This window comes from Ictidomys tridecemlineatus, chromosome 3 (genome assembly GCF_052094955.1).
Source record: "Ictidomys tridecemlineatus isolate mIctTri1 chromosome 3, mIctTri1.hap1, whole genome shotgun sequence".
In the NCBI taxonomy this organism is placed as follows: domain Eukaryota; kingdom Metazoa; phylum Chordata; class Mammalia; order Rodentia; family Sciuridae; genus Ictidomys; species Ictidomys tridecemlineatus.
In genome coordinates, this window is record NC_135479.1 from 77512212 (window position 1) to 77629064 (window position 116853).

At 48.1% G+C, this 116853-nt stretch overlaps 2 protein-coding genes, 1 long non-coding RNA gene and 1 other non-coding gene across 12 annotated transcripts in view; 2 read left to right on the forward strand and 2 right to left on the reverse strand.

Moving 5' to 3' along the window:
- The window catches only part of Dusp7 (dual specificity phosphatase 7), a 7368-nt gene extending 6500 nt beyond the window's left edge, over positions 1 to 868 (reverse strand). The window contains exon 1 of the mRNA XM_078043277.1: positions 220 to 868. Within this exon, the coding sequence (XP_077899403.1) occupies positions 220 to 739 (520 nt within the window). The 5' untranslated portion in view covers positions 740 to 868. The remainder of the gene's footprint in view (positions 1 to 219) is intronic.
- A 26763-nt stretch (positions 869 to 27631) lies between these two features.
- Poc1a (POC1 centriolar protein A) lies at positions 27632 to 99209 on the reverse strand. Of its 9 annotated transcripts, XM_078043289.1 has the most exons (12): positions 99070 to 99202; positions 98583 to 98699; positions 94883 to 94967; positions 93480 to 93651; positions 92889 to 93068; positions 91029 to 91136; positions 89947 to 90062; positions 82240 to 82373; positions 72028 to 72096; positions 69459 to 69557; positions 47349 to 47492; positions 27632 to 27835 (listed from the first exon to the last, which is right to left on the reverse strand). In XM_078043289.1, the coding sequence occupies exons 1-12, from the start codon at positions 99085 to 99087 to the stop codon at positions 27737 to 27739; spliced, it is 1341 nt and encodes a 446-aa protein (XP_077899415.1). In that variant the 5' UTR covers positions 99088 to 99202; the 3' UTR covers positions 27632 to 27736. The 9 variants fall into 9 exon arrangements, with proteins under 9 accessions (XP_077899415.1, XP_005327045.1, XP_077899416.1 ...); XM_005326988.5 differs by lacking the exon at positions 98583 to 98699 and having other exon boundaries at positions 99070 to 99209; XM_078043290.1 differs by lacking the exon at positions 47349 to 47492.
- On the forward strand, positions 71556 to 71628 carry Trnaa-agc (transfer RNA alanine (anticodon AGC)). The gene has a single exon. It is a non-coding gene; the product is annotated as a tRNA-Ala (tRNA).
- A 163-nt stretch (positions 99210 to 99372) lies between the features above and the next one.
- On the forward strand, positions 99373 to 102474 carry LOC120884288 (uncharacterized). Its single transcript, XR_005726662.2, has 2 exons — positions 99373 to 100074; positions 102168 to 102474. It is a non-coding gene; the product is annotated as an uncharacterized LOC120884288 (long non-coding RNA).
- The last annotated feature ends 14379 nt before the right edge of the window (positions 102475 to 116853 follow it).

Sequence of the window (116853 nt, forward strand, 5' to 3'; positions counted from 1 at the left end):
TTGTTCTCTACCTACACAAATCGTGCCGAGAAAAGGGGACACAGATCCGCCCTCCCCTGCCTAAGCCCACAACGTGGGGGACGGAGAGCGGATGCGGGGCAGGGGCGACGTGGCGCCCGGCCTGGCCAAGAGCGTGGAGAGGAAATAGCCTGCAGCAGGGGCATTAGGGAGCCGCGGAGGAACCCCAATCCCGTCTAGGGTTTTAGGTGTTGCCCTCACCTTGGAGGTAGTAGGCCTGGCAGCCGTCGTCGCGTAGTTTCTGCAGGAGCAGTCCGAGCACGGAGGCAGGAGCACCGGGCTCAGGTTGCCACTCGGCCGTGGCCTCGTCGTAGAGCAGCACAGTGGCCGCCTTGCAACGCGTGGCAAAGCGCTCCTTGTCGGCGTGGTTGGGGATGATGGAGCGAATGGGCAGGTTGCCCTTGCGCAGGCGGCGCAGCATGAGGCCCGGGATGGCCAGGTTGATGGCCGTCTCAATGTGCGACGACTCGAAGAGCTCGTGGGGTCGGCAATCCAGCAACAGAAGGGACGCGCCGCCGCGCGCCTCCAGCTCCTCCTGCAGCCACTCGGCGCTCTTGCAGGGCATGGCCCCCGCTCCCGTTGCCGCGCCCGTCGCGGTGCCTGCGCTGGACCCAGACCCCGCACCCGGCTCCGACCCCGCCCGGGTGCCCCCAGCCGCCGCCGCCGCCCCCGAAGTCGACATGTGCACCCGCGCCGGGGGGCCGCGGAGCTGGTTTTTCATAGGGAGCGCGGGCAGCCCGGGGCCGGGGCCGGGCAGCGTTGCCTTGGGACGGCGCCCCGGCCGCGCGGGCCCCAGCCGCGTCTCCGGGCGCCCGCCTCCCGCCGAGCTGCGTGCCCGCCGCCCCGGCCTCCCGGCCTCAGTCCCGCCCGCCCGCCCGGCCCTCCGCGCGCGCCGCGGCCTGACAGCCCCAATTAAACAGCGACTCCGGCGGCCGCGCGCCTTGGCGTCCTCCGGAAGGCGGGGCCGCGAGGCCGGTGCCCGGGCTTAAAGGCGCCGCGCCTCTGCTGCCCCTCCCCACAGTACGCGAGCTCACTAGCCGCTGGTGTGTCCAGAGACCCGTAGCCAAGTCCTATCTCCGCCTCCGCTGTCTCGTTTAGCCCGAAACCGTCTACGGCACGCCTGGGGGGGCCAGCCAATACGCCCCCTTTGGTCTCTTCTGGCAGCGCTCCCAACTTTTTAGTACCCTACGGGAGAAGCTGTCCTAGGGATATCCTACGCCTGGCACCTCACTTAAAGAAGCAGTTTTCCTGAGAATGGGTACCTGGGAGGGGATTGCAGTCACACTACGCCAACCTTCCCTTCTCTCGCCCGTTATCCTTAATTCATTCATTATTTCATCGAATTCGTTCAACAAATGGAAATTGAATGCCTACTATGTGCCAGGCATCGTGCTAGGGGGTCAACGTTTTAGGAGAGCTCCTTATCCTCCTTGAAAGTCACAGGCTTGCAGGACCTCACCCCCAGCAGACCCGCTGGGGAGTCGGCACCTAGGTGACTGGCGGAGTAGGACGGATCAGGGCCGCTGCCACCCTCCGCACGCTGGGGTGGAGAAATTCTGCAAAGGACTAGCCCGGGAATGGAGCGCGAGCCCTTTAAAAAGCCTTTACAAGTGGGGTAGTGACAAGCGAAGAGTGAAGCGCCACGTGACTTTACCAGCAGAACTAGAGGGAGGGGAGCGCTCTTTATAATCTGCTTTCCTTCTCCTACAGGACTTTCAGTGCACCAATCAACTTTCGAGGTAGGCGGGCACGCGCTGCGAAGGCAGCCAATCACGATCAAAGGAGGGGGTAGGGAGGTGGGGCCCCACTGCGTGTTCCACCCAGCGCGGGAAGTGGGCGGGGTCTCTGCAGCGTGGTGTCTCGGCTCGCTGGAGGGAGGGGCAGAGGAGGTGAATGGATCCGCAGGTAGCGCTGGAACAAAGCGGCTCCACTCCGGCGGCGCGCGTGCGCAGGACCTGCTGAGCTGTCTCTTCTGGAATTAGGATGGTCTTCCCTTGGAAGAAGCGGACTGCGGGCCCCTTTCCCTGCTAGGCACCTCTTTGGGGCGTAACCCCTGCACTCTGTCGAGGCTGGTCAGCTCTGAGCCACCTTGCCCCTACCCCCAACTGGGGAAGGTTGTAGGGTCAAGGGGCGATAATGTTTGATATTTGCTTAAGTGAGTGAGGTCCTCTGGAAAGCAAAGGATTTCAGCTGACCTCTGACTAGAAGGTACAAAAAGTATTTTATTTATAAAGTTTATTCTCCTTTATCTCTGGGCATCCAGTTCCAACAGCCGTCCCTCCCCATGCCCCACTCCACCCCTAACCCTCCAGTCTTAAAAGAGAGAAATAGTTTACAGGGTTCCATTGGCAGGGCTTTGTCCCAAAGGAGTGGGGTCTCTCGCACGTTAGCACTCTCAGAAAGGCCACTGCAGTGCAGCAAGAGATAGTCTTATCAGTGGAACTGGATGCCCAGAGATAAAGGAGAATAAACCCTCTGGCCAGGGTTGTCTTGGGGTTGCTGAGTAGAGCCTGCAACTCTGGGTCCCAGACTTGAAAGACCAAGACCCAGATTCTGTCCTGCCACTTGATAGTGTGTTATGCTACCTGAGGATGGTTCTCATCTCATGGTCTCAGTTTTTGCAATGTAGTTGCAAAATGTAGTGCTACTCTGGACAATGCTCAGCCAGTCGGCTGATCCATCTCCCTGGGAGGACCTCCTCTGAGGCTTCCCCGCTGAAAGTGGGGGCTCTCTAGGCCTAGAGGCAGCACTCAAAAAGATGCCTGAAACCAGGCCTGGTGGCACACACCTGTAACCCAGTGATTGGGAGACTGAGACAGGAGGATCAAAAGTTTGAGGCCAGTCTCGACAATTTAGAGAGACACTGTCTCAAAAATTGAAAAAAAGGTTCAGTGGTAGACAGCTCAGTGGGGAGAGAGTGACAGTGGAAGCAAAGGAATGGCAGGAGAACTAGTGTGGCCCAATATCACCCAAAAATAAAAAATAAAAAGAGACTCAAGCAGTCACCCAGGGGAGGGTGAGCTACTGAGGAGTGACTCACTCACAGCAGTCCTGAGGGGCTACTGAGCTCTAGGCATGCCTGAGATGGGAGCAACCACAGTGATTCTCTCCTCTCAGTGTGGCAGCACCACACCCTGGTTGTTTGCCCCTGTGCTCCATTATGGGTGTTATATGCTGGTCTGGGTACTCCCCCAGATCTATGCAGGATGATGGCAACATCCTTCTTTAGGGGAGAGATTGGGCTTGGTGTCCCCTTCCCAGATGGGACCATGCTCTGTTGACACACAGTTGGGCTGGGGATGTGGCTCAAGCGGTAGCACGCTGGCCTGACATGCGTGCGGCCCAGGTTCCATCCTCAGCACCACATACAAACAAAGATGTTGTGTCCACCAAAAACTAAAAAAAAAAAAATAATAATAATAAATATTTTTTAAAAAAGAAGATATCAGTTGAGGCTGGGGAGATAGCTCAGTGGTAAAGCACTTGCAAGCATGCATGAGGCCCTGAATTCAGTCCCCATCACTACATAAAAAATAAATGACAACAATAAAAATGATGTATTTTTTTAAAAGTCATTCATTAAAAAAAAAAAGAAGATATCCGTTGCCCAATTAGTTAGAGTGTCATCCCCTGAGGGCACACCAGAGTCACATTAACAGAAGGCTCATGTTATTCTCAAGCAAAGCTGGACTGCATGTTCCTCAAGCTGAGGCATGCTTACTTCTGAGTGCCTGGTGAGGAATTGGTCATTGCTCTGATTAATGAGGACTGAATTGCAATGGGCATCTCCTCTGTGTCCCAACAGTCTCCAGCCCTCCACCCTACAGAAGAGGAAAGGAGGCCGTGCAACTCCTTCCATTGGCTTGTGATGCCTCTCTTCTCTCTCTTCTCCTCTAGAGTCCTCCAGGAGGACATACAACCACAGGAGAGGTCCGTAAGGATATGGGATTTGGAAAAGCTGCAGAGTCAGGGGGTGGGTGGGATGTGCTCAGCAGGGATGTAAAGAGAGACAGGGTTTGGATGAATGCAAAGGGAGGATACGTGGGGAGAGAATGACAGTGGAAACAAAGGAATGGCAGGAGAACTAGCCTGGCCATGTGAGGTGCCAGATTGGAGGAGAGGCCCAAAGCCTTAGGATCCCTGTATCCCCATCCCTGTTCCACACTCCATCATAGCCACTATTTAGCATCCTCCACCAGTCTTCCTCACTTTGGATGCCCAGTGGTATGTCTGCACTCCCTCAAAGCTGTTCCTCTTCCTCCCTCCCTATTTCAAGTGCCAGGCTCCCAGACTCCTTTGGAGCTACCTTCCCTGTCAGGACACATTCAACCCAGAGAAGGGTCTTCCTGGCAGGGCAAGACTGGGCTAAGGTGGAGGGCTATTTTCTGGTTCTTTGCTGTAACTCTGAGAGGAACTAAGGGTCCTCAAGAGCAGATGTGAACTGATATGCCATGTCTGCCTCCACCCCAAACATCCACATTTCTCAGTGACCCAGAAGATGTGTAACCAAGAACAATATCAGCATCTTGGGAACAGACTTTCCTTTTCCCTCTGTGGCCCCTGATTTTCTTAGAAATGGGCCACTGTGATTCAGGTGCCATATGGTGGAAGTGGGGAAAGAGCCAGTTTTTTGCCCTCTTGGTCCTAAGGAGACTAGTCTAAATTTAGGGTGAACTCTTGCTTGCTATTGGAACAGCTTTCTAATGGTGTCTAAATCCCTATGAGCAATGAAGAGGGGCTGGGCACAGGGGTCAGGAATTACAATCCATGATGCCTCTTACTGAGACTGAGTCATCAATGTCCAATGAAGCTCCCCCAGGCTGTGGTGGGAGATCCACTGAGACTCTCCTTGTCCTTGAACTCTGGGATAGCTTCTTCTTCAGTCAGGCTGGTCTAGACAGCTAATATCTAAGCCAGGGACAGAAGTGGACTGTGAAAGAATTGGCAACTCTCCTCCCTGTATGGTACTCCTGGCTCGACACACAAAAGAACATACAACACAAGGCACCTGTATATCCACTATGCTCATAAGTGTATGTGCAGAACACACAGATACAGACCTATGCACATGTATAGAAACACACAACTCTGTATGTACATTTGCTATGTCATATGCACATAGACACAAAACTATGTCTGGGGAAGGAGTGAATGTTTTCTTGAGGATAACATGAGCCTTCTGTTAATGTGACTCTGGCTTGTCCTCAGGGGATGTCACCCCAACTTATTGGGCAACCCTTATCTTCTTGACCTACGGTGTTGGAAGGTGCCTGAAGACAGGTTCCCCATCAGGGTTGTTATCAGGCTGGTGGGATCCACACTTCTCTCTCCCAGCAATCCAGTCAACTGGGCTCACTCTCCCCTACTGGCTAACCAGGATCTCTGTGGTTTCAAGCTTTGAATGGGACAGGATTCTACTTGTGCCTTCCTGCCAGCAGGGAGCTGCCAGGCTCTGGCTACCTGCAGTATAGCTTAGGGAAGCTGGGACCCTCTGGGGCTGGGAAGCCACAGCTGCCCAGGTATGTGGGATAGAGGAGGTGAGAATGCAGGGCCCTAGGGAGCAAATATCCCTGATGGGAGAGAGGGTCATGCTCAGGGCAATCAGAACCCAAGACCTGGAAAGATGGAAGCAATGGCTTAGGAGATGGGTGGAGAGTCTCTAAGGCTGCTTGGAGAAGGCAATGGAGAGGGAGAAGAGAGAAAAGCCTCAAGCTAGCCTCTCTTCCCATTCATTCTCAAACATTTTCTGAATGCCTGCCCTGTGTCGGAAAGTGTACAGGACAGTCAGGTGAGGGTTCATATGGAATCAGATCAATATAGTTCCTCGTTCTCTCAGCTCCCCACCCACAATTCAGCAGTGACAGATCAGCCCCCTGGCTAACATCTCCATGTGGAGTCCCCATGAACACTCACTTGAGAGTGTACTTTCACTAACCACATACCCAGCCCACAAGGTCAGAAAATAGAGGATGGACATCTACCACTCTTCTTGTAAGCTCATGGCACATAAATGATGGAGGCAAGAGACAGGAAGCAAACTTCAATCAGCAAGCTTTTCTTTATTTTGCAGTGAAGTCAATCCATCAGGCACAGGAGGACTCATTTTCCAGGTATGGAGAAGAGTTCCCAAGTTACAGGAAGAGTCTGAGTTTTATAGTTTACAATGAGGGTGAATTAATTTGCGGGTGTGTCATTTGGACAGTCAGGGACCTGGTTGTGCAGGTTAAAATTTTTACTCAGCAAGGCAATTGTAAAAAGTTTGAAACTCATTGTCACCGGGAAAGCTTACAACTCGGTGTTCACTGTTTATCTCTGGGACCCACTGTTACCTAGAGCTTCACTATTTGCTTTTTTTCCATCCAGGACTCATCTGCAATGGGAAAGGGTAAAGGTTCAGGGCCCAGTGTTTCACTTTGCTCCCTTTAGGATCCATTGGGGTGGGGAAGGGGTGAATGTTTGCTCTTGGTGGAGATGCTGGGGATGAACCTGGGAAGGGATGAAAGTTTGCTTTTTCCCTCGGGGCCCACTGCTACCGGAAAAGGATGTACTGGGAGATGTTTAATATTTGGCTAATTTCTGGGAGAGGTTTAATATTTGGCTAATTTCTGGGAGAGGTTTAATATTTGGCTAATTTCTCTACCTCCTCCAAAGTCACACTGCCCCTCCTGGGGAGCTGTGTTGTAGGAATATTATTTTCCATAACCCTTCATTCCAGACTCTGAAAGGGAAGAATGAATTAGGGTGTTGGTCTGATCTGGCTGTTTCAAGCTGAGAAGAGGCAAAGTGGGGGGACCCTTCTTTTTAAAGCTCTGGAATAGAGCATAGAGACCCTAGTGGGGAGGGGTGTGGGGGGGAGGAGCCCTGAGGTCATCATAGACAAAGTCCTTCTTTTGTGGTTTCAGAAAATCAGGCTGTGAATGCCAAAGAAGTGTGTTCTGGGAGAAACTCCTTCTGTACAAAATTAAGAATAGGGAGAAGGAAGGTTATTATAAGAAAGGTCAGGATTAATTAATTTGCTAGTGCTAGGAAAACAGTTTTCCAGTGCTAAAACAAGACACGTTCTTCTAAAACACCAGGAATCATACACCTAAAGTACATAGCAGGAAAAATAGTTGGGATCCTATTTTCCTTAATCAAGGCTCTATTCAAATTTAGGTTACACTCTCCATGATTTCAGGAGTCCACATCCTCTGAAGCATAGCAAGCATGATTAACTTTAAAACCATAGTCCCTGATGTTTTAATTGTCTCCATCCTGGTTGACAGATTATGCAGAACAAGAACAGAGATAAAATTAACAGTATAGTTATAGCTAGTAATCCACCTATATGTGCAGAGAAGTATTTAAAAGGATTAGGAGAAAAAAAAATGCCTTCAGGGGCTGGGGTTGTGGCTCAGTGGTAGAGCATTTACCGAGCACCGGTGAGGCACTGGGTTCAATCCTCAGCACCACATAAAGATAAATAAATAAAGGTATTGTGTTCATCTACAATTAAAAATATTTTTAAAAAATAAAAATAAAAGAAACTCTCAAAGTTCTTTATTCTTAAAAGAAGGTGTTTTTGTATTGACCATGGCTAGAACCTGAGATTGTAATTTGGCGGGCGGGGGTTGGGGTGGGTATCAGGGATTGAACTGAGGGGCCCTTGACCATGGAGCCACATCTCCAGCCCTATTTTGTATTTTATTTGTAGACAGGGTCTCACTGAGTTGCTTAGTACCTTGCCATTGCTGAGGCTGGCTTTGAACTCACAATCCTCCTGCCTCAGCCTCCCGAGCTGCTGGGATTACAGGCATGTGCCACCAGGCCCATCCCTGAGATTGTAATTTTAATACATCCAAAGAGGCATTATGAAAAGGATCAAGTACCTTATCAATATGTACTTGAGTTTGACAGGTCTAGTAAAATTTTTGAAATTGTTGAAGAAAATGATTTGTTTTGCCTGCTGGTGCAATGCCACCACTTCAATAGATGCAGAGGTAATTATCCTAGGCAAGAACAATGCCAGTTAATAGCCATCAGATAAAACATTCATTACTTTTACAGGGAGCCAGGTGACTATTGACCTTTTGGGAATCATTACAGTTTGTCCTGAACTTTGCTATAGAGTCTGATTGACACATTGTTGCAGATGTTCTCACATTTAACATGTTTTGAGAGGCATTATATTGTACTTGAATGGGTTAATACAGGTGCTGTGAGATAGAATTTCTTATAAAAGGAAATATTAAGATGGGTAACATTTTTTAAAAATATTTATTTATTTAGTTTTCGGCAGACACAACATCTTTGTTTGTATGTGGTGCTGAGGATGGAACCCAGGCCACACGAATGCCAGGCGAGCACGCTACTGCTTGAGCCATATCCCCAGCCCCTGGGTAACATTTTTAAACTTATTATATTGAAAAATCACTGTTCCAGATTTGAAAGGGTTCCTGAGTCATGGAGATGGACTTATTTTCCATGTTCCAGGTGGTCCTGGAGCCATTTAACCTTGTCTCTTACCACTCCCAATAGGTTTACATAGAAACAGCATTCTTCCCTGATTGGTTTTGCAGGATGGCAGATGCCAGGGAGTCCAATTGGTTTTGTGAAGTCAGTACTAAATTGGTGACCTGTTGGACATCTGCAATAACCTGTAGTGACTATTTTTATAGTGAATAGAGGTTCCTAATCCCCCTTGCTCCTATGTTAATTCCAGTGGATGTTTTTAGTCCTATGAGTAAAGGAATAATTTGGGGACTCTTCTATGTCTGTGTGTGCTGTTAAAATGAGTAGACTTTGGTTGTAAGATAAAATGTCAGTTTGATGAGAAAGGAAGATTAATGTTCAGAGGCCAGCTTCATTTTGGTAGGCAGGAGTAATTATGAGTCTCGAAAAGGAAAAATAGCCTCAGAATTCAGGGGGCATCAGGGCTGTGGCACTGACACAAGTGTAGGTCTTAAGTTTCATTAAAAGAACTATTGTTTTTTTTTTCTTTTTAAATGCCCAGGTGTGCTGTATTTTGGTTATAACTTTTTCTTTCTTTTTTTTTTTTTTGAGAAAGGCTGCCAAAGCAGGAGCCCTGTTGTAGAAAGGGAGAAAAACTCTGGAGGATTCGTATTTTTTTTTTTTTTAAGAGAGAGAGAGATGAAATAGAGAGAGAGAGAGAGAGAATTTTAATATTTATTTTTTAGTTTTCGGTGGACACAACATCTTTGTTGGTATGTGGTGCTGAGGATCGAACCCGGGGCCGCACGCATGCCAGGCGAGTGCGCTACCGCTTGAGCCACATCCCCAGCCCCTGGTTATAACTTTTTGCTAGTTGTTCACGACCAAGCTGGTCAAATTGACCTTGTTCCTATCGGCTGTTAAAAGTCAGTTGAGGCTGGGCACAGTGGCACATGCCTGTGATCCCAGCAGCTCTGGAGGCTGAGGTAGAAGGATTGCAAGTTCAAAGTCAGCCTCAGCAACGGCGAGCCACTAAGCAACTCAGTGAGAACCTCCTCTCTAAATAAAATACAAAATATGGCTGTAGATATGGCTCAGTGGTTGATTGCCCCTGAATTCAATTCCCAGTATAAAAAAAAAAAAAAAGAAGAAGAAAAGAGTCAGCTGAGTTCCCACAGGGGTCATTCTTAGGGAACTTGAGAGCAGATTCTTAGCTCTTTTAGTATCTTCTGCTAGATAGGGTCTCATTGATGAGGTGGTTTCCCTTGGAAGCATCAGGAATGTCTCCCTTTTCCAATGATTCTCCTCTTTGCAGCAGGTGCACTGATAGGCTTTCTGTTCTTTGGTGGTCTCATTAATCTCCCTGATCCTGAGATCATGTGACCCAGAATTGCAAAGTTCCTCAGAGAAGTGCTCTCATTCCCTGGGTTTAGGCTAACTCAGAGGGCAAGAGCCAAATATTGCTTTTCTTGGCCCTTTTGTTTTAAACTTAACCTTTAAGCCTTGATCTTAACCAGCAAGCCAGTCTCACCAGTCTTAAAGTAAGAGTACTAGGCTTTGACTCTAATGTCTATAATCTTACAGTCACTTATTTATCCCACTTATTCAATTAGTACTGGAAGTGAGCTTATATCCTATCTGTCCTATTGGTGATGGCTCAAATTCACCCAGGTTGTGTGTTCTTGCATTAGTACCTCTGTAAAACATTAACAGGCAAAGTTATAGAGTTTACAAAGAAAATACAAAATGAAATTAGCAAGAGTAAAAACATATTCTGCTTGTGTAATAGCTGTCTTGAATTTTGGCTGAGTTATACATTATATGCTCTGTTTGAGATCACAGTAATCTTTACAAGAAAAATCAGTTTTTTGAATACAACTTTTTAAAAAATATATATTTGTTTTATTTGTAGGTGGACACAATAAGCTTTATTTTATTTTTATATGGTGCTGAGGATCAAACCCAGTGCCTCACACAAGCACTCTACTGCTGAGCCACAGCCTCAGTCCCTTGAATACAACTTTAAGTAGCTGTGATCTAGCCTATTTTGAAGTCATTCTAATATGCAGTGAGGTGGGAGACAGAGCCTTATCTCAGGTAAGATGGGGCTCTTCACAAATCTTAGGTAAAGTGTTCTACTTCTGAAGTTGATCTTTGCCTCTTTCCTAAATGTCTTTCTTTTTTCAGTTGTCAGTGGACCTTTATTTTGTTTATTTATATGAGGTGCTGAGAATCGAACCCAGTGCCTTATACATGCTAGGCAAGCGCTCTACCACTGAGCTCCAACCCCAGCCCCTCTTAAATGTCATTTTACAAAGTTTGTATATATTGTTTCCTGAGTCTATATGAACTTTAGCTAACACAACATAACATTATATTTAAAACATGAATCAAAGAAAGGCTGAGAGAGCTTTTAACTTTCCTTTTGTGTGGAAAAGTGGTAAAATGCTTTCATGTTTCAAATATTAACCTTTAAACAAATTAGGTTCTCATTATCTATTAGAAATACATTTACATTTTTATCCCAGTATAAAGGATAACTTAAGGTTCAGGTCCAGTTACAGAACATTGACTGATATAAGTAAATTTGCTACCTTGTAAGTTTAAAATTATCATTACAGACAACTTTAGTTTGGAGAACATCAGTGTGATAAAAATGTTCTTTTAAATTTCCTGCTTTAAAGACTTGTATACCTGGAAGATGTGTACACATTTAGTATGCTATACTGGTGTTTTATATTAACCAAGTTTAGCTTTTAAAGGAAAGTTTAGACTTTGTAATGTAGCGTAGGACTCGAAAATAACGTTTGTTGCTGTGTAACCAACCAGTGTTGCACAGATCCCAATTCCTCCAAGACAAGTCACTTTAAAGAATAAAATTTAATAAACACCATGTTAAGAGTAAATTAATGTTTTAAGAAATTCTTGTCAGTTTACAACATAAATTAAACTTGGGGTTTATATCAGTACATTAGTATTTGACTTTAAGGAAAAAAATTAAATAGCTTTAACTGATTATTCCATATACATACAACCAATTGAGTTACAAACAAACTTGTTGAAATGTGCCCTTTATTTCTATAGACTTTCTTATCACTTACTTAGACCTTCATGTTGTTTATTTCGTCACACAAAGACTTTCTTACCCAGAAACATTTTCTTTTTTTGAATACCATTTTTAAAAATATTATTATTTTTTCAAATTTTTAAAAATTTATTGATGGACCTTTATTTTATTCATTTATTTAAATGTGGTGCTGAGAATTGAAGGCAACTGCTCTACACTGAGCTACAACCACAGCCTTAAATATTATTTATTTTTAGTGATGAACACAACATCTTTATTTATTTTTATATGGTGCTGAGGATGGAACCCAGTGCCTCACACATGCAAGACAAGTGCTCAACCACTGAGCTACAGCACCCAGCCCCCAAAAACATTTTATTTTACCTTCTACTAAATATATTTCCATACCTAATACTTTCTAATTTCTCTTTCCTATCTCTTGACCCCCTCTTTTTGTTCATAATCTGAAACAACCCTTATGAAATTTCTGAATTTAGACAAATTATTCCATTTTAATAAGAATAAATACTTTATGTATTTATAGCACTCTAATTAAAACACAGTTGAAATTTTTGGACCCCTTGCACATAGAATTATGTCTGTTTACCAATTTATTAAAACATAAACATGTTCAAGTATATCACCCTATGGAATTCAAGAAGCTAAGAGTACTTGATGTTATAATATAACAGTTAGCATTTTTTTATACTTGTTTTTTAGTTATAGGTGGACACAATATCTTTCTTTCTTTATTTTTATGTGGTGCTGAGGATCGAACCCAGTGCCCAACCATCTACCTCTGAGCCACTAGGTCCTTAATAGTTAGCATTTTTAACTTTACAAATTAATCAGATGCTTTTAACAAACACGTTTATGAAGATTAATCTCATATATCTCAATTTACTTATTAATTCTAAGACTTAAGGTATCAGAAAAGTGTATTGAACAGCATGCACCTCTTCCTTGTTGAAGAAAAATCCTAGAAATAATGGATTTATAGATTTACTTTGTCATCTGGGTACCCAATGTAAACTGAATCTTTCAAACCACATGAATTAAAGGTACTTGGATCCTTTTTTAAAAATTTTTAATTCATGAGCGCTCATTCATCTATATGACAATTTCAACACGCAAACACTTGCAGACAGTGCAAAACAGAACAAAACAAAACCCTTTATAGTTAGGTAAGATATTTGATCAGAAAAACACATTAACCTAGGAGCACCAGATCAAAATAATGAGCTCAAAAAATATAGATTAAAAAAAAAGAGTTCTAGGAGAAAAAAATGATATAGTTGTTAATTTTTAAAAAATATTTATTTATTTATTTTAATATTTATTTATTTTTTAGTTTTTGGCAGAAAAACAACATCTTTGTATGTGGTACCGAGGATTGAACCTAGGCTGCACGCATGCATGCCAGGCGAGCACGCTACGACTTGAGCCACATCCCCAGGCCGATATAGTTGTTAATTATTTTAGTAAAGTAGCATGAGAGAGAGAGAGAGAGAGATCGCCCTGAAATCATTCTTCTTCTGTGTTGCAGCCAGGTACAAGTAAAGGACACTTTTTTTTCTTTAGTCTCCGTCTTCTCCTGAGCCTGTTATTTGCATTCCAATGCAAGTTTCCACACTGCCTGGCTAGGGAAATTGCTGCCTAGGGCTTTTAAACCCATGTCCCCCCCCCCCCACCCTCCACACACACACACACACATACAATTGGTAATCAGGCCAGGTTTGGATGCAGAAAATTATGAAACATTATCTTCCTTTACTTTTGAGGAATGAGGCTGCCATGTCATGCCCCTTAATGAAACACGTCACTGATGTTGGGCTGGTTAGGGTTATTTTTCTCTCTCAGTGATAAACAGGTTATATTTTTGCTCCAAAGGTAAGTTGAGGGTATGGGCTTGAAATAACTAAGGGATCTAACTCAGAATGGAGGATACTAATTAACTTTTTGATAATTATTTTAAGTTAAGGGAGGACATTTATGATCTAGTTGAACCCTTAAAATCTAGGGGTATATATAAAGGGGAATATTTGCCAGCTGCTTGGCCATTCACCACCCCTGTAACTTGGGACTCCTTGGATGTATTAGGGGATTTAAGAAGCTGGCTGCACCGAGGGGCATCCTCTCCAGGTACTGGTGTGGAGGTTTAAAGACCTTCAGAGGTGTGGCCCATTGGGCAGTGAGCCTGCAGACACTCCACCTTTCTAGGAGGGGGTTTTTCCCTAGGAACAGTTCACCTTCCGTTGTCCATAGTTGGGATAGGGATTGGTGGGGGGTCTTGGGTTATGATAAGTTTTGCCCAGTGTCCAGTCTGTCCACATCAGAAACAGGACCCAGCAGGTATATTAGAGGGTCTGATGAGACCATTAGCAGTAGTGGCTTTTTTAGGGCTATAGATGGCTGAGAACTAAAGCCCAGAGAATTTCTTTATCAAGAGTAACATACTTGGGCCATGGGTGCTGGTTTGTGCCCTTAAAATCTAATTTGTACTGTGGCCAAATTTGAGTGCTGAGCCTAAAGAGGCATTTGATTTTGAGGTCACTTTGGGAGTAAAGGGTCTTGAAATGACTAATGAGACAACCCAAAGGGGAGTCCTGTGGAACTGACTGATTGATTCCCATGTGCAGAGGTATGATGAGGTGCTGGATGGAAACCAAAGTGTCCCTTGGATTCTTTCTGATACCGAGCTGGACATTCCCACCAGAAAATGGGGAAACGTCTTCACCCCAATTTCAATGGTAGAATGAAATGGCATCTGGGGTCCTGGGGGTCCAAAAGGCAGGGTCTCAGGGCAGGGTACCTATCTGCTAGAGACCAAACAGATGGATGGACCGACAGAGTCCTACCTCTCTGGAGAACTTAAAGGCTGGTGTTGGATGCAGGAACAAAATGGCAAAGAAGTCTCCAATCTAGAGATTTGTAGGGCGTAGGGGAAGGGAGGGATTGGGGGGTGGATGGCAAGGATGTGGGAAGGGGGTCAGAAAGAGGATGCCTTCAGCACCAATGAAGGATTCAACACAAATTCTTGCTTTGTCCACATAGCATAAAGCCACAAAAACCTACCCCAGGGTTGGAGTGGGTTACGGGCTAGGGTAGGTTATGGATTGCATACTGACAGCTGTTCAGCCAAAGTGGAGTCTGAGGGTATGGAGGGTCACTTTCTGTAGGGTGGGGAGGGAGGTGAGGGGAGCAGTCAGTCTGGGGATTCAGCTGTAGCTGTATGAGCCGTGGTTAGGAGTTCCCCCGACCTCAGAGATCCTTGGGGGTGCCGACATTTCAATGGTCACTTCCTGGGTCCCCATTGGTCATTTAACTTAACTGCAGGGGAAGGGGAAGGGTGATGGGGAAGGTTTAATTATTTCATCTTGCTCCTGATCCTAGTCAGGGAACCAAAATGTAAACTCACAAATGATGGAGGCAAGAGACAGGAAGCAAACTGCCATCAGCAAACTTTCCTTCATTCTGCAGCAAAGTCAAGCCAGTAAGCATGGGAGCTGATTTTCTGGGTATGGAAATGGCCCCCAGGTTATAGAAGGAATCTGAGTTTTATAGTTTACAATGAGGGTGAATTAATCATTGGAGACTGCAGATGTGCCATTTGGACAGTCAGGGACCTGGTTGTGCAGGTTAAAATTTTATAACTCAGCAAGGCAGTTGTAAAAGTTTGGAACTCATTGTCACTGGGAAAGCTCACAACTCTGCGTTCACTGCTTGTCTTCCTTCCTCTGGGACCCACTCTTACCTAGAGCTTCACTATTTGCTTTTCTTCTTCCGGTACTCATCTACAATGGGAAAGGGTAAAAGTCCAGGGCCCAGAATTTCAGTATTTGCCTTCTCCCTTCAGGATCCATTGGGGTGGGGAAGAGGTGAATATTCGCTTTTGGTAGAGATGCTGGGGATGAACCCAGGAAGAGATGAAAGTGTGCTTTTTCCCTAGGGCCCACTGTTACTGGGAAGGGATGTACTGGGAGAGGTTTAATATTTGGCTAATTTCCCCTTCCTCCTCCCAAGTCACATTGTCCCTATGTTTTTTTGTGGGGATCTATCTTGTAGGAATATTATTTTTCCATTACCCTTCACTTCTATGCTTTGACCCTGGCAGACATTATCAGTCAAGTACAGCACTTTTTCTTTCTGAGCCATCCCCTGGCTGGTCTCTACCCATTTAAGGGCAGTTCAGCTCACTGGGGTCTGGGATAGGGCCTTGGGCCTCACCTCTGTGACTTTACCTAGTGACGTTCCCTTTCATCATTGGAATCTGAACTCTCCAAGGTCAACCAGAGCCCTGGCCAGGCCTCTCCTGTGGCCTCACCTAGCCTGCCACTCCATGTTCTTCTAGGCATCCCTAAAAGTGATAAGAGCTGCTGGGCTGGTCAGCCTGGACAAGTGAGCATTCTAAGCTCTGCATAGAGGTGACTTGGAAATGGTGTCAAGATGGCCTGCAGAAGAGCCAAACCTGTTTTCCTTACTCCAATATGGGCTCTGCTTTAACATACTTAGCCATGCATCTACCCAATTCCCGCCGTGGGCTGAACAGAGCAGGGCTTGTCTGACCGTTCTGCAGATGGGAAAGCTGAGGCCCAGGAAGGGAAGTGTCTTGCCGAAGGGCCTGGCTTGAGGCCCAGCCAGTTACTCACTTGCCCACGGGGGGCCTGGGGTGAGTCACGGTGGCCCAGGTGATGGGAAGGAAACACAGAAACACAGGCAAGTGGGAAGGGCTGTTGGAGGGAGGGTGGAGGCCTGCCTGGGGCTCCCAGCTAGGACTTCCCACACCCGGGCCCCCATGGGCTTATTGGGCAGGTGCACACCTGATTGTCTCAAATCATGTTCCCTCTGATCTTGCATCCAAACTTTGTGCCTGGGTGTTTCTTTTATCCTGGTCTTCTCTTGCTCCAAAGCCTGCCACTGTCTCTAGTGTAGCATGCAGGCTCTACTCCATCCATGGTCAGCATATCTCTTGGTGACCTACCCTGATCCTCTCCTCCCCTTTCCTCCTTTCCTCCGGGGTCCTATAGTCTCATCTACTCTCCACTCTCCCTCATACCCCCAGCCCAGGCTCTGACAATATCCATCTTGCTTCTTTTGCAGGTTCTTTGCCCTCAGAGGTCCTCACTCATTGGTCCCTCTGCTAGAACTTTCCTCTGACTGCTGTTTCCTTTGATTGCTTTTTTATCCTCCATGCCAGAGCCACTTATTTCCTGGGGCCAGAGTGGGTACCTGGGAATGGCCTGGGCCAGGATAAGAACCCCACTTTTTTTTGAGATTCCTCTGCCTCATCATCAGTGACTTAAAAATATGTTTGGATTTCCCCGGTCATGGGATGATTCCAGAAACCTCTCACTTCCATGCCCTACTTAGGCCTCAGCATATCCTGCCTGACCTGCCCAGAGTCACTCAGTGAGAGTCCTGGAACCAGAAATCTCCTTGCTAGGAAGGAATGGGCCCCCGTTCTTGCCACGTGGGGCCTCATCCCTGATCTCAGATGGTACCTCAAGTCCCTGTCTCTCCCTCCCTGCTACATGTAGCTAACCCGGCCCTGGGTCCCAAGCCATGGTTTTAATCCAATTGCTGAAGCCTGGAAGAAGAGCTGGGCTTGGTAGGGGGCTCTGACTCAGCCGGATGCACATCTGCTGACACTGAGTTCATCCCTAGAAAGCCAAGAGAGTCCACTCAAAACCCCAGATGAACCAGGCAGGCTGTTTCAGATTTCCTGGGGCCTCAGAGGCTGACAAAGGAGAGCTGCGGGGAAGGACTCAGGTAAGCCCAGGTGGGTTGGGTTTCCTGCCCTTGCTTCTTGCATCCCCTTCACTAGAATCCCAGCATCTTAGCTATGGGCTCATCTCCTCTCACATGATGCTCCAGGACATGGGTAGCACCCTGTGAGCCCACCTGGGGCTCTGATGGATGGAAGCCAAGGTTTGGGGGAAGCAGGGATCCTTAGTTGCCTGCCCACTTGGCGACTTGGCCTCCTGCCTCAAGCTTCTGATCCTTCTAAAGCCACCACTTCCAGGAAGGACTTGGAACCCGGATGGTTTGACAGGGCTGAGGGGCAGGAGGGCATCCCAGGCAGGCACTCTCAGTCCAAGCAAAGATAAGGAGTAGTCATGGAGTCATTCATGGTGCCCTGGTTCTATCTTTGCCAAACCTGCCTCTGGTTTTTGGAGGCATGAAGCCAGTCCAACCTTTGAGGCTGGGAGGGTGGAGCAGGCCAGGAATTCCCAGGACACCTGGCAGGCGGATGTGCCAGGAGCTTGGGCTGGGCTGCCTCTGGTGGGTAGGTCTCTCTGTAGCTGCTAGGCCTAATTGCCTCATTAGCATCTGCCCCGCCTGGGCCTGTCTGGTCCCCTCCCTGCCAGCCTACGCAGCCCTGTTTTTCAGGAATCACTCCTATAAGCCATTGATGGTGACGATGACAGTGACCATGATGAGACTAGGGAAATGGCCTGGGAACCAGCTGGCCAGGCCCAGGCCTAGGGTTGCCTAGGAGCCCAGCCCTCTCTTGGTTTTCACACCTGGTGCCATCCAACATGGGCTTAGCTGTCTGTCTGCCTGCCTGGAGGTGGATGTGGGCAGCACCAGGAAGGAGTCTGGGGACTCCCTTTTCTGGCTGGCTCTACTCAGCTTTATTCCCACCACAGGGGCACATGCCCCGAGACTTTCAAGACTTCCCTCTTACAAAGACTAGAGACGGGGTAGGAACTCTCTGTGAGGGCTCCTAGTGGGGCCCTCTGCCATGGGGACAGGGTGGACAAGGGGTCACCTCTCCTAGGGGTCCCCGGTCCCCCCTTGATCCTCACCATGGCTCACACAGTGTCCCATCAGAAGGCAGCACTGCTCTAACCCCTATTCCCCAGACAGGATGAGCTTCTGCCTCAGCCCAGGGCCAGTCAGGGGCAGGGCTGTTGAAAGGCCTTTGGCTATTTCAGAGGCCTGAAAGCATCAGCCACTTTGGAACCACCAGGCCCAGCCCAAGAACTCGGGGTGAGGAGTGGCTGGATTCCCCAGGCCCCAGGCTCTACCCAGACAAGGAGCTCCCAGGGTTACAGGAAGTCCCCATGGAGCTGGGGAAGACCCAGCTCTGCTGCTTGCTATAGACTTGGATGGTCCCTGGTGACAGTCCAGCCCTTGGACTTCAATCTCTCTGTCAAGTGGGATAACACCTTCCACCTACTCTAACTCCCAGGGGATAGCCAGGCATGCTGTACAATGGAACTGTCAAAGGAAAGGGCCTCTAGCCTACGGGGCTAGGCACTGAGCCTGAATACCCCCATGCACTACAGGTGGCAGGAGTGGCCTTGGCCTGGTCCACTTGTTCAGATAAGGTCTTGTGTTGAGCAGAGCAAGATAGTCTTAGATGGCTCTTAGATGACCAAGGAGGGAATGTGCCATGTGTGTTTGGACAAGGCAGGGGAGATGGGGTTGGTGGACACTGGGGAGTCTGGCCAAAACACCTGGCTCCAATCCTAACTCCACTACTAACCTCTCCAAGCCACATTTTTTTTTTTCTGTATAAAAATGGAGGTACAGGGGCTAGGGCTATAGCTCAGTGGTAGAGTGATTGCCTAGCATGTATGAGGCACTTGGTTCAATTCTCAGCACCACCTAAAAACAAAAAAACAAATAAAATAAAGCCATTTTGTCCATCTACAACTACAATTTTTTTTTTTTTTTTAATGGAGGTACAGATTCAAGGCAAGACTGTTATGAGGCAGGAGCAAATGTGCTGTGGGACGGGCTAACTCAGCTGCCCTCTCCTTGTGCCCAGAAGGGGAGAGGGATCAGGGTAGCAAGGACCCCATGGGAAGGCCTCCTGGAGCAGAGGGCCGGGGGGGGCCTAGGAGCAACTGTGCTGGGAGTGTGGACAGAGTGGGCTCTGGGCAGAGGCTGGTCCCAACATGGAGGGGAGCAGAGATAGGGAAGTTCTTCTGAACCCCAAGCTGGTAGCTGCCCCGTCCCTAGGCTGATGTCGTAGTGGGGTGGTAGCCCAGACACTCCCAACACCCTGGGCCTGTCTGTGCAAATCCCATTGCGTGGGAAGGCCCTGCCCTCCAGCTTCTGCCTCAGTGCCCACACAGGCCCACCCACCTGCCTGCCCTCTCATGAGAGGGAAACACCAGGGTAGGAAAGGACTTGGAATCACCAGGGTCCTCCCCTAGTTTGAGTGCCTTCCTGCCTCTAGCCTTGGCCACAACAGCTCCCTGCTGAGCTCCGGTTCTATCTGGCCTTGGTGGCACACACGCCTGAAATCCCAGAGACTAGGGAGACTGAGGCAGGAGGAACACAAGTTTGAGGTCAGCTTGGACAACTGGTGAGATTCTGTCTCAAAAACAAAACAAAACAACAACAAAAACTACCCCCCAAATTCCACTCTTTCCTCAGAGGCAGCTAGCAACTCCTATTCAGATCCTCAGGAAGTCCTTCCCATTAGGGGGCCCTGACCCATCCCTTCTGTTTCCTTACCTCTTTTCCTGAAGTATTTTCCAAAGTGGCTTTAATAGAACACAAAGCCCACCAGGTTCACCTTAACAAACAGGGTCATGTCTGGAAACAGTGAAGTCTGGGATCCTAGTTGCACCACATAGGAATATGTTAAAGGCTCTGACAAGCCTGGTATGGTGGCACACACCTGTAATCCCAGTGGCTCCGGAGGCTGAGGTAGGAGAATCTTGAGTTCAAAGCCAGCCTCAGCAACTTAGCAAGGCACTAAACAACTCTGTGAGACCCTGTCTAAATAAAATACAAAAAAGGACTGGGGATGTGGTCAGTGGTTAAATGCCCCTGGATTCACTTCCTGGTAACCCCCCCCCCAAAAAAAAAAGGCTCTGACAAGTTCTGCGAGGGAAGTAGCTAACTTTATCCATTCATCCACACATTTCCCAACCTTTGGTGATCACAGCACTAGTATTTTGCATAACTTCCATTGACAAGCCAAGGGACTAGGTCTTCAGGGGAAAAGGTGGGTTTCCATTGTTCAGTGGCTATTTCATATATCACCTCCTTCCTTCCCATTATTCAGGTGGGAAGCAAAGGGTCACTGAGTTAGTTGCTCAGAACCCCTCATCCTTCCTCTGGCCTGCTTTAGGGGCCTTGAAACCTGCTTTCCACGCGTGGGTCCAGCTGCCCTTGTGGAATCAGAAGCTACCACAGAGCCGGGCACCCGCTGAGAGCAGGCTGGAGAGCATGAGCGAGATTCCTGGCCACGCTTCCCTCCACTAGCATCCCCCACTCTTGGCCATGACCAGCAACTTGTGGTCTCCAGCTCCAAGCTGCACAGGGCCAGACAGGGGCCAGACAAGGGGGGGCTGCCTCGCCTCAGCATGGGGGCTGTGGACAGGGCCCCCTCCCCAAGCCCAGGCCAGAGTTGGGTTACGAGCCCTGAGGGTCTCCTAATGAGTTCCACATGTGAGTGGATGCCTCAGAGAGGAAATGGGAAGGGGCTGGGGAGGGAGAGGGGCCTGAAAGGGGATTGGAAACATGTGTTTGTGGAGGACCAAAGGGAGTGGGAGGAGGGGGGGGAAAGGCAGGCGGAGGGGAAGACTTTATCCCCAGAAGTTCTGGTGCCTACCCCCACCAGGTCGGCTGCCTGGCTCAAAGGCCCCTGCAGGAGGCCCCAGGCCAGTGGCCTGCTGGGGAGTGGCGTGAGGCCCATTAGAAGCTCAATCCTCTCCTTCAGACTAAGTCTAAATATGTGGCTCTACTTGGCCTGAGAGGATAGAACCAGGTGAGAGGGTCTATGGGGGCAGGAGAAAGCCCCAGCCAACAGTAAGATGCTCCTTCAAATCTAGGCTGGCTGTCCCTCACCACTCCAGGGAGGCCATGGTGCAGCAGGCCACCAGCCCTGACACTGCCCTTGCCCCTCAGTTAGCAGATAGGCGAGGAGGACCAGCAAGTGGGAAGGACTGGCTACCACTCTCCTACACTGTGTAGGGGGTAGGGCAGGGGCACCCGGCTTGACTTGGTGGCTGGAAGCCATGCTGGCATAATTGAGTGTGGGTGTCCAATAAGAGAGACCCAATGGCAGTTGGGAGGGAGGTCCGAGGGCCCAAGGGGCTCAGTGGATCCCATTCCCAGGAGCACTGACTGAGCCCCATGTAAGTCCAGTGGCTATCTAGCTTATGATGCCAGAAACCCAATTCTTCAGTACCCATTCCTCTCTACCTCCCTGGGTGATGGATCACAGCTCAGTAGGGGCAAAGCCAGCTCTTGGAGCTTTGTGTGAATTGCCTCAGCAAATCTTCCAATAGTCCTCTGAAGCCACTCCTGCTCTTATTCTTCAGAGGAGGAGGTTGAGGCTCTGATGTAAACTCTGGTATTCCTGGCAGCAGAAATAGCAGGTGCAAAGGCCCTGGAGCTGGAACAGTGAGGAGGCCACAGTGGCTAGAGGGGAATGAGGAGGGGGCTAGGTGATGAGTAGAGGTGGGCAGGATCGGGAGTAGTCCTCAGCAATGGTGAGTACTTGGTGTGTCCTTGGAGCTGAGGAACCATTCAAGGGGGTTGAGCAGGGCTGGCATAAGCTATCTTACAAGTTTCCTTTTAACTACTTATTATTTGGGGGGCTTGTATTTTGGTAGATGCTGGCCGATGTGTTGAGAACAATGGGTGGGCCAAGGGCAAAATTTGGAGACCAGGTGGGGAGTGAGCAGGCATTGTCCCAGTAGGTCCTGGCTCCTTGAAGGGCTCACTCCAGGGTGCCTGAGAGGTGGGCAGGCTCATGCTTTGGAAGGCTGGAGAGACCCCCAGCCTGAGGCTCCCATCCCCCACCAGAGTGGTCTATGGAACTGAGGCTCTCGCAAACCATTTGTCCCCAACAGGAGACTTTCAAAGGGCCATGAGCATTCCTGTGAGGCTGTGGCCCTATTCCTGGGGAGCTGGACCCAGTCCAAGGACCAGGAGTAAGTTTAGAAGCAGAGGTCAGCTTCACAGCTCTGTTCAAGGAGTCCCATGGCAGCCCTGACATAGGCCAGCCTGGGCCTGTGCCACAGAAAGGACCTTCTGTTTCCAGTTAGCAGGCCCAGTTGTGCCACTGCCTGGAGGGGCAAGGAAGGCTAATTACATTGCTTGTCCCGCTCCAAGTTCCAGAGGCTTCTGAGGAACACATTTAGGAGCAGTTGTCATGAGAAGATTCTGGGGCCTAGGCTCAGAACCAGCACCCATCCCAACCTTGGGCCTGAGGGTTGGGGTGGCTCCGGTTTGGGTTCACAATTTGAGGAGCTCAGTGAAGAGGTGGGTACACACCACAGGTGCTTCTGAGGGAGCCGGGTGGTTCCAGAAAAACCTATGAGGTCAAAGCAAGGTCCCAGGCTAAGTCCAGCAGGGGAGAGCAGAAGTCTGCAAGAGGCCAATTGAGTAGGGCATCTGGAGGGCCCAGACCTGAATGAGGCCAAGGGAACATGGCTGGGTAATTGTGGGCTCCAGGTACTCAGGGATCTCACGGGAGTCTTGACTCCAACACTGAATCCAGATGCACAGCCAGGAAGGATGAAGATGGACAGGGGTGGTATCACTGTGTATGACTGAGTGACATTGCCCTGGCTCCTGCAGGCCAGGCCTCTACCCATGGAGGGCCCACAAAACATGACAAAGTCCTCCTTTCAGGAACATGTGCTTGTGTCTAAAAGAGAAGCAGAGGGCTGAGAATGGGAAGCGGTAGGAGGACATCACTTCCTCTTCTGCTGAGGTTCCTCTTCCCCACGCCCAATTTCTCATGGGTGGTAGGACAGAGTGGGCAGGGGCGGGGGTTGCTGCAACCAGCAGCCTTCCAGGCAGCCGGGCTCTAGGTGGCCTAACCTAAAGCAAAACCCCTCCCTGGCTGTGCTCTATAAATAGGTTCTTGGGAGAGTGTTTCCACTTGCAGCTCCTGGCAGGAGGGGCTGGCGCAGAGCACTTCCTAATGGCTTTGCTGCAGGCACTTTGGGCTGGCTCATCTTAGTACAGTCGTGAGGGACCCACATTCTGGGCCTTCGTGGGTCAGGGAGACAGGAACTCTCTCCCAAAGTGGCCAAGAGAGTGAGCTTGTGGTGGCAGGGCAGCCTGGCTGGGGTGGGCTGGAGCCTACCAGACACTAGGACAGGCCCCATGCCAGGGCGGCAGTGCTCACAGGAAGTGCACCAGGGCTGCCGCTGATACCTTAGCCAGTGGGGTTCCCTTCTTAGCACCCTGGGGAAGGGGGTGTGGACGAGGCAGAAGAATGGGGATACCTGAGGAGAGAAACCAAGGCAGCTTCTGGTCCCCCTTAAATGGCCACACACCAATTAAGGCTGGAGCTAACAGGGGTCCATCTCTAGCAAGTCATTCAGGAAGACAAGGTTAATGACAGGGAGCCAAGACCTGGGACTGCAGAGCCAGTGTGACTCACCGTGCTCTCGCTTGCTCAGCGGGCTGGGTTTCCGGAATTCCAAGCAATCACAAATATCCACCCCCAAGCCTGTGCTGGTCCTAGTGGTGGCCTTAGTGATAGCAGAAGTGGTTTCGGGAGTACTTACCTTCGGGGTGGGGGGGGGGGCAGAGAGGGGAGGGCCCAACTTCCTTCCTACCACTGGGGACACCCACAGCAGGGCCACAGGATCAGGAGACAATGCTAGCCACGTACAATTTGAGCCACGACAACTCTGGGACCTTGAGTCCCCTGTACCATTGACTTATGGAGCCCTGGTTGTGGGGTAAGAGTCACACACTGACCATACTCACTCTGAGTGTCCAATGAGACAGGTATTATCTTACAAAGGTCCAGGACCCTTAGGGACCTCCTCCAAGGCCATGGAGCCAGTGGGAGGCAGAGATGGGCTCTGGGCAATGGGTCAAGAGTCACAAACCCACTCTTACCCACAGAGAAATCTTGAAGCTATGGCAAGCACATCACTGGACAGAGGGCCCAGGACAGTTGGGTTGGGGGGGGGCAGTTAGCAGTGTTCCCAGGGTAGACCAGCTTGTGCCACCTGAGACTCTGGAAAAGTAGTCACAGGTCTGTGGGGACCTTTGGACAGTCTGTTAGGTGCTCCTGGGCATGATGACTCAGGGATGAGGGGCAGAAGGGCTTGTCATGGTGTGGGGTGGGCTCAGCAGCTTCTTTCTGGGGGTGGCCTGACTTGCTTTTCCAGGCCTATCTGGTAGTCTGCTATCCTCAGTGGGAAATGCAGGTTCATCCCTGGAACCCAAGAATCGGGCAAAGGGTTGGTAAGGGATGACAATGTAAACCCTAGACACCTATTCTTTTCTTTCACATGGGAAGATTAAGATATGAAGGGGGGACAATTGAGAATTGCTACTGAGATGCACTGGCTAACAAACTCCTCCTAACAGAGGGAGGACAGGGAGGGGACAGAGCAGTGGGGATGGGGGTTAAGAGGAAAGAGAAGGACAGAGAGAGAAAAGGAGAAAGAGGGAGGCAGGGGAAAGGCATGGAGAGGAAACAGGAAGGAGAGGGGAGGTGAGAGGGAGAGAACCATAATTTCTGGGAGGTCAGTTACCGAACTCCAACATTAGGACAGATGAAGGCTGAGGCGAGGCATCTGGATCTCTGGAAGGGCTGCTTTCATGCTTGGCAGTGAGGGGGTGGGGAGGAGTCTGTAACAGTTCCAGCCCCAGGGGATCCACTGGGCAGCGCTTGGAGTGTGTCAGTAGTCAGGGCTCCATAAGGGGTCTCCCTAGCCCCAGTATAACCTGGGATCCCAGATTCTCACTTAGAGCATTGAGTTTGAGTCAGGCCTCACATGAGCAAGAAAAGAAACTCTCAGGAGAAGAACTTCACCCTAAACAAGAGTCTTAGCCCCTCTACAGCATGAAGGAGGTAGGTCCTTTTTTTTTTTTTGTATTAAAGATTGAACCCAGGGTGCTTTACCACCGAGTAACATCCCCAGCCCTTTTAATTCTTTTGAGATAGGGTCTTGCTGAGTTGCCCAGGCTAGCCTCAAACTTTTCTTCCTCCTGCCTCAGTCTCCAGAGTTGATAGGATTATAGGCGTGGATCATGGCTCCTGGCAGGTCTCTGTTATATTCAAGACAACACAGCATTCTAAGATGTCCCAGGGCTGCCCTAGGTCATGTCAATAACATCTTACAAGAAAAATGGTGTGTGTTTGGTGTGCCCTCCTGTTTACATCTGATAACTGGAGCTTCCATGGGTAATAAGTAACCAAGGCAAATATCACACCACTACCCCTAGACCATCTCCTTAAGTTACATTTTCTTCTGTAGGATTCCAAACTTGATCCTGGTGTGAAATGAAGACAGAAAATGGCAACACCAGTCTGGCCTCTGAGCGAGAACTACCACACAATGTCTTAGGAGACCTGCTCATGTCCTACTGCCCCAGCCATGGACTCCTGTCTTTAGAGGTGACCTTGCTCTGGGCTGGCTGCTCAAACTTCAGAGTCCTAATAGCTGGTAGCTCCAAGCCCAGGTCTGGATGCCACAAGAGGTACCCCAAGGTGGGTCAGTGGCAGGAAAGTGAGCACGGAAGATGAAAAGACTTGTTCCACAAGCTGGGTCCCTCTGGGCAGGTTGACCCATGTCACCCAGGCTGTCCTTAGGTCTCCAGGAATGGAGAGTTCACTGCCTCCCCCAAGGCAGCTTAGAGTCTCACCTGCCAGTTCAGGTAAGTTTAGGCTCTTTCACACATCGGCAGATCCCTAGAGGCCTCACAATTTCAGAGCTGGCAGCCCTTGTTATCCTAGCGGGACTGGTGGGGGTGGGGAGCGATGGGCTTCCCTTGGTCACCTGTTCTACACTGGGTAAAGTACAGCACATACCTTGTAACCAACCATCCGGAGGACTGGGTGTCATCACCACTTCAGACATTAAAAGCCTGAAGCTCAGAGAAGTTAGAATACAATGTTGAGGTCACACAGCTGGGGATAAGTGAGCATGAGACCTGCTCTCTCCTCACCCAGTGCAGGTTGCAGGCAGCTGCCATATTCTTGTTTATCAGAAGTCAACACAGCCTGTTCCCCTTGTCAGTAGAAGTTTTTAGGCATTCAGGCTGGGACCCCATTAACCTCGTGGTTCTGCCAGCTTCTGGGAATATCTAACACTGCATCCCACTCTGCCCAGGAAGGGCAGGTGTGTGAGGATGAAGACCTCCCTGGCTGGCTGAGCCCCAAGACACAAAAGGCTGAAGGCATGAATGACATGTAGTAATAGGGAAGGCACTTGCCCTGGCCTTCCCAGCTCAGATGCAGAGGAAGGAGCCTAAGGAAACCCTACTGAACAAATGGAAAGGTGGGTACCTGAGCCCTCCAGTCCCAACAGAAGCCAGTGGGGGCCAGCCAGGGGGAGGTAGGAGGCATGTAGGGGGTTCTGGTAGTCCTTGTTCCATCAGTACTGCAAAGAAGGGTGTTATGGGCCTGAAAGGCAATACTCAAAGGACAGGGGCATCCCATTTTGCCATTTTCATTCCCCCATTATAGGCCCTGGGGATGGGAGGACCAACTAGGTCTCACCCAGAACAAGCCATTCCTCAGCAAGTCAATAAAGTCAGTTTTAATTTCCAGATTCCTTTGTTGTCATGAGCAGAGAGAGGAGGAAGCCACCAGGCCCAAGTGAGCATATGTGGAACAGAAATCAATGTCATTGCAAAGCCAATACCCCCATTCCACAGAGTTTGTTCCTAAATAGACTTGACTCAGATGGGCCTGCTTTGGGCCTGGTTCATCCAACCAATGAGCAGTCTTTTCTTTTTGGTACTAGAACTTGAACCCAGTGGCACTTTACCACATCCCCAGCCCATTTTATATTTTTAGACAGGGTCTCGCTAAGTTGCCCAGGCTGGCCTTGAACTTGCAATCCTTCTGCCTGGGTTACAGTGTCTGGCTGAGCAGTCAAATTCTAAGTCATGGATGGAATGGGAAAAGCCAGTCACATGGCTGAAAGTAATGGAGTGAAAAGCAAGGTTCTCCAGAGGGACAGCCCACAATCTTAAGACTCAGAGACACCAGAAGTATCAAGTGGTTCCTTCAGGTTAAACTAAATGTGGTCCTGCCAGTGAGACTCAAGCATTTTCTTGTGGGCCCCACCCACTTGGGGCCTCCCACTGCCAGAAGAGCCTCCTGATGCAGATAGCAAGGTAGAAGGCAGAACTGCACAATTCCTGGGCTTGGTAAGGACGTAATTCCCACAGAGCTGAATCCCTTTATTTATTACCCAAGTCCTGCAGTACAAACCCCTGGCCTGCCACCCCCCAAATCGACCAAGCTCCTGATTCTTGCTCCCCTGATCATGGTGTTGCTCTCTGCATGATTAGCTGCTGGTTCTCCAGACACTGCTTCAGCTTGTCTTCTGTCAATGTCAACCGCTGCTCCAGGATGGACACTGTCTGCAAAATAAATAGTGGACAGACTCAGGGGATTCAGGGGCCACCAGCCTGATGCCAGAACGAGTGGAGTTCTTCCTTGCCCCTCGTCTCTGGTGGCAGATGCCTTTATGTGCACTGCTTCTGTCTCTGGATGGTTGGTCCTTGATGAGAATGCAGTGAGGGGAAGCAAATGGCAGGTCTCACAGCCTTGGGCTATGCCAAAAGACAACTAAGGGGTCAGGAATCCCCAGTTCTGGTGGCCTGGCATTAGACGGCTTCCTTCTCTGGACAGGATTTGTCCATATGCCATTAGAGACCATCAACCATTTCCATTCCAGAAATGAGGAACTGCACCCACAAATGAAGGCACTCCACCTGACTTCTGTCCTGATGCAGGCCCTTTTCCTCTATACCTGAGGGTACTCCCAGGCTGGCAGGGGACAGAAGCTGGGAAATCAATTCCCTAAGCCCAGGAGCACCTCTGTGTGAGTCCAATGAAGAAACCTGTAGGAATGTATTGTCTGTAGGTTAGGCCCAGAGTGATCAGAGAGCTCCATCTCTGAGCCATTTCTTTTCTCCTCTGTAAGTGGAGAGCACAATGCTGAGCTCACAGGACAGGGAACTCAGCACAGTGTTCGACACTCATGCAGCTTGACCCATGTTGGCCACTGTGCCCATGCTTGCCATCATACTACCTTCCTGAGGCTAAGTCCTTGCTCCCCTGGTCTCACTCCTGTACCCAGCATGATAGCTGCCCATGGACCTAGCCACCTGAGGCTGCACGTGTTCCATGGGTCAGCACCAATCTTATAGACACGGCTCCCAGACAGACCATGAAGACCTGTTCACCTCCTCTAGCTTTGAGCAGTGTCAACAGAAGAGCCCCCTGTGTACCTGCCACTGAGGGGTTGACCTATCATGGGCCTGTCCATCAGTCACATGCCACCCTCGCCCGGGTTGGTCCAGGCTGGTACAATGGCTCGGCTCATTTTACTTCCCTCACTGAGGGTTGCTGATGCCTACTACACAGCAGGCCTACAGTGGCCACTGGATGAGCCCAGTGTGGCAGAGGTCACTGTGAACACCGCAGGCTTGCTTCCTGTACTGTGTAGCCCACAGGCCACAAAAAGGGCAAATAATTTCACTTGAGGACGCTCCCAAGAGGTTTTGTCCATATCCCAGGGGCACCATGAAGGTTCTGGGCCTTGGTCCAGTGGAAAGTGAACTTTCCTTTCATACATTTAATAAAACATTAAAACATTTTGGGAGAGAATTTCTCCTTCAAGACTGCTATAAATCCTCACAGCATCCCTCAGGATGTCTGCTGCCACGCAGGGTGCTCCAACTGGCTCTTTAAATGAGCTGGCCCCAAGGTTGTGAGGGTTCTGACCTCTGGGTCACGGTATAGAGGCTAGAAAACATCACTGCCTGTGGAACATGAACTGCAATGCACCCTGAGAGGCAGAGTTGAGACCATCACGTCCCCATTGCTGGCCGGCCAGCCAGGGAAAGGGGGAAAAAGAGTCTGCATCTCGTAAAAGTGGCAACGGAAACAGCCCCCGGCTGGCCTGAGCAGCATTCCTGGAAGTTTCCACTGGCTGCTGAGAAACTCACACAGCTCAAACCATTCTTCATCCAGCCTCTTTCTGATGGACAACCCACCCAGACTCAAGGCCACAGTGAGGAGCCCAGCCTGCTGTGTATCCGTTCCTGCCTGTAATTTTTTTTTTTTTAAACTTTTCCTAGGAACCCAATTTCTAAAAGCAGAGACAGTGGGTCTAGAAAACATGTGGGTGAGGTGCTGGATCAGCAGCACAGCAGGGCCTCCGCTTAGTCCCAAGGGGACCCATATATCAGCTCAGCAGGCATGTGCCTTGAAATGTGTCAATATTAGATTCCTTTGAACAGAAAGATATCACCTACTTTATGAGTCTCTAATGGAGGTTGCCAGCCCAGGTGGGGTTCTTCCTAGCAAATTATAGACAGCCTTTAAAAAGCCCACTCGCCTCACACCTGCATCTCTCCTCCCTGCCCTTCTTCAGCTTCTCTCTTTCCCAGCCAAGCTTCTGAGTAACTGTGCCATTCCAGTGTGGTCTCCACTTCCTCCAGTTCCTAAGCCTACACTACTGCCTAGGTGCCAGGAGGTAGCCACCAGAGAGCTCACTATCAGGCACTTCCAGGCCCCATCTGATGCCACCCAATCCTACTTTGAGCCTGGAGGATGGGTGGGGAGAGGAGGAGGCTTTTCAGGTTTCTGTTCATCAGAATGTTGTTTGGCACTTATTTTCCTTAATATTCTACTCCAATAAAGCACAAGACCTCTTTTTCACAGAACATGAATCCCCCATGATAAAGCTGAAACTTAGAAATACTATTCTTAGAGTTTTCTCCCACTATAATAAAATATTGTCAAGATTTTTTTTTGATGGAAACTAACAAACTGACTTCATGAATGAGAACAACAAAGGTGGAGAATTAAACTATCAGATATCAAGGATACAATAAAGCCAAAATAAATAAACCTGCCAGAGAAGGGGAAAGAGAGCATGTGGGGTAGCAGATAGGGTGTATTAGGGCATCCTTGGCAAGGTCAGATCACGTGGCCTTTTTCATAGTGTGTATCACCTTTACCTATTGGTTGAGAGCAATAAAGGATAAGCATACACTCACACCAGGGTCAGTTGCACAGGAGGGCTCAGTAAGTATGTGCTGCCCTAGTGCCCAGAGGACAAAGGCAGCTGCTGTTCCCTCTGCTGCCCAACTCCATGTTGGGGAGCCCAGGCCACACCTGTGATCCATCCCCTAGGTGAAGTTGGCCTAAAGGGCTGCTGACTGCTGATCTTGCCTCACACTCTTTTGGCCCAGGGAATTTTCCTGCCACACAGGGTCTGTCCTTGTGACAAGACTATACTTCAGAGACAAGACTATACTTCAAAGGCAATCACCTCTGAAATCTCAGTAAGAGCCCATGATCCACAGCCCAGCAGTCTCAACTTTCTTTTGTTCAAGGGCAACTGAGAACTGATCTTTCTATCCTACATATATATAATCTCTCAAAATATAATCTACTGTCATGTATATATAAAATTAATTTTTAAAAAAAAAAGAAAAAAAAAGATAACTGATCTTCTAAGCAGCCCCTTGGCCCACATTGCCTCTCCCCTTGCTCTACTCAGGAGCAGACCTCTGGCCCAGTCCCCCAGAAAATACCCAAGGAGAAGCAGGTAGGGTCCCCTGGCAGGGGCAATGAGGGAAAACATGTTCATGGGCCTCTGGCTGCTGGGTGGGCCTATCAGGGTAAGGTGATCTGCTGGAAAGTCTTTATTCTGGGGCCCAGACTTTTCCTCAGAATGTCTTCATTCTGAGGCTCCTTCTGTTTGTCCTTTGACCTTGGAGGAACTAGGAAACTCACTCTTTTTCCCTGGCCCTGGTGGTCCCTATATCTGATTTCTTTTCTCTTTCTTTTTTTGGGAATGGAGATCAAACCCAGGGGCAGCACTGTACCACTGAGCTTCATCCCCAGCCCTTTTAACTTTCTGAGACAGAGTCTCATTAAGTTGATGAGGATGGCCTCAAACTTGTGAACCTCCTACCTCAGCCTCCTGAGTTGCTGGAATTACAGGCGGGCACCACTACACCTGACACCAGTAGCTAAATTCCAAGTTCTCTCTAAATTGGATATGGAGCCCAGACTCAAGGGAGACCAGTGGGAAGATCTAGGACTGAGCTCTGGGTGGGGGAGGAGTCCTCCTGATGATTCCTAACAGTCTGCTCATGGGAGTGCTTGCCCTGTGCCAAGCATTCAATAATCCTTCATGGTAGGGATTTTTAATCACCAGTTTTTCAGATGAAGAAATAGAGGCACAGTGTTAGTAAACAACTAGCCTAAAGTTACTTAGTTTATCCACAACAAACCTGGATCATGAAGGCTCGTGGCCTGGCTTCAGAGTGTGGCACTGGTTTAAGGAGATGATTACACACAATTACATAGACCAGGGGGCTGTGCTGGAAAGAATGAATGGGTCTGGCCACAGGTGCCCTGAGGCAGTGAGGAGTAAGCAAAGGAGGAGAAGGAACTCATCAGGGAAAAGGAGCAGGAAGAGCAGCGGGGCCAAAGGAACGGTGTATACAGAGCCCTGGGGGTGGGGGGTGGGAGGCAGGAAAGGCAGTGAGCAAGTGGGACGGACCCAGGGAGGCTCCTGTGCCAAAGCCAGGAGAGAGGGCCCAGGAAGGGAACCTGGCCCTGCAGCCCATGTAGGCAGCTTCACCCTCCCTCTCAGAGCAGCAGGGAGAGAGTGGGGAGGCCCCTCTGGAAGCCACAGGGTGAAGGGCTGGGAAGTAGCTGGGTGGCTTGGGAAGGCAATGTGGAAACGAGAATGAGAGGGAATGGTAGTGGCTTAGACAGAGGAAGGGGAGCTCAGGAGGAAAGTGGACAAAACCAGAGGTATCTACAAAAAACAGACCAACACCACCTGGTGGTGAGTCAGATGAGGGATACCAGACAGAAGGTGACACAGGTCAAGGACTGGCCCTGCACAAGAGGCAGAAGATAGGCTCCAAATGGGACATGTTGAGTGTAAGGGTCATCTGAGAGGAAGGAAATCTAGTCAGCAGCAGAGCTGCTTTTCCTTCATCCCTCTTTCCTCCCTTCCTTTCAGTACTGGGGATGAAACCCAGGGCCTCATACATGCCATGGCAGTCATATCCCTAGCCCTTTTTTATTCTATTTAGAGATAAGGTCTCAGTAAATTGCTGCAGCTGGCCTTGAATTTGTGATCCTCCTGCCTCAGCCTCCTGAGCAGATTATAGATGTGCACCACAGTGCCGGGCTGCTTTGCATTTCTGAGTTCATCCTCAACATGGGGCACTTGGATGGTAAGGGGGCAGGAGGGGAGGGCAGTGAATCCACAAGCCCTGCATACTGGAAAGGAGAATCTGGTGCAGGTAAGGTGAGGGCCTTGCCAGGGCTCAGAGTGATGCCAGTAATGCCACTGAACCCCACTGAAGGCAGCCTGGCTACTTGGCAGGTGACCAGAGAGGGACTACCCTGTTAGTGCCCTATAGGGTCCAACCAGGTGAACCGATGAGGGCGCTAAGGTTGGGGATCAAAATCAAGGGCATGGTGAGAAGCCAGCTGGGCAGGGTCCGAGCAGCTGGCCAGGGTCTAGAAGCTGGGGCCAGGAGTGGGGTTGCCAGCATGACTCATTTGCCTGAGCTCTCAGAGGAAAATCCTCTCCTAACAGCCTCAACAATGGCATTCTATTTGAATCCCAATGTTCCTGCATAGAGGAGAAAAGACAGAAAAGACACAGTGATCTGTCTCCTATGTGACATGCGGGTGCACCTCCCTCCCTCACAGTTCAAGATGTGTAAGACATTTTCTGTAACACCCTAAAGGGCCTTCTGAGGATGGTATAAAAAGAACTGATTTTAAAATGACAGGCTTTTATTTTTGGTTCCCTAAAAATTGTAGTGACACCCAAAGAAGCTGCACCAAAATGCCAGTCCTCAGAGACATGTCTGGCACCTGGGCCTCACACTGGGGCCATTTTGAAGACATCTCCACTTTCCACCTCACCAGCTTAGACTCTTCTTTCTCCACCAGCACTAGTTAATAGGTATCTGCTAAAGGCCTGCTCGTGCCCTATAGGGTTCAAGGACTTAGAACAGCTGAGTTCAGTTCCTACATTGTCCCCCATGCCTACCAATGGCCTGAAGTGTCCAGTTTAGGTGCCCTGTACAGGACAGAGCCCAGGCTGGTGCATCTCTTTTGGCCTCTGGGATGGCCAGGGGAAATCTCAGATTCTCTGACTTGTGTGATGAGGGCTCAGGAATTTGGAGCACTATAAGAGGCCAGGGAGAGTTTGAAGGGCCTCTGCCTGGCTCCACAGTCCACTGTGACATTCCTATAGGCTCTGTATAGGTCCAGGGAAGAGTTTTCTGGGTGTCACATGGAGGAGTAGAGTCAGAGCTCTCTGAGAGAATGAGTCTCCCACCCTCAGGCAGGATTTGTTTGGTTGCCTTTGACACTTGTAGAGGGGTACACAGCCCTTCTGGCCCACGTCCCCTTTCTCCCCCTGTAGTCACAAGCCCTGGTGCTCTTCCTGGATTTATGAGGCCTTTCCTTTGTCCTTCTTTCTCCTGCTGGCCCCTTACTCCCCAGCTTCCCCTTACTTCCTCACAGTCTGACCTCCCCTAGACCTCCTTCTACCTAGTTGGTTTCTTCTTGACGTGGGTTCACCCTGCATCTTTTTCTCAGCTCTTTTTTCTCCTTCTTTTACTGGTTTCCTGTTTTACCCATTTTTCACTTGTGTGTGAGGACAAAGCAAGGAGAGTAGAGTGGAGTGTCTGTCTGGCCTACAGGAGCTGAGCCCCCGACACAGTTCACCTGTTCTAGGGCTGGTGCTGGGCTGGAAGGCCTGGGAAGGATAGTGCCACCTCTGTGAGGAAATCACAGGAAATATCAATGGAAGTGCTTTCCAAGTACAAGGTTCAGCAGGTGCGAAGGCTCCGAGGCACTGTTGGAATTGTCAAGAGGCCAGTGTGGCTGATTTGAAGTGGATGAGTAGAGGAGAGAGAGATTGGCAGCCACAAGGGAGGTAGAGAAAGGGCCTCAGGGCCCTCATTCTGAAAGAGAAGAGGACAGGGAAGCCTCTACTTCCTGGCTGTGTCACTAGGATCACAGGTCTGGGTAGGTACAGCCAGGGAAGACAGTGCTCCCACATGCCAAGGGCCACTTTGTAGAGCACTGGCTCCAGAATGAACTTGGGAAAAGATGCAGTCTAGGAACTGTCCACACCTGGTCCCAAAAGTGGTGGGACAGGAGGCACTGAACTGGCACTTCAAAAACAGATCAGGGTGCACCTCAGAGCCAGGCCCCTTCCAGTACCTGCTCTTCCTCCCAGGCTACCGTTGCCGCCACCTTTGCTGAAGGTCCCTCTCATGAAAGATGGAGCCCAAGGGGCTATGGGACACTTGTGGGGACACTTGTAGGGCCCCCATGACTCTCACAGGGCATTTAACAGCATCTCTCACTCGTCAGGCATCCACCATGTGTAGCAAACAAGAGACTCTGGCTCTTGGAGGTTTCTAGGCCCCAGTGTGGCTGCAGTACCAGTTCCAGCTGGGCTGCCTTTTGGCAAAGCTGCTCCACTATCACTGATGGTGAAGAACAAAGGTGACCAGCTGGCCACTCTATCTACATTTCTCAGACATTCAGCTAGATCCTTAAAAATACTTTCACGTGTGCAGGCCTCACCTGAGGCTTTCCCTCTGCACTCCCACTCCTATCCAGCTCTGGGGTGGCCCTTCTTCCCAGTGGTCCCTGCTCACCCTGGCAGGGCACTTCCCCATGTCTACCTCCTGCTCCTTTAGGTGCTGCCTGGGTCTTCTCTGGTGAGTGGTACTGCTTTCTAGGACAGAGAGTCCCTTATGGGTCTCTTACATGAGGTGGAAGACAGGTAGCATAGAGGTGACAGGGTGGCTGGGCCAGACTGACAGAGGCAGAGAGCCAACATGCAGCCACATGCCCACTTGGCACTCTGCCTGGTCTGGCTGACTGGCAGGGAAGCTAGAAGATGGGGCATTCCATCCCATCAGATGAGGAGCCACTGAGACCGATGACAGAAGGGAAATGTGTTGGGCAGAGGTATGGCACCTGGGAGAGGGCAGCGGGAATGTGAGCACAGCAGGGCCAGGCTGTCCAGGCATCCCTGACTGTTGCGTGACACCAACTAGGGCACCACTGGTCAGGGTACTCAGCCAATGGGGCTCTGCTGAGAGCAGACTCCTTCTCAGGTTCAGGAAGGCCACCCCTGCCCTGCTGGGTTTCTCCTGCACTAGGACACCGACATGGACAACACCTCCCTGTTGGTACTGTGGGGTTCACCTCCTGCCCTGCCCTCTTCAAGCCTCAACTTCCTGGTGACTCCCTTGACCCTACTCCTGGATCACCTTCCACCCCGCCTTCCTCATTACTTCTGCTATGTCCCTTTTTTGTCCAAGAACTCAGAAATGAAGATCAGACTCCTTGGAGTGGCATCTGGGTCCTGTGTCGTTGGTCACTACTACCCTCTTGAAGGCCTGCTCTAGCCTCTCTTCTAAGAAGCCCTCCTGACCTCACTCAGTCCTAGGGTCAGGGCCTGCCTTCCTTTCCTGAAGCTGTGGCGCAGGTGTGAGCCCTTGGGAAAGGCTGGCAGAATGATTCCTAGTGGGGCAGCTTTGTCCTGTGTGGTAAGAGCAGAGCTTCCAGAGCTGTATGGCCCCAGTTTGAGTCTGATTTGGACCACTAACTTGCTAAGTGGCTTTGGACAAGCTCCCTGACTCGGCTTCAGTTTCCTGTCTATACAACGCATCTTCTGGAGAGCTCTATAACACTCATATTAGTAGCTAACATTGATACAGCACTTGCTCTGTCAGCTGGGCACAGGGTGCCCTGTGGGTAATGTGACTCCCCCAGCTGTTGCCCTGACTGAGCTGTGGGATAACAGGGGAGCCCTGGGCACATATGGGGCTCATTGAGTCATAAAGAGGTGGCTTTAGTCAAGCGTGGGAGGGCTTGAACCATTGGGGCACATGGTGGTCTGATTGCTTTTTAAAGTTCTCCTGTGATGGAAAGTTGCTTTTAATCATTTCCAGGATTGCGATTGATTTGAGCTCCCCCAGGAGGTCTCCCTGGAGGGGCTGGGGTTCTCCAGACCTCCCCTCCCCCAACACAGGAGTCAGATTATTAGGGGGTAAGGGATCCCACCAGGCCTGGGTCAAAGAGAGAGGTGCAGTCACCTTGCCACACCACCAGGGGCACTTGTGCCAGGCCTGGGGAAATATCCTAGGGCTGGCCACTGGCTCAGCAGTCCTGGTTTCTACTGTGCTATATACAATGTCTAACTTTCCTTTGGTTTCATTGCAAAGATGGAAAATGTGGAATTAATCTCCCCTGTAGCATGGTTTTAACTTCATTCAGATTCTAAAGATCTAAAACAGATGCAATAAAAGGGAGCCTCTTTGCTGTGGGGTCTTATAAGCTATCAAAACAAAGTGGGGCTGCTGGGCTCACAGGCTGCCCAGCCCCAGCTCGCCTCTTGGTCTAGGTCCATGTGTGAGCATGCACACAAGTGCACACAGGCAGCCCTACACTGCTGATGGTGACCTGGCCAGTCTGAGGCCACATGTTAAGAGATGGAGGGACCACCCAGCTCCCTAGGGATAGGGGCAGCTGTGCTAAGTTTAGGCCTTTCCTTCACCCAGATTCTGCCTCTCAGCCCAGTCATGGCCCCATTGCCTAATGGTCTGTAGCACAGGGCCCTTAGAGTCTGAGGGTACAAATACTGGCCCTCAAGTAGCCTACTATGTCAGTCAGTCTAGTGACAGCACAATGAGGAGAGAGTTTTTGTCTGTTCCTGCATATGATGGTCTTCTTGTTCCCAGACAGCTCCTGGCACAAAGGAGGTACACATGGAGTAGCAGACAGACAAATGCCTGGCCCTGAGTACTGTGGAAGCAGGAAGTGCACACTCCTGCCATCCCAGGTCCCTGAGACAGAGACTAGGTAGCTCTGGTCTGGAGATGAGCCTACCTGGCTGTGAAGAGCACTCACAGCAGCTTGGGCCCTGGACCTGGCAGGCCTAAGGGGATGGTGTGGGAGGGAGAGTGGGCAGGCAGGAGGGGCCCCTTCGCCAGCTGGCCTTGGGTTGGAGGAAGTATTCTGGCTTTAGCAGGAAGTGGGGGTGGACAAAGTGGGGGCGAGTCAGGAAAACAGCAGGGATCCTCCCCTTCCACCTCAGACCTGACTTGATGATGACTAAAAGCTTCAAGGCCTAAACTTCAGAGGGAAGGAATGGAGACTCCCTGACATGCTAGAGAGACCAGGATCACAAAATGTTGGTCCATAATATACAAATATCTAAAGAAATTTTCTGGGCTCAGCTACTGTCTTTTAACCATTCCCTTTTACCCCACAGTCTGCTGCAAACAACACAAAGTAAGCTTTTGGTTCCTTGAGCCTATGGGTCCATGTTTCTGTTTCATATTATCTCAGGGATCTAGGATTTCTCTGATGTTTTTGCATCCCCAACCCCTGCCTCTCCTGAGGATTAGCTCTCTCCAGGAAGTACACAAAACACTATTTTCTATCAGTGGATTAGCCACTGGATTAAGGAATCCTGGCTAATTTAACTCCCTCATGACTTTACAACTTCTTTTAAATAAACACAGCCTTTCCATATCATTGCTCCCCCCAAAAGAAAAAAATTACAAAAAGTGGGATCGTTCACTACCATTTGTAAAGCCAGTGCTCCTAGGACTGATGGGGCACTGCTCACACAGGGAGGACTTGAACCACGACCCTGCTCATATTGCCTAAGTTCAAACACATCTTCTCACAAGCCATGTGCCTGACAGGGACAGGACTCAAGGCAGGACACTAGTCACACTTGACCATCGGTTCTGCTGCGTTCTGATTCCCAGGTGAGTCCAGTGAAGCTAAGCATGGGGCATGAATCTTGGCTTTGGCCACCTTCTACATCCCATTTCTTCAGAGGCTGACTTTCCCCACAATCCATACCAAGTAGTTAACTTACTAATACCCCATAGAACACAATTACCCCAAGTTCAAGAAATTACTTTGTACTTGCTGGAGGCCTGGAAAACCTCAATGAAGCCTAACTTAATCAGACAATCACAGGGAGAAAGAAGAGCACAGGCCATCAGGGTGGGCTCTTATAGGCCTCCCCCTGCCCTGTGAAGCATCACTCATCTACATGGGAAAACCTGCTCTGCCACTGTGGCCAGTTTTCTGGAGCCAACTGGGCCCAGATCAGAATGTTCTCCAAATGCCATGCCCTGCTAAATTCAAGGCTTCTTCCTACTCAACTCTTCTCGCTCTAGTCAAGTTCCCTCGCCACTCCCCCTCCATCCCTGGATCTGATCAGAGGCCTTCCTGCAGCTTTCCCTGGCCTGCTGTAGCAGTGCCTCATTGGAGAGAACACCAGGCAGCCAGTGTCAGCTTTGGATTGGTGAATCGCAGAAGAGGCAGGCCCATTTGGGGCTGTTAGTCACTAACACTCACAGGTCCTTTTATAGGTTTTGTGCTTGATTGACCCTTCCTTGGAGGGCCCTCAAGTCCCCAAAAGAAATAAGAGCAAACTACCTGGAGTCCCCTCATCCTTCTCAAAGTGCATCCCAAGTCAGCCTTAGTAAGATGTCCCTGCGTGGACCTTACTGCCCCTCACACTCCCGCCTGTTATCTTCTAGCCCTCCCCCAACCTCCTGGCCTGCTTGGAGCCTCAGAAGAAATCTCGAATGACCAACCATGAACATTCCCAGGCTTTAGAGGTAACCACAGCCATTGCCCAGCCCATCTGGCAGGCAGGGGCCTTCAATCTGCAGCTTCTTCAGGGAGGGGGTGCTTCTGCCACAACCGCAGACGGGATAGAAGATGGAAAGCAAGAGTTTTCTGCCAGATCCCCCATGGGAGCTGCCATCCGGCTCCCCATGCGATAATAAACTGGAGCCAATTTTTGAGTGCTGCTAGCAGGCTGCACGCCATGAGAGGAAGCTGCACACTGTCCTGATTTGGTATTGGGGAAAGGTGCAATCTTCCCCATCTCTCTTCACTGCAAAAGCCAGGGGAGCCAGTAGATAAAACGTCAAAGTGAGCAACAGGGTTGGGGAGGGGCAAGGAGTCTAGATAGACATTCTTCCCTAGTCCCTCTGCAAGTGGCTAGAATCAGGCACCAAGTATATCTCTGCTATCCATCAGACAGTGTTTTGAGTCTTTTGTTCTGTAGGAAGTACCTTCTTTTTATTTTCTTATACTACTAGGGATTGAACCCAGGAGTGCTCTACCACTGAGTTACAGCTCAGTCCTTTTTTTAAAAATTTTTTAAATTATACATGGACACAATATCTTTATTTGTTTATTTATTTTTAATGTGGTGCTGAGGATTGAACCCAGGTCTCATACATGAGAGGCGAGCACTCTACTGCTGAGCCACAACCCCAGCCCCTTTTGATTTTTTAAGATAAACAAATTATCCAGGCTGACCTTAACCTTGTGATCCTCCTCCTCAGCTTCCCAAGTCACTGGGATTATAGGAGTGCATCATGATGCCCAGCAGGAAGTAGCCTCTTAACAGAGGGGAAAAAGAGGTTCTTTCCCCAAATCCCAAGTGAGTTTGATCTGACTTTGACTAAACTAAAGTGGACTTTGACTAAAAAGGCAGCCCTGACTATCCACAAAGGAAAGTAGCTAAATCCACTTGGGCAGCTAAATGTCATGATGTGGAGAGGTTTGCTTTTGGAGAAACAAACCAACCACCACTCTGCAGGCCCTGCCTGGGAGTGAGGTAATGACTGGAGGGCAGCACATACCCTGTAAACAGGGATCACCAAAGGGCACACAGGGTGACTTCTACTCTATACCTTCCCAATAAATTGGGCTTGGGTGTACCTGGGAGGACCAGCCCCCAGGGAAAATGGTGCAACTACTTTCAGATCTGGATATGCTTCCATAGACAGCTGGCCTGCCTAACAAAGGATAGTAGGAGTCCCAGAGAGCAGTCAGGCAGCTTGACCTGCAGCAGGGTGCAGCAATCCTACCTTCCCACTAGTAGAACTAGATTCCTCACCTCAGCAGCCCATCTAATAGGGGACTGCCAGGACCCAGGGGCTGGAGGTGGTTAGGATATCCCATCAAGTGGTCAATTCTCTCTAACTCTCCAGATCAAATAGCAAAAATTCTTGAGTTAGGTCTGCAGATCTGAATAACCTATGCGTTTAACTGCCAAGGAGACCCAAACCAGCAGAGCTGGGTGGGCCTGGTTCCCACTGTGTGTACTGCAAGTCCTGGAGCCCAGCTCCATGAGTCACAGGAACCTGAACGTGACATCACAGCATTGCTGGGGCCAGCCTGAAGCACTGGGTGCCATAAAAAACAGTTGGAACAGGAATTTCATGGCTTGGTATTTTTAAAAAGCAGCAAGACATGAAACTAGAGTAAAAAATAACTTCTCTGTGGGATTCTGAGGCAAAACCACCAAGCTGCTTGTTGGACTTGAACCAGGTCCTTGCCTCCCCGGTTCCTGGGTCATTGTCCACAGCTCCTCAATCCACTCCTTTACCCCAAGGAAGGTCCAGGGCCTCAGTGACTAGCAGATACCACCTGAACCTCTGTTACTCTTAAGGGTAACCAAGCCCTGGCCTTCTCCAGGGAGGAAGCCAGGGATCTCATGCAAGAAGAATGCTATCTGGAGGGACAGTCTCTCTCTGCTTGATGACTAGTTTTCCAGCATCTATGAAAAGGACCCTTGAATTTGGCAGCACCCCAACACAAGCATGAGGGGAAAGAGCACCCAGATCAGGGCCTGAGCCTGGATCACCACGGAATGCCCCTCATCAAGCAGACAGGCCACCAGGGGTTCCAGGCTAGATTCCACTAGGCAAGGCAGAGGAAATAAGACCCCAGGAAAAGTCACAGCCCCACCTGAGGTGCTGACCTCCGGAGCTCACACCACAACATAGACCAAGAGGTGGGGTGAAGCAATAAGTCCATGCTGTACAAGGACCCAGGTGGCCTATGGCATAGGAGCAACAGGAGTGGATATCCCACAGGCCTTTACCAACTGGGCTAAAATCTCCACCCTATGGAAAGCCAGAAAGAGGCAAAGGTGGGTTACAGCAGCTGGCGTGTCTGATTCTTGGTCCCTGTTTTTCTCTTCTTTAGCAGAGAAGAATTGGGGTAGGCCTGGCAGGTGAGTGACCCAAGGCAGCTATAGGACAGGTTTGTGTTGGGCAGGGGAGGGGAGGGGGCTGCAGACAGGCTCATAGCAGAGACCCTGCACTGTTTTTCTGGTTTTTTTTGTTTTTTGTTCTAGTTGTTGATGGACTTTTATTTTATTCATTTATTTATATGTGGTACTGAGAATTGAACCCAGTGCCTCACATATGTGAGGCAAGCCTTCTACCACTAAGCCACAACCCAAGCCCCAAGAGACCCTGCACCATGAAGGACAGATGTACACTAAGTGAGGCACACGTAGCACATAGCACACAGTACATACAATCCTGACCTCAGACCAGTGCCTCCTGAGAACTCCCTTAGGGTTTTTTTTTTCATGTATTTTTCCCTTAGGGGTTTTTTAAGGAGCAAAATATCCTCCAAGGAAAACTTAAATTCCATTGTTAGGAAATACATATTCTCCCAAAATCACTATAACAACTTGATTCAAAGAACAATTGTCACAAGAAGTACACATCTTTGAAGAGCTTCAATCCAGGCCTATGCCTTAGTTCAGATTCAAAGTTCTTATCTAATGGGTTCTAGGATCCATTCCTTTCTTTTTAAAATTTTTTTTTAATATTTATTTTTTAAGTGTAGTTGGACACAATACCTTTATTTTATTTATTTTTATGTGGTGCTGAGGATCGAATCCAGGGCCTCACACATGCTAGACGAGCACTCTACCGCTGAGCCACAACCCCAGCCATTCCTTACTTTCAACAGCTCCACTTACGCCCCAGTGCCTCTGTTATCTCCTGCATCCCCCTCCCTCCTGGGGCTGGAGAGCCCTCTTCTGTTTCTCCCCTCTCATTCTCCTGCCTACTCAGACACTGGAGTCTCACTGGCAGCTCACAAACATTCCTGGAACTCAAGTCCAGAGGTTAGAGGCCTGTGGAATGTTCACTTCTGTTGCTCCTGTGCCACAGGCTACCCTAGTGCTTCCCCCTACACTGTTCCTCATACAATGTCAGTTTACCCCTGTGCTTTGCCACACAGCTGGCAGCGGCCCAGTATACACAGTTATCCAAGAGTTTCACAATAGCACCCAAAGGACCCAAGCAGGCTTGGGTCCTATTCATAAGGGAGGAAACTGACGGGCACAGTGGTGTACACCTGTAATCCCAGTGGCTCAGGAAGCTAACCAGGAGGATCTCAAGTTCAAGGCCAGCCTCAGCAATTTAGTGAGGCCCTAAGCAACTCAGTGAGATCCTGTCTCAAAATAAAATTTTTTTAAAAGAGCTGGGGGCTGTGACTGTGGCTCAGTGGTGGAGTGCTTGCCTAGTATGCGTGTGAAGCACTGGGTTCGATCCTCAGCACCACATAAAAATAAAAATTTTAAAAAAATTATTTAATTAAATTTATATTTAATTAATTTAATGTTTAATTTAAATTAAAAAAAATTTAGCAAGGAAAGTTGGAGACACTGACCCAACAGTGTTGACGCCAGGATCACCAGGCTAGGTGGACCCCAAGGCTGATCCAGGCACAATAAGCCAGTCGCTATGAATACCCTATCTGTACCAGGAACAACGGTCACTGTATTGCCAGGCACCAGGTGGGAGGATAAAGTGAGGGCTGCAAAGGGAAGTCCTAGGAAAGTCACAGGCCTCAGATAAGCACTAGGAGGATGACGATAATTATGACGACGATGTGAGCCCCAAGCTCTTAAGAACTTTCTATCTAAAACAACAATCTGGAGAGACCTGACCAGATCAGGACACCTGAAGACTGCCACCTCAGGAGGGCACTGGCAGGCAGGAAATAGAATCTTAAAAGATCATCCCAAAGCCCATATAAATCTACTTTTGAAAAATAGTATATTCAGTTTATAAAAAGTATTTATAAAAACAGCAAATAGTACAACTCCAATTCAGGAGTTAAAGGACAGGGTTTCTGATGCTTCACAAACCCTAGGTCAATGTGGTTTCCTCCTGACCTGAGAGGCCTCTTGCCCTAGGAGGGCTAGGGGAAAGCTGCCCCACTTGATTCCTTACTCTGGAGGTTAGTCAGAAGCCTTGGCAGAGGTCACTACAGTCCTACTCATCTCATTATCTGCTTCTTCCTATCTGCAGTGAAACCTGGTTCTGCAGAAGTCACTTCCCAGGAGTCGGGCCATGACAGCTCTGTCACTCGCTCAAGTACAGGCTTATGGCCCCTATATCCACTCTACCCCAGAGTCTCCACTGGGTCAGGCTTTGACTCCATGCTGCTTAGGGACTCACCATGCTCCAGAGTCCTGGGCTACATCTTTTGTTTACCCCACACAGAGGTCCCATGGTCTTCTTGATCTGCCTCCTGGCCCCCCGCCCCCCACAGTTCCTACCTGTCACCTGTGGCCCCAGCTATCTGCTCCTCCTTGGGGTCTTGGCTCTGACATCAGCAGATTTGTTTCTGGGGACTACCTAAGGGTGGAACTAGGTCTCTCACATGGGCACCCACAAATGGGCTCTATGAATGTGTGCAGAGGGAACTAGCCACCTCTGGCCCAGAATGGCTCTCTGTGACAGGGTAGGGAATAGCTTCATAAATATTAAAAAAAAAAAAAATTTCCCATTACCTTATTTTTTAGTTTTCGGCGGACACAACATCTTTGTTTGTATGTGGTGCTGAGGATTGAACCCAGGCCGCACGCATGCCAGGCGAGCACACCACCGCTTAAGCCACATCCCCAGCCTGGTAATGGGAAATTGAAGAGATATGTCTGGTGCCTTGGACAGTGGTGGCAGCAGGAGCAGCACAGAACATGTCAGTAGCGTATGGCACTGGCAGGCACTGCTTGACTAGCTCCACAGATGGACACACTTAATCCTCCCCAAAGCCTGTGAAGTGGGAGCTGTTATCAGTTCTGTGTTCCAGATTCAGAAAGTGAAGCATGGGGGTCTCAGTGACTTGTCCAAGCTCACTGAGCTAAGCCACAATGAAGCTGACTTTCTCTGAGTCACTCCCCACCATGGGCTCCGTCAGTTTCTTGGCCTCAGGCCTTTGCTTTGCAGAGGTGCAGAGACTGAGTTTCTGACCCTCAGACTGCCTCGCCACATTGGGCCATACCCAGCCTGCTGAGCAGTAAAGCAGGCCTTGAGGGGTTCCACATTCATATCACTCAGGGGCTCTATGACCCACTCAGTAAACATCCCTGCCCACTGCCTGGCCACTGCCACCCTCTTGGTTCTCCCTTGGAAGGATGTTCAGCAGGGAGAAGGCACAAAGGACATGGAAGATCCGTTTTCCTTAAGGTTACTTTGAAGCAGACTTCCTCACAGAGAAGGAAAGGGGCAGTGAGACAGAGACAGGACAGAGCAGAATAGCATGGTTCAGATGGACATGTTTGAAGTAGGAGTCAGTGTTGGGGTGACTGAGATGTCCCATGCTCCACAGCAGAGAGGTGCTTCAGACTCAAGCAGAAGGTGAGAAGTACCTGCTGAGGGGTGGCACCCAAGGCCAGTACCCACAGGCTGAGCAGGAAACCTGGCTTCATAAGCCACTTGGGAAGAAGGATAGCAATGACCATCTGGTTCTATACTTTAGGAGAGGGCTGGGTCCATCTAGATCATTCAAAGAGACTCCTGCTGTAGACTTTCCCTGTGCTGAGTCCATCCCAAGAGGAGGGCCAGGGAAGCCTAAAGCTAAAGCCCACTGGTGGTGACTGCCCTGGCTCTGGCTGGTACCTCAGCTAGAGTGCCAAGGCCAGGAGAGAAATGTGGGCCTGGAAAATAGCTAATGACAAAGCCCCAGGAGAGCACGGCCAGATTAACCCAAATGTACCTTGTATAAAAAAACGGCTGAACCTCAGGTGCCTCTGTGGAGTCCAGGTTTCCTCAGGCACCTGAGTCCAGTAGGAAAGCCTTGCTTTGTAGCATCCAGGAACACACAGACATTGTCAATTTTGCAAAACAGGCAACTGGTTGATGTCTTGGCATCTGATAGTGGGTAGATGTGTAAAGGGGCTGAATGGTGAGGTTGGACAAGGGTGCCAGAGGGACTGGACACCAGTGCCAGGCCACAGGAAAGCCATCACTTATAATCTATGATGCAAGTTTCTTGTAAAGTTACTACCAGACTCCTAATTGCTAACACATAACAAAACCTTCCATGTATACCCCTAAAACAGTGACAGGAAATGTTTTTAATGATATACTCCTCTGTATCCAATGAAGCTATTTTTAACCATCTTCTTAGACTTAATTTCCAATTTTATCCTATAAAGTTCTAATTGATTCCACCTCCCCTGATCTCTCACTTGATGAGGCTGTGAGGAACACAGGCGGTTTTTGACAGGGTTGAAGTGTCTCTTCACGTTGCTCACATCTCTTTTAGCACAGGCCTTCTTCCCAGGGGTTAACAGGCTCTCCAAAATGTCTGGAAATAGTCCTATAAACCCCAGCCACTGAGACCTGGCCTCTCCCTTGTAAGAGTCCATCTGTGGGCCCAAGGTGTACAGTCCTAGCTGTTTACTGTGACATGTCATGGATGATAGGACACAATGTGGAGGAGTTTTTCTCACTTAGCCCAAGATCCAGAAGCAGGAAAAGGATGCCACACCACTTGATGTCTAACAGAGACATCAAGGATCCTGTGTGTGCCTCCTGTGGGCTAAACCGTTCTCCCCTTTCCCCACTTTCACACCTCTCTTTTCCTAATGGGCTCCATGTCCCTCTCACACCCTTATTCTCCCATGTGCTGGCAGAGAGAGGGTCTGCTGAGTCCCCACCTGGTATCAAGAGCCAAGGAACCAAGGCCTTGTAGGACCTTCAAATCCTGCCTTGCTCCCAGCCCTATCACATGCCATATGCCAGTCACTCTGGGCTTTGTTCAGTTCCTCAATGTGCCTACTGCCTCCTCCAGACCTGCAGGCAGACTGCTACCTCTGCCAGAGACACTCTCACTCCCTGAAGTGAGATGCTCCACTAGGCATGACCCCAGTGCTGACTGTCACCCCTTGTTTGAGCTTTTTCTCTACTGAAACTGCTACACTATGAATCTGTATTACAAGCTGTCACAGCAAGTTCTGGAGTTGGAGCCACATCTATTTTGCTGATAAGGGTCACAGTGAACATGTATTGAACAGGTACCCAGAGACAGACATGGGCCAAACACTTGGCAGAAATTCTTATCTCTCTCTCTCTCTCTTTTTTTTAAAATTCTTTTTAGTTGTTGATGAACCTTTATTTTATTTATTTTTTGTGGTGCTGAGGATCGAACCCAGCGCCTCACACATGCTAGGCAAGCGCTGTATCATTGGGCTACAACCCCAGCCTGAGAAATTTGTATCTCTTAATCCTCACCATGAATGAGGAAGGCAGCACCCACGACCACCACACACTACAGATAAGTGTACCAGATTTGAGCACTGGGGATTTCTCCATGGTTGCTCACAGGATAAAAAATAGTGTCAGGCTGTGCTCTTAGAAGCCTTAACTCACTCACTGCTCAGTTTCCTGGCATGTCCCTGGAGTGCCCACCTAGCCAAGAGTGGGATAAACAATCAAATGCTCTGGTGTGGCCCAGGCCATAGCTGGATAGGGGCACTCTGGCAAGATCTAGCTTTGGGGATTTTGGAATCTAGATGGCTGGCCAGGGTTTGAATGGCTCAAAGAGCCAAAATCCCAAGAAAGGAACTGCTAATTCATTAATTTGGGCTGGAAAACAAGTCCATGCTAATTATATTTTTTAAAAAACCCAACACCTGTTGGCCAACTTCAAATGGTCTAAATGCCAGACCAAGTATGGGCAACTAAGTGAACTCACATCATAGCCTACCTGAGTGAGGACATCCAGCTGGCTCACGATGTGCTCCAGTGTGCTGGTCAGTGTCTGGGGCATGCTGATGGACTCCTGGGGCTGGCTCTGCACGGACTCTAAACTCCTGCCTCTGCCCGGTGGGATAGGGAAATCCACTTCTGGCTAGAGAGAAAGAAGAGTCCCTCAGTCTATTCAATATGTGAGGAAATGCTGAGAGAAGAACAGCCCCTCCAAAGGATCACGTGGAAAACCACCAGCAAATTTGAGAAAATGACTTCAAAGTGTCAGTAAGAAACAGCAGAATGATGGGGCTCCCACATCAGGGTCCACATGTCTACCTTTCTGAACAGAGGCTATGAGGAATGCAATCAGAATACGGTGGTCTAGGCTAGAAGTGGCCTGGCGAACAGGCAGGTAAGCCAGTAGGTGCCCTCTTGGGGTCCTCAAGGAGGCTGGTCTGTGTCTCAACTCTTCACTCAAGGTGTACCCACTATCCCGAGTAGGCTAGAGACACTGAAGACTACCTGGCCCCGAAGCCGCCTCTCTTCCCAGTCAGCCCACTCTAATTCCCCACCCCCAACATGGGATGCCCCAGGTTTCACGAAGGCCTTCCCAAGGGTCTAGCAACTGTGGCCCAGATTCAGGTGAGGGGATGTCCCAAACTTGCCCTGGCCCAGATCCTCTGGGGGAAAAAAAAAAAAAAGATTTCTCTGTGACTGTCCTGGCCAGATGGCTCATGGGAGTTGAAATCCATAAGATAGGAACAGTCAGGCTATTCCCAATGTGACCTCAGGAATATGAGGTGCTCCATGTTTCTGTTTAAGGCCCTTCAGGCTTGTGCCAATTAGAAAAGTCAGGTCTCTGCTTTAAACACAGATGAGGCTTCCCCAGACCCAAGAAGTGCAGTGAATATTCAGCAGGTGGGAACACCCCAGCTTTGGTTTGATTTGGTTTCTTTTGGTGGGAGGGTACTGAGGATTGAACTCAGGGGCCCTGGACCACTGAGCCACATCCCCAGCCCTATTTTGTGTTTCGTTTAGAGACAGGGTCTCACAGTTGCTTAGTGCCTCGCCATTGCTGAGGCTGGCTTTGAACTCATGTTCCTTCTTCTTCAGCCTCCCAAGCCACTGGGATTACAGGTGTGTGACTCTGTGCCCGGTCCAGCTCTAGTTTTTTGGTTTTTTTTTTTTTTAAGTTATACATAAACACCTCTTTATTTTGTTTATTTACTAATTTATTTTATGTGGTGCTGAGGATTCAATCCCGTACCTCATATGTGTAAATCATGTGAGGCAAGCATTCTGCCACTGAGCCACGACCCCAGCCCAACCCAGCTCTAGTTCTGAAGGCTGTGATTCCTCTGTGGAATTGTTCCCTGTGGATTGCCATGCTCAGTGATGGCTCGACTCTTGCCCAGCCCCAAAGCCTCAGTGACACATAAATTTAGCCACAGCTGGGGCTTGGGCTTTAAACCACTGCCTCACTAATGGGCAAAGGGCATTCTAAACATTACCATGTCACCCCTCAGATTTGATAGTCCTTCAGGGCTCTCTGCCACCCTTGGGAGAAAAATCCAAGGCCCTTGGCAAGGTACTTGAAGCCAGTCCACCTCCTTCTAAAGCTCCTCTCCTGCCTCTGCCCCCTCACAAGCAGCTCAAGCAGCCTGACCTCTGCTCCCTTCCCCTCCCCACTTCTAACCAGGAGCTCCTCTGTGTTCCTGTACACCTGGGCCTGCTCCATCCTGCCCTGTTCCCTCAGTTACCACGCTGCCAGGACCAGGACACATGAATGGCTGAGTCAATGCTGGCCTGTCCACAGGGCCCATGACTTGCCCATAGAGCTTTGCCCTTTAACGCCTCCTGTTGCACATCTCCTTCCTTTCCTCGCTAACCCAGAACTCACTAGGCTCAGAGTCGAACTCCAAAGTAGCTCGAGAACTCCAAAGTAGCAGGCCGAGGCAGACAGCAGGGGTCTAATATATAACTAAATACACAGCTTAACATAACCATCATCATCTCAATGGCTTGCTGGCGTCACCTCTCAACCACTCTGTTCTGGCAAAAATGCCATGCGTTATCCCGACTCGGCTGTGGCCCTCAACACCTAGGATGCCTGTGTACCTGGTTCTGACAACGCAAGGCTGCCTACAAAGCCACCATTAGAAGCTAGCTGCTTCTCTTGTCTCTCATCTCTTGAACTTACCTACAGCAGCCCAGCACTGGGAACATGCTCTGCCCTGGACATGCTCACCTGGGCAGGCATCAGAGTCCTTAAAAGGAATCAGCACAGGAGAAGATTCCCAACTGATGAGGAATGTGAGGCAGTTGAGTGCGGCCCCTACCTGTATATTTTCCTTTACTAGGAAAGAGTTCTAATCTCATAAACCACAAACTCTCAAGGGCACATTGATTTGAACCTGGAAAAAATGTAAGCCCTGGTGGCTAAACAATGCATGTGAGACATAAGCCAGAGGGACGTTCTCAAGAACAGAAGCAGCACAATGTCCACGTGTCCACTGCCCTCACATCTGCTATGTACTATGGCCGCTCTCTAAGCCCTGAGCCATCAGGGCAAGGGCTTTCCCAGTCCTCCAGGAATCGACGCTTTTCAGATCTCCTTGCCCACCCAGAAGTCCATTCCAAATGAAAACATTTCAGAAGCCAAACGGCCTTGCCAGGATAGCCTTCTGCCCATTGCAGTGGACCCAAGGCCCAGGCAGTCTGTCAGAGACTCAGCAAGAGCACAGTGGTGAAGAATAGTGAGTCAGACTAGGTCTTGGCTGAAAGCCAAGCTCTGTCACTGACCAGTAAGAGGCAGTGGGCAAGAGGCTGACTTCTCTTGGCCTCCACTTCCTCATCTGTAATATGGGGGTGAAAACTGGGCCAGCCCTTCAAAGGGCTGGGTCATGAGAGGTGCTCATCTAAAGTCACCAGCAGGCCTTGGGAAAAGTTCACAGTGCTGTTCCAACTTCTTGCAGTCAAGCTCACTTTTCCTGTGGACCCTAAGTCGGGAAAGGTCACCGGAGAGAGGGTGTAGCCCTTCTGTCCCAACAGCACACATCCTCATGAAGTGAGCCAGACTGGTGCTGCCTGCTGCCCACTGCCTGAGGAAGAGGGAATGGAAATTCTGAGTGTTTCTGCAGAATAGCTCAGAAACTGCCAGTGCTGATGGCCGCTGAAAACACTGGATGATGGTGGAGTGGGAGTGAGCACCACTGACTTTAGCAACAGAAGCCTTCTTCTAAGCCAAAGCTGAGGAGGTCCAAGGGAGCATTAAGGACTGCAGCCACAGTGCCTGGAGCTGGTCTTCAGAAGAGAGACATGTTCCCATCCATATTGTGCTTTCACAGCTACCTCCATTTTACAAAAAAGGAAACAGACTGACAGAGGAAGTGACTGTCCTCAACCCAAAGTCTGCCTTGAGCCATTTCCCTTCCTCTTTGTCCATTCTCATCAGTTGACATCAGAGCACTTAATACCACTACAAGCCCAGCAACTGCTTTTGTTTACTTGCCGTCTACTACATGGCTCCATTTAATGTCACCCATTTAATGCATCGCCTCACTGAATCCTAATGATGGCCTCTGGAATAGGGATATTAACCTCATTTCTTAGATAGGGAAAATTAGGCTCAGAGAAGTTAAGTAACTTGCTCTAAGTAACCCAGCAAATGAGAGTGGGGATCTAAATTCAAACTACAGACACTTCCTAGACATCAGGCAGCCTCTGGAAGGTGACACTGGCTGTAGCTGGGCTTCCATGTGCACATCTTCTCTCTTGCATCTCAAGGAGGCCACCAGGTCATAGGTCTAAGAGTTTGGCATTATTCCCCCACCCTGCCTACCCTGGCACGCCTGCCCAGCAAAAGCTGAATACAGAGGAGGCTCTCCATGAACACCTAACGCCTCTAAGAGCCAGACCCACCGCGGTGTTGAAATTCCTGTGCAGAGAAGCCTCCCCCAATGCCTACACCTCAGCAAAGGACCTACAGCCCTGCCCCAAGCAATGCAGCCACTCACCTACACTCCAGCATTCTGAAGCTGTGGCATTTCCTGAAGAGCTTGGCAAATAAGTGAGAAAGCAGTGATAAGAAAGTGACATGAAAGTAGGAAAAGACATTCATACCAGGGTCATAAGTAATGACAATGGCAGAGTAACCAGAGCAGCATTAAGGGCGAAAGGAAATCCCAGTAGCCTTTTGTCTATTTGACATCAAAGTGGCTTTGCCTGATGGTTCTCAGTGAAGGCCAAGGGTGGACTAGGGTAAGAGAAGAACCTCTGGGAGCCTTAGATACAAGAGTTTGCACCCACTCACAGGTTCCTCCCCACAGACCACAGGACATTCGAGAGAAAGACTTGGTGGGAGCAGGGTAGTGAACAGGAGAAAACCAGCCGAGTGCAGGCCTGTAGAAGGGACCACAGAAAGGGCATTAAGCCCTGCCAAGGCCATACCTGTGTGCCCAGCCCTTCTCAGTTTTTGTTTATCTGAAAAAGTCTGGAAAGGGAATCTGATTTCTTTTTTGTTTTTGCCGAGTATACAATATTGGGCTAGCATCTTCCAATATGTCAAAGATGTTACTCCAATAATCTTTGGTTTGTATAGTTTCATGTGAGAATTCTGTAATTCTTACTTTTGATTCACTGGGTAAGCTCATCTTGAGACTCTTTATTATACCTGTAAACGTTCACAAGTTCTGAACTTCTCTCTCTCTCTCTCTCTTTTTTTTTTTTTTTTTGCAGAGATGGGGGAACTATTAGTCAATAGTCAACCCATGATAAAATGCTTAGGTATATATGTTAAAAATCACAAAACACTGATCAGAAAAATCAAAGATAACTTATATCATGAAGATATATATAGCATGCTTGTGTATTCCTTTTTTTTTGGGGGGGGGGTGGTAATGCTGGGGATTGAACCCATGGCCCTGTGCATGCTAGGCAAGCACTCTATCAACTGAGCTACATCCCAACCCCCTTGTGTATTCTTTAATAACAGCTCAATGCTGTTATGATGTCAATTCTCCCTCAAAGTAATAGGCATCAAGAAATTTATATGGAAAGACAAAGGAACCAAAAAAGTCAAAACAATTTTGAAACAAACAAAAACAAAGACACACAAATTAGAGGAGACACACTACCTGATATCAAGACTTGGTTTAAAGCTATAATAGTCAAGAGTGGGATTATAGGCATGTGCCACCACCCTGGTTGGTCAAATAATTTTTAATAAGGGTATACAAACAATTTAGTAGAGAAAAAGTAGTTTCTTTTTTGTTTTTTAAGAGAGAGACAGAGAGAAAGAGAGAGAATTTTTTTATTATTAATTTTTTTTTAGTTTTCGGACGACACAACATCTTTGTTTGTATGTGGTGCTGAGGATCGAACCCGGGCCACACGCATGCCAGGCGAGCGCTCTACCGCTTGAGCCACATCCCCAGCCCGAGAAAAAGTACTTTCAACAACTGCTGGAATAATTGAATATCCACATGCAAAAACAACGAAGTTTCAGTACATACCTTGTATCATATACAAAAATTAACTCAAAATGGATAATAGGTATAAGTGTGAAATGTAAGACCATAACACGTATTTTCTTCTAAAACACATTAGAAAAATCTTTGTGACCTTGGGTTAGGCAAAGATTCCTCAGACATGACATGCAAAGCATGATTCCATAAAATAAAAAACTAATAAACGTCACCAAATTTAAAACTTTTGCTCTTTTTAAGACACTGTTAAGAAAATAAAAAGCCACAAATTAAAAAAATTAAAAAGAAAAGAAAAAGACAAACCAAAGAGAGAAAATATCTGTAAGTCACATAACTAGTATAGGACTTGCATGCAGAATATACAAAAAAATTTTCAAAACTCAAGAGAAAATAAACAATCCAATTAAAAAATATACATTTAAATGATTTGAATAGACACTTCACCTAATAAAAAGAAAATCATGTGAGAAGATATTCTACATTATTAGTTGGTAGTGAAATGCAAGATGAAACCACAGTGAGATATTACTAGATGGCTATTAGAATGGTCTGAAGTTAAAATGACTAACCATACTGAGTGCTGCTAGAAAAGATGGCAAAATTGAAACTCTTACATACTGCTCACGCAAATATGAGATGGCACAAATTAACTCACCAGACACCTGTGGGTCTATTGTTTGTTCTACTGATCCATGGTGTTTATCTTTCACCAATACCACAGTTTTTTTTTTTTTAAAGAGAGAGTGAGAGAGGAGAGAGAGAATTTTTAATATTTATTTTTTAGTTCTCGGCGGACACAACATCTTTGTTAGTATGTGGTGCTGAGGATCGAACCCGGGCCGCACGCGTGCCAGGCGAGCGCGCTACCGCTTGAGCCACATCCCCAGCCCCCAATACCACAGTTTTGATTACTCCAGCTTTAAACCAAGTCTTGGTATCAGGTAGTACGTCTCCTCTAATTTTGTTTTTATTTATTTCAACTTTGAAAAAGTTTGGCAGTTATTTTAAAGATTAGAATATACCTATTATACATTCCATTCCTAGAGATTTCCCATAAAAAAAATAGAAGCATATGTCCATAAAAAATATGTGTATGAAGGTTCAGAGCAGCTTTTTTAAAATATATACGTATTTTTTTTTAGTTGTAGTTGGACACAATACCTTTATTTATTTATTTATTTATTTTATGTGGTGCTGAGGATCAAACCCAGGGCCCCCTGCATATGCAAAGGGAGTGCTCTACCGCTGAGCCACAACCCCAGCCTGGAGCAGCTTTATTTGTGATAGCCCAAATTAGAAAATAACCTAATATTCATCAACAGGTAAAAAAAATTGTGGCACATCCATTCAATGGAGAACTACTAAGCAATAAAAAGGAAAGAACTACTGATACATTTAACAACATTAGTCATTCACAATACAGCCAAAGAAACCAGACTAAAATGAATACATTACTATATAATTCCATTTACAATAAATTCTAAAAAATACAAACTAATTTATAGTGACAGAAAGCAAAGTAAGGGTTGCTTGGGAGTAGACTATGTACAAAGAGGAGCAAGGCAACTGTTTGGGATGATGGAAATATTCTACATCTTGATTGTAGTGGTTGTTATGTGATTATCTTTTTGTCAAAACTCATAGAACTGTTCCTGTTTTCAATGGTGAATGTTACTATTTGTAAATTATAAAGCTTTCCAAAACCAAAACAACAACAACAACAAACTAGAGATGTAGTTGCAATTGCAATGCCTCTAGGAGCCCAACTACCCATCTCATGACACACTTGATGCTACTCATCATTGACTGTATCAAGGTGAAAATCACTATTTCTCCAGGTTGAAGACCCTTGTGGGACCAAATGCAGAAAGACAGAGACTCTCATTTCAGTGCAGGTCTATTCCCAAAGTCATAATCTCACTGGGAAACCCTAAGAAAGCAGCAGACATTCCTAGGTAGGGCTTCCAAAGCAGTGGCTACCCAGTCATCAGCCACTTAGGGATCTATGCATAGCTGGACATGGGAGCAAGATCTTGGGAACAAGACCTGCATAGCTGGCTAGCAGCCAGGAGTAGCTAGAGTCCACCCAATCTGTTGTAAGGTGACCTGACAGAACACCCCCCTCTGCTGGGTAGAATAAACAATGATTAACACTTGTTCAAGGTGGAAATTTTTTGTTGTTGTTGTTGTAGATTTGGCTACTTTCATCATTGATCTACTTTAATAAGAGCAGATCTCAGAGAATCTACTTTTCTTTTAATCTGTAACCTTGGACCTTGAAATATTCCCTGCCTGCTCCTGAAACTGAAATTCCGTAATGGACATAAGTGTTCAGGAACTGATTCATGGCCAGAGAGGGAGAGAAAAGTGACCTGGGGTCAAGAGCTGGGCTCTCTCACTACTACTCTTCTTGAACAAACCCAGGCAGACAGCCCACTGCCCACTTCAAACATCAAAGCATGTCACTTTGTTTCCAAAGCAGGGCTGAGTGCAAAACTGGAAGGAAAAGACACATGTGTGCATAAAAACACAAAACCAGGATCAAATCTCTTCAGTTTAATCTTTCACTAGACTGCTTACTGTGGGGTCTACTAAGTCAGCACAAAGCACCACAGGCACAGGTGTTTCTTAGTCCTGACCTCAGGTCCTTGCTGTGACTGTATGAAAAGTTAACAGGCATCCATGTCTGCCTGCTTCCATATTTGCTAAATCTGGCCCTGGGGAGGAAAGTAGGCAAAGGACAGAGCTCACTTGGGCTTGGCCTCATGTCCAACTTCTCAAGAGGAAAAGGCAGGGATGTTTTCTCAAATCTAAGTTCAAAAGAAACCTGTACTGTATTCACGGCACATATTTGCAGACTAGATACACTACAGTCTTATTTGCCCTACAATTTAAGGTTCTAGTCTGGAATTCAACTAGAGAGGAAAATTTTGGTTCTAAACATAGCCCTGAACCAAAGGAGGATTCTGGTTTCATAAAATCACCTAATTGTTTAGCAGTCTGGCCAATGTTCTCCCAAGCCAGCCAGAGCATGACCATAGGATTTGGTTACGGCTGCTGGCTTTTATATAGAGGCTTGAACTCACAGAGCACCTTTCGGTGTTCCCCATGACAGACTCAGAGGAGGGCAGGGTACTGGATTATCTATGAAAGCTTAGGGACACACAAAAATGGACCCAAGGCCAGCACAGCAGCCTCCAAACTGAGACAGATGTTCCACAACCACAGATAAGTCTCAGGACCATCCCTTGTCCCAAAGCCGTCAGCAATGGGAAACTGACAGGGCATCCTTAAAATGGAAAATGAGGAATTCACCATTTTAACTAACACTGGATCCAGTGCCTCCAGGGCTACAGGTCTACAAGCAGCAAGCATGATGCACTTTGTCATCTCAGTCCCCTTAGGCAGGAACCACAGATGCCTCTGTGGTTCTATTATATCTGTGTTGCTCACAAGTCTCTGGGCATATGGGAGAATGCTAAAGGGACAAACCACTCTCTCCTCACCCTGGCCCACAGCAAAGCCCAGAATTCTGCCCCAGGGCTGGGACAGTCACACCTAGGCTCAACCCCCCCCCCCAAACTGCAAGGATTCCAAGAACTTCCCCACATACGGGAGTTGGGGGTGGGGGTGAGGGGGTGGGGATAGTCTTCACAAGAATGAAAGGAATGCCCTGGCAGGCAGGAAACAGAAAGTTACTCAGTGTCCACATATGCCCCTGGGAGAAAAAAGTAGAGCTGGGAGGTCTGCCTTACTGAAATGTCACATCCAGGTGAGGGAAACCACAGAAAGGAGCAAGATGAAATGGAGAGGGAAGGCCAGGAGAAACTGTGAAAGAGAAAGCAGCCATGCTCATGCAACCAGGACACTCCTTGGCACAGAGGTCTCTGGACTTCTTCCCTGGAGGGGTTCAGGGGATAGAAGAACACCATCCAGCCTTTAGGGATAAAGCTTCCCAGGTCACCATAACTGTCACAGCCAGAAACACACACGGGTTGCAGCAAAACTGAGCAAGAGATTTTGAGAATACAGAAGTAGGGCGGGACAATGAGGCCTAGGACCCCACCTAGCCCCAAGAAGCATTAGGAAGAGACAGTACCGTGGTGGGGGGTTACCCATACTCTTACCTAGTCTTCCTTAGACTTCTGGAGCAAATGTACCTCTGTAGCATCCTCAGAAATGATACTCTGTGGGCCCCATGCTGGTGACCAACCCCTGGGTAAGAGCACTCCCTTGGAAAATGACTACCCGGGCTCCCTTTAGTGCAGTTCTTGTTTGGTTCAGTTCAGTTCTGTGAATATTCCTATTCCTGAGGGCCCACTACAGATATCAATGACTATCTCAGGGTTACCTACCCTCTACCTGGAGACAGAAATGCCCACTATCTCAACACAAATATCTGAACCAATGTGCCCAGTGAGAAGGGAAGATGAAGGATTCTGATAAAGCCCAAATGTTGACTGTAGCTCCCCCTCCCTTTCTTTAAACTGCTTTGAACTAATTTTAGACTTGGAGAAAAGTTGCAAAAAATAGTACAGAGAATTTCCATATCTCTCTTCCCCAGTGTTAACATCTTACATAACAATAGGACAATGATCAGACCACAAAATTAACACTGGGAAATACCATTAACCTAACTAAGGACCCCCTTTGAGCTTCACCAGTTTTCCCACTAATGTCCGTGGATCCTGATGTGCCAGAATCCTATTTAGGACTTCACATCTCATTTTATTATATATGTGGCCTACTGTACTCTGTCAGTTCCTTAGTCCTCCTTTGTCTTTCATGACTTTGATACTTTTGAAGAATATTGATCAGTTATTTTGTCAAATGTCAATGACAATTTGGGCCTGTCTAAGGTGTCATGTTTCAAGATTTTTGACACCACAAAAACGTGCACATCACAGAGTTCATGCAAACAGGACTTAATACTAGTGATGTTAACCTTAATCAATAAGGACACTGCCCGCTCTGCCAGTTTTCTCCAATGGAAGGTTACTATCTTTCCCTGTGTAGTTAATTTTGGGGAACTGCAGATTTTAAAAAGGGAATGCATTGCTGTCTTTACAAATTTCGTATGTCAGCCCAGTTTGCTGATGGCTGCAGCTGCCCCACAGATGGGAGGCACGTAATGAAGATGAGCGGCAGAGCGACGTCTCGGGAAGACGCTGAAGCTCTTGGTGACAAAGAGGAACAGTAGCAGTTTATTTATAGATCCACTTGAAGACAGCTCATTGTAACTACTGGAGTTGAATTTTTAAAACCTTGGGAACAAAGGCTGGCTATTTTAAACTCTCCTTGCACTGAGTTCAATGGAGAGTGTTAGAGCCACTGACCATACCCCGGGCATACTCCCAAGCTTGGTAATTCATATTTTGTGCATCATCACAGGACAAGGCCAAGGCAGACCCAGGACTGTCTCTGACCAACCCACAGAGGCAGCTGGCCTTGGATTGGCCAGAACCTTTTGACAGTGGCCCCATGCTTCTCAGGGAGGAGTCAAAGGAAGAGGCTGCATCCCACAGGGTCTCACAGCCTCTCCTTTCCAGGAAAAAGTAGCAGACAGCTGCTGTGAACCAGGGTTACATCATCTCTCTCCCTTCCTCCTCTGCAGGCTTCAAAGAGGGCCAGCGCCCCCCAGTGGATGCCTGCCCCCAAATGGCTAGCAGCAGCTGGCCCACCTGCTGCGACCTATCTCTAGGAAGGAATAAGCAGTTTTTGGCACAGAACTCTGAGGACAGGAAGATTGAGGTGAGTTCAAAAGTTCTTCCTGTCCTCCCAACTAAAGATGCTGGTCAAAGACTCTTAATTTGTCCACACACCATGGGCAGGAAGACAGGGAGATGATAAGAATCCCCTACTTGGGTATTCTGAATCCCATACCCTTATTTGAACAAAAAGCACAAAACAACATTCTTGACACAATACATAAAAATGTGCATATGTACTAGGATTTCATGTGAAGGAATTGTTAATTTTGTTGGGTGTGATAAGAGCATTACAGTTATATAACCAAGAAAAATCCTTATTTAGGGTAAAATGATAAGTCTAAAATTTAAAAAATACTTTTAACTCTTCTAAAAATGTGGGGAAGAGAGAGATGAAATAAGATTGGCAAAATGTTGAAGGAATACATGAGGGTTGTTATGTTATCCTCTCCACTTTTTGTGCTAGCTTGAAATTTTCCATAATACAAAGGTGTTTTGTTTAATAAAAAAATGTTTCCTAGTGACTGGAACAAGCTATAGAGCTAAGGCCAGGCCAGGGAGACCCCAACAGGAAGCTAAGCCACAGGATCACTACCTCTCGGGTATCCTGGGATTTGCAAGCATGAGAGGCAGATGACTTTGTCTAAGTCCACGGAATATTCCCACCAGCCTCTGGCATTGCCACAGAGCCCCTGATGGCACTGACAGTATTAGGTGAACTCTAGCAATGTCTGGACCTTCAAAGAAACTAATTGTAAGATAATCTCCATGGAAACCATCTATTCTGATTTTTTCCATGGTAACCAATAAGAACATAAACATGAACATTATTCAACACCCTTACACCACATGGGCAACTCTGCTATCCAATCTGGAAAATATAAACCACAAAGGTTTTTTTTTTTTTTTTTTTCCCTCTCACTTAAAGTGAAAAGAAGTTCTGAATTTCTAGTCCATGCAGATCTACATGTAGACATGTAGATCCTACCACTCTTTGTGGCCTGGTCACATTGCCCATATCACCCTGCACCATCTGCCACCAAACTGTTAAATGAGGTCAGAAAGTGGCTTCCTTCATTTAGTCTGGGATCATCAAAAATACTAAAAGGAAAGAGTCACAGCCTGCCTCTAGCCTTGCACATTCAACCCACGCTGCCCACAGACCTCAAGCATGTGTCCTCTTAACTGATTTCCTGAGCATTCTACGTACCAGGCACGTGCTGGGACCATGGGGAGAATAAGGTCCCAGAACTCCAGGAAGACTAGTAAGGCCTGCAAGTAACTGACAGCGGGAGAGGGGGCTGCTCCAGGAAGAAGACTGCTCTGGGAAAGCAGAGCAGGAACAATTTACAACCTGCTGGCCTCCCAGGGAAAGCTGCATGGATGAGGTGCCATCTGGAGAGGGACTGAAGAGATGAGTGCAATTCTGCTGGGATGGGGGCAATGGCTCAAAGAAATACACTCAGACTCCAGCGACAGGGGTTATTGCTACACAGGGCTTATTTCTTCCACTTTCAAGTTTCTGGGTTTGACAATAAAATAAAATGGAACCAAAATTAAAGAAAAAAGAAAGATCCTCAAATATCTGAAGCCTCAGTTCCTGTCTACCTTCTCTGCTCTGTACATCACAGATGGCACAAGATTCTTCTTATGGCCTCTTTGGCTCTCATGTGGTGAGGTGACTTGTCATCGTGGTATGATGGGGCTGTAGATGGTTTGTCATCACCATCAGCAAAATGGCAATGTCACAGTAGTGGCCCCAGTGGCTGAAATGACAGGTGCTCCAGGGCCATGTGTGCCTTATAATAAAGCATCACAATGTTAAGGCTGCAGTGTCTTCTGTCCTGTGATTCAGACTCATTTCCCCACACACAATGTGGAATTGCCAACAACCCTGAACCCCGGCTTTGACTGCCAGGGAGAAAGGAAGACCCCAGAATGTTCTGGGACTCTTGAAAGAAATAATGGAGCTCTCAGAGAGGATGTGGGCCAGGTTTATACACCAGGTACATCCTGATACATGCAGAGCTGAACCAAGAGCCTCTATGCTGCATCTAAATTTTGGATGGGGCTGGGGTTGTGGCTCAGCAGTAGAGAACACCCACCTAGCACATGGCAAGGCCCTGGGTTCAATCTTTAGCACCACATAAAAATAAATAAATATAAATTTTGGAGTCAGGATCTTCCATCTTCATAACATGGTGACTGTTTTAATATTCCATGCCCACTTGCTGTTGCTTTATGTCATAAAAGAGAACTTCCCTTCTTGGCATCAGGCTATTCTCCTCTGAAGGGGGACCTATTTGCTTGTGGAATAGATGGGAATTTTTTAGTTTTACAGGAAATTACTATCAGCCCCTCAAAGGGGGCAACTTGGAGAAGAAAATTCTGGCTTCTGTCCCATCTTTGTCACTTCTACTGTCATTGCTGTTACAGGGCTTGTCCCTTTTCTTGCTACCTGGAGATACTTCCCCCAAAAGTTCAGCAAACAAGACCTTCACCTAGGGGTTTCAATGTTGCATCACAAACACTCAGGCCACCTCCGGCTCAGATGTCAGATATTCACACCCCTCAGCTTCCCTAAAGCCAGCAGGCATTCCACAGGATAGAAGCTGGCCGAGGCACCCACATATGCAGGTGAGAGGTGGGAGGCAAGTACACCAAGAAAGCAAAAAGAGACACTGAAGACAATGCAGGAGGCAGGGGGGCAGAGAATGTGAGTTCCAAGAACAAGTGACTGGATTAATGGCAGCATAAATAACAGGAAGGTCAAGAGCTGGGACAGGAAGCCAGGCCTGGCAAAGGCCCACAGCAAGTCTCATCTTCCTTCTTACTGATATCTTCTGCTGGCATTTAAAGGGCTCACAGGACAACACTGGGATTCATCCATCCAACCCTTCTACCTTCCTTCCTTCCTAGCACTCTACCTCAGAGCTACATCACCCTCTGGGATTTCTTTTAACAATACTGAGATTAGAACCAAGGCCACATCCCTTTTCCTCTACACCCCTTTTCCATTAGAGTGAATTGAGGGGAATAATTGATTCTCAATTGCCTCTCCCAAGTCATAGCCCCAACTAGTTATAGAAACTTCCAAGATGAAAAGTTTTCTTCTTCCCTCCATCTGCCTGCCCAGGATACCATAGTCACAATCAACCACACTTTACCAGCTATGTTTTAACAAGCCCTCATGATGATTCTGATGCACAATGAGGTCCGGGAACCACTGTGAGAGGCTTACAAAGACAAATACCAAATGTTAAAGGGCCTGTCTCTCTATCAACACAGCCTGGGAAATTCAGCTAACATCTCCTGATGGACTTCCTGCAAAGTCATGCTCATAATTGTCAAATGCTACCCTTCCTTGCAGGAAACAGAATAATTATTTAACATGTACCTAGCAATAAAGTCACCTGTGGTCTCTGGAAGGAAAAGGAGTTAGAATTTTGTCCTGGGCCTAGGAGGTTCCTCTGACAGGAGCACTGGAATCTTTGGTGCTCCTGGATATTGCACAGCTGTGACACCCACCAGCCACTGTCCAAGGAGGCTCTGTTTCAAGTAAGAAACTTTCTAAAAAATGGCGGTTGAGTAACAAATATTCAATCTTCTGTATATTTAGTATCCTCTCTACTCACTGAAATTAAGGACCCCAGAGAACTCTCCATGACTTCCATCAGGTAAAGGTGTGAAATGAGACATTTTAACCTGAGGGCCCCATCACCTAAAGTCAGCAAAGGCTCCAATGCCTACCCCTCTGCAGTATGATCAATTAGAGTGAGCCCGTGAAATGGAAAATGCCCAGAGGGTGTGATACAGGCTGTCGGGGAGAAATCAGGCGAAGAGAATCAAGACAACCTGTCTGAGGTTACATTGGGCTGGTCTAACCTCTGCTCAGACCAACGTACCAGAAGTAGCATACTACATAAATAGTGCAGCTTTTAATGTCAACCAAGTTCTTAAGGTGGTTTTCAGGACCACAAGTTTCCAGTCTCTTCCACATTCCTGGTGAGGCTGCCTGAGAATCCTTTCCAGAGCAGCCATCTTTGTAAGATTCTTATTCTCTTCCCAGGAAGGTATCTGACATTGCCTGCACTGTGCCCAGCCCAAGGACATCCCACATAATGTGGATATGCCCCACATAACAGACATCACAGGGTCTACAGGGGGAATGATAAGGATGGGCACCAGAGTGTCAAACTTGACCAAGAGCGGTGAGAATGTAGACACCAAGGGCTCCTGAGGCAGCAACGCAGGAGTCTCCTGGTAAGCTTGCACACTCATACAACACTCACTCTGAGGAAGGCTTGGGGATGTGACCAAGGGCTGAGAAACAGGGAGGCTCCTTCTTGCTCTTTTTCAGTCAAAGGTCTCTTAGTTTTGCTGCACCTGAATTCAGGGGCCTGGGCTTGATTGGAACCCAGGTCACTCACCAGCAGGAGACTCTGAGCCCACACATTCTTCCTCTGCATGGCTCAGAGGGCAGGAATGAATATTCCCTCAGGAGCCACACAAGAGATGTGCCACCTTGATAAGTCCCAGGAATCATGAAAACAAAGGCCCTGTTATCACCAACTCAGCCCACGATACCTGGACCCTTGCAAGGCCCCACAATAGCCAAAGCAGGTTGAATAGCACCCCTCAGGAAAGGGTCTGCTTTCTCCTATTCTTACCACACTCTCAATCACACAGATGAGGGATACTATGGACAAAGCGAGCTATTCAGCCAGAGGGTGTGAGCCTCATTAAGAGGCATATCTTGGCCCTCAGAGATATCCTGTACTCAGAAGCTGGGGCAGCTCTATGTGTTAGGGGTTTAGGTCCCGTGAAGCCAACTGGTTTCCAAGTTGTATAACTAATAGCCTAGGTATCTTCTGACCCACTGAGAGCAGGCAGAAAGCCAAGAGTTCCCTTTAAGAAATTTCCTAATTTTTAAAATTAGGAGCCAGAATTGGGGTCAAGAGAGAAGGAAGAGGTTACTTTCTAAGACACAAAAATATGAGGTTCACTCATGCTCCAAACACCCACAACACCCCTCCTGCTAAGCATACCCTCGAATCCACACTTTTCTCTACTACTGAAAATAAATGCCAACCCAGAAATTTGTGTTCTCAAAAAGACACTTAAGTCTTTCATGTTGCCAGAAGAGAAAGCAAATCTGCCATAGTCTGAATATCTGTGTCACCCACAAATTTAATATGTTGAAATCCTAATCCCCAAGGCGATGGTATTAAGAGGTGAATCTTTGGAAGGTAATTAGATTATAAGGAAAAAAGCCCCTCCTAACAGAGATGAGTACCCTTATAAAAAAAGACCCGAGATCTATCTAGCCCTTTCTGCCATGGGAGGACACATAGAGAAGGAGCCATCTCTGCAATAGAAAACAGGTCCTTACCAGACACCAAATCTCTTAGTGCCTTCCTTGGACCTCCCAGCCTCCAGAAGGGAGAGAAATTTCTGTTATTTATAAGCTACCTAGTCTTGACATTTTGTTATAGCTGTCTGAACAGACTAAGACAAACTCCATGAGGCAGGTGGAAGTGAGTCCCTTCTCTCCCTGCCTACTAACCTTTGATTCCTCAGGCAAGGTGCAAGGTGTCCACGGTGAGAACCCAGGTCTTTTTTTCCTCTCCTGATACTGGGGACTGAACCCAGGGGCACTTTACTTTACCACTGAACTACATCCTCAATCCTTTTTAAATTCTAAGACAGGATCTTACTAAGTTGCTTAGGGCCTTGCTAAATTGCTGAGGCTTATGAACTTGCAATCCTCCTGCCTCAGCCTCCGAGTCACTGGAATTATAGGTATGATCCAAGAACCCAGGTCTTGAGGGACCACCATAGGCACCCAAGACTCCCAGATCCTCAGCATAGGGAAAGCTCTAATGCCGACAAACTCTGAGCCAGGGACTGGGGCTCTAGGGCCAATAAGTCAAACCTACCCCCCAAAAAGAAACATGGGAGCTAAGATGTGGGTATGGAAGGTGACTGGGGTTTTGCTCTTAAAACTGGAGGTAAAAGGAAAAGGAAATACGGCATTCTCAGAGAGATGGCCTCTCAGGTTCAGGTCAGATATTCTTGGCTGAGCCACCCTTCTTTCAAGGGACCATTCTAACACTGAGGCTCCAGGGTTCCAAGGCATCTTGCCCCAAGGAGTCAGGAAAGAGGAGGCAGTGGGGAAGAAAACAGGTCTGTTTCCACTCAGAGTATTGCTGTCTTGTTTGGGAGCACAAAGGATTTGGTTCTGTCATTAGAAAACAAAACTAATGCCTGCAAGGTCTAAAAACCTGTCACAAGGGTGACCTGCAAAGGGGAGTCAGCATGGAAAATGACTGCTGTCAGCACCGCCTCACCCCTGCCCACTGTCCCATACTTTAGCAGGTTTTGAACACACAATCACCCTGGCTGGCTCTCACTGGGACAGAAGAGGCAAGAGAAACATTTTAAAAATAGCTACAGCCTGGTGAGCACTTGCTGTGTGCTAGGCACAGTGCCAAGTGCTGCTTGGCATACCACCCACAAAATCTCATGAAGGAGGGAGGGCCCAGCATCTCCCCATATGATAGAACAGGAAATGGAGCCTCAGGGAGATCCAACCATTCACCCTAAGTCACAGCCCAAACAGGCAAGGGCAGGATTCAATCACAGGTAGGTCGGAAGCCAGAACCCAAGCTCTCAACCACAGGTGGGATCTTGAGAGGTGAGCAGAGAAAAGCCCTCTGCCCCAGAGCTCAAGGTTAATGTCTAAACAGGAGAGCAGCCAACCGGGAGAGCTCAGGAAGTGGTTTTGTTTTGTTTTGAATTTCATTGAATTACCTAGAACTCTGTGTTCTTCCCCTCCCACCCCACCCCACCCAACACCACCTTCCTTCCCAATTGCATAATGAGTCTCAGATAGTTCAAGGGGAGGCAAAAATAAGAGTTAGTCCAAATAAATGCATCTTTGCTATTTAAAAGTGGTTTAAAAGTGCTTCTGTGGCTGGGGCAAAAACCTGTGCCACGGAGGCTGAGGTTTAGGGGTGTGGCAGATGCTGAAGTCAGGGTCAGACAAGACACAGGGTCCTTCTCCCTCAGAGACTTGCCTCAAGTACAGACAGCAGGAGGGTGGATAAGCACAGAAAAAAGGTCAGGGTTAGGGCAGAGAACAGGGCTAAGAATTGACCCATGAAAATATCAGCATAAGCACTGGCAGCAGACAGCCCCCTAGGGTCCCTGCCCCTTCCCCAGACCCAAATACCACAGGAAGGCACTCATCTACCACAGGTGGCCCTTCCAACCTTCCTGTAGCCTTATAGCATGTCACAGGGCATAACAAGGAGCTTCCTGCCCACTCAGCCCACAGCATAGCCTAGAATCCTTCATCTGAAACCTTCCAAGCAGAGAAAGTTCCCCAGCCACAGCCTTGAAATCTCTCCTCATGCACAACTCAGCCAAGAATAGAGGGAAAATGGAACCCATTATTTTCATTCTGAATGGCTGGGAAATGGCTTTTGCTTTTCAACATGAAATGTGCCTAAAAATAAGCTGTGAATTTCAACCAGAGGTTGAAAATAGCTCTGCAGTGAACAGAGCTCTGTTCAGAGTGGGCTCAAGGACAGCCTTCATTCCAGGATCTGAGAGCTGAAACACACCAGTCAGGGTCGTGGGCAGGGGGTTTTCCAGGGTGCAAGAAGTGTCAGAAACTCACACGGCTTAGTCAGCTCTACTGGTGTACAAGGGAGAGGATGCAGGAGGGGGTCTGCCTCTCTGGCAATGGTCAGGAATTCAACAACCCACAGCTGGTACCACAGACTTCCTTAGAACCCCCAAATCCCCAGGAGCACCTCAGTGCCAGGGCCCACTGTCTATAGAGCTGAAGCTGGCTAAGGGTCATCAGACTCCTGAGCTCCTAACTAGATGCAGAGCTCAGGGACCTGAGAAGTCAAGTCATGCTCATCAGCCACCAAACCTCTCATCAGATACCATCTCTGAGCCAGGGAAGCCTTGAGGTAGGAAGGGAGAGAACATGCTCCAATTTTAAGGGTACAACATTCCTATAAAATGGGCTTCTGTTAGACATACAGGCTAAGAAATCTTGGCCACAGCTGCTGGCAGGAGCCCAGATTCAGCCCAATTAAGCAGAGTCCTCAACAGGGCTACAAGAATGCCCTTCCTCATTTCCCCCTGCGGAGTACTCCTCTCTCCTCTCCTTGCTCTTCTCATCCCCCCCACCCACTGGCACCCCAAGACAATCCCACCTTATCACCCCTTTCACTGCTAGGTCAGCTTCCATTCTGGGCTCACTTCTGAGGCACGAAGTATTGCAGTGAATGATATTCAGTTGGGGACATCTGACAATTTTTGGTCATCATGAATGTTGGAGTGGGATGCTACTGATATCTAGAGGGTAAAGGCCAAGGATGCTATTTAACATCCTAAGTGGCCAGCCTCCACAGCAAAGAATTATCTGGCCCCAAATATGAACAGTGCTGAAGTGGTACAATCCTGGTTATTGGAAGAATGGAAAGGAGACAGAACTGGGGGGGGGGGGGAGCAGGGGACTACTGGACTCATAGTTCATGGGGTATGGTAGTGCTCCTGGGATTCCCTGAGGGGCTGAGATAGCCTGGCCAGCCAGGGAATCTCAGTGACAGGCAAGGCTTCAGCAAAAAGGGCAGGAATACACTCCTCAGCTTCCCTTCCTATCTTGGGAAAAACCTAACCACTGAACAGCATTATAAAAAAAAAAAACTAGCTCACCTCAGTTTGGGAGGGTGAAAAACTTCTGGAGATGAATGTGATGGTTGCACAATGATGTGAATATACTTAATGAAATTGAGCTGTACACTTAAAGTCGTTAATATGGTCAATTTTATGTTATATATATGTTCGTACATACGCATGTGTATAAAATCACAACAAAACAAACACCCAAGCTCTGGTCTTCCTTGTTAGAGAAGCCTCATGTGGTATGTTTGACCAGGGCTTATGAACAGAGAAAAGCCCACCCATTTGTTCAGAATCTCAAAGGTGGCTAATGATAAGCAAGCAAAGAGCCCTGATCTCAACCAAGAATGATTATAGGATTAAGGATCACTTCAGGGGATAGCAAAAGCTCATCTTCATTATCCATGGGGTCCTCAGAGTCTGCTTGTGGGGGTGTTCAGGACTGAAGAAATGGAGACTTGGGAAGAGTGGGTACTTTGCTGGGGTCACAAAGCTGGAGTTCAAACCGAGTTTTCTGACTCCAGATCCCATATCCTGTCCCCTATTTATCTCCCCCGTGGAGGTATGCCCAGTGGGTAGAGTTGTAAAAACAGCTCACATGTGCACCTGAAGGTAGTCTGGGAACAATCAGTTGTCTTGAGCCCTGCTGAGCTATTCACCCACCCATGCCTCATCCTGTCATGCTGGCTTCTCCCAACCCACATGACTTTGCCCCAGATTCTCAGGCTTTGAGGCTTTGGGAAGCAAATGTGTCCATACTCCATTTCTAAGCTAGGATTGAAAAACAAGATAGCTCATCCAACATATTTTCCTAATAACAATAAGAAAAATATGGGATCTCCCTAGTTGGTGGATATTAACCACTCCCAAGAGGCAGATAGCAGTGCCCTCCTAGAATGAGGAAAACCTGTCAGGCAGTTCTCCACTACTTGAAGTTTCTAGCTTGGTTAACCTTGTTCAGAGGAGCTAGCATGACTAAGCCCAAGGTGTCTCACCTGTGAACTGGAGCAGTAACTTTACCCACTCATTCTGATGAGATAAGAAGTGAATAGGGCAGCACATGCAAGAGGCCTTGGCTGTACCTGGTTCATTAAGTGCCCAGTGAACAAGGAATCACAGGAGAGGCACCAGAGGACCCCAACCCTGCAAATGCAAACAACTTTCCAAATGGAAAATAAACTGGCAGCAAGCAGAAGCTCATGCAACTCAGTCATCCCCAACAAACCCAAAAAGCTGAGGACTAAACACTTATTAGGAAACACCAAGGAAGAACAAACCTCCCAGCTCCAGTGACCAGCCTGGAGGGCAATCCTTGAAAGAAAACTGTAAAACTGACAAGGCCTACTCCTAGTGGCAGCCCTAGCACACAGAATAGGGAGTGGGGGTGTCAAGGGTTGGGGAGGGGATCCAACTGCTGGAATTACAAAGCCCTAGGATAGACTCAGGAGGCTTCCTGGTTCTATTCTGGAACCTAGGCCCTGACTTTCTGGGGACTTTGGGTGAGCCACTTCCTGCCGTTTGGGCCAGTTTCTGCCTGTGGCAGTAGGCCACTCTGTCTCTAAGGTCCACTGGGGGTCCAGCCTGTGGCCATAGGAGCTTAAAACCATTGGGATTCTGCAACCACAGCTTTAACATTTCAGTCAAAGATGAATATGACCTTATTTAATGAGACTATATCAGCTTTCATTTCCCCCCAGATATGTGTCAAAAAATACTAGCTATTTTAATTTAGGTACACTGAATATCCTTTTATCAACACAGATACTAAAAATGGTTCATGGAACTTCCTCTCCATGGTTTTTAAAAAGAAGGAAGTGAGACCAAAAGAACTGGGGGCCTTTCCCATTTTGTCCCAGCTGTGGTGGCTTTGGGCCCTGAACCCTCTAGGAACCTCACACCTGGGTCCTGTGGCCCAGGGCTTGGCATGGGACAGAGCCTTTGTTTCCTTGGGCCTCAATCCAGCAGAAGCATGTGCCATGGAAACACTCCCCCACCAAATGGGCCAGGAGCCGGGGCACCTGCAGCTGTTCTCCCCTTTTATATTTCACAAGTTCACTCTAGACTGGAATCAAAGCATCACAAGTGTCAGAGTATTATTTTGTAGATGACCGGATCTTACTAGGGCCCCTTTCCCATGGTCAACCTAAGCACCCAGTCCCCACCATCTCTGAGCCAATGCTGACCCTACCCAGAGTCACAAGGCTCAGATTTGCCTGCCAACCTACTTACCAGATTCCCAGTGGAGGTAGCCAAGGTGGATGGGGGCCGCTGTACTTTTATGACTTCTCCATAATCAACATTATCAAAGTTACTCTTCCAAACCATCACCTGCCAAGACCAATAGGCACAGAGAATGAGAAGAAAAAAAAAAATCACCTTTCCTGCCTCCTTCATTGAAAAAAATGGGCACAGAGGCCATCTCTAAAGTTGTGACCCATGGTGGTTCCCACCAGACACCCCAATTTAATTCTGGGACTTGCTCCATCTTCCTGAGGAGTAGGCTTTTGGAACAGGCCTCAAGAAAACCGGGATGTGACACCAATATGGATGTGCCACTGTGCAGGACTACCAGGCCTTGGCACTGGCTGGGTCTTTCTGCCTAAGGAGGTCACAGAGGTCTCAGCATCAGAGTCAGTAGACATTTAATCCATTTGTCCCTTTTCCTTGTTCATCATACATTTTCCCACTAAAATGAAAGCTCCTGCTGGTGGCAGCTTGGCCTGTTACACTGTGGGAAGTGATGAACATGTGGATTCCAGGCCAGACCACCGGGGTGAAGGTCCTGGGTCCACCCCTTATTGTGAGGCCTAGGTAAGGGAATCAGTCAGTGCCTCAGCTGATGCCTCATGGTACCCAGAGAGTGACACTCATTATTCTAAGACAAAGTTTGGCCACAAAATAAGTGCCCTACTCTGAGTATCTTCCTATAAACAGGATCACGTTGAGCCTCCTTCAATAAAGGTGAGGGAGCTGCTCTGCTGGGGAGCAAGAGCGCTCCCTGCTGGAGGCTTTTGGCCTTATGTAGTTAGATGTTTCTGGGGTCACTTCCAGGAAGGCTGGCTTGGACTTCACAAGAGGAATTGTGGAGCATGGTCAGCAATCAACAGAGGCCACAGAAAAACTACCATATGCACACAAGATGAGTGCTCAACACACCCTAGATACCATCCCTGTTGAGACAGCTATGAGCCTGTTTCTCCTGGAGGCTCCTTACTACTCCCTAAGGAGCTCCACTTGTTACTGCTCCTAGGGAGACAGGCACCTGTGGTCTTTCATTCACATTTTACAGACAGAATACTGACATAGATATGCTCTTGTGTATGGAGTTCTTGTATAATTGTGCATAACTAACTGCTGAATAAATTACTGGGAGCACAGTGGCTAGTACGCGTGCAAAGAAATAATGCCAGATTCAACTCCAAAAAAGCTCATAAAGCAGATTTTAAAAGGCAGCCAAGGAGCTGATGGCTGTGACTGCCTGAGGATGGGATAGAGCAGGTGGAAGGCTTACTTTCCACCAGGCACCCTCTTATGCTATGTGAATTCATTTTACCATGAGAGTTTACTGTACCAGTTCCTGTGTTTTCTAAGCAATGAGCCAGGCATCCATGCTCAGGGAAGCCTCAGGCTTCTCTTTGCTTTCTTCCTCTCGTGGCTGCTACTGTAGGGCTAGGGCAGGGTGAACACCTGTTATCTGATATTATCTAAGCTGTGATCAAAGAGACCCCAGTTACTCTCTGCCTTACTGGCAAACACCCAACCAAAATCAGTACATTTGGCTGGGGCTGGGGCTCATGCAGGACTGACAGGACATGTCCTGGCTAAGCAGCCAAAGCTGTGAGGCCCAGCACCAGTGGCATGAATGTTCTTGGCAATCTACCAGGTCAATGGTGACTCACAGTAGCCATCCTTTCCTCACTACCTCAAGAGAATGCAGTTTTCTGGATAAGAGGCACTGCGCAGGCATTCTGGTGACAGTCTGTGAGGGGTGGACTCCTCAGTGCTCCTGGCCTCCCAGTGCCAGGCTCATTGGTGTATAGCAGTCTGGATAGGAGGCACCAAGGCTGACAGGCGAAAGCCTCTGTGCAAAGGATGATGAGGCGAGATAGGACTTCCTCACAATGTGCTTTCTCTGTAGCCACGGATATTGAAATACTGACCCCCTTAAATACAGCACAAGTGGGCTAGAGAGAAAGGGCAGCAGATGCTGGAGGAGAGGTTCCTAGGGCAGGGCACAGTTCTGAAATCAGGCAGAACCAGTGCCTGTCCCACCTCTTTCATCTGCTGGGACAGTTTCTTCATCTAAAGAATAGGGAGATGAGGGACTGGGGTTGTGGCTCAGTGGTAGAGCACTTGCCTAGCATGCAAGAGGCACTGGGTTCAATTCTCAGCACCACATTAAAAAACAAATAAAAGTATTGTGTCCATCTACAACTAAAAATATTTTAAAAAAAATAGGGAGATAAGAGGATGTGCCCCATAGGGCTATTGTGAGAATTAAATGAGGTCTGAAGTCCTGACACACTGTGTTGCCAAGTCCACAGTGAGGACACAATGATTCTTATCTATTTATCATCAGAAAATGAACTAAAAAACTTCAACTTTTTTATGGCAACAATAGCTCAGACTCCTACTAACCCATGCTAACTTGAGCAGCAAGGGCTTTGAATCTCAATGTCCCACCCTAAGTCTACCAGGGTCTTAGAGAAAGGTTGCTGAAAGCCACCCTGGCCCATCCTCCACGTGGCCTCCAGGCCCCAGTTGGAGGCTCAGACTCTTCAGGTCATTCTTAACTTACCTGTTCATCAGAGCCTCCAGAAGCAAAATACTCCCCTGTTCTTGAAAAGGCAACAGTGGTGGCAGGTCCCTATCAAAACAAATGATAAAGAATAAAGGTCACAGTAGAGTCTAAACATACAGGAAGAAAACTAGCAGTTCTTGAATGAAAGCATCAGCAGGACAAAGGACCAAGAGTCCATTCAGCCCCCAGTTCTCCTCATCCTTTGACTGGGGAGACTGTGTGTGGTCAATGCAAGGGCCACTAATGAGACCTCTGTTTCTGAGCACTTCAATAGGACAAAGGCCAGGCCGTGAGATCACAGGTGGGCAGAGATGAGTAAACAGAGCAGTTTACACTTGCAGTCCTGCCAAGCTAGCATTGTGGTCCTTGCTACCCCAACAAGAAGCTGGAGGTCTGAGAGATGCACTGACTTACCCTAGGCTGCAGAACTGGGCCAGAACTCACCCCTCTGACCCAGGCCAGTCTCCTCCCCAACACTAGCCTGCTACTGACCAGAGAAGTGGAGGCCCCAAAGAGGAGCCAATTACTCAAGTAAATAGTGCACAGTTGGGGACCCAGTTGGCAGGAAGGAGCCTGGAATGGGGATTACTGAAGGTGCCTAGGCAGTGGACTAATGTGACATGCCCATGTAACATGTATGCCATTTTCTCTGAGTTGGGCCTTGGGTGAAAAGGTGCCTGCTCTGGCTTCCCACATGATCAGCATGACCATCTGAAGAGGAATGCCAGCATGTACCAGGTAGCACTCTGAGGGTCATCAGACAGGTCCAGGCTTGCAAGAAGGGCATGATCTCCTAGTAGAGCAAGAAAGTTCTTTTCCATATGCCTGAAATTCATTCCAGAAAGATGAGCCAACAAGAATCTGTTTGGCCACATAACCACAACTGCAACCATCACTTCTTCCCAACTGAACTTTTATTATGACTAGTACCTGGCATTTCCCAAGTAAAACCAGATAAAAGAGGTTTTCTCTTAGTTGAGGGCAGCATAGCCACTGACACAAACCTCAATTCCTCTAGATCACCGCTGGGAGTGACAAGAGCCCCAGCTGCCACTAAGGGGCACTCCAGCAGTGAAGCCTCAGCTGTAGACAAGAGGAACACTTGAAAGAACCTTTCACTCAATGCCAGAAAGGACCAGACGTGGCTTAGGCTGGAAAGGCACCCCTAGGCCATGGAGGAAGTCAGTTTCTGCTTCTCTAGGAGAGTGCCAACCTAGCTCAGGCACATGGGAAGCATGCCTACACATGTTTCTGGAATCCACCTATAGCTCTTCCTCTCAGAGGTGCTCATATAATGGGTGACAAAGAAAAGTGCAACACCAGCTAACACTGGCTCAGAGCACTTCACTGGTATCAGCCCACTTAATCCTCAGAGGACACTTTGTGCATTTATCCTTCCAAGCAGGGCAATGGGGGCAGGGGAACAGTGGATAAGGCCTGAGGACACAAAGGCAAATTTTTACACCTGTCAGCTACCTACCTTCTCCACACAGCCCAGAGCACACTCCCAGAAGACCCAGGAATCCTCAGTTGCCATTAGCCAGGTTAAAGTGGATCTACTTTTACCGATGGTGAACAATGTGCACTAATATCAATGAGCATGAAATACCAGGTGCAAGACATCATGGGCCATGTGACTCCATTTATGTAATGCTGGCTGCAGTGCTGAGCCTGAGTGTGTGGGGGTGGGCCATGTATCACTTGGGTACACTTTCAAGTGGACCATCAGCAAGGGGCTAACAGGGCTGCTTGTGAGAGGTGGTGCAAATTCAGGTTACTTATTGGAAACATTTGCCATTTTCATACTTTAAATTTTTTAATGAGTGTTCAGCATTGCTACAAAATAAAAACAACAAAAATGATTTTCATTTTGAGTAAAAACAAAGAGGAAACAAAGAAAAAGGAATAAAACAGTACATGGAATTTAAAAAAAAAAAAAAAGGGCAGTTGGCTGCCCAGAGTTTGCTGAGTAATGGCAGGTTTCCAAGAAGGAAGAGCAACTAAGGAACTGAAGACTTGTGGGTCACTTTCCTCTCCTGTTATCATTCAACCACCAGATGCCAAGCTGAGAACAAGATGTCAGAAACAGAACACAGCAACAGCAGTAGACCCAATAGAGATTGTGCCCAGCAGCAGGATAGCCAGCGGTCCACAGCTCAGTAGGGAGACTGGAACCAGAGGGCAGGCAGTGGGAGTGCTCCCGGGTAAAACGTGCAGGTGCTTTCCCATGAGACGAAGTCTTGAAATCTCAGGGACAGAGTCAGTGATGGCTGTGCTCTCTGGAGCCCACAGTCCTCCCCAGCAGTGTCCATTTATTTACCAAGAGGACCACAAGGTTCCTACACTAGGCTCCTCCACATCCCCTAAAGACCAGATTCCCACGGAGGCTCCTGCTCATCTGTCCAAAGCCCACGCAAATAGCCCCAGGCATTCAAAGGTCCAAATGGATGACAGTAGTCCCATTAGATTATATCACCTAGTGATGTTGTAGTTCTATTAGTTTGTATTAAGTACATGGTATGATGCCCAATGACAAAATCACCTAACGATGCATTTCTTGAACTTTGCCCCTGTTGTTAAGCACCACATGACTATATAGACAGGACTCTCCAACACTGAAGCCCTTTGGGGCTTGGTCTTCAAGGGGCAGGAGAGCCTAGCCCCTGCCAATCTTGCCAGGCCTTTCCTTTCCCTAACCAATGCTCCAGCTCACCTGACTGACCACTTGCTATTCCTCAAGTGCTGAGCTAGAAAAGATCTTCCCTTTCTGAGTGCTCTTCTTTTCATAGCCTCCTGCACTGAGCTCTTTATTCAGTGAATTTCACTTTTTTTTTTTTTTTTTTTTTTTTGATGCTGGGGATTGAACCCAGGGCCTTGTGCATATGAGGCATACAGTCTACCAACTGAGCTATATCTCCAGCCCTTCATTCATTGAATTTTAGTCTTTCTTCATCTTAAATAAATTCACTCAGGCTACAAATTTGCCTCTGATGACCATCTTTGATAAATCTCAGAAGTTTCTAGTATGCGATGTTTTCACTGTCATTCCCTTGCAAATGTTTAGTTTCCATCCTGAGTTCCTTTTTAGGCCACTAGTTATTTGCAAGTGCAGTTTCTAAACTAAGGGGGATTGGGATGTGTCTGCTTATCAGTGCCAGAGATCAGATAAGATATGATCTTTAAGACTGTTCTGTCTTCATGGTATCCTATTTTTTTATTTTTTAGTGATATTGTTTTGGGGTACCAGGGATTGAAATCAGGGGCACTCAACTGCTGAGCCACATACCTAGCCCTATTTTGTATTTTATTTAGAGATTATGCCCAGCAGCAGGACAGCCCAGCGGTCCACAGCTCAGTAGGGGGATTGGAACTCATTGAGTTGCTTAGGACCTCGATAAATAGCTAAGGCTGGCTTTAAACTCACAATCCTCCTGTCTTAGTCTCCCAAGCTGCTAGGATTATAGCCATGTACCATGTACCAGACAATACTGGGGATTGAGCCTGGCAGTTCTTTGTGGCTGAGTTATATTCCCAGCTTTTTACTTTTTGAGACAGGATCTCATTAAGTTGCCTGGGCTGGTCTTGAACTTGTGATCCTCCTGCCTCAGCCTTCTAATTCACTGACATTACAGGCATGTGCCACCATGCCTGGTTCCTTTCATTTAATTAGTTACCAGGCAGGGTTGTTGCCAAGTTCTTTCTTTCCACAGGCCAGGTGCCTTTCAGAGGCATGAGACTCCATACAAATCTAGACAGCTCTGTTTCTATAGGGACTTCTTGGTATAACCTGAGCAGTGGCTCTCGGCTGAACCTTCACTGTGGCTCCTGCCTGTCCTGAGCACCCAGGGGCCCACTTGATGAAGCCTCATCCCTGTCAGACTTCCTCACCAGGTTCTTGGGTAGGAATGCTTTACAGGGTCAATCAAGGCCAGCCCCTTGATGGACCACTCAAGTCTTTTATGAGATGATCCTATTTACTCTATCATGAGCACTGAACACACCTGGTGTCCACCCTACTCTCTTCCCAACCCTACTACCCTTAGGCTTGGCTGGACCCACACCAATCATTTTATTATACACTTCTTTTCCCTTGCCAGTTTTCAGACTCAAGGGAACAATGCTGTCCAGTTCTTTTTCATGCAAAAAGAAGAAAAAAGGAGCCCATGATAACTAGAAGATTAGACTGCAGAGTATGACTATCACTCAGCTCCTCCCAGGAGCCTCTGCAAGACTCTCTACTTTCTGCACCCTCCCACCTGACTCGATGAGGCCTATACATTCCTGAACTCGGACCACTTTGCCCACAACGGCCATGCTGGCAAAAGTCTAGCCAGGTACCTCACCTACCAACCTCATAAGAGCTGAAAAATATTTTTCACTGGCTTTCATATGCACATGTCCTTTGAGGTCACAGGTAAAAGAAGAGTGGCCATCAAACAGACACAGAGACCAAGGTGGACTAAGAATCCTCTGGCATGGGGTGCTCTGGCCTCTACCCCCGTGTTCAAGCAAAGAAAGTGCAACCCAACCTACCAAGTTACTCTTCCACAAACCCCCACCAGGGGCTCCTGCAATCAGCTGTGGGGTCCACAGCGCTATTGTGATTTAGGCTCTTATATCTGAGTGGTGGCCGATAGGGTCATCACAACCTAACAAACAAAACAAGGACTGCCCTCTGTGCGAGAGGTGCTGCCCAGGCTCTTTCCCAAACCTGTCCCAAAACACCTGCTCCCAGCTCTCAACTCTGAGTTGCTGGCAGGGCACAAAAGGCCAGGCTGACTCCAAGTTATTAGAGTAGAATAAATGAGCTGATCTCTCTTTTTGTGTCCCCTCATCTCTCAAGTGGGTCCAACCATCCAAACTAGGTATGATCCTCCTGAAAATTGAAATAATCCTCCAAAAATGAGACGACTGGAGTGCTGGTGATAGAGTTCAGTTGGTAGAGTGCTTGCCTCACATGCACAAGGCCCTGGGTTCAATCCTCAGCCCCCGCCCTGGTGGAAAAAAAAAAAAAAAAAAAGAACCCCCAAATAAGATGATTTGGACAAGAGCTATAGAGTACTCCAAGAAACAAGGGTTAAAGGCACATTCTCAGAGATTCCTTCTGCCTGGAGCAGCCTAAGGGCCAGCCTCCCAGCACTCTTGTCATACTGCAGTCTCCCCTCCTCCAGGGTGAGTTTCTTTTTTTTTGCCATTTCCCCAGCTCCAGCCTAGGGCCTGGTATTGCACATGTGCCCAGGAAACATCTGTGGACCCTGCACTCAGAGTCTGAGTGCCCGCTGTAGTCAGTAGCCCCTGTGCAGGTCTGGCCTAAGGTGAGGGAGGCTCACCCACATGATGGGCCAGCTGGACGCATGGAACTGCGTGCAGCTCAGTCACTCTGCAGTGACACACACACCAACTGCACAGCCACTAACACCAGATTTAACTCTCTGCCCACGGACCGCCCACCACCCTCTCCCAAATAGCTGTAGGGGATTTAAACCAAATGAGCATGGCTCAAGATTATGTTTTAGAAAATACAGAAAAATAAATCGTATTTCTAGCACCTTTCCCCCACACAAAGCTGTGAGAGTTTCACTTGGGGCACGAGGCTTCAAATGACAATCACATTCAGTAGGAAAGCCCTTCCTTCTCCCACTGGTGCTCCCTGCTGTAAGAGGAGGGGGCGCACCAGGCTAATGCAGCCCCTTTGCAGCCCTTTCCTGTGCTATCTGGAGCTTCCTGGAGCTTAGGCTGCTCAGGCTGAACAAGTTGGGAGAGCACCTATAATTTTTCAAAATGAGGAATGGGGAGGTATGAGCTGTTCCTGGAGACATCAGGGGTTTCCATAGAAAACTGGGCATTGTTCATCATCTACCACATAAGATGGTATGAGCCCTCCCTCACAAAATGCTTCCTAGTACTTGGCCTCAGTCAAAGAAGAGAACAGCCCCCAACAGTACCATCACCTTAATTTTTGTCCTCCCAGCCTCCAGAACTATGAGAAATAAATTTCTGACTTTTCTAAATTATTCAGACTCAGGCATCTTGTTATAGCAGCCCAATGTGGATCCAAACAACTCCCTGGCCCCAAAGTAGGGCTTTCTGAACAAAAGGTCCTTCAAATGAGCCAATGGGAAGTGTGGCCCATTTTGCACCAAAGAACCACCAAACTGTCTGCATGGTCAGACTCCCTGGCTAATGAACTACCCTCAATGCCAGCATAGAGGTCCAGCCAGGAGACTCAGGGTACTGGATGATTCTGATCTCATCTGGCACTAGCAAGTCCTTCATCCTGGTGATCCCTGTGCTTTAGAAGACAAAGGAAAACCACATCAGGTGATTCTGACCTTAGTCTAGACAAGAAAGTGCTACCAAACAGCACTGCAGCCCTGACCCTTCTTTCTCCTATGGGGGATCCTCCCCCATGGTCTCCCCAGAGGGGCCTGCTTCAGTCTTACCCTCAGGACACAACACTTTCCTAGTACCCACTTAGCCCTCCTTCTGGTCAAGGTCTGCTTCACTCCAGAGCAGCTCCCTGAAGCCGACCTCTATGTTGGCTTCACCCTAGCCTGCATCATCCCCTTCTCACAGATGTGAAAATGGAAGCCTTTGTGAGGGAGTGGCTGTCCCATTGACTAGAAAACTCAATGGCCCTCCCTCTCATGGATCTCCCAGGGCTACACTAATAGGACCTCCAAATCCAGACCAAAGTTTCATGGGGTTCCCTCTTGCTAGACTAGTATAAGTATGTAGCAACAAGACTGGGATCCAAGCGACCATGAGGCCTGCTGATATCTCACTCAGACCAGTGATCCAAAAACAAGAGTGAAATCACAACTTGAATGTTAAAATGTGTGTGAGGCCGAGTGAGTATGGTAGAAACTGCACAGAGGTAGGTACTTGTCCCAGCTGGGCCACTTTCAGAGGCATGAAACCCCATTACAAATCCAGACAGCTCTGTTTCGCCACCTGGACTCAAAAGTGCTTTCATATCTGCGTTCCTCCTTATCTACAGGATGGAATCCCTGGGCAGCCAGTCCCATTTGGGAGCCCTGAAGCTGCTAAGCCACACAAAGCAGGAAGTGGCTGATAGCAGCTGTGTTCAATCAGGCACTTGGCCACCAGCCCCCGCATCACCATCTCCTAGAACAGAATGTGAAAGTTCGTCACCGAAGAGCCCACCTGCACATCTTCCTGGAAGGATGAAAGAGGGAATGAGCTTCACAAAGCAGGGAGCCTCTGAGGACTAAGCACCTGTGGCAGAGAACCTAGTCAGAGCTCAGCCACTGGTCAACGCCCTTTGGGATGCATCTCCATTTAGGGTGACTCCTAGGGCTCAATCGGAGGGTAATACGTAGAACTTCTTTGTGGAGCTGAGCCAAATGTGCTTACCAGCATCTCACAAACTCTCATAATTATGAACAGACAGTACTGGCCAGCCTCTGGGGATTTTCCCCCTTGGAACTCAGCATAGCAGACCCCACTCCTGGTCATGGATTTCCATAAGCATTAGGAATTCGGTCCAGTTGTGGGCTCTGTATTTTAACCAACTGCCCAAATTAAGGCTGTCCAACTTGTAAAATCCCCACTTTGGAAGCCAACATTAGCCGACTCTGAATTACCCTCACCCAGGAGGCAAAGCCAGGAGGGTAAGCTGGGCTTTGCTCGGGGTAAACATGGCTTTCTCATGCGCAGCCCTTTCCCACGTGTGCTCATGCACTCACATCCCTGCACCAGCCCTGAGACTGGACTCTTAATCCTGATGCTGCTTCCACATCACTTGTGAGCACCCCCAATGAAAGCCCTCTCAAGTCAGCCACCCCATACTGCAGAATGGGTGAGGAAGTTAAGTCAGGCCTGTCCATGTTGGGGACCTTTGACCAGAGCCAACTGTGAAAAACGGCACCAAGGTGCCACCACCAGCTGGGAGTGCACGGTGGTCTCACCACAGGTCTTGAGGAGGAGCAGACTAGGCAGAGAATTAACATTCTCTAGAAAGAAGCAAGAAGTAAAGCCAGATCAGGGATAGGGCAGAGATAAGCAATTTTGGACAGCCCATCTTCAGCCCCTATGGAACCCTGAGCAGGTCCAACCCATGACCTCCCACACCTGACACCTGCAGCATCCACAGTGGGGCTGGGTGTCACAACTATTCCAGGAAGAAAAGTCCCTAAAACTTGTGGCAAACCAGTCTTAAGTTTCTGTTTTAAATAGGGAGTTTGGGGGATTGGGAGCAGAAAAATATTAGAGCCTCATATCCTCACTATCATCTTCATCTGAACTACACTGAGACAGAGGTAGGGTCTGCCCACCTTTACCCAACCTTCCAAGTACCTCTGAAGACTTAGCCTGCCTCTTTGAGTCTTCCAACTCATCTCATCCTGCCTTCAGCTGTCAACTTCCCCATGACATCCATTTTATCTCCCTCATGATCTTCCTAGTAAGCCAGAGTGGATGCTGTACAAATGAATGACAACATGAACACAGGTCACCTAGTTTCTTTCTGGCACTGTGAGTTTGGTGTCCTGATGAAGAAATGACCCAGTGATTCCATGGAACCATTTTCCTGTACTCCACACCCACAGATCTTCAACTGCCTCAACTTAGTTACCACATGCCCAGGTTTAACACAGACAAGGAGATGCTCACGTTCCCTGTTTCACAGGGAGAACAATGTCAACAGATGTACCTTTATGTGCTGGATGCTGTGCCTGAACACCAGCAATGACATTTTAGATACCACATTGAAGTGTGCTCAGGTTGACAGGGGAATTGGCTGTTTCAAGGTCCCTCACATAAAAAAAAAAAAGAAAGAAAGAAAAGAAAATGTCCTGGGTGATCACCTGATATGCACCTATTTCCATGCTGTTTCTACGTAATGCTTTTTGTTCTGCTTGTAGTGAGCAAATGCAGTAGCAGCAGTCACATGGTTTTCACATGCTCTCCTGGCTATAATGTCCTAAACTGCTTACACATTACTTTAAATACGACTGGCCCAAGGGTAATAGAAGTGACTCCAGCAGGCTTACACCAGGACCAGCAGTCACCCAAGCCCAGGCTGGCTGCACATTCCACTTGGATGTGCTGGCCCAGGGAGAACGGCCCAGCTGGTCCTATAATGTGTCTCTGACAGGGAAGACTAGGAGTCACCACAAGGCTGGGGGATAGCAAGGAGCCTCCAGGTCCCAAGGAGACAAAAATAAAGGCCTATGTCCCCAACCCCCGGCCATGGCCAAAAGGCCCCCCATGCTCCCTAACCCAGAAGGCAATGAACCCCAAACAGCAGCTAAAAACCCTTGGCTCAGTGCCTATACTGGATTCCCATACTGGCCTAGCATCCCAGGACCTCACTCATCTGTCTGTCTCTGGCTCATAGGTAGAGGAGATAAAGACAAAATCTCTCAACTGCACACTCCCTGCCCCACTTAAACACAATAACTTTGTCCTAGCAGGAGATACTGTGATGACTGATCTGCTGAGCAAGGCACAGCTAGGCCACACTTGCTGATAGGGTGTGTATGAGAGGCCTGAACCCAAGTCAGCTGCTAGTGAGAGCTGCATGTAGTCCATCTCCCATAGCCAATGCATAGGGGCCTTACACTGGCCACCAACCACCCAGGCAGTCCAGGGTACTGGATGCTTTGAAGTCAGTCAGACAGAAGGGCACTGCTCCTTTGACTGAATTTCAAAAATTCCCAGGTCTGTGCCTCAATCTCTGCAGCACACATCATTGTCTGTCTCTGAAGCCTGGATGTCAGCTCACCCCAGAATCCTTGGGAACTCTGATGGTGACACAGAGCATGGGTTCCAGAGCTCTATTCAACCACTAGACCAAGGGATATCTGAGGTCATTAGGGGACAGATTCCATTTAGCCACCTATCCCAGGGGGAGTTTGCAAACCATGCCCAGATGATACCCTTCCCACACCCCACCCAATCTGCCTCCCTTACTCCCTTCTCAGCTACACCAGGCCCAACCTCAGCGATCAGCCCAGAAAGGTGGTCATAAAGGTGGCTATGGGAAAGGCCACCATTTCCCTGGTGGTCATAAAGGTGGCTATCTCATATATGCATCTTACTCTATCTCATATATACATCTTACTTATTGCACAGGTTCTGAAGGGACTACAGTGGGTTCCAAACCTGAACTCTGACCTGCACTGGCATCAAGGCTGCACCTCTGCCCCACTCCATGCTACTCAGTACCAGGATGATGCCTCTCACCTGATGCCCATGGAGTGTGTAGAGTAGCCGGCCCTCCATCAGGTCCAGGATCTTCAGGGTTGAGTCACTGGAGGCTGTGATCAGGTAGTTTCCCGATGGGTGGAAAGAGAGGGCATTCACCGCTGCACTGTGTACTGGGGGAAGGACATCAGCCTGAGACAGGCAATCAGGGCCAACCTTGGCTCAGCACAGGTCTGATAGGCCAGGATAGCCATTACTCAGAAGGGTTGTGGATCATCCCACATTAATCTCCTAGGAGAGTGGCACAATCAAAGGCCAGGAGAAGACTCATCCAGAGTCAAGGGTGGACAGTAGGAGAACCAAGGAAGAGGAAATGGATGTGGCAAACCAGAGGAATCAAGTGATTCCTTCACCCTCTCTCATGACACCCAGCAGTCAAGCTGGGGCAGAAGAGAACACACAAACATAGCGTTTAATCTGTTTTATATTGTTACTTTAGGAAAACAAATGGAAAACTAAACCCTCAAAATGCCAATACAATGCCAATATTCTGTGGGAGGAGGGTATGGGGACAGGCAATCACAAGGCTAAGACACTTTCAGGAGCCAGTTGGTACTGGGCTCCCATCCTAGCCTCCCTACTGGCCCACCCTGTGACCATGAACAAGCACCTTGATTGCACTGAGTCTCAGTTTCTCCATCTACACGTCAGCACCCACATGTGCTGAGGGTCTCTGCAGTCCAGGGATGCTACCAGGTTAAGTCCACAGAGCGAGCCCTCAGACCTCAGTGCCAGCATAGATGTCTCTCTTCTCTCTGCACCATGTCCCTTACAACTCCAAGTTCTGCCACATTACCCACTTGGCAGCTCAACCCCATCCACAACTCTCTTCCCCACCATCCTAGCCCAAGCCCACCATCTGTTCCTTTGTTCCTTACTCTCCAAGATCCAGTTGGCCCAGCTGTTGGTTCTCCCAGCCATGAAGCCTTTTTTCCCCTTGTTTCCATGGGCATAGAAAACTCTTACCCTCCGTGTCCCCTGACTACCCTCAGGCAGGAGCAGAGTTGAGTCCCTATTACCAGCTTAGTGCCTAGCACCAAGTGGAAATCAGAAAGTGGCTGATGAGCTGGGTGTCCAGAAGCCTCAGTAGGTCACACAGCCTTTCCTCAAAGCTGAGGGCATGTTCTGGGTGGAGCAAGTCCACAGCCAGTGCATGAACCTGCTCATCACAGCCTCTTAAAGAGTTGCTGCCAAGAAAGCCCCGAGTGACTTTGCACCCACTATCATGGTCTAGTGAGGCGAACTAGTGGGCTAAGTTAATCATGATCTTGTAAAGTCAGCCCTGTCACAAATATAAAGGCAAGTTTGCAAAACATGCCTTCATCTCAGCAGAGAGAGGCTTCAGAACACACTGGACCAGTAGCATACCCACCATCAAACAGCCCTCAACAGAGGGGTACAAGGAGCCCCTCAGATGCCAGCCCAGCTGATGTGCTGATGTACTCGGGAGTGTGAAGACATATTCCCAAGTACACTAAGGGGAGACAGCCAAGGATTTACGTAACATGATATTTATATCTGAACAACACCCTCCAAGTGCCAGGAACTCTAGGAGGCAGTCTAGAGAGGAGCTGAGGGTCTCTGCAGTCCAGAGACAGAATGCAGAGACCCCGCTGCCTACACTAGGATGAAGGCCACCCTAGGCCCTCACCTAAGACAAAGGTAGCAGAGGAGCAGCCAGTGGCAGGAGGGTGGAGCAGGGAAGGTGGCTCAAGGATCCTCAGATTTCCCCAGCACCACGAGGACAAACAGAGTCAGTATGTGGACACCGCACTATAGCCTCTCATCTGGCCAGGCCACCCAAGGGAGACAACCTCCCTCCAAGGACGGGCAACAGAAGTCCCACTCTACTATAAATGCCAAGAACACCAAACACCTGGAGTCAGTTACTTCTGAAGAGGGCTCAGACTGGCATGCCAGGCTTGGGGGAATGCCCCAGACACAGGACTCACACTCTCCTCCACCTGCTCTCCTGCCTCATTCTCCACCTCCACTCTAACACTTCTCTGCCTCTAAAGTGGTGGTGGAGACGAGGGACCAATCTAGAAGGCCTCATCTTAAGAGCCATCCCTGGATGCCACACAAGGGCCCAACTGCTCCTCAAGGGGGTTGAACCTCCCATCATGATGCCCTGAGTAGTGACTGTCCAGAAACAATCCACTTTTCACAAGTCCAAATCTGCAGGCCTTCTTCCTGGCTCCATGATAGATATCAGTGATGACACAGGCTGCAATTATCCCTCAACCTCTACCTCAAAAAGGGAATTCCAACTCAGGATCAGAGATAAATCAACAGAGTTTACACAGGTCACCAGGAGCCCAGGAGGTATGGAATGATATCACCACAGCCCCCAGACCCAAACATTAGGAACTGGTCACAGCTTGTAAGCAATAGGGAACTTAAGGAGAGACCTGGGTACCCACAATCCACTCTGCTCATACTGCTATGTGTAGAGGACTTCAGCAAACATGGGCCTAAAGGGATACTAACTGGCCAAGGAATCCAGAAAGTGGGAGGGACCTTTTTGGGGCAGGTCATGCCTGGGTCAAGCTGCATCCCCACATCTTGTCACACAGGGGTAGCTCACTTCCATGTGCCCATGAGGATCCTCGTGATGTATCACAGGTATCACCTGTGACACAGTGGCTCTGGGTTTCCAAGGGGTGTTTGTTTCATACCTATAAGTGCCTTAATACTAGCAGCAAAGGACACCCAAAACATTCTTTTTTGCAAACACTTTGGAAATGCCCACTTCAGGATAGAAGGAGAGAGACAGGTAAGTTGGCCAGATCAGGAAGGATAAGCACACTGCTCTCAATCAATGGTTTTAGTCTCAAAATAACAAGTAAAGGGTGCAGCCACTTCAAAATCCTCCATGATGAGGCTGGGGGTGTAGAGCATGTGTGAGGCCCTGGGTTCGATCCTTAGCACTACATTAAAAAAAAAAAAAATTCCTCCATGACCACGCCTCAGGTAGGTTGGGAGTGCAGGGGTATTATACTAGGGACCAGTGGCCCAAAACACCTGGGATTCAGAGCTCCAACTAGAGCTTCTGGAGAAGGCCAGGTCAAACCTGCTGTGAGGCAGCCAAGGGAACTGCCTCTCCTTGGGATCTTGGATAAAACACTAGAGTCATCACACAGTTTAAGGAACCCAGCGTGGGAATGGTGGCAGAATGCCAGACTCAGAGACCCTGAGCTGAAGACCCAGATTTACAGCCTCCTAGCTGCATGGCCATCATCAAAGTGGGACGCTGTCCTGCCTTGCTGGCCACCCAGGCCTGTCACTAGATATCACTAGATAATGGATCAGCACATGCCTGTAAACTCACAAAGCACATTTGGATTCTGGGACGGGGGCTGCTGCTCAGATGTTTGAACAGTCTTAACGTGGGTTCAGAGCATATGGATCCTAACCCACCTCCATGGGGACTGGCACTCTTAGGGCTCTACCAGCTAGTCTCCTTAACTGAATTGGGAAATCAGAAATGCTCCCCACAGTGATAGGCCAGAGCCAAGTAACTCTTTGCCTGGGAGGAGAGTTGGCTAGCCCGAGATAAATGGTGCCAGCTATCTATAGTCCAAAGCCCCAAGCAGGCTTCAACTCCAACAACCCAACCCAAGACGGGGAGTGCCCTCTACAAAGCATGACTGGGGGGTGGCCAGACACACACTGCAATATCATTTACCAATTCTCTCAGAAGAGTCTACTGGACTCACATACCAGAAAGCCACTTAGGAAGTGCCTGATATCCATCCAGAATCAACAGGGGAGAGAGACACTGGATATCACTGCATCCTTAAAACCTTTCCCCTGGGTTTCCTAGAAACCAGAGACAGAAAAGAGATCAGGCATCTTCCACCATAATGCTGAGAGCCTTTCTTGTGGAATCAGCCTCCAAAGAGACCCCACTGCACATGGGGGTGGGAGCTTCCCACATGGTGGGTTATACCCACAGAACCCTCTGGGGAGACCCTAGATCTGAGCAGACCTGTCCTGGTTCCTCCATCAGCAAGAATAGTGAGAGGTACATTCCCCTACCCAATGAGCTCAGATCCATTCAGCTTACTGAGCACCTGAAGGTGAGCCTTGAGGCTAGGGGACGAGTCTGCTTTCCTGTGAACACCTGCCAGGTGACACAGCATTGGAAGGGGAGCTCAGGGGGAACCTACTGTGTTTACAGGATGTGCCAAGTCTTTTCAAGACTCCGATCTACATCAGGGCAGCAGAGAAACAAGATGTTGCAGGCTCAATAAGGAGCTCCATCTCAAGAGGAAAGGACAGCAGCAAAAGCAGACTGGAAGTTCCCAGTGGAGTCTGTTCACTAGGACATATACTCAGGTGCACTCATGTTAAGGTTTAGTGTGGGACACTGCAAGAGTTTTCAGAGGTGAAATGATTATGAGATGTGCCCTAATCCATGGATTAACCCGTGGATATGGATTAAATGGATGGTAACTGTAGGCAGACAGGTTGTTGGAGGTGTGCCTTGGGGTTCACATTTTGTCCCTGGTGAGTGGAGCTCACTCTGTGCTCCCTGGCTATTATGTCTGAGCTGCTTTCCTATGCCATGCCCTTCTACCATGATGCTCTGCTTCACTCCAGCCCCAGAGCTATGGAGTGGGTCAACCATGGACTGAACCTCTGATACCATGAGTCAAAATGAACTTTTCCTCCTCTACATTGTTCTTGTCTGGTCTTTTGGGCATAACTAAAATAACTCAGGACTTAGTTCTGGTACTCACCTGAGTGCATCCACTTCCCCAGCCCTATTATCACTAAGCTTCACTCTTGTCCACTGCCTAGCCTATTCCCCCAGAACTCAAGGCCCTCTCCCTGGACCCACCCATCCCCCTCACCTGCTCTGCACTGCTCTACCTCCTGACCACCCCCTAAGAAACCCCATTCTCTTTCTTCCCCTGGCTTCAATTTCTCCAGCACTCTAGTACTGGGAGATGGACTTCATAACTCTCACTCCAGCTGTTTTGTGGCCATTTTTCTTACAGGGCCTTTCAATTATGGAGCCCCAGGATGTGGCATCAGCTGTTCTCTCATCCCAGATCCCACAAGCCATTCCCTGGGCCTGACCCCTCCCCACTCTGATGTCAGAGCTCACTTTAACATTAAGCTCTGATAGCCCACCCACCAGTCACCATGAGACAGCAATATTCCATCCATATATTATCAACACTACTTTTTTCTCAGATGTCCCTCATCCCTTTGCTCCTCAAGTGACAGGCCCATTTTCCCACTATTACCAGTCAGGACTCATCTTTGGGACTCGGGCCAGAGATGGCATTCAAGGCTTTTTCTAAGGGGTACCTGCTGCTGTACTCCATGAACACTGGGCCTAGGTTCCTGAATCACCATGGATAGGCCTGAAGACCCTCTCCTCCCAGTGTTAGGACTCATGTGGTACAAACCACACCCAGCCCTATATTATAATCCTCATGTGGATTCTCCCATCAGATCTTCACTGCATAAGGATCTATTATCATTCCCTTTACAAAAAGGAAAATAGGCTTCACTCCTGAAAACTGCACTGTCTTGTCAACTTCCTGTCCCATCTCTCCTTGCCCAAGCCCTCCCTGTTCTGACCTGCCCACCTTCACCAGTAGATTCATAAATGTGTCCAACACCCCAACCCAAACCTTAACTCAGGCCTGACCCAGAGCAGAAGAAGGGCCTCTAAGCCTAAAGAAGGGAAAGGACCACAACTCTCCGAGTGGTGGTGGTCTCCAAGTGGATAGTAGACACCACTACTGTTCTGTTCTAGAAGGTTCTGAAAGACCATCAATGACAGATGCCAGGAATGTGTGTGGGTTTTTTTTTTTTTTTACTATTTATAATACCTAATACAATTTAAACATTATGTAAATAGTTTTTATATTGTATTGTTTAAGGAAGGGGTAATAAGATATACATGTTTGGTACATTTTTAAAAAAAAAAAAAACCTGGTTTATGTGGCTGGGCCCTGCCATCCAGTGGTGATGTATATTATTGCAGGTCCTGACCAACAGTTGGCATTACCAGGAGACCAGACTCTTAAAAGACCTCAGGAAGCCTCAGACTATACCCAAAGAACTTAAAAACAGCATACTACAGGGACACAGCCACATCAAGGTTTATAGCAGCACAATTCACAATAACTAAACTGTGGAGCCAACCTAGATGTCCTTCAGTGGATGAATGGATAAAAAAAAAAAAGTGCATATATACACAGTGGAATTTTACTCAGCATTAAGAGAAAACAAAATCATGGCATTTGCAGGTAAATGGAGGGCGTTGGAGAAGATGTTAGAAGATGAAGTTAGCCAATCCCCAAAAACCAAATGCCAAATGTTTTCTCTGATATAAGGAGGTTGACTCATAGTGGGGTAGGGAAGGAGAGCATGGGAGGAATAGGTGAATAGGGAAGAGGGGTGAGAAGGAAGGGAGGGGACAGGGGATTATCAAGGATGGTGGAATGTGATAGACATCATTATACAAAGAACATGAATGAAGATTTGAATTGGGTGTCAACATACTTTATATACAAACAGAGATACGAAAAATTGTGGTATGTGTATTAAGAATTGTAATACAAAAAAAAGTATATATATAAAGGCATAAATTGACGTCAACATACTTTATATACAGAGATATGAAAAATTGTGCCCTATATGTGTAATAAGAATTGTAATGCTTTCCACCGCTATTATGTATTTAAAAAAAATAAAATCAATAAAAGATTTTTTTAAAAAAAAGAACTCAAGAAGGAGACTCAACAAGAGTAGCAGAATCATTAATACTGTACCTTATTCCCACTTTGTGCCAGCTATTCTCTTACTTCTTGACATGAACCAACTCATAAACCCTCAAACACCACCTCGGAGAGAGGCCCTATCATTGTTCCATGAGCTCCAAGGAGTCAAATGAATACCCATTGTCACAACCAGGAGTACCAAAGTTGGTCAAAGAGTCATCCTCCACCCTGTGCTGTTCCCAGGCCAGAAACTTCTCCCCATTCTTGGGAGGTCTGGTCACCAGGGTTATCCTAAGAAAGTGCTGTCCTCAAATATCTGAGAGCAGCTAGAAGTGATTATGGGAGTATTAAGAAGAGCTCTGAATCTCAAAGCCCATACCTGTGTCAAACCCTTGCTGCCCTGCTTTTCAAAGGCTACATTAAATCAGGGTACACAGCCCTGGGCCTGACTCCTGAGCCTGGCTGCTAAGTCAACCCTCTATATGGCTTTACACGAGGATGATACCTTGAAGCCAGAGGTAGCCAAGGTCCCACCAATCCTGACCTGTATGGTCAGTATTGTCCTATGGCCCTAAAGGACAATCTCCATTATGGGGAGAAATAAGAGCAATGGATGGCCCCAGAAGTGGCCTTAAAGGAGAGGAGTTCTAGCCAAAGATCCCAGCTACAGTGTGCGTGAGACTCTGTCACCTTATAGCTGGGCACCAAAGGGCTTTTTGGAAGCCCAATGGTACCAGGTTCCTTTTCCTAGTCAACATTCCAAGCAGGACAGGCACACCACAGACTACTCATCCCTGGTTATCCAACAGACCGAAGACTCCTCCTCAGGGATGTCCTCAGGAGCATCAAACCAAATGTCTACAGCAACAAACCAAATATCTAGAACCAGCACAGTCCCACCATGGCTGTTTATAGGCCCATGAGGCTGTTCAATACTCACACTGATAATGCTGTAACAGTCGGTGAGTCCGCACATCCCATACCTTCACTGTGTTATCCATGCCAGCGGCAGCAATGCATGTACCACTAGGGTGGAAGTCCACATAGGTGACAAAGCTAGAAAACAGGGGCCATCGGGAACTGTAAGAGGTCTGCCCTGGCTCAGGATGTAACCAAAAGCATTATCGCTTTCCTAGCCCTGTGCATCTGCTCACACTGTTTCCTCAACCCAGAATACTTTTTTTTTTTCCTCTTTTTAAACCAATGACCAAGGGAGAGCAAGAATAAAGTGAGAATAGTCACTAGCAGTGAACTAAGGTGGACTTACCAAGATCGATTTTCAAGTACAAGCAGAAAAGGTTGTCTTTAAACCCACAGGTCAGCAAGACTGCTCTGGAGTTCCAGAGCTGAAACTAGTACCCTTGCCTGGGCTGGCTCCAAAGTAGGTCCTGCCAGCTGAGGTGCTGGCTATGTATCTCTAGGAGACATACCAAGGGATTTCAATACACAGCCTCTCAGGAGAAGTCCTTCCTTGTGGTCCCCAGCCTAATCAAAGTGGGCAGAAGCTCGGGTCCATTTAGGAACCTGGAACAACTAAGTCCCTACTGAAATGCAGGCTCCTTCCTCTCTTAATGATGTGGCACAGTATAAACAGTTATCAACTGCTATAAAAACCTGACAAGGCTTTCATTCATAAATCCATCGCCACAGGTAATATACATGCAAGCTTGAAAATGAAGTTTGGGGCAGTGAGTTCAACTGCTCAGAGACAGACATGTTACAATTTTGAGAACTAGAAAGTAAAGAGAAAAGAGGGAGGCTTAAATAATTACATAGCTTGAGGTTAACATTCCTGTTGGCTGGCTTTGAACTTACTCTCCTCCTACTTCAGCCTCCCAAGCTGCTGGGACACTTTCCGTTCACACAGGAAAAGATACAGAGCTTGTACAAAAGGCACCAGCCAAGAAGCAGAAGAGGTGTAGCTGCCACCCCCATGTATCCAGCCCCTGAAGACCCCTGGCATGCCCAGGTCTGCACTCTGTACTGGAGCACTTGCAGATAAAAGATAGCATTAGGACTTACCTGCCATGCTCACAGTATGAGTAAACACACTCCCGGCTGGTCTTGTCCCACAGCTTGACAGTCTTGTCATCACTTGCAGACACGATGAGCCTCCCATCAGGGGAGAATCTGAGCCGGACAGGGAAGAAGTCACAGCACTGATTAACAAAGACTGCATGGGAATCACACACCATTTTCCACAGCTGTCTTTCCCTAAATGCATACTACCTGACCCAGGAACTATCTAGGGTGTACACATCTTGCTGCAACTCCAAGTGACCCTGGATAAGTGCTTACCTCTCTTTGAGGTGGAGTAGAGCAGTACCTATCCCACAGTAAGCATAGAGTAACACAATGCACAAAACCCCCAGTAAAGAGGGCCAAGGGATGGATGTAGCTCAGTGGTAGAGTGCTTGCCATGCATGAGGCCCTAGGTTCAATCCTCACATGGAGTAGCAGGGGGACAGGGGGACCAACAGGTACATGGCATGTGGCAAAACATACCCAGTGCTAACTCCTGGTTTACTCGCACTAAGGGGTGAGGAACCCCACATCAGGTGTAACTATCTTGCCCCCAGGTTATCCGGGTCAGCAAAACACAACCTGCCCACACAATAGCATGGAGGTCATGGGAACCTAACCACCAAAGGCCTGCTAAGGGCCTGACATGCCACTTTGCTGGCCTGGTCCCTCCTGTTCTTATGACTTTGACCGTAAGACCTTAAGAGCAATCAGGCACCTTCCAGGACAAAGGAATGAGCGCTGCCCTAGGGAACAAAAACTTGCATGGATTCTCAGAAGAGACAGCTCAACAGTCCCCAATCTCTGACTGCAATGTTTTCCTAGTGTCCCCTGGCCCCTTCAACCCTCTTCTCTGGAGCAAAGAGAGAAGAAAAAAAAAAGAGAGAGAGAGAGACAGCGAGGGAGAGTGGGGAGAGGGAGAGGGAGAGAGAGAACTCTGTTGAAAGGAATCAAATAGCCAGGAGCAGTGGCACATGCCTGTAATCCCAGCAGCTTGGGAGGCTGAAGTAGGAGGAGAGTAAGTTCAAAGCCAGCCTCAGCAACTTAGTGAGACCTTGTGTTAAAATAAAAAACAAAACAGGCTAGAGATGTGGTTCAGTGATTAAACATTCCTGGGTTTTATCACTGGCACTGAAAAAACAATAAAACAAAAGGAATCAAATAACTAAGAATATGCATATCTATGTCTGTAATTCTTGGACCATGAAAAGTCCTTTAGGTCACCTGGCTCCCCATGTGCATAGCACAGCCTCCCATACCAAAGAGAGGGCCAGCCTCCAAGCCAATCCCCCCTAGGACCCTGAAATCCCTTCTATCAGCTCTGGGGGAAAAAATCCAATCTCTTTACAGCAGAAAGTAGGCAAGACTTATGCCAGAGAGACTTGGGTTCAGATCCCTAGCTCTTCCACTTACCTACTATGTACCCTGGGGCAAAACACTGTGCTGTTCTGAGTCTCATATGCAAAATACAAATGATACTATCTAGCTGAGAGAACTATCCAGAGAAACAAGGAAAATTTATATAGTCATAGTTCTAACAATGTCTTATTACTGATATTGCTATTGCTAAGAAGCGGCCCCTACTGGCTCAGCTAGTGCTATGTCAGCACCAATGTCAGATAGTCATCATGGTGGCCAGTTGACTAATTTATGTGTCATCAACTCAGTGAAACTTCTTAGCAAATACAATGTAGGAAATACTACTGTTGCCATTTTACAAATAAGGAAACCAAAGCACAAGAAGATTGGTGGGTGGCTAAGTAACTTGCCCAAGGTTACAAGATGATACCTAACAGCCTCACTGTATCCCTCCTCAACCCCTGAGTTTCTCCAAGAGCCTCCAGCCATGACAATGCTCACTTGGCACAGCGGACCCAATTGATGTGCTGGTTCAGGGAGAACAGGAATCTCTGGCGATGAGTTGACCACACCTTGACTGTCTTGTCATCAGAGGCTGTCACAAGGGACTGGCCATCACTGCAGAAGTGGACACTTCTCACCGTGGCTGAATGTGCACGAAACATAGTGGACTCACCTTTACTAAGAAGATAGAAAACAAATCAGGAAACCTAGAAGTGACATGAGGGCCCAGAAGCACATCAAAGCTCTCCTATCCTTCAAGTAACCCTCCCAAAATCAGTCCAATCCTGAGTACTCTAGTCCCTCCAGAGCCTCCAACAGGAGCAGAGCACTGCCCTCCCATCTCCACCCACATGCAAGCAATGTCAATGTCAATGTCATCCTTTCGAGGATGGCTAGTGGCACCCCAGAACCCCTCTCCAAACCTGAGGAAAGGGCCCCAACAAAAGCCCAGCCTCTGATGATGCTCTCTCTCTGTGGTAGGACAAATGTCACACTGTAATCCAACCAGAGCCAAAATAGAGACCTCGGTGGGGACAGCCCTGGCTCAGGGTCCCAGCCTCTGTCAAACCCCTCAGATATATAACTCACACATTGGGCACCCAGATGCGAACAGTCTTGTCACGGGATCCTGAGGCAAGCAGATGTCCAGAGGGGGAGAAGTTCACACAGGTGATGGCATCCTTATGGCCCGTGAAGCGGTAAGCACGTGACTGGGGCTTCATGTGCCAGATCATGAGGCACGAGTCCATGGAGCCACTGGCTGAAGAGAGTGGGTGATGCTATGACTCTTGGCTTGAGTGGTCCACAAGGCTTCACTAGGATACTGGAGAAGCAGTGGGGAAATCGGGCCTAGCTCCACATTCCCAGCATTCACAACAGGGCAATGAAAAGGGTCCCCACAGTGACAGCCCATACTGCCAGTGACGCTGACTTGAAATTTGGAGAGTCTAATGCCTGGCAACTCTCCAAGTAACAGTCCTATATAGAAATCAGTCCAACAGAGGCCCTTCAATATGCCAGCCATGAGCTACAATCCAGGGCTCTGGGAAAATTCATCTCCATGGGGCCTTTAGTCTACCTACTAACACACCCTGAAGGCACAAAGACCAAGTCTTCCCAGTACTAAGGAGCCAGCCCAACCCATTCACCATCAAGAAGACCCAACTCAATAGAAAAACCTAAAAGAGGTCCCCAGAACAGACCAAAAATGACTTCAGTTTCCTTTGCCTACAGCAAACTATAAAGCTTCTGGCAAGAGATTTTGACAAAAAGAAGGGGTGAGCCTACTCCATGGGAACAAGAAAGCCACAACCAGGAAACTGTATAAATCCCATGTGACTAAGGAAGGGAGACACCCAGCCACAGCAAAAGGGAATAGGGGGTGGGGGTGGGGGTTCCCAGGCTCTGCTCAACATCTTTTCACTGGTAGGCCTCTGTAACAAGAAGGTGTACCATTAGGAACAATAGCACAGGTCTGTCATCCCAGTAACTCAGAAGGCTGAGGCAGGAGGATCACAAGTTTGAGGCTAACGTAGTGAGACCTGATCTCAAAATAAAAAATTAAAAGGCTGGGGATGTAGTAAGTCACCCCTGTAGCACCAAAAACAAACAAATGAACAAACAAAACCCCAGGTGTATCATAATACTGTGAACAACAGAATCTAAGACTGAAGGAAATGGGCTCACAGCTTAGAGCCCACTAAGAGGTGACTGGAATGTGCAGGGAATAGCCCAGACTCTTGTCTTACCTTCAAAGACTGTGTAACTACGGCAAAGGCCCTAACCTCTCTAAGTGTCATGCTCTTTGCATGTAAAATGGAATTCATGCAGCCCAGTGCCCAGATGGTTGGTAAGTGAAAACAAGAAGAGGATCCAGACAAAGTACCCACATCACTATTGTGCTCTGCTGCCCCTACACCACACCTCCCAGGTAGAAACTCAAGGGTTCTCAACTCATAACCTAGTGCCTGGGACAAGATGCCTTCTGTTACCCAGCTGCTTCATGTTGACGCTGAAGTCCACACAGGTAACTGCATCTCGGTGGCCCTTAAAATGCCTCTCCAGTGAGGGGTCCTCCTGCAAAAGAGTCACATTAAATAAGTGAAGAGGCTGCCCCAGAGCCAAGACTTTAATTATAACAGGCAGGAAGGGTTAAAAAAGCTCAAGGTGTGGGGCTAGGGACACAGCTCAGCTGGTAAGTGCTTGCCTTGCGTGCACAAGGCCCTGAGTTCAATAACCAGCACCACACACACACACACACACACACAAAAAAAAAAGCTCAAGGTGTGATCTTATATACAGGAGATTCTAAGGAATCCACTACAAACTAGTAGAACTAATAAGTGAGTTCAGCAAGAAAGCAGGATACAAAATCAACACACATACAGTAGCAATTAGCAATCTATAAAAGAAACAGCTCCACTTATGGTAAACAAAAAATATTTAGGGATAATTTAACAAAAGAAATATAAGACACATTCAGTAAAACTAATATCATTGAAAAAAATTAAAGAGAAACTAAAAAAAAAAATGGAAAGATGTCCCATGTTGTGAATTGGAATACAAATATTGTTAATATATAATACATCCCAAATCATTCTACAGATTCAACATAATTCCTGTCAAAATACCAGAAAGAAGTCAGACACCAAAGGCCACAGTTTATCTGATTTCACTTATATAAAATGTCCAAAATAGCCCAAGGAGCCAGACACAGTGGCACATGCCTATCATCCTCATTAGTTAGGGACCGAGACAGGATGATTACAAGTTTGAGGCCAGCCTTGGAAACTTAGTGAAACCTTGTCCCAAATTAAAAAATAAAAAGTGCTCAGTGGTAAAGTGAACCTGGGTTCAATCTCCAGTATTGGGTGAAGAGGGCAAAGAGGAAAAATGGGCCTTCCAAGCACCTTCCATCTCAGGAATCAGAGCCTGTACTGTGAACTGGTTAGTGAACCCAAAGGTCAGCCCTGATAATTCCTATCAAAATCTCAGGGCCCAAGCTAATCCTAAAATTTGTATGGAAACTCAATTCATACCCCCCACCCCCCCCAAAAAAAAATCTTAGAAGAACCAACAACAACAGCAAAATAGTCACTGTGGAAAAAAGTTGGTCAATTCATCAGAGTTAACAAATGACCCATCAATTCTGGGCAAATACTTCAAAGAACTGGAAACATGTTCACACAAAAACTTGCTTGTGAATGTTCACAGCAGCATTATTCATACTATCCAAATAGTGAATAAACCCAAGTTTTCAACAACAGGGTAACCAAATATGGTATATTCATATAACAATATTATTCAGCCATAAAAAGGACACATGCTACATAGATGAGCCTTGAAAACTTAAGGAACATTTTATCTGATTTCACTTATATGAAACGTCCAGAATAGTCAAATCTATTGAGACAGAAAGTAGATTATGGTTGTCAGAAGCTCGAAAGAGGAGGAAGGGAAGTACTATTATTGAGTATGAGGTTTCTCTTTTTTTTTTAAATGAATTTTTAAGGTATAGGAATAGTATCTCAATAAAGTTATGCCAGCCTTGGCAACTTAGTGACACCCTGTCTCAAAATAAAAAGTGCTGGGGATATAGCTTGGTGGTAAAGTGCCCTGGGTTCAATCCCAAGTATTGGGGATGGTGAGGGCAAAGAGAAAAAATGGGCCTTTCAAGCACTTTCCATCTCAGGATCCTGTACCCTCAATCTCCCTGTGAACTGGTTAGTGAACACAAAGGTCAGCCCTGGACAGATTCCTGGTGGCATCATCACAATCTCTACTCTACCCAACATCAGAGAAACAGTAGGGGCATTCAGGACACTACTTAGGAAGAGACTCTCTCCATGCAACAGCAGCATGTATCTGAGCACTTGAGGTGTTACCCACCAGTCACCCAAATGTATCCCTCCATATTAAATATCCAAAACCATTGGGGCTGGAGTTGTGGCTCAGTAGTAGAGCGCTTGCCTAGCACGTGTGGGGCCCTGGGTTTGATTCTCAGCACCACATAAAAATAAATAAAATAAAGGTATTGTGTCCAACTACAACTAAAAAAAAATAAATAAATAAACATTTAAAAAAATATATCCGAGAGCGTACTACAGGGATACTGCCACATCGATGTTCATAGCAGCACAATTCACAATAGCTAGACTATGGAACCAACCCCGATGCCCCTCAATAGATGAATGGATAAAAAAAATGTGGCATTTATACACAATGGAGTACTACACAGCACTAAAAAATGACAAAAATCATGGAATTTGCAGGGAAATGGATGGCATTAGAGCAGATTATGCTAAGTGAAGCTAGCCAATCCCTAAAAAACAAATGTCAAATGTCTTCTTTGATATAATGAGAGCAACCAAGAACAGAGCAGGGAGGAAGAGCAGGAGGAAAAGATTAACATTAAATAGAGCCATGAGGTGGGAGGGAAAGGGAGAGAAAAGGGAAATTGCATGGAAATGGAAGGAGACCCTCATTGTTATACAAAATTACATATAAGAGGTTGTGAGGGGAAGGGAAAAAAATAAGGAGAGAAATGAATTACAGTAGATGAGGTAGAGAGAGAAGATGGGAGGGGAGGGGAGGGGGGATAGTAGAAGATAGGAAAGGTAGCAGAATACAACAGTTACTATTATGGCATTATGTAAAAATGTGGATGTGTAACCGATGTGATTCTGCAATATTTGTAATGTTTTGAATAACCAATAAAAATAAATAAATTTTTAAAAAAGGACTGGAGATGTGGCTCAAGCGGTAGCACGCTCGCCTGGCATGCGTGCGGCCCGGGTTCGATCCTCAGCACCACATACAAACGAAGATGTTGTGTCCACCGAAAAAACTAAAAAATAAATAAAATTCTCTCTCTCTCTTTAAAAAAAAAAAAAGAGATGGACATTATTACCCTAAGTACATATATGACTGTACATATGGTGTGACGCTACATGGTGCACAACTAGAGAAATGTAAAGTGAGCTCTATTTGTGTACAATGAATCAAAATGCATTCTGCTGTCATATTTACCTAATTAGAACAAATAAATAAATTTTCATAAAATTAAAAAATAAATAAATAAATAAAATATTTTATTTAGAGAAAAAAAAAAATATATATATATATATATATATCCGAAACCACAATGAAGTATTTCGCAAAGACTCTCCTTGGGAAAGGATGCAGATAGGGCAGAGCAAAGCTGATGTCACCCCACAAAGCTGTAACCAAAACAAAAACTCCATGGCCCAATGCCCAGCTCCACCCCCAGCACACCTGCTTGAGCGCTCTTTTCAAAAAACAGGGAGAGGGACTCCAACAGATAGCAAGTGCTCCATTCTGCCTCTTGCCCTTACTTGTCTCGGGGGGGAAAAACAAGTGCAAGACAGGGTCCAACTCTGGGCTCAGTGGGAAGAGACAAGTACAGATCTACCTTTCATCATGGGTGCTTTTAAAATGCCCAAATCCCTCTTCCTTCAGTGTTCCCTAGATGTTGGCTTCATCTTCCCCAAGAAGGGTTTGTATGGGGAGGCAGGGTGAGCATCGGGTTAGAAGTCAAGAGGTCTGGGTCCTAGCCTGGGCCTTCTGCCCAGATTCTCAGACGCCTCAGAGTGGGGGATCGCGGGGAGGCAACAGACTACCCTCTAGCCAGAAAGCCAGGTCCACTGGAAGCAAATTCTCAAAAGGACCAACTTTGGAGGGTTCCTCTCTGTCTTCTTGAAGAGCCCGGAATCCAAATGGGGTGTCCGGGCCCAGGTCACACAGCAGACCTGGGCAATCCCAGGCATCCCAGTGGCCTGCTGTGCACACCTGTCGGAAAAAGGTAGATGTTTCACAAGACCCAGTCCAGCCACCCTTTGCTCGGGATGGGGAGACAGACTATAAAGGCCCACACTGGTCCCAGGCCACACCTGAGTCTCATCGCGCTCGTGACTTCCTTCCTAAGATGCGAACCCCGGAGACAGGAGCTTGTTTGTTCACCCGAATAGACCGACGCGGGGCCTGACGCGCAGCGGGCTCTCAGAAAGAGCGCCGACCCGTGCGCCTCAAACCGTAACAGGAGGCGGAGAGGACCGCCCGGGAACCAGCGCCTCACCCCGCCCTCTCACTGCTCGGGCCAGCCAAGTGTCTGCCATCCCAGAGGGGACACGAAAGCACAAGCGGCGCGGCAGGCACTTACTGAGCAGGGTGCGGCCATGGTTAGGATCGCTGCGCCAGAGGCGCCGGAGGAGCCCGAGTTCGTGGCGACGGCAGTTGCGCCAGTTCAGTTTCCGCGCCCCCAACTGCCGCCAATGGCAACACGGATCGCGTCGTCGCGCCCCGCCCACCTCAATTAAAGGAGACTAGCCACCGCTTTTTGCCCGCCGACCGGAAGCAGAGTTGTGTGATTGGCACCATGGTCTCGGCGCTCCGCTTGGCCAAGGCAGGTAACCCCAAACCGCGCTGCCAAAGGCCTGTGTCCGCAGTCACTCATTCCTCCTGAGAATTTAAAAAGCTCAGGCCAGGGTTTTGCCCCTACCGGCCCACGTGATGGGGAGCGCAGCCTTGTGGGAAATGAAGTTCCACACGGCCCACACTCAGCGTCCGGAGAAAGGTGGAACTACATTTCCCGGGATGCCCCGTGCCGGAGCCAGGCTTTACCATCCAAAGCGACGGCCTCAAGGACCTCAGAAGGAGGACACGTGAGCTACTATGTCATGTTGCTTTAAAGCACCCGCCCAAGATGCTATGAAGAGCTCATTTTTTCGCCTCTCGGAGATTCTAAGTGCTTCGCCCCTCCGAACGCGCTTAAGACAAGTGTCCATTTAAAAGAACACGAGTCACTCGGAATCACAGCCGTAGAGTGGAGAGACCTAGATTCGATTCTCAGTTCTCGCCTGATTCGCTGTGTGACCTCAGGAAAAACGCCTCTGCTCCGTGGGCCAGTTTCCCCATTGGTAATACGAGGGAGTGTGACGCAACATGTCCTCAGGACCCTTCAGTCTTGAGAAGCTATCAAATTGTCTGAAAGAAGGAGGAGGCAATACTGGGGTCCGGCCACCAGAGGCCGTCCGTACTCAGTTTCTGCGGTCCAAAGTCCCAGGCTGGTGTTAAGACCTTTCCTCTACCTGGCTTCCCAGCCTGCAGTTGACCTCATCAGCTGGATTGCAAGATTCAAGAACCTTCTATCACCTCTCCTGTGTAGGTCAGTTTGTCCAGATTCCAATATTGATTAGAGTCTGGTCAGGCCATCGGGTTTTTTACTGCATCTAGAGACCCGAGGGACTGTATATCCCTGGATCTGCAAACCAGAGCTAGGTTCATTCAGTTAACTCGGAAACTATCACCTGGGTGAGATGGCTTGTAGAGGAGCTTGTCTCTTTTAGACCTGGAAAGTCTGAGAACAGACATAAGAAACAGGCGTATATTTAATCCCATCGTATCTGTGGTTCAGCACAGAATTTGTTCCTTTACATCGGAAATACTCAGACTAATTTATTTTAGATACTATGCAATCCTTAAAATAAGTGATCCCAACAATTCAGAATTCTAAGACAAGAGAATTATAAGTTTGGAGCCTTCCTGAGCAACTTAGGGAGACTCTGTCCCAAAATAAAATGGGCTGGTGATATAACTCAGTGGTAGAGTGCCCCTGAGTTCAATCCTCAGTACCAGGGGAAATCAGATATAGTTGTTCATACACTCATCTGAAATAGTTCAGCACTGTTCAAAGGACAATTTTCAGGTCTTCCCACCAACAATCTCATCTTTATTGACCTCTTATCTGCCAGCATAATATTTAGTGGAGAGAAGTTAAAAAAATTGAGTAATACAGAAAATCTATCCATTAAACTCAAAAGTTCTTTTACTGGCGGGGCATGATGGCTTGCACCTGTAATCCCAATGGCTCAGGAAGCGAAGGCAGGAGGATCATGGGTTCAAAGCCAACCTCAGCAACTTAGCCAGATGCTAAGCAACTCAGTGAGACCCTGTCTCTCAATAAAATACAAGAAAGGGCATGGGATGTGGCTTAGTGGTTGAGTGCCCCTGAGTTCAATCCTCAGTACAAAAAAAAAAAATTCTTTAATTGTTGGGTTGCATTTTTGATTTGGGGTTTATTTCATTTGAATTTTTGTTTGTTTCTGTTTTTGTCAATTATAATTATGAAACACCCCTGGTCCACAGGAGCTTGTAATTTAGAAAATTGAATTTAGAAGAGCTCCTTTGTAAAATAGTTTTCAAATGTCAGTTTTGCTCAACATGAGAGTCATTGGCTGATCTTTCCAGATTCCACTGTCTTCTGTATCCCAACCCACCAGGGAAGAGGAGCAGGGGACACCCAACCTGACTAAACAGGTCCTATGCCTCCATGCCACCTCAATTAGACTGGAGTCCAGTTCTAACTGGACCTTCCATGCTGTGGCAGAGCTCAATATTGGAGTAGCAAATAATGTTGGTGGGAACCACCACATTGGAAGGCTGAAAGGGAAGCTTCTTTTTCAAGCCCCCCATAGCTAGCAGGGAGGTGTCTGTCCTGGTACAAAGCCCACAGACAGGTCCCCTGCAAGAGTCTCTCATCCTGTCATCACTTCCCATACCTCTGCCCAAAGGCCAAAGCCATCATCATAAGGTGAGACCGAGAAAGAAGTGGGAAAGACGAGGATCACTCCCTATCCTAAAACTTAGCCCAGCCAAGGCGGCATCTGGAAAGCCCCATGAGTGCTATCAGTCTGCCTATTATCTGATGATGGACTAGGTTTGAAATTCTAAGGAGGGTAGCATAGTGCTTGAACCAAGGTTGGGCAGATCTGGGGATGAGTTCAAGCCCTGCCACCTCCAGGCTTGGTGAGCTAGCAGGAGTGACAACACCTCTCCCAGCCTCTGTGTTCTCAATAACTACAATAATATATCTGCCATGGTGGGGGAGGGAGATCCTGTGAACTATTTTTCATGTCACAGCTTGATGTTGAGTTGTAATTGAATATGAAGGGTATGATTTCATACTTCTCTGCTCCAAAGACCTGGCCAACACCTCTCTGTCTCTACTCCTGCTGCTCTCCTCCAGATCCCTCTGCTCCAGTGATATTGGTCTTCTTGCTATTCCTTGAACAAGAATTGTGTCAGCCATGCTCTGTTTTCATGACTTTGCCCTGCTGTTGGCCCAGTGTCTGCTCAGTTTGACCCATCACATCCAGCAGGACTTTGTTCAAATATCACCTTCTGGGTATAGCCTTTCCTGACCACTGTACTTAAACTGTCAACCCTCCCCTTCCCTTTCTCTGCTTTATTTTCCTCCAGTACCTTATCATCATCTGACGCTGAACTTGTTTGGTTATTGTCTTCTACCTATGAATGTCAGCTCCAGGGGACAGACGTGACTGTGTTGCAACACCCAGCACAAGACCCACACAAAGTGAGGGTGAATAAATAAATAAATATTTGCTGAATAAATAGACAAATCATTACAATATTTCTCATAAATTGTAATGGGGTCTGTGATGGGCAGGACTGGTTCTCAACTGGAGAAAAGGGCAGGGTTTAGGTTTATCAGGTCCTGCTCTCAGGACTATGAGCTTGGGACCATGAGTGGGGCACAGATAGAAAAGGAAGAGCACTTTGTGTGTAGGTTACACACTTCACAGAGGGCTTGTAATATACAGAACAGAAGTGTGAGGAATAGGGGCAAGCTGGTGCAGTCTGGAGTAAGGCTGTCTTATTAGGCCACCAATGAAGGGAATATCCCTGAGGATTGGTGTCAAGGAGCCATATTGTTCCATCCTAGGGTTGAAATGAGCCAAGAGATTCTGGGGGTATGACCCAAGGTACAGCTGTTGTGAAAGTGACCTCTGCATGGTGCCCTCCCTGGAAGTCCACAGCAGTTCATTTGTACATTCTATGAAATTGGTGTGGTTGGCTTTCTCTAAAGGCAGACAACATCCCAGAGTGAGGAGAGGTCCAATGGGGCCATAAACCTTCAGTCTCACTCAGCTCTCCTCCATCCAATAGCAGTGGCCATTTTGATAAAATAAAAGTCCTTGCTGATAGGGACACTGGGGAGTCTCTCTGGATAGCATCTAGCTTAGGCCTGTCCTTCCACATGGTAAAGAGTGGGTGGCTTGACTGGAGCTGCCTGCAACTCCTGGACCAGTTTTTAGGAACTGTGTGAACACAGAGCTCGTCAGTAACCACTCAAGTCAGATGGGGAAGCCTCAGGTTGCCTAGTCCTTCTACCACATCTTATGAGTCTGGCCCATGTTCTCCTTCCTGTACCTCTGAGGAGTCCAGCTAGAGATGCCAGGTCTCTTTCACAATGCCCTGGAGAGGGGAGGGAGTGAGGGCAGCCCATCTGGGATATGAGAACAAATTCCACAAAACTCAAGCCTCCTCCCTTACCTTGGCCCTGCGCACATGGGTTGAGAGCAGAGTGTAAAAATATATAAACTCAAAGCTAAGGACTTGCAGGAAACAAGCAGATGGAGCTTCAAAGCAGTAGTTTGCAGCCCTGGATGCTATTCAGAACCTTTGCAGGGGGAGACAGGACATTGCTGTTTTTAAAAACTTTTCCAGGCGAATCCAGTGGACAGCCAAAGCAGAGAACCATGACTCTAGACCAAAACAACCCTCTGGGATAATATAAATATTTATTTGCACTGTCCAATATGGTTGCCACTGGTCACATGTGATTATAGGACACTTGAAATGTGTCTAGTATAGCTGAGGAAGTGAATTTTCCATTTTGTTTCATCTTAATTCATTTAATTGTAGGTATGGCTAATGGATACTGTATTGGCTAGTATAGTTCAGAATCCGGTCTGGCTCTGTGGTGTTTGGCAAGTCACTGAGCCTCTTAAATTTCAGTCTTCTGGTGAAGACACAAGGGGCTACAGCAACTTTTTATTCCTGTACCCACTGCCCCGCTGAAGGGAGTTTGGAGACACTAGCTTAACCCCAGGGACCTCGGGCAAGACACAAGGATACCAGCCACAGCTCCTTGGGGCCATCAGGGCTTTGCTGGCTGTCCCCAGAACATTTGGGGTGGGACAATAAGGCCAGAAAAGTTCCTTCCTACATGGAACCTTGAATTGTAATGCAGAGAACAATCCTGAAGCCAGGCTGTGAGCAGTAAACTAACTGACAGCTTCCATTAACTGCAGTTAGTGTACACCAAGTGTGCATGAAGTCTTAATCACAACCCAGGAGTGGTGAAGCGTTATGCCCATTTTAAAGATGGAGAAACTGAGGCACAGAATTAGTAAGGAACCAGGATTAGAATCCATCTGTCTGCAAGCCTGAACCCCTTAATCCTAATGCATCCAGGGAGAAAGGACTAAGAAGCCGGAAGCCATTCAGGCCCTCAAGACTTGTCCCTGCAGCAGAGATGGAGGCCAAGACTGGACCAAAGTAGCTAATCCCACATTAGAAAATCCTTTGTTTTCTGTTGAGAGCCACAGTTTAGTTGGATTGACGCCTGGCATTTTGCTAGAGGGAATGGTTGAACGGTGACCCTGCTCCAGGACTAGGGCGGATCCTGCTGGGATTAGGGAGGATCCTGCTGCCTTGGGAGCCCCCTACTTTTGAGTTCCTGTTGAGTTCTTGCGCAGGGTTCTGGGAGAATAGGCACGTGGAGGCCAGTGGAGGGAGTGTGTTCCCGGGAAGTGTGTGTAGAGTGCTGGTGAGGGTTCGGGAATAAAGAGTTACTGTTTGAACCTACAAGACTTTATGGCGGCTTGGTTATTTTGTGCCCAGCCAGGCTGTGGCAGTTTTCTCACATTTTATCATGAACAATCAAAAAGTTTAGCATATATTCCACATTTAAGTATTCTCTTTAAATATCAAATTGATGTTTAAATGATGGGCCAGTTAACTCCAAGTTGAGCTGATACCTAGAACGTTGCCCCAATTTATGCTCTTGTGGTGTCGCGTCCTCCTTACCACCATCTATCTGATAAGAAGCAGAGCCATAGAAGGGTCACTCAGCAGGTCACTAAATGGGATGAGTCTGCCGGTCCCAGGCCCACAGCAGGTCTAGGGTGCAGGGTTTCCTGAGTCCATAGAGGAGCTGGTTTAAATCCCAATTTCAAGGCCTGAGTCTGATTCATTGGTGGGGGTGACCAGGAATCTGCATTTGTAAGAAGCCCTCAGCATTATTATGATGTGGTCGGCCCAGTATTTTTCTCAGAAAGGACAGCCCTGGGCCAGGCATGGTGGCACATGCCTGAATCCCAGCAGCTCAGGAGGCTGAGGTAGGAGAATTAGGAGTTCAAAGCCAGCCTCAGCAATTTAGTGAGGCTCTGAGCAATTTAGCAAGACCCTGTCTCTATATAAAATATAAAATGGGCGGGGATATAGCTCAGGGGTTAAGCACCCCTGGGTTCAATCCCTGTTACCTAAATAAATAAATGGACAACCCCAAGGAGCAAGGGTACTCTCACCAGAACACAGATTAGATGAGTCCCAGCTCTGTCCTTCCCTTGATCTTAGATCCCATCTCAGGCCTCAGTTTTCTTATCTGTAAAATAAGGATACTAAGCTTTCTACAGTGACCCTGATGAGCTTACAGAGTGTCCTGTGTCAGAAACCAGAGACTTTAAGTCAGAAAGGAATGGGAGTGAGGTGGGTCCTCCCCAACCTACCCTTTACTGGCCCTGAGCAGTAGAGGGCAGTAGAGTGACCCTAGTGGGCAGCTGAGAGGAAGGAGGTTTAGCTTGGTCCTATCTGATTGCCAGATATGTAGGAGACTTTCTGTCTCCTCGGTTGAGTGTAGTCAGGGGAAAAGCATATGCCAACTTCCTTTGTCCGCCTCTTCCACACACACTGGCCTTCTTACTGTCCCTCTGATAAGCCACACTTAGGCCTTCCTTAGGGCCTTGGTGCTGGCTGTTCCCCCGTTCTCTTTGCCAGATCTTTGCAATGATCTGGCCAGCTTACCCCCGATCATTGCTTTGCAGGTTAATGTCTTTCAGGCCACGGCCTGAACACCACCTCCTCAGAGACACCTCCTCTGACCCTACTCCAGTGCATCTATAGGCCTGCATCCATCTCACTGCTTATATGTGCGAGGTTTTCCTCCATTTCTCCCTTTGACTATAAGCTCCCTAAGAGTAAGTACCATACCCTGCTGGTCACCAGTGGGTACTGGAGCACATCTCTGGCCTGGCGTGGAAGAAGTCCACTCAGACTTGTCTGAAAAAAAAATCAATCCCTGGAATCAGGGGGCCTGAGGAGCATACAGAATTCCTTCCCACCATCTCCAATTATACTTGTACTCTGGGTGGGGCTTCCTATGGGGTCCAGAGTAGGCAGTTCAATTTTTTGTGGGATGCAGCCACGTCCCTAGACCTGTCCTGGAATCATACACTTATAGAGCAGCAGGTGTGTACCAGCCCCTGTGTCTGAGAAAGTCAGTGACTTAGACTTAACTCGATGTCTGCTCCAGGGAAGGCAGACAGGAAAAGGGCTGCCAAACAGGTTGAGTTCAGTAAGTATCCTCACAGGGTTCAAGCTCAGCATGATGGCAAGGAGGACTCTGTTGCCAGGATGAGGGGCCTGAGGAAGACGAGAAGCATTGAAGGGTGTTGAAGGGCAACAGGTATTCCATAGCAACATGGGCACCCCAGACCCATGTGTATGCTCAGGAGCACATCTGTGTGCTCAGGAGTATGTACATGGGTGCATACATGTGTCTGTGAGTATGTCTGCACGTGCATGTGTGTCTAGAGACGTGGCCATGTCTGTGTTTCCATGGCTGAGCTTCTGTGTTTGTGTATGTGTTTGGTTTTATCTGTGTGTACACCTGCAGCTCTGTGCGTCATGGTTGTGTCTGAGTGCTTGAGTGTATTTGCATGTGTCCATGTGGGTGCATGTGCCTACGTGAGACATTGCATTGGCCCAAGCCTATGTATCCTCCAGAAACTGGTTTCCTCCAGAATCTGACCTGGAGAAGAATTCAAGGGTCAATTCGTTTATTTGGGGGGTTATTTTAGGAAATACCAGGAGGAAGTAGGAAAGTGACATAGGGAAGAGAAAGAAGTAATAAGTGTGTTACCAAGAAACCACTTGGTAACACATGTATTATTACCACTGTGGGTGATCAGGGGCATTCTACCCAAGGAGTGAAGGAATCAAGTTTATTCACCCATTCTCAGCAGTCAAGATTGGAGCCTGGCATTTCCAGCTTGCCCTACACCCCGAACTTAGGGCTCCTGGGGCAAAGAAAGGACTCAGGCACAGGGTGACAGCTGGAATTCAGGCTTGTGTAAGCAAAAAGAGCAAGTGGAAGGGAACTAGGAAAAGCAGGTACACTGTGCATCCATATTTATGTGTACTGGTGTCCTGTCATGCCTTGGGAACAAAAAGACTCCAGTGACTCTGGAGAGTCATAGGAACTCTGTGTAAACTTCTACTAATTCAAGGAAAGGTCAGCCCAACATTGGACAAACTCTGGCCTTGCCCTTTCTTCCTCCCTAACCAGGCTGGCTCGGGATCAGTCAAATTATGTCAGCCCTGAGTTACATTTCACCAAATTGATCTGTACCTGTTTTGGGCAGTGGCATCTCCTGCCCTGGGGCTAGAATGGATGCTAGGAGTCAAAGTCCCTTGAATTCAGGGAGATAAGGAAGGCCCTACTGTGGAGAAGGCGCAAGGCTTAGAATCTGGGCCTCCTCCATCTCCATCTTGTGGCCCTCAGGAGCCTGAACAGTAGTCAAGGAGGCCCCCAATGCCATGCAGGGGAGTCTGACCTCTGCCTTATAGGCAATCGGGGGTGTTGGGAGTTGAGTGTGCTAGTGAAGGGCACAGTCCCCACCCCCATATAGAGGATGGCTCTATGGGCAGGGCTTGTGGCCAAGCTGTTGGGGCAAAGGGGGAAGGTACTGGCCAGAGCATTCAGAGGTTATTAAGATGTGTAGAACTGAGTAGTTTGTGTAAAACCTCCAAGGTGGCAAGTGACTATCCTAGGGCTAAGAGCAATGTGCTGGGGTAACACTGGCCAGGGGCTACCCCTCTTTGGGTAGGGTTGGCATCCAGTTACTATTCTCAGCAAGGTTCAGGAACTATGGAACTGGGCTGAGGACAAGGGACTAAGGGGAGAGGAGGGGAACTTCCAGATCTCATTGTCAGGGTCTAATGGCCACCAAGTAAACAGGAGTGGAGGAAGCTATGGAGAAAGTATGAGAATAAATTGGGCACAAAGAGCAGACAAGGCAACCTTACAGAGCTGGGGTAATACAGGAGGAGTCTAAGTGCCTCAGGGAGGTATCCTGAAGTCCAGCAGGGGGGAGGGGAGAGGTGGGTGCCGAGGCTTGGGCCAGGGAGTGAGGAGTGGCAAAATAGGGCAAGCCACAGGGAGATTGTGACAGCATTTATAAATGTAGAAAGGGCAGTGCCAGGCCATAGAGAACCAGAATTCCCAAACGGATAATTGGTAGTGGCATCAAGTACTGAAGTCACTGTGAGGTCTTAATGGATGGTGGGGGTATTCCTGAATCCTGCTGGAGAAGGCAAGGAAAGAGATGGAATTGGGGGAAGCCAGGAACATGAGGATGTCTAGAGGAACTAACAAGGAAAGAATGGGGTGCCCTTTGGGGCAAGGGGGTAGGTCAAGGGATGGAACCAACAGAGAAGGTGACAGGCCATGGGTGTCTGTCTGTAGGGGAAAGGCTGAGCCCACAGGCTTGGAGTTATGCCATGCTGGGCTCCAGTCCCATGTGTAATGTCAACCTACCTCTGTGGGCAAGGGTTTAAGCTCCTAAGCCTCATATAAGATAGAGAACCTAACAGAAGCCAGGCATATTAGTTCCTACAGCTACTATAATAAAGACTACAAATTATATGGCTTAAAACAATATAAATTCATTCTCTCACAGTTTTGGAGGCAAGAGGTCAAAGAGCAAGGTGTCAGCAGGGCCATTCTCAAATGACCCTGTGTTGTCCCTTCCTGCTTCTAGTAGCTCTAGGAGCTCTGGAGCTTGTGGTGGTATCACTCCAACCTCATAAATAAGAAGAGCAAGTTGGGTATGGTGGTGCATGTCTGTAATCCCAGTGGCTCTGAAGGCTGAGGCAGGAGGATTATGAACTCAAAGCCAGCCTCAGCAAAAGCGAGGTGCTAAGCAACTCAGTGAAATTCTGTCTCTAAATAAAATATAAAATAGGACTGGGATGTGGCTCAGTGGTCGAGTGCCCCTGAGTTCAATCCCTAATACCAAAACCAAAATAAACAAAATCCAACAACAAAAATATGAGCGGATGAGAGAGCTCAGGCTGGCCAAATTTCCATGTATGTGCCTACATGTTTACACGTACACACATATGAGTGCCCAGGCAGATACACGTGCATGAGAAGCAAAGAACCACTCATGAAGTTACACCCAAGAGGGCTGGGACAGGTGACTCAGGGACCTCAGCCTGCAGCCTCTTGCCTGGCACAACCAGGTTCAGAATATAATGTCAGCTTCCTGGGCATAAGGGCCAGCAAAATCAAAGCTTTGCTCATTGGAAAATTCCTTGGGAATCTTAAGCAAGGCCAACACTGACATCATGTGCAAATTCAAAGACAGCCCTCCACACCCAAGGCTATTCAACTCCACATCTTTGGCACAATGGGGGAAGACTGTGGAGTATAGCCAACACAGCCACTTGAGGGCCAGGGATCAGACACAGAATCATATAGTTCCTGGGACCCTAGTCATGATTATGGGCAGCCATTCCCACAGACAGAGAAACATGTCATAGGAATCTCTCACTTCTGTCTCAGTAACTCCTATATATCTGGCAATCAGAAAGACCTCCTTCTCAGCTTCCCACTGGGGTCAACCACCAGGCCAGGCCAGGCTAGCAAAGGGAAGGTTTGAGAGGACAGGCCTGGCCCCAGTTCCTCCCCTATTCAGAACTTTCTGGTTTTTGCCATAGGATACCCTGTGAACTCCTCAGTGTCACTGTGGGAAGCTGGGTGAAGTGAGTTTATCAGTACTGCCATGACCTCTGAGCATGCATTAGGAACATGAAGTGCTAGAACGCAAGCCAATACTGATAAGGTTTATGGAGTGGTGACAGAGCCCAGAGGGCCAATCCCCACTACCCCAAACTAGTCATCTTGCTTCCTTCTCATATGCTCCTAGGCCACAGGACCTGGTGTGAGACCAGGAAGCCCATAATTGCTTCCTTCTGTGTGATGGCCCCACATGTTCAGGCCAGGTTGGACTGAGAGGACTGAGCTTCAGCCCTGCTGAACCCCTCTGAGCTGCTCCAGGCTCCACCCATCTAATAGAACCCCAGCAACTCCCCAAGTGAGGTGCCAAGCCCTGCATTCGGATGGTGCTGTCAACACCATGGCACAGCCCTGGGCTCCTGGAGTTGACAGAGATTAAGAGAGGTAACAGGATTCAGGTATGCAGAAAGAGATTGGGAGCAAGCTAGGGAGAAGGAGGGGGCAACTTGGAAGAAGTTTCCAAGAAGAGCCTCTTGGAAGAGCAGAGGGACAAGAATGGGGGACAGGGGATGGGAAGGGAAAGATTGCCCACCAAGATGTGGGGTGCAAACATTATAGACAGAAGGGACAGCTATAGCAAAGCCTGAAGTAGGGTTTTGCCGGGTGAATTTAATGGAAAGGAAAATGGATTTTGGAGCTGTCCATGAGAGATGTGGGCCTTGCAGACTCCTGTGAGGACTTGGCTTCTAGAAAGGAGCCACAGGAGTTCTTTGAGCAAAGGAGGAACTCCATGCAGTTTGAGGTCTTAGATCACTGTGGCTACTCTTGAGATAAGATTAATGGTTTCTCAAGTGTGCTCTGGACAGCAGCATCTGAGAAGTTGTTCAAACATAGGTCCTCAGTTGCCTGCTGATTCAGGAATCATGGCAGGGGGTGGGTAGCACACAGAGATTGTATCATCAAGAGCCCTCCAGGGAGGGCAAGGGTGGCTCAAGCAGTTTGGCTCAAGTTCATCTATTTCTTAGGTTTTTTTTTTTTTTTCTTTTGTGGTATTGGGGATGGAAGCCAAGGTCTCTGAATGCTAGGCAAGTGCTCTACCACTGAGTTACATCACTAGCCCTCAAGTGCTTCTAGAAAACTCTGAACCTACCAGAGGCTCTGAGGAGAACAGGTCATACTGTCAACTGTGTGTGGAAACAAGGCACACTTGGTTAGCTCGCCAACCCACAACCCTGAATGCTTCTGGCACACACAGCCTGTTAAAGGCTCCTGCCAAAATCCACAAAAATGAAAACCACTTAACCTATGTTCAGTCCAGGTAAATTATATAATACACTTTCTTTTTTTTTTTTTTTTTAAATCACAGAACACCCTAGAACACTGTATAAACATCTGGCCACATTGAAAAATGCCGATTCATTGTGTTTGGTTTATTGGTTTATTTTCTCAAGCTCCCATGCTGTATCTAGCGAAGAGTGACCACTCAACAACTGCCCTTTAAAAAATGTGCAAATCTCTCCATGATGACCCTAATCATCAGACCTGGGTGATTTACAAACCAATTGACCTTTCCCCAAGATCTGGGAGGGTCTTGGCTACAGTTTTTCATGCATTAACTCCCTGGGCTGCCCTGGGAGCCTGGATGCTTGGGAGAATCCAAGAACAAGAAGGGGAAGATGAAAGGCCACCAACTAGGCCTTTCCAAAACAATGACCATCTGTGGTGCTCAGATTGCCCTCTTGGCTTGAGCTCATGGCTAAGTCACAAGGCATCTATCTTCTCAGAAGATTTTTTGGGCCAAGAACCATCCTCTGGGCCTAAATGATGTGTTATTTATAGAAGGATTCTGGGGGCTGGGGATGTGGCTCAAGCGGTAGCGCGCTCGCCTGGCATGCGTACGGCCCGGGTTCGATCCTCCGGCACCACATACAAACAAAGATGTTGTGTCCTCCAATAACTAATAAATAAATAAATATTTAAAAAAAAAAAAAAAGAAGAAGGATTCTGTGGATCCCAAGTCATCAGTTCAGGCCAGCCCCCCTGCCTTCAAGTTGGGCAGCCATTCTTCTGGCCCTTGCAGACAGCCAAGCATCAGACCTGCCTCAGGGCCCTTTGGGGCCTTAAGGATGGCCTGGCTTTCCTTTGCTCTCAAGGAAACCTCACCAGGGCCCATTGATTAACAAGAGGCTTCTAACCAAGAGGTTTGAATAGAGACTGAGGTGCAAAATAGTCCAAGAAATGCCAGAGTCTCCATAGGCATTAGAGACCCCTGAAAAACCAGGTCCATGTTCCCACTGGCAGATAGAGAAACTAAGGCCCAGAAAGGAGAAGGAGTTGTTATGGTCACATAGCTTGACTGTAATGTCACTTTGGTCAATCTAGAAGTTTTCAGGGGTGTACAGGGACGTCAAGACAGCACTGAGCGGGATGACCACAGAGGAGGCAAACAGAGAAAGGGACAGTCATTGAGAAGGACTCAGAGGGGTGTTGGGTTCTGAGATAAAGATTTGCTACCTGCTCTGTAGTCTATCCCACAACCTCTACCCCTGACTTCAGCATGAGTGCAGGTAGGGCTAGGACATGGTGCCACGTCCTAGTGTGCTAGGCAACCCTTGACAGGTGACATAGTAGGGCTGAGGGGTGAACAGTACAATCCTGTGACCATGCATGTCTCACTCACGTGTGTGTGATACCATATATGATATCCCAATCATGGCACACTGTGACTGTCCTTGTGTGATGGTATCACAGCCCTGGGGGCACACTGTGGCTATACTTGTGTGTCACCTGTAGCAATGCGGCTTTGCAGCTACCTGTGGCTGTTGGTATCTGTGTTGCTGTCCTTATGATCAGAGAGTTGGGCATGTAGTTATGTGTGAGGTGGTGTATGTGACTCTGCACACCTGTGGCCCTGGGACTATGTATGTATTTAAAAGGGACCGAAACAGCTCTTGGTATTTTTGTGTACCTACAAATCCGACAAGTAAGCTGCAGTGCAGAAACTTAGTCCTGAGAACTTTCAGATGTGAATTGTCACTTAAGTCTTCTTAAGATGCAGGCAAGCTTTAGAAAAGTGATCCGTTCTACCACATAACTATGGGCATCTTCTGATGTGCTGGCCAAAAGAAGGTGCAAGAGAAGGATGCAGAGGGGTGTTGGGTTCCAAGATAAAGATTTGCTACTTGCTCTGTAGTCTATCCCACAACCTCTACCCCAGCTCAGCTCCAAGGGGTTTCAGTTGACTCCTGGCCACTACACACAGTATCCTGACCAGGTTTGGGATAAGAAATGGACTGTCCCAGGGCAAGTGCAGAGAGAGATGTTGAGGATGATGGTGGGGACACTTTGGAGGGTCCAAGTCAGCTTATACATATATGTGTATGGATGGTGATATGGTGGCAGGGTGGCAGGACCTGGCCACTCACACATCTTTCCCCGGACAGACTCCCAAAGGTGCCCAAGCAATGGTGTGCCCAGTAAACAACTTTGCTCAGGTTCCCCTCTCCAGGCCCCTTGGTGAACTGTCATCAGCTTCTAGCTTCCCACACTTGCATCTGTGATGACACAACCTACCCACAAACTGCCCCATCCCTGGGGCCCAAGGACTCATCCATAGACACTCATTCACACACAGTCCACCACTAATCCTCATTTATCCTCCCACTCCACTCATTCATGCATTCACTCATTCAGTCAACAAATACCCATTGAGCACCTGTAATGGGCCAGCAACCTGTTGACCTCCTCCAGTTTTTCCAAGTTAGAGCAAAGAAGGCACAGACCCAAGGGACCCTTAGTGCGGGCAGTTCAGCAAAGAGGAACCTGGGGCTGAGTGGGTTGGTGGCCGTTAGCTGAGGGGAAGCAAAGAGCTGGTGTCATAACTAGGCCAGTGCATTAAGCCAGACGGGTTCTGGAAATTGGGTAAACATGTGGCTTCCCCACCCTCCCATGTATTCCAGGCTGGGTCCGGCACAGTCACCCTGTCTGAGGCCCAGGGTCTGCTTCATCTGGAGTTGAGTCCCAAGGCTTTAAAGCTGTCCTCTCATTCCAAATCCCATACAACAAAGTTCATCTCTCAGTTGGCTCTCGGGTTTGTCTAGGTTGGGCCCAAATTGCCTTTTTTATGAGAGGTACCTTATGTCCCCTTCCCACCATCCATCTATACCAGACTTCATGACTTCCAAGGGCAAGGGGGGCTATGGCCTTCCAGCTCCTCCTCACTCCGCCTCACAAGTGTCCCCCAGAGGATCTATGGGTCCCAGGGAAAATGCTGCCCCCACATATATGGGCCCTGCAGACCTCTTCACTGCTGATCCTGGCTGCATCCAAAGGCTTACTTGCTAGGATGCAGGGTGGGAGTGGGTTGAGCAGGATTCCCCTACTAGGTGGCCATCACTCCTCTGCTGATTTTGCTCATAACTCCAAAGCCTATATCAGGAACACAACAACTCTAGAGCTGGTGAATGTCAGCAGGTCACAATTTGGTTAGTCTTATGCAAGAATCTATTAACTCAGTACCTATGGAGACCCGATAATGCCTGTAGTCTTACCGCTCCCAGAAGAGTCTGAGGTTTTGTTTATTTTTTTTTAATTATTTTTTATTTGTTGATGGATGCAATACCTTTATTTTATTTATTTTTATGTGGTGCTTCACATGTGCTTAGGCAAGCTCTCTACCACTGAGCTACAACCCAGCCCGAGTCTGAGGGTTTAATTAAACCCAAAAGGAACTTCTGTAAAGAGAGCCACCAGTGGCCCCTTGGATACCTTGCAAGGGTCTTGACAAGGAGGTAAGTGAGAAGGTAAGGACACTTTGAGGTGTGGCCACAGGAAGGCAGGCCTGGCTTGAATCCCAATCCCAGCTCTGAAACTCTGGAAAAGTCATTCGTTCCAAGGCTCAGTTCCCTCATCTGTAGTCTGTAGCCAGCAGATAACACTGCCTGCATGCCATTTCCAGGTACTGGTGGCTCCAGAGAGGCTGCATCTCATTGAGGCAGCACTCTGAGGATGGGGCTACAGGGAGCCAGTTCATAGGGTGTTTGTGTGAAACACACACGGTATCTGGATCTTCTGTGCCTATGACAGAGACAACATTCAGTAAGACAAAGGCTCTTACCCTTTCTGTTAGCACTGAGAAGGATGACGCAGTGGCTGCTAGAACTGGGAATAGAGGTAAGGAAGAAAGGACCAGGTCTTCCTCCCTGCCTTTGGAGACAAGTTCTAGAGTACAGGAGAGAAAATCTTTCTCTTACCAGGGGCTCCCAAGGATAAATAAGAGGAGGGCAGAGAGGTGGCCTCTGCTAGGCTGTAGGCCCTGGTGCTGTTCAGGCTCGGAGCCACTGACCAGGCACAGGGGATAGAGGGTAGGCAGCATCCCCAAGCATGTGGGAGTCCTTCCCAAGGTTGCAGCTGGCTTCCCAGGCATTCCTAGAAGTCTCCTCAGAGTCAGGCTGGCTGGTAGCAGAACCAAAGCCCTGGCCAGCCTCCTTAGCTAAGCACTCCCATCTGCCTGGACCTGTCACCTAAACTAGAGAAATCTCCACAGAGACCTAAGAACTCAAAGCAGCCTCAGCCTCATTATTCCTCACTTCCTCCACTTCCCAGGGTGGAGGACCAAGCCAGAAGGCAGAGGTCAGCAGGTCAGCCATGCTCCCTCCTTGCTGGCTATGTGACTTTGGGCAAGTTACTTAACCATTCTGAGCTTCTGTCCCATTCTGGGCTTATCATTGCACTGGCTCGTATAGTTGCTTCAAAGGAGACTTGAGTTGTACACAAGCACAGCCCCAGGCCAGACACTTATAAAGAGCTTCTGCTGCTGCTGCTGCTGCTGCTGCTGTACCTGTTAAAGCTCTGTTGTCCACCTTGGCCTTCATATTGGCCCTAGTCACTCAGCACCATTTCTCTGAATTGCATGCTCACTCCTTCCTCCCCTGCTTCCCTTCCAGCTCCCCATAATATGAGCCAAAGGAGCAGGTTTTTAAATGTATCTACAGGGCCAGAGTGGAATGAAAGCCCCTGTATTGGGTGATAAACACATTGATGGTAGAATGTGTTGGGACTCTGACCACCCACCTGCTCTGCTATTCAGCCCTCCTTCTCTCCTGGCTCTCTTGGCTCTGGCCTCCCTGGCCTCCTTCATGTAAGTCTCCTTCCCTAGCCTTCACTGGGGCCCTCTTGGCCAGGCTCTCTGTCCTAGGAGTCCTCTCCTTGACATCAGGTCCGAGCTCCAGCATGGGTGCTCCTCTCTTCATTCTCTATATAAGTGCCCTCACCCATACCATCCCCAGACTTTAGTGACTCCTTTCCTGACATGGCCCCAGCAAGGAGGGAGGGTGTGGGAGGAAGGCTCCCTTACACTGTGCATTTAGCATCTGGCCAGAAGAAGGGGCTCAGCCTGCTCCTGTCACCTGCCTCTACTCCATCACCTCAAGGGGCCCTGCTCTGGCCTGATCCACATGTAGGGCTGAAGGAATGAGACCAGGAAGTGGGGACCCCACCTCTGAGCCAGTTCTTTCCAGAGAGCCCCTCTAAACTGTCGTAATCAACACTGGGTGTAGTGGTACACATGCCTATAATCCCAGGGGAATCCTCCTCGGGAGGCTGAGGCAGGAGGGTCACAAGTTCAAAGCCAGCCTCAGCAACTCAGCAAGGCCTTAAGCAACTTAGCAAGACCCTGTCTCAAAAAATAAAATGGGCTGGGGATGTGGCTTGATGATTAAGTGCCCCTAGTGCCCCTGGCATCCCTGGGTTCAATCCTCGGTAACGTCCCCCTCCAAAAAAAAAAAAAAAAGAGAGAGAGAAAAGAAAACCCAAACTATTCTAATCAGGGCTGGGGAGATAGCCCAGAGGTAAAACACTTGCCTAGCATGTCCAAAGCCCTGAATTCAATCTCCAGTATTACAATTAAAAAAATATCTACTCCAAGTGTTGTGGTACATACCTAGAATTCTAGTAAACTGGGAGGGTAGCAAGTTCAAGGGCAACCTAAGCAATTTAGTGAGGCCCTAAGCAACTTAGCCAGAACCCTATTTCAAAATTAAAAGAGCTAGGGATGTGAAG

Coding starts and splice junctions, on each gene's coding strand:
- Poc1a (XM_078043289.1), bottom strand. Junction 93,652..94,882: donor CGTCAACATGAAGCAGCTGG/GTAACAGAAGGC, acceptor CACTCTCTTCAG/CCAGTGGCTCCATGGACTCG. Junction 69,558..72,027: donor CTGGAGGCTCTGATGAACAG/GTAAGTTAAGAA, acceptor TGGTCTTGGCAG/GTGATGGTTTGGAAGAGTAA.